At 39.9% G+C, this 121,896-nt stretch overlaps 2 protein-coding genes and 1 non-coding gene across 6 annotated transcripts; all 3 read left to right on the plus strand.

Annotated features, from left to right (window-relative positions):
* Positions 1-16,949: 16,949 nt before the first annotated feature.
* On the plus strand, positions 16,950-45,527 carry TCTN3 (tectonic family member 3). Of its 2 annotated transcripts, XM_020996883.2 has the most exons (13): positions 16,951-17,487; positions 20,438-20,556; positions 22,546-22,676; positions 22,965-23,073; positions 23,159-23,274; positions 24,431-24,466; positions 24,764-24,838; positions 25,798-25,923; positions 27,578-27,682; positions 28,314-28,408; positions 28,805-28,958; positions 33,187-33,324; positions 43,672-45,527. In XM_020996883.2, exons 1-13 carry the CDS (start codon positions 17,042-17,044, stop codon positions 43,888-43,890), a joined length of 1,869 nt encoding a protein of 622 aa, XP_020852542.1. In that variant the 5' UTR covers positions 16,951-17,041; the 3' UTR covers positions 43,891-45,527. The 2 variants fall into 2 exon arrangements, with proteins under 2 accessions (XP_020852543.1, XP_020852542.1); XM_020996884.2 differs by lacking the exons at positions 33,187-33,324; positions 43,672-45,527 and adding an exon at positions 30,382-30,772 and having other exon boundaries at positions 16,950-17,487.
* Positions 42,719-42,845, plus strand: LOC144456431 (small nucleolar RNA SNORA17). Its single transcript, XR_013485524.1, has one exon. It is a non-coding gene; the product is annotated as a small nucleolar RNA SNORA17 (small nucleolar RNA).
* An 8,406-nt stretch (positions 45,528-53,933) lies between the features above and the next one.
* ALDH18A1 (aldehyde dehydrogenase 18 family member A1) lies at positions 53,934-120,177 on the plus strand. 3 transcript variants are annotated; one of them, XM_020996980.2, is made up of 18 exons: positions 53,934-54,041; positions 68,006-68,140; positions 74,145-74,368; positions 77,161-77,310; positions 77,392-77,496; positions 80,745-80,903; positions 81,491-81,581; positions 92,970-93,094; positions 94,952-95,096; positions 95,667-95,740; positions 97,454-97,553; positions 106,021-106,241; positions 109,023-109,160; positions 111,388-111,583; positions 111,675-111,796; positions 113,638-113,824; positions 115,076-115,171; positions 119,160-120,177. In XM_020996980.2, exons 2-18 carry the CDS (start codon positions 68,050-68,052, stop codon positions 119,339-119,341), a joined length of 2,406 nt encoding a protein of 801 aa, XP_020852639.1. In that variant the 5' UTR covers positions 53,934-54,041; positions 68,006-68,049; the 3' UTR covers positions 119,342-120,177. The 3 variants fall into 3 exon arrangements, with proteins under 3 accessions (XP_020852639.1, XP_020852640.1, XP_020852641.1); XM_020996981.2 differs by having other exon boundaries at positions 80,745-80,897; XM_020996982.2 differs by lacking the exons at positions 53,934-54,041; positions 74,145-74,368 and having other exon boundaries at positions 68,057-68,140.
* The last annotated feature ends 1,719 nt before the right edge of the window (positions 120,178-121,896 follow it).

The following is a 121,896-nucleotide window of genomic DNA, read 5'->3' on the forward strand; positions in this document are numbered from 1 at the left end:
ACCTCCTCCTGGACAGTCTGTCTTTTCTTCTCTTGGTTTTTGTAACATGACTTTTTCCTATGCCTTCTCCTGCCTGCCTGACCACTGTTTCTTAGTCTCCTTTGCCAGCTCACTATCTTCAGCATACCCTATAATGGCAGTTATCCCCCAAGTCTTTCTTCTGTCTTGGTGACGTCATCAGTATGAGCTTAATTATTGTGTCCATGGCAGATAACTCACAGATCTGCCTATCTAATTCTGGTATCTCCCTGAATTTCAGTCCCCATTTAACAACCTCCTATTGCACATTTCAAACTGGTTGTTATGGAAACATCTCACGTTCAACACGCCCCAAACAGAACTCATCACCTCTCCCCCAAAACCCATCCTCTTCCCTACTTCTGTTGATGAAAACACCTTTCTTTCAGCCTCCAAAGCTCATAATATTGATGTTATCCTCAACCTCTCACTCTTCCACTTTATATAATAAATTGCCAAAGTTTGCTTTTTCTGTCTCCACATCTCTTGACCCCTACACTGTCTCTCTAGTCGCATAGTCACCAACTTACTTCCTCTCACCCTCATTACCTGTTACCTGGATTTTTGCAATGACCTCCTAATCAGTCTACCTGCCTCAATTTCTCCAAATTCCAAGCAATCCTCCACCCAATTGACAAAGTGATTTTCTTGAAGCATAATTCTGACCATGTCATTATACTATTCAATAATCTCCAATGGCTCTCAATTGTCACTAGGATCAACTACAAATCCCCATGATTGGCTTTTAAAGACTTTCACAAATTGGGCCCAAGCTATCTTTCCAGTTTTATTATAATTACTGCATTCTACCATCTAGCCACAATGGCGTTCTCTCTGTTCCTCAAATGAGGTACTCTGTTCAGTCAGTTAACAAATATTTCCTAGGTGCCACCATGTGCCACCTTTGCAGTGACTAACCTCCGTGCCTGGAATGCATTCTCTCCAATACTTTATCTTCTAGAATTTGTCTCTTCCTTCAGGATCCAGATCTGCTTCTATAGGAAGTTTTTCCTTGTTCTCGACTCCTACCACCACAACCACCACCTCTAGTCTCCCTCCCAAACTACTATTTATTTCATATTCATTCTATTTATTTTACAAACTTAACATATGTACATTTTGTCTCTACTGATAGAATGTAATGCCTTTGAAAATGGGGATTATTTAATTATTTAAATCATTATCCCCAATGTTTAGCACAGTTCTTGAGTCTGTGGCAGACACTTAGTAAATGCTTATTGATTAATTGCCTTCAAGTCTGCAAAGTACTTTACATGCATATTAATGAAAACTAGCATTTATATAGCACTTTAATGTGTACAATGCCTTTGACAAATCAGATCCTATTTCATACTCGCTATAAACCTTGGAGGTAAGAGCTGTTATTATCCCCATTTTGCAGATGATAAACAGACAGAGGCCAAATGACTTCTCCAGGGTCACACAAATAGTAAGTGTCACATTTGTCCTCGAGTCCAGGTCCAGTGCTCTACATCTTGTGGCACCTAGCTGCTGCCTTTGTCTCACTTGAGCATCACAACAGCCCTGTAAAGTGAATCCTATGAGTGTCATTATATTTACAGAGAAGGAAACACAAGGTAACTAGAGCTTAACTGAGGTTAAATGATTTACCAATATTAGGTCTTTACTGAGTCCTCCTACCTGTGGATGGAATCAGTAACAACCCAACTTAAAACAATAGGTCAAGCTTCAGAAGGTTGTGTCTTCTTTCGGATGAAGGAATGTGATACCTATCTCTCAGTCCTTTTGGTGTGGCCAACACAAGCAAAAGGTAGAGCATCCCGTGGGATAGCCACAAGAGAAGGAACCTTCTGCTCTGGATGCTTTAAGAGGTAGGTCTTCCTGACTCCAACTCCAGGAAAGAATCCACATCATGATGATTTTCCACAATGCCCTTTCTATTCTAAATATCCCTTCTTCTTACTAGAGAATTCCTTTCCCATCAGAGGGTTGGCATGGGTGGACACAATTTGAATCTTACTCCCATATATACATTATGTGTGTGTATATATATATATGTATATATATATATATGTGTGTGTGTGTGTGTGTATTTGCCTTTCTATCACTGGGGCACAAAATTAAGCTATTTACAACAACAATTCCGGACTGGATTCTGACTAATCTTGCTTTCTCCTGTGGCAAATATATGATATATGTTCCCATTGATATAAAGTGTTCTTGTTTCTCCATAGGAATACTGTCATAACTATTGGTTGTGCTCCTGACCCAGCAAATCAACCAATTAATCAACAAGCATTTATTAGGCATTAACAATATTCCAGGCACTGGGCTATGGATACAAAGGAAAAGCAAAAATAGTTACAGCCTCTAAGGAGCTTACATGTATAAGTCAGAAAATACAAGACAAATATAGAATAGAGAGATGATAACCTTAGAGGGGACAGCACTAGCACCTGGGGAAATCAGGAAAAGCCTCCTGAAGGAGAGGATCTAGAGTCTTTCCCACTACTGACTGCTTTGGTCCACACCATGGGTTAGTTCTTCCATGACTCCTCTCCAAATCCAATGACATCTCCAAGTTATATAACTGTAATTCTTTAGAAAAGTTTCTAATCTCATATATAGCATGTACAGCAGAAGGTTTCTCCAGTGGCTATGCCATTTTTGCTTGTGTTGGTCATGCCCAGCAGACTGAGGGATAGGTATCACATTCCTTCATAGGAAAGAAGACCCAACCTTCTGAAGCTTAACCTATTGTTTTAAGTTGGATTGTTACTGATTCCACCCACAGGTAGGATGACTCGATAAAGACCTAATCCTTTCAATCTCTCAAGAATAGGGTTAAACATCTTTCCCCAAAATAACACACTGACTGAACATTATCTGGGACTCTTAATAATTTGTTGTCAAGTCAAAACAAAAAAACATTCATTAAATGCTTACCCTGTGCCCTTAACTGTGCAAAATGCTAGGGATACAAAGAAAGACAAAAACCAACCAAAGGAAAAAAAACCTCAGGCCCTGCCCTCAAGGAGTATTCTAATAGAGGAAACAACATGTAAACACATAGGTAGAAAGAAGATACATACAGAGAAGATAAAAGGCACACTGCAAGGGGAATGTATTAGCATCTGGCTGGCTGATTGTCCTTCCTTCTCAAAGAGGACCAAAGTGACATCAGTATGTTAGATTCAAGTTACAGTGTGTTCGACTATGGCTGATCAGACCAATATAAGTTCAGAATGCTCTACCACAGATTGGGCACAGACAATCCATGTGAACATTTAGGGTGGATTCTCTAAATCTGTGTATTTCACGTTTCTTTTGAGCTCCTTCAATTCTGCCTTGCTCATTCTTTTTTGATGAAGGCACACCATGCTGAGTGGTCTTGTGCCAGCATCTCCCGTGTCACACGATCAATTCCAAAATTCTTTAGAGAGACCTTGAAAGTGTCCTTATATCACTTCTTCTGACCATCAGGTGAGTGTTTGCCTTGTGTGAGTTCTCCGTAAAATAGTCTTTTGGGCAAGCGTACATTTGGCATTCATACAATGTGGCCAGCCCATAGGAGTTGTGCTCTCTGCAGTAGAGTTCGAATGCTTGGCAATTTAGTTTGAGAAAGGACCTCAGTGTCTGGTGCCTTATTCTGCCAGGTGATCTTCAGAATCTTCCTAAGACAATTCCCATGGAAGCGATTCAGTTTCCTAGCATGGGGCTGGTAGGTCAGCACAACAGATCGGTAGACCTTCAGTTTGTCAGTCAGTCTAATACCTCTTCACTCCCACACTTTCCTTCTGGGCCTCCCAAGTGCTGAGCTAGCTCTGGCAATGCATATGTCAACTTCATTATCAATGTGTATATCCCTGGAAAGTATACTGCCAAGATAAGTGAACTTATCCACAGCATTCAATATTTCTCCATTTGCTATAACTGATAGTTTTATGTATGTATGGCATGGTTGGGTAAGAGACGACGTTTAGGTCACCTTTTCTAGCTCCTTCCGTACACCAAGAGGTGAGCAGTATGGTCCTTAAAAGGCCGCTCAGGCAGCCAGGGGGCTGCTGAATCCCGCTGCTGCTTCCAGTGAGAAGACAGCCCTATGGCCTGAGCCACCTGTGCACAGGGTTGTGACTACAGCTCCCAGTATATCTGCACCTGCTACTTCCTCATTTGCCTGTCACCACAGGATTTTGAGATATGTAAAATGGTAAAATGCTATATGGGTGATGTCTTTTGATTCATACATAAATTGGATTTAAGTGAGGCAGAATTGCATGAAGTTGTTGGCCTCACTTTCTCTTCCAGAGTCATCACAGTCCAGTGGCAGGACAGAATCAGGATGACTGGTGGTGGCTCAAGATGCAGTGGATGACCTTGGCGTTTTTGATGCGTAACCGAGCTCTAAGTGCTCCACAGCACCTGCTTCAGCTGCCTCCATTGCTGTTAGAACAAACTGTTCTCATCTACCCATTCCACCAGGGACAGTATTCACGTGCTTGGTGTAGACACCCCCCTAACTCACCAATGGGTTTGAGACCCCTTGATTACACTCAACCTGGTTTGAGCTCATCTACTGAAATGGTTTACCGGGGTATAGCCACAGGTGAGAGGTAGATCAGGTTGACACCAAAAGTGGAAAGCAGCCCTGAAAAGGGCTCAGCAGTAGTCTGTCCTGAGTACACCCTAAACCCCAGCAGCTAGAGAGACTAGGAAAGGTAAGACTCAAGCTGAGCTTTGAAAGAAAAGTCAAGGGAACTCAAAGATGAGGGAGTAGAGCAATCCAGGTGTCAATTAGTCTTTGAGTCAGGAAGACCTGGATTCCAGTTGAACTCTGACACATACTGACTCTGTACCCTGGCCTACCCACTTAATCTCTAAATGACACAGACAATTCTCTAAGAGTATAAAGGCAGAGGGAATATGTTGATTTGCATTTCTAGAGGGACTTCTTCATTAACTGTACCCTACACCAATGAAATTTCTAGGTTTTGCATTAAAAAAATTAATTCAAATCATGATTGTTGGTAAATAGTTTGATCCCAGCATTAAATAGGAAGAGAATGTTTTATACAGCCTCCTTAGGATTGCAAAACTTTAATGACTCTAAACTTGCCCCAGAAACATCAGTCCCATATTTTTAATACCATTATTGTATTGGTGCTATATGGCATCAAGACATGGAACACAACAATCTCCTTAAGAACTGAAAATGAGAGTCACTGTTATGGCAATGGAGAGGTGCATGGTGGCTATGAGGAGACTTCAATATAATGACAAACATTATGTGGTAGAGATGGGGGAGGAGGAGATTTTCTACCCCACCTCTAGCTAGTTGATTTAATCATAAAAAGAAGATAACATCAGTAACAAAATGTTTTTTTCTTTACAGAGTATGAAAAAATTATCTGGTTAAATTTGAAAGGGTGGTTGTCTATTGGCTGGAAAAAGGTTAACCATTCCCCTATCGAACTTTAACAAGCTCAACAGTTCTAGAGTTCAAGATATTTGAGACAAGGAGCTGCTTTGTGGGGTGTGAAATGAGCAGAACTAGAACAATTTATACAACAACAACAACAACATTATAAAGACCAGCGGCTTTCAAAGATTCAGAACTCTAATCAACCCAGTGACCAACTATGATTCCAAAGGACTCGAGATGAATCATGTTACTCAGTTTTTGACAGAGAAGTCAGAGTGCAGATTGAGCCATATATTTTACTGGATATAGTCAATAAGGGGAATTTATTTTTCTTGACTATACATATTTGTTACAAGGGTTTTGTTTTTCTTGCTTTTTCAAGGAGAAAAAGCCAATTTGATTATTGGAAAAAAATAAAATTTAATTAAAAAAAAGCCAGCACCTTCTACAGAGAGGGTATCAATAGTAGTACTCAAGGAAAGCTGCCTAATTAGTGTCTACCTGTTGGACACTATTCTCATTTCTGAGCGTTCCCTATAACCTCTCCTGAAAAACATGAGTCACAGAGTGACAACAGGATCCTCTTTAACAACATATCATATTTTCCATTATTTTGTACTGAACTTTTCAAGGAATTGAAAACAATTATATTAAAAGAAATACATAGGGGGACAATCTCTAATCTATTGTATGGATACAGAAATTTTAAAAATTGTTTTCTTTCTCTTCTTCACAAATGTACCCTGAGGGTCTTCCCCTCCCAGGTTGATTTTTTTTTTTTACTAAGGTAAAAGAATAGATTCTCTGTCTTATTTCTTATCTAGACTTAATCACAGAATGAGGTGCTGCCTCAGTCAAACTGAGACCTGTTAAAGACCTTAGCTCAAAATGTCCAAGGTTTCCCACTGTACCCAGAGCCACCTCCACTTGTCCTGATCTATATCTGGCCACTGGACCCAGAAGGCTCCAGAGGACAGAGTGAGGCTGGTAACTTTGCACAGCCCTCCCTCACTTAAATCCAATTCACTTGTGTGTCATGGCATCACCTTCCTGATGTCATAGTCCTCTTCGAAAATGAAAGACAAACAACATCCTTATAATATATAGGATTCTGCATAAAAGGTTTGCAGTTTACTTTACCAAATAGACAGTCTTGAATGTTTATATCTGTTTTGTCTTTTGGCAGAAAGTTATGAGGATGGGTTGTTTTTTTTTTTTAGATGGTGTGATAATGAGGTCACAGTGTTCCTGATGTGGAGCAGATTCCAATTCCTAAGAGCCCAAGGGATATTAGATAGCTATGTTTAAAGAACAGAAAGGTAGCAAAAATAATTTCCCCTCCCTTATTTTTAATCATCTTCTTCCCCTCTCTCCCTCTCTCTACCTCCAAGAAATTGAAACAATAGGCTTTATAAGTAGAAATGCTAATTTTGCAAGTGTTCTTAAAGAGTCTCTTTTATTGCCTTTTTACTGAGCTTAATTCTCATGCTTCTCCTTATTAACCAAGGATGGGTTTGAGCTATTTTAAAGACATGGTAATGTAGTTAGAACATCTTTATGATATGGAAGAAAAAAAGGTCACTTTCTGCTTTTCACAAATTCTATTTTCCAGAAAACATTACTACTGACTTTTCCCTCAACCAGATACTCCATCTCCAGCCTCTGTAGATATCATGATTGTACATAGTTGTTTACATAGTGTGTCTTCCATTAGACTGTGAACTCTTTGATAACAGGGACTTTTTTTGTCTTTCTTTGCATTCCTAGTGCTTAGCACAGTGCCTTACACATAGGAGGCATTTAATAAAGACTTCACTTAAATTGGGACTGGCCACACTTACTTTTAAGTCTCTCAGCCTACCACTTGACTCACTATATATTTAATTTTGTCCTCCAGATATCTACAGTGATGTACTACTATATGGCGATAATTTATTTTTCATTAATATACTTGCAATATCTTTCTCATTGCATAATTAACTAGAGACCCAACATCCCAGTCCAGATCATTAAATATTTATTATTTAATGAACAAGCGAAACTTATTTTCCTAATAGTAATTACTAGTATTTTTCTATACTTAAATAAATATCAAACTTGCCAAATGGCTATAATTTATTAGCTAATGAAATTAATAATAAAGGCATAGAACTATTACAATACTTTGGCCTGGACCAATACCTTCTTCACCTCAAATCCTCAATATATTTCCAATTGACTTCTTTTCACTTGTGAATAATCTTAATGACTTCCAGTTTTTCTCAACAGTTATCAAGTGAAATCTCACCTCAATATTCTCTTCATAAAATAAAGATGAAAATAGCTTCCTCAGAAAAGAAGTCATGTCCATCTCCTTTCCCTTGAAGACAGCAGTTCCCCAACCAGAAGAGGGGAAATCACTTTATCTTCACTCAAGCTATCACTCTGGAGAGAGCCTCTTCGATTGACCAAGTAGATCTTCATAGATCCTCAATGGATCACACACCTTCTCCCTGACTCTATAGAGAGAACTCTTTCACATTTAACCATTGTCTCAGCTGTCATTTCCAAATTGCCAACAAAAGCTTTGTTTCATTATTATATTTGAGCTGTTTCTGTTTCATAACCGTAGACAGTAAGAGTTCTTATAGTCTATGTAAGACAGATATTCCAAGCATGGATGACACTACCAAGTATTAGAAATGCAGCTTCAGGGCAGTATGGGAGAATGAGGTGAGGCTTCTATGCACAACATAGCCCAGTCTCTTCCTACCTTCCTGGTGTTCTTACTCATTAAGCTCTTTTTATGTCCATTTTGTGATGGCGACACTACCTTACTTGCAGCTCCTCGAACATGATACTCCAACCCTCAATCTTTCTTTGCAGTGCCTTTGAACAATTATCCACAATTACCTTTCCGACTCAAATGTATACTAAATTAGAAATAAATGACAAATTCTGAGAGCAAATTTTGATAGTAAGAATGAATTAATAAATGAAGATTGATAAAGCATTTATTAAATGCTAATTATATGCCAAGCACTGCCCTAAGCACTGAGGACACAAATACCAGCAAGCAAGGCAGTCCTGCCCTCATGGAGCTTATGTTCTAATAGAGGAAGAAAGTAATAAAGGGGTGTTAGAAAGGGAGGCAGATTATGCATATGGGGTGGCATGGTTTGGAAATGAAGACCTAGAAGTACAGGCTACTTCAGTTTATTGTGCTTTGTAGATTTTGTGTTGTCTGTTTATTTGTTTACAAATTAAAGATTTGTGGCAACCCTGCATTGGGCATTCCCCATCTCTCTCCCTCTCCTCAGGCCTCCCTATTTCCTGAGATACAATAGTAGTGATTTTAGGCCAATGAATAACCCTACAATGACCTGTAAGTGATCAAGTGAAAGGAAGAGTCAAGTGATGTGGCAAACTTCATTGTTGTCTTCTTTTTTTAAGAAATTGCCACAGCCACTCTGATCAGTCAGCAGCCATCAACATCAAGGCAAGAGCCTCCAACCGCAAAAAGAGCCCTCATGATACCTTTCCCTTGATGTTGTTGTAGCTTTCTGCTGGGCTCCTGGTGGAGTAATGAAGCTTGTTTTCCTCAGGATGTTTTGGTTTTTGGTTTCCAGGGACTGTTATTTTATCCATGCCTCACAGGACACTGAGTGTCCTCAACCAATCCTAATACACTTCTATGCAGTATAATTCCATTTCATCTGAGTCTTTCATTCCTTCCAAGTTGACTAAGAACTTTTCATAGCAGTCTAATTGATGTGGTATGGGCCCAAGCAGAGACATTTGCCCCTCACCCCAAAAAGAATTTGGGTCCCATTTGTCTATGGGCCCCAGAAAACCCTTAAACTTTCTTTGACCTCATTCATGTACTTGGTCTTAAACAGTTGCCTGAGGCTATACTCCACTCAAATGGCCTTTCCTTATCTCTTATTCTTATCCCTCTCTCCCTTTGAAAACCTAATAAAGCTTAGTCTTTGATCCTAGAATATTTCCCACCTTTGATCTTATCCAAACTCCAATCAAACCTCTCCTTTCCAGTTCCCTTCAATGTCTATTCCAGGCAACCTCCCAGACACTCCCAGTCACCCAGATCCTCTTCCCAGCCCCTCCTCCCAATTTTCCAAAATTACTTGACTGGATATAAGATTCACCCTGGCCCCCATTTAAAGACTGAGATTTTCTCATGTCTGCTCCTTTTTATGGGCATCACTAATGTTCAGATTCCTTAAGAGTCTGGCCTGTATGGCCCATCTCTAATAAAAGTTTGTCTCTGGCTGAAAGAAGATTTGGGTCAAATTCATTCAGGCGGGGCCCACCGTGCTGTGATTTGGGGTGCCAGAACCCCAAGAATCTAGACCTCATCATAATGACCTAGGTTGATAAAAAAAAAAAAAAGACTGGGCCACGTTTACATACAGTTTATGCCACTGATTGATTAATTTATTCATGGAAGCCATCTCACCTTTAAGTGGAGAGAAGTAATTCAGGTGATTGATTAATTCAATTGACTCTACTCTTCCATGCCTTTCCAGGCTTATTACACATCACTCCCCCCTGAATACACTCTCTATTCCTGTTAAACCGGCTTTCTTGCTGTTCCTCAAACTTAATACTCCATCTCCCTGCCTTTACTTAGGTTGTATTCTATGCCTGCTCATCTCTGTCTCTTGGTGTAACCCTTTTCTTCCTATAACAGGACACGATTTGCTGGAATGCCTAACAAGTTTTTAAAATGAGATTTCCTTCTTGGTCATTTTAAAAGAAGCTATTAAGAGAGGGTAGCCATTGAAGGAAAGGAAATGTGAAAGATGAAATGGATAGATGTGAGAATGGAACAAATTCACAGGAAAAGAGCCATGAGAGAGGAATAAGAGGAAAAGACAACAAAACAGTAGGATTACTGTATAAATCTGTAGGAATAAGATGAAAGAGCACAATGAGAAATCAGTTTTACGTGGCAACAAAAAGACCCGTGAATGAACAACAGTGCAAAGTGGTACAATAAAATAGAAAAATGGAAGTATTTCAGCAAAAGCTGGTAAAAGCTAAATGTTAGGAGATAAGGAAGATATCAATTATAGTACGTAATAATCATCATGCTGTTTTACCACATGAATTCTGAGGTCTGTACTATGCTATTTTATATTGGGAGGCTATAATTTAGGGGATTACTTTGTTGCTTGACATTGTGTTGTGAACATTTTTGGAATGAAAGATTACCTCAAGTTTTAAACTTTCCTGATTCACGAATATTTTTGTATAACCATACAAGAATTTGACATCTCACTTAGAATAAGGAAATACTCAAAGGGTCTGTGATTTCTTTGGCACTGACTGGGAACTCCCTGCAAGCTAATTCCTACCATCAATGCAATTCATAATCAACAGATCATAACCCAGCTAGAACTTAGTACGTTAAAAATTTTAAATTTACAACATTGCCCTATTTAAATGTTCCAGTTTTGTGATAGTTGAGACAGAAAACCAGTAGTCTTGAAATTCAATTTTCATGTGGCTAAGAATTTGATCTAGTACCTAGCACAGTGACAGGCATGTGGTAAGCCTAATAAATACCTGTGAATGGTTAGATGAATGGTTAAATTTTACAATTACCTTCACCATCACCCTTAATTGATCATTTTGCACGTAAAATGCTTGTCAGAAAACTCTGGCTTCTAGACCAGAAAACTAAGTAGAGATCCAAGATAAACTGAAATGAACAATGAAAGCTTCATCTGGTTACCATATTAATTTTCCAAAACTAACAGAAGACACATAGTACATTGGCTAGATTTTCTTGTAAACAAATTCAGATGATATTGTGGAACATTTCCAGTTATATGTCACTTAGTATCATCATGTTTTGCCACTTGTGTTACTTTAATATGGCTGACGTCTCCTAACTTAACCAGACTTCAGGTAGATCAGAAACTATTCTTCAGAGACAGTATCCATTAAATAAGGTGCTTATTACAGAAACCATGTATTCTGAGGACCCCATAGCTCAAATGTTAATTTCTGACAATGAGCACAAGAGGGATTATGACAATCCCAGGATTTCAGTGAATTTTGATTGTGTGATCTACCCCGACCTTTTACCCAAAGAATAAAGTGTATCTAAAGATGGTCATAAATAGAAAATTATCTTCTTTCATTTGGTACCAGTGTTCCAGTGAGCAATATTATCATTGGCATTGCTTTATTAATAATATTAACATATGCATATATATGATTATGCCTAATATTGTTAATTTTATGATCATACCATAATGTTACATTGAAGAACTGGAGGCCTTATTTAAGTAATCAGATGCTTTCAGCTATGTATGTTGCTCTAAAAGCCACAGGGTGACTACACTTACCTCTGAGCAAGGAGTTCAAGCAGTGTGTGTGATACAGTAGCAAGACATGAGAACATGAGAAATGAAGAGACTTGGGTTTGACCCCAAGCCTGGTCATTAGTTCTCTGCATGATCTTGACCAATTTACTTCACTTCTGTGGGATGCTCAGTTTCCTTATGTATAAAATAAAAAGGTTTGACAAAGAGATCAAAAAGGGTGGAAAAGATCTCGTAAGTACAAAAATATTCATAGCAGTTCCTTTTATAGTGGCGAAGAACTCAAAACTCAAAGGACATTTGTCAGCTGGGGAATGGCTGAACAAATTATTTCGTATTAATGTAATAGAATACCGTATTATGAGAAATGATGAAAGAGACTTCAGAGAAATCTCAGAAGACTTGGATGAATTGATGCAGAGTGAAGTAAGTAGAACCAGGAGAGCAACAGAATTTTGAAAGAACTTTGACCGATTTCAATGACCAGCCATGATTCCAAAGAATCACTAATGAAGAATATTAGACCAGAGAGGTGACAGACTAAATATTTTAGACTGGAGGGAAACAGTCAGAGATAGTGTTTCTGAGGCCAGGGAGAAATATGATCTTGGAAGTGGGGTCTGAGTACAAGCACCCAAGCACCCCATCAGAGTTGTCCACATGTTATGGCACTACACTCATTACTAATGCTGAGGCAAAGCTGTAACTAACAATTTTGACACTCAGGGCAAGTTGCATGAAACACACATTTTTGAACATGAATAATACGAAAATGTGTTTTGCTTGACTATACATATTTTTATAAGATTATTTTTCTTTTTCTTAGGGGGAGGGGGAAGGTGAGAAGGAAAAAAAATACTTAATTTTTCAAAGTAAAAATAAAAATGAAGGGGCTGAACTGGATTTCTATAAGGTCTCTGTCTTCTCTAGCAATTTAGAAACCCACAATTAACTCTTACACGTACAACTACCCTATTATTTAAGACACAGATTTCCTCAGTACGAAACCAAAGCAGGGTGACCATGGATTTATTCCAGGGCACTGAAATTTTTAGGGTGTGCAATCACATTTGGACTTCTTTGGCAGCATAGAAACAAATTGTTTAGCACCTAATAGCAAGAACAATTGGATAAGTTGAGAAACTACCTCTTTTCCTCTTTACTGCTATCTTCCTCAATCTAAAACTTCCCTGCTCTCCAACATAACTTCCCCAAGCAGCAATCATGCGACAACTCATTGTGTTGCCCTATTCCACCATACCCCCTTAATTGAAATTTTTAAAAAGGCATAATACTACCCTGGCTCCAGTGTGGACATGTCCAAACAACCCTCTTTACAAAGGGTTAATTGAAGGGTGTGTTTCATGCAACTTGCCCTGAGTGTCAAAATTGTTAGTTACAGCTTTGCCTCAGCATTAGTAATGAGTGTAGTGCCATAACATGTGGACAACTCTGATGGGGTGCTTGGGTGCTTGTACTCAGACCCCACTTCCAAGATCATATTTCTCCCTGGCCTCAGAAACACTATCTCTGACTGTTTCCCTCCAGTCTAAAAATTCTATCTCTGGCAATAACTCATGAGTGGGCCCAGTGAGGCAAACTATCTCTCTGTTACAAGAACAAGCTGACCTCTGTAGAATTTCCCTTGTATGAACAGGACTATCTTATACCAACAGAACTATCCTGTACTGATTCCCACAGTTATCATATACAATCCAGAGGTCAAGCTATAGACATCAACTCCTGAAACTATCTTGTTACAGACTTAACAGACCAAAAATATACCCTTTAGGAACCCTCTTCACACACACCCTCCATTTTCAGTAGTGAATGACCTAGTTGTATGTTATCACCTAATTAGCATACTTGCCCACATAATTCACTACTTTTCCTATGTAAGCTTTAGTATCATTTCTGTTAGGCTGCAAGTTACCTAAAGAGCTCTGCCCACCATGGCAGGTTCCTTGAGAATCCTTGCCCGCTGTATAGCATAACAATAAATCTTTGCCATCTTGACTTCAAGAAAGCTTGAGTCTATGAATTCATTCCAGACAACCCTGTCCTGTATTCTGGTCCTTGAGGGGTTGAAACCTCTCAGACCTCAACAACTCCATATGTGCTCTTCAATGCTACATGTAACTCTTTGTTTTTATGATGATCTGTGCAGTCCAATGTCATTTCCACTTTTATTTCTACCACATGTTTGAAATGCTTCTTAGTCAATATGCCCTGATACATCTCATGTGTTGACACTGAATGCTTGTTTTTCAAGTCAGGACAACAAGCATTTATTTAGCACTTACTATGTGCCAGGCTCTGTGTAGAGTGCTACCTGCTTTTCAACCCTGTTTTGGTAATTATCATCAAACTAGTTCTGTTTGCATTGTTTTACCTGGAGATGTCTTCTATGCATTGCTAACATAGCTATTTTCACTAGAGAACTCAAGAAAGATTATAGAGCTTTTATTTCTTTCACTGAAACACCAGGATGCTTTGGATCCAGTTTTTTTTTTTTTAATTTGGCACTTACCAAGTGATCATTAACTTAGTATTAGATGTTTTGTATTGTTTTAATAATATATGTTTCTGGTCCTCTTGATCAGCAATATTTATCAAATGGAGTTGACTATTTAGATAGTATGTCTGTGATTATTTCCTTTTGTTTGGTAGGGAGAATATGGTGGTGATGATCATGAGCTAAGGTTCCACTGAGAAGGAATGTGGTAAGATAGATTAAGACCAGGTAAGACCTGGAAAGGCAAAATTATCTTTCCTCCATTGTTTCCACGTGACCACTATGAGGAAAACATTCTGGCTGTTGAATGGAGCAGTGATAATAGTGATATAACACTTCTCTTACAGATGTGCTCTAATGCATCTTGGAAATTTTGAAGTATAGAAACCATATGTCTGATTGCAAAATTGTGGTCTACCCGGTAATTATCTGAAGAGGGAGGAAAATCCTGGGAGAAAATATGCTTTACATGTTCTATTGTTGAAATCCTGCTCAAAAATGTTTAGTTCTTAGATTTAGTGCCATGCAAGGAAGAGAAAGAGTTCAATTTGAACACTAGAATACAGCCTTCTGGAAAGGAGAGAGACAAGTCCATAGTCCTGAAGCTGGAGGTAGCAAACTGAGACCTTGTCCTCTGGTACTACTGGAGGCAGTTAGAGGTAGGAAAATGAAGAGAATGTGGTGTTTCTGAAGTCAAGGAAGGAGAGCAGCAGGAAGAACTGGTTAACAATATCAAATGCTGCATGAGAAAGTGGTTGAATTCTGATAAAAAGGACATTGGGTTTGGTGATTAGGAAGTCATTAGTGACCTTTGAAAGAACAGTTTTAGTAGTATGGTGGGGATGGAAGATAGATTGCAAAGGGCAGAGAAGAGAGTAGAGTGATGAGAAGGTGTTTTTCCAGTGTAGACAATTAGTCTCATCTAATAGTAGCAATGTTGCGCTGCTAAAAGATTAGACCTGATCATGCAAGAGAGAAGTGAGTAACTCTCCCAACCTAATTCATTTGCTCAATGGTCAGTTTTCTAGGTGTCTGTTAATTACTCTTGGCCTCTATCATTAGGATTAATAATAATAACTGACATTTATTTAGAACATTTATGGTCTACAAATATAATTGTGCCCATATCTGAAAGTTCCCAATTGCCTAGGTGACTTACTCTGGGAAGATTCTGTAAGTTAGGTTTTAGTAGATCCTAACTAGCCTGCAAGAGCTGCTGGAATCAGGGTGGGAAGGAATCTCAGAAACCATCTCTTCTAAATGGTACTCACATCATGGATCTCTTGCACAACACCTTCCGTTGATCATCCAGTCTAAATCTGAAGACCTATTGGTGACAAGTTTATTGCTCCCTAATCTCCATTCCATTTTTGGAGAGTTCTAATTGTTGGAGGGAAGGCAGAAGTTTGAATAAAGGCTCAGCAGGTTGGGATTGGGGTAGATTTAGCTGGGACATAAAGGGGCAAATATTGTAGTCAGCTCAGGGGAATGGTGCAGAAGGTTGCAGAGAGGAGAACCTGTGTAGTGAAGAGATGGTGGTCTTTTTTCCTCTCTGTCCCCCTCTTTATTTTCCTAGCTACCTCTCAATTCCTTCTCTGCTTTTAACAACTCTTCTCACCCAGTAGGACCTGCCCCCCTTCCAAAACCTCTCTCTTTTCCACCTTTTCTTAGTCTCTTTTCTCTTAATTAGCCAGATATGGAACTGATAGTTTTAACTGACACCCTCTATTTATTGGGCAGTCTTATGTTTTAATTTTAGCAGTTGGAGGGCTGGATTTTTCATAAAGTTTTTCCTGGGGAATGTTGTTGCTGGTGGTGGTCCTTTTTTCCCATGGAGTGATGTCTTGACTTTTGAGTGAATTGGATTTAAGTGAGGCCAAGCTTCACAATGTCTTCAATCTCACTCTCTCTTCCATAGTCATCAAAGTTTAGTGGCATGACCAGTGATGGCCTGGGATGCAGTGGATGACCTTGGCATCTTCAATGTCTATAGCACCCATCTTCATGGTTGTTGGAACAAATTGATCCCATCAGCCTGTGGAATGCAAGCTAGCTGCAGGGAGAGATTGCTGCATTCTTTGCATTTGTATCCTCAGTGCTACAGCACACTAGTACTGATACTAGTACTAGCACACTGGTACTCAGTAGGTGCTTAATAAAAGCTTATTGACTGATTTCTCATTCTTAAAAAAGTGGGATTTTCCATTTGTTTTTCTTACAGATGTTTGTGACCATTAATTTGTTTAATTATCATCCATCCATCCATCCATCCATCCATCCATCCATCCATCCATCCATCCATCCATCCTCCACCCTTTCTCCAGCCCTGACAAGTTTAAGGCTCTGAAGGCCAATTCTGGCTTAGGCGGGTCCCTTTCTCCTGGAAGCCTCTTCTCCTCCTCCAAAACGTCAGGGGGCACTGCAGCCCCCTAATGGCAGGTAATCCTAGGCATTCCGGCTGATGTCGGAATCTCACTGACTGGCCGCACAGGCCCATCTAGCGGAAAGGCTGCGTAGCTGCACACGGGCTCTCGGGGAACCCAGGAGCCCCCACTGTTGTCGAAGCAGGATCGCTGCGCGGCACCACCGCGATTTCTATTGGTGAGAGCTGTGTCATTAATTCCAAATCGCAAATCAGAGGGTGTCTACGGGGTGAGGTCACGCGTACTGCATCTTCCGCCCTCAAGTCCCGCCCCCCGCCGATGCCATGGCAACGCACCTGGTGACTGAGGTGCCTTAGGTTCCCAGGGCTGCTGAGAGCTGCGCGGCTTCATGGCCCTGGCTCCCCTCAAGCTGCTGGTGCTACCCTGGTTCCTCCTGGCGGGGAGCGCCAGGGCCCAGACTCAGCCCTCGCCTCCCGGGGGAGCTCTCACCTCGGCGGGAATAGAGCCCCCGGGAGGGACTCCCGGCGCCTCGCCGTCCCGGGAGCCGGAGACCCCCTCCTCTCCCCCGGCCACGCCTCCGGAGGTTCTCCTCGAGGAGGGGTCCCCGGTGCAGCCGCTCATAACCGTGACCCCGGAGCCCTTCCCTGGCGAAGAGCAGGCCCCCTGGGAAGAGATTCTAAGCGGGCGCCTCCTCTGGTCTTCGACCGTCCTTGCCAAGATCTGTACGTGCGACTTGACGCCAGACTCCTGCGATCTAAACTGCTGCTGCGACAAGCAGTGCCCCGTGCGCGATCCCAAGGCTCTGTTCGCCTTCTGTCTCCCGGGGAGCTACAGGTGAGCATCCGGACTCCCGGTCCCAGCGCCGAGTCTCCCAAAAAAGGGCGAATAAGGCCCAGCCCGAGGCCTGCTTCGGAAGTATTTGGTGCCCTCCTCTCTCCTCCCCCTCCAGCTGCCCCTCCGGCTGACCAAACCTGCTGGACTTCTCAGCTCACCCCATCAGCTCTATTTCCCCATGGTCTTTACCTGCCTTTGTGTCCGCAGCGCTTAGCACTGTGCCTGGCGCATGTAGATGATGAATAAAGTTTCTTGACTGACCGTTGGGTTGCAGTGAGTACTAAACTATCAGGTTAACTACTTGTAGCTACAGGGTTAACTTGCTAGGTGAAACTGATTGCTGGTACTTTAATGACACATCTAAATACCCAGGAGCCACCTGTGTGTGGACATGCTGGAAAGCAGTCACTTGTGTGACTTTGAATTGAAAGGATTACCCACCTCCCTGAGTATCAGTCTTCCCATCTTTGAAATGAGGGGTTTGGACTAGATGGCCTTTTAATAAAACTTATTAAATGTTGCTGTATTTTCTCACAATCTACTCTTCTCCTTTTGCCCTTACAGTCTTAACTTCTGCCCCCATGCTTTTGAAACTGTTCTCCCAGAGATCACCACATTGCCAAATACAGTGGTCTTTTTTTCGTTCCTTATTCTCCTTGAACTCTCTGTTGCATTTGACACTATTGACCATCCCTTACAATTGGAAAATCTTTCCTTCCTTGGTTTTAGACATCAATACTCAATAAATGTTAAGCACTTACTGTGTGCTATGAACACTAGCACAAAGAATGAAACGGTCCCTAGTCACAATGAGTTTACAGTCTAATGAGACAGACAAGTTCATATAAAATATGAAAATATGTACAGCATAAATGTAAAGTCAATATGTGTGTGTGTATTTGTATAGACAAAGTAATTTAATAGAAAGTAATCTAGGAGGAAGGGCACTGGAAGTTGGGGATATCAGGAAGAAAGGCTTTATGCAGAAGATGGTGCCTGCCTTAGTCATAGCTTAAGGAAGAGAGGGACCGTGGAATGGAGGGAGGTAAAGAGCGAGTGCAATTCAGGCCCAGAGCATTGTGAGTGAGGAGCAGAGAGCGGGCCAATTTGTCTAAATCACAGCGTGTGTGAGGGGAAGTTATAGCCACTGAGGCTTAGAAGGTAGATTGGAGCCAGATTATGTACAGGCAGGCCTTCGTCATTATGACCTGTTTGTAATCACCTGTTTGCAGGTAGTCTTGCCTCTTCTGTTTCCTTCCTCTAGTCCATCTTTTTACCTGTGTCAGGATTATGTTCCTTAGCCATGCTACTCCTCTGCTCAAAAATGTTAGATGGTTCCGTATTGTCTAGCAAAAAGAGGTCAACTCATTTGCCTGGCATTTAAGGCCCTTCCCAGTCTGACACCATCCCACCTTTAGGCCATATTACTCTGCTCCATCCATTTACCTACCCAATCAAACGCCACTGTTCATATTTGTTTGTGAACTGCTTTGTATTTTCCCAGTGCTACACCTTGTCTTATCATCTTCCCTATGCTTAATATTCCTTTCCTTTCACTCTTGAATTCCTATCCATCCTGTAAAGTCTGCCCAAATGCAACCATTCATCTACTCAATAAATCTTTAGTAGTTAAGCTCTGAGGGTGTGCCAAGCACTCAAATTTGGTACTGGGGTAGACAAGTGTAGACATGTAGTCCCTGCCCTTTTGTAATAGGGGAATGAGACACAAACACAGATAACTAAAATGTACACCATCACATCATCAGTACTTTAAAGAGTTGCAGGTGGGTTCTATGAGGATAAACCACTGCCAGCAACATCAAGGAAGATTGGCGGTGGCTATTGTATGCAATTTATTTATAGGATGGAAGTCATTAAATTTGTTGGGACCAGGATGTTATCAGATTCTGAAAAGAATGTTTCTTCAGCAGACTTAGAGGTAGTTATACTCAACTAGGTAGGTGGGAGGCATAAAATAGGCACACATGGTCTATAAAAGAAAAACAAGAAATGTTACATTTGAATTGGCGGTTAAATGACAAATTACAGTGAAGCAGTTCTAAGTGCAGTCAGTTAAGGGAGAGAAAAAGGGAAACATCAAATTAAAAAATAATAATAGGAGGTCGTGACTGAGAAAGGAAACTGAAAATTTTCTGTATGTGAACTTAAAGATCTTTTACTATATTGCTCAATTCATTTTATGTTAAAAAAGTGTTACCTCAAGGCAAATTGGATGATCCACTGGAGTTTTTACAAGCAAAAGAGTAATTCCCTAAAGACTTCTAGATTTCGAATTTCAAGACTTTTATTAAAATGACTTCTTATCCTATAGACTTCAGCCAACATTTTAACTTTTGTTTCATGTAAGATTTGGGAATTTCCTGAGGACGTGCTTCTCACATTTGCATCGTAATTATTGTATGTGTTATTTTCGTGGCTCTGCGAAGGTCATTCTGCATCCTGTAAATCTTATGCTTCTTGTGTTTGTCATTTCTTACAGCACAGTTATACTTCATTACATTCATGCACCACAATTTATTTACTTAGTGATCTGTGTGATGTCCTTCCAGCTGACAGTGATATCTCCTGCCTCAAATTTTCCTAGAGCATTTCATCTGAATCTTGCTCTATTATATTCTACCTCTTATATCATACTTGTGTACATGTCAGCTCTTTTCCCCTCCTGCATAGTAAATTGTAAGTACAGCTCTGTTTTTTACCTTTATATCTCCAGCATCAGAACATAAAAGGTACTAAACCAGTGTTGTTTTTTTAATTGATTAAACATAGGATTTGTACTTTTTAAAAAATCTTGTTGGATGTGTTTGCTTTGAAATTTTAGAATTCTATGCAGATGCTTGGAATATAATTTTCTTCTAAATTATAAAGATTAAGCCACTTCAAGGCAGTTGTCTACTTTAAAGTTTCTCATTCTTTTATGTCTTCACAGGGTAATAAATTGGGAATGTATAGATGCTTCCATTGTTTTCCGAAGTAATACCCCATTTCGTGTAATAACTTTGGTACCACCACATGGAGGGCTACAATTTTGTGTCCAGGTGAACAACCGTGAGTTGAAAACATTCTCTTCTTTTGGATTGCTTCCCTTTTTTTTTTTTTTGGATTCTCTGTATTACCCGTCCTTTTTCTCAGCTAACCTTTTATCTTTTCTCCCTTCTTTCCCTGCCCCAACATATATTTTCCATGAGTCTGAGTCTTGATAAATGGTTTAAAACTTTTAAGACCTTTAACTGAATGCTGGAGGCACATCTAGCTATTTTAATGAATCCTCCGTTAGCTATGTAACCACAAGAAGACTGTGCAAAAATGAAGTGATTGTGTCACTGAATCTGAGACAACAATGTAATGTTGTATTTATTTGTCACGTGTAAATATTGCAGCTAAACCATGCATTTATCTTTGCAAGTATACTGTCATAAGTTTTAAATACAGTGTACAAAATTAACAAAACTTTTGAAGTTTCTCAACAAACAGAGCAAAAGTACAGAAGTACTTAGATATATATTTTTATGTGTTCAGGATCAGCTGGTTTTGGCAGAAAGGAGTGAAGTTTTAGAAACTGTTTTGCTAACATCCTATCTTTAGGTCCCTGTTGAATAGGGAGCCCTTCCCCTAGTTTTTGAGGTCTTGGGTTTATTAAACACTGCTACATGTTTGATTGCTTCTGGGTTTGGCTTATCTGGTCTCTTCAACTTACCTTAAGTTAAATCTTTCTTCAAAGTATTCTTCAAGTTTTTGAGAGCTCAGAAAAGGTATATGGAAGAGCAGTTTGCAGGAACTTGAAAGCTTGAAGACAGAGAAATAGGGGAGGAAGGTGAAGGCTTTCACCGGGTTGAGAAGCAGCCTGGAATACTAGAATTTGAGTCAGGAAAACCTGGATTCACATCCCCCTTCCAAAAGTGGAGAGTTGTATGATCATGGACAAGTTGTTTCATTCTCTGAACGTTAGTTTTTCCAAATGAAGAATAATCCCTGTAGTATCTACCTCATGAGATTATTGTGCAAATAAGGTATGTATGAAAGGGACTGTAAACCTTGAAATGACATATGTAGATATATATTTCAACTATCATAATTATTTATAATAACAAACAGAAGGAGCATTAGAACTAAAATAGCAGCTTGAAATGGAGGCTGTGTATTGTATTCATTTGAGTGCTACTCTTGTATAGCGGTAGATCTGCCCAAATCCCTAGGGATTCTCCAGTTGGGGATAATTCAGACACCTGGCATCTACAGAACATTCAGAGATCCAGTCTTGCCTGAGATCTTTCCCCTTCTATTCTGATTCTCGTAGTTAGAGAAAGAAGGACGTAAGCAGTCGTTGAGGAATATAATCTTGATAACTCCCTTTTTCATCAGATTTGCAGAAGGCATAAAAATATGGCAGTACGAAAAGTGTTAGTTGTGAGTGACCCTTCCAAGCGGGAAGTAGCTTCCTATACCATTGAACCATTTTTCTTATATCTCTCTCCTAATCAATAATGGCTTCAAAAAAAGGAAAGTTTCAGAAATCTAGATAACACATCTTCTTCTCTGGAAGAAATGTTAGAATTCTGTCCTAGAGTGTAAGAAGTAAAAACAATGACAAAACCATGGATCTGTGAGATGTAGATAATATCCAGATTTAGGAGAGAAGATAACTTAATATCAATAAGAAATTTTTTCTAGCCATATTGTTAGGGGTAGTAGTTTTTTTATTTTATTGAAGATTGGTCTTGTATAGGGTGCATCTTTTCCTTCCTAACCTTTGTTTGTTGCTTATTTTATTTTATTGCCACAAATGAACAATGAACAAATTTCTGGCTGCCATTGTTCTGAATATTCTTAGAAATAAATGGTTTTCATTACCTTTTCCGACAACTTGAAATAGCTATTATAAGCCTTGAGACAAAACAAAACAAAAATAACCAAAAAAACAAAGAAACTCTCAATTTCCAGACCTAAAACAAATTAAAACTCATACTAGGTGGTATAAAATTTTTCCTTTTCTTTAAATACCTATTTATTTATCTTTAAAACATTTTTATTTTAAAGCAATGTCGAACTATTTCCAGCATCTTCAAAAGGTTAATAGGACCAACATACAATCCTTGGTAATAGAGTATGGAGGTACATCATTCCTCTCGGTACCTCAGTTGATGCCGACTTTTTCTTCTTTTTACATGGTAAGCCTATGGGAAGGGGTTATGACTTTTTTTTCCTTTATGGTAAAATTGCAATGGATGGTATGGAAGCTTCATGATGACTAGATAAACCTCAGTCAAGTTTGTAATGAAGATAACGTTTCCCCCCTTTTGGGATTCCTTCTACTCTACCATGCCAAGCATTCCATTTGTACTTATTTTGTTATAGTGTCAGCCCTGTTTTCACTTCTTTTTGTTATTTTTTTATTCTCTCATATCCTGCTTAGGCCATTTGTCACTATTAACAAAGTATTCCTGGGTTTCTTTCAGGCTGGAGATCCCATTCTGATTTACTCTCCCAAGTGGTCATTACTGAGTTATTTCAAACAGCCAGCAGGAGTAGGACCTAGAGAACTTTGCACCAAGAATAATGCTGCAAGTGAGTGAAATTAGGGCATTTGGGGTTACTTACTCAAATTTAAAGTAATTTTCTCATTTATCCACTTAATTCTTTGTGTTATAAGGATTCCTGGAAAGTGGAAGTACCACCTGCACCTGGTTCTTTAGCAATCTAACAAGTAGCTGCACCACAGATCCCTTACTCAGAGTCACCTCTTACCATGACTTCACAGTCTTGAAGGTATGTGACCCGTTCTAGATTATTGTATTACTTCTTTTAGCTCAAGGTATGTACTATTCTTACCTGCTGATAAGTGTAAGTATAAATGTGGGTCCAAAAAAATCCCAAGTTTTTTATTCTAACTCTTCTATCCACTAGTTGTGTAAATTTGCCTTAACCTCTCTCTCTAAGACTCAGTTTTCTTGTCTATAAACTGAGAGAGTTGGTAGATAATCTTACTTCTGAGGGCCTTTCCAAAGCTAAAATTCTCACCTTTAATTGTATACCCATGTTTCCGACCACAAAAATTTCCTAGTTTTTCCTTCTTTCTTGCTATTAAAATTTTAAAACATGAGGACAGTGTCTTCCTTTTATTAGTTTCCTATTAATCTTCTATAGATGCTGTCTTCTTTGATATGTCATCTTTGGTTTGAGGTGTCCAAAGTCCACAAGGAGAACCAAAAGAACAATGTAAACAGTGATTTCACACACACACACACACACACACACACACACCCTTTAAACAGCAACAAAATTCATATTAAATACAATGAAAACACTGATAGTAACCTATTAAAATGAAAGCATATATCCTTTCTTGTAACAAACAGTAAAATACTGAAGTATAGAATTATTGAAATTGAATTTTCAGCTTAATTTGAATAGGATTTGAATCCCAATTTTCAATGTGATTTGAAGTCTAGAGATCCTTGCTCAGGGTTTTTTAACCTTTTTCATTTAGTGGATTCCTTTGTCAGTCTGGTGAAGGTTATGAACTCCTCAGAATAATATTTTTAAATAATTGAAGGAAATGCTAAATTTCAGTTAGAGGATAATGAAAATAAATATGTAATTTTTCCTTCCCATCTAAGTTCATAGACCCTCTGAAATCTCTCCATGAACCTTGAACCTAGCTCAAGGACCCCTGTCCCAGACCCTACTTCCAATCATATGTCAAAACAAAGGTTAGTTGAACCAAGTGTTTTGTTATCCAAATGAGGTTGCTGGAGTATGGTGAAAAGAGTGTGGTTAATGGAGGCATTTGGGGTGAGGAAGAAAACCATTCTATTTTTGTTTTCTCCTCACAAGGCCTGCGTTAGTGAAATGTTGCTGCAGGATGCTGGTGGTTTTCCTATACAAAGAGCACCTTCATAACCTTCCATTTCAAATATTTTAGGTTCCAAAAGGTGTGACAGATCTGGAGAACATGCAGGTGAGGATCTGTTGGATGAGAAGGGAGAGAGGAAATCTTTGATTTGATATGGGGAATGGAAACACTGAAGGGTATGGTGTTGGAAGGGAAGTTATGAGCAATACATGAATCAGGGATAGATACTTTAGGGACAGTAGAATACTTCCAGATTTAGAATGCAGTCTTTTGTGAGAAAAAGGAGAGTCTACATCTTGTGGGTAGAGAACTCATCTACATGTAATATGAATATGAAAAAAATCTTTCACCAGGATGAGGTCTGTGTTCACATCAACAGGTAATTTTTTGTTTCTTTTTCAGGTGCCCATAACACTTACTTCAGAGCCCATTTCACCTCAGCTAGATGGAAACACTTGTCTTAATGTTGTTTCCCAGGTATGGGAGCTAATTGTGGAGTCTGTTTTCCTACTTTCAGAACTAATAAGTATTGATATACATTCTCAAGAGTGCATTAGGGTCTCTTAGCTACAGAGCATCCTTACTTGTATGTCCCAGTATCACTGAAATTATCAAGAGATGGAGGTTGATTATCTTCTATACCTAAATTGTCACTTCATCATATTTTCTCCTTTCCCCAGGCTTGAAACATCTGAAAACTCTTACTTTATCTCACGTATCCCGTTAATTGTTAAGTCTTTCTTATGATTCTGCCACATTTCATAAATGTCACTTTTCCTCCCTTTCTCCATAGTCAGGATCTCAGCCTAGATTCTGATCACATTGAGCATAGATTGCTAATAGCCTAGATACTTTCTATTCCTCCATCTTTTCAACTGTTTTAAACATCTGCTTATAAAAGCAAAAATCATTTTGATTGTGTCAGAATGTGCTCAGATCACTCTAGTTATTCTCAGTTACTTTTATACCAAATGCAAATTCATTAACCTAAACCAGTCACATGTACTCCCTTACCTTTAGCCATCTTTTATATCTGAGCTCAGATTTTGCTCCAGCTCTTAGCTTATTGTGCTTCTCATGTGATTTCGTTGCTCTGATCTGTGCATGTCCCCTACCCGGAATGCATTGCTTCTTTATTAAATCATGCATCTTCCTCTTTTTCAAAATCTTACCCTCAAATCACCTCTTTCATGATACCTGCCTTCAATAAATTGTACCCTACCTATTATTCCATTCTCTCTTTAACATTTCTTCAACACTTATGCTGATATACTGTATAGTTGGCACTTATGTTTTCATTGCCTCTCCCATTAGACTGTAAGTTTGTCAAGGACAGGAAATCTTTTACTTCCCTATAATGCCTAATATGTTGCTCTCTGTACAGTGAGTATTCCAGTATTTTTGATTGACTAATTTTATCTTCTATTTCATTTTAGGTTATCTATGAGATAGAGACTGATGGGATTCTTGGAATCCAGAAAGTCTCTCTGTCTTTCACCTTGACGAACCTGTCTGGGGATCCTGGAGCTTCTATACAGCAACACTTCACTATAAATTTCCATGTCAGGGTCCTTTTCTTATGGGGTATTGGGGTCTGGTGGGATGAAGAAATGTTAGAAACAATGTATATTCTTGTAAGAAGGTTTGGGAACTGGAGGGTGTATTTGAATACCTATTTCAGCTCTTCCTTTGTAACCTTTCTACCCAGTTCTCCAGTGTCTTTGGGTAAGGGAGAAAGAGATGCCAAGTAACTGAAATCCCAGAGATAATCTGCCAGTCACATTTTCATCTAAATTTTCAATCTCTTTATCCACTGCACTTTTTTATTAACATTGTTAGCAATTGGTAAAAATTCATTGATTTTTCTGAATTTATTCTTTCTTTACTTCTTGATAGGTTTACTAATGATCAATGGCATGTTAAGGAAAAGGTAAACCGGAGGAAAAAGGAAAAAGTGGTTTATATAGCCTTACTTCTAACTAGTTGGAGAATTTATAATATTTCAATGCCTTCTCCAGAGAATAAAGAAACATAAAATTTGCACTAGAAATACATGGTTGTTAGTTAATAATATTTATGATGAAACAAATCTTCCCTAGAGTGATCTCTGAACAAAAGGCTCCTTACCTTAGGGTAAACTTAGGCTGCTTCCCTCCTCGGAGAGAGGTGAGGTTTCTCTAAAGACCTAACTAAAGAGTATTTGTCCTTTCTTTTCTCTGATGGTACCCTTACTATGCTTTTTTTTTTTAACTATAAAGTGAAGTAATCTCAAGGTATACAGTTGAGATAAGTTAACTATATGTTTCCTAGGTAGCTTTGCAGGAATTTTCTCCAAGATCTCACAATCCTTGCTTGCTAGTTACCCTATTTCTATTCTCAGGCTTGGGCTAAACTCTATTGGAAAAGCAGGGCACTTTTCTGTCGGGGCTCAACCTCCTTGCCTCTAGGTCAGAGCTCTTCTCAACTCAGCCAGTGTGCCCTGGACTTAACCCAAAGAAATATCCTAACTATTCCCTTGGTTCCAGGTAATCATCATAGTATTTATTTGCTTTAACTGAGTCTCCCATGTCAGTCAGTACTTCTTGAGTTTAGCTGGCTATGCTTTTGAATCCTTTGGACCTCTTGCCCCTGTCCAGTTTCTGTACAAGTACTAACTAGTCCCTGTACAATCTTCCCACCTCACTGGGGAAGAACTCCCACCATTGTTAGAAATACATTGGGAAGAAAAATTCCAATGTCAGTGTTTCTTCTCAGACAGTATTTTACGGAATGGTAACTCTTTTGTAACTCAGTTATCTCTTAATTCTTTTGGATCAATGAGGCTGGACAAAACCCCAGTTATTTGGGGTGAGTAGGTGGTTTTTCATTTTCCTTGCCTCAGGATTATTGGTGGATTATAAAATAGTGAATTGGGACTAGAAGAGAATTTAAAAGCCACTGAGTCCAGCCACCTCCCCTTGGCCCAGAGAGGTTGAAGTACCTTACCAGGTTATTGTGAGCATCAAATGAAATAACATATGTAAACTCTTTGGTAATCTTAAAGTGCCAGATCAATACAATTAGACTCAGGTCCCTTGACTTCTAATCTAGCATACTTCTACCACAGATATTAACTAAAGCTTATTTCAGCATTAAAATCAGGGACTTGTCTTTTAAGTATTCCTAACCTAAGTAGTATTACTTTTTTCCCATGATTTACTATTTTTCTTCTTACAGGCTTTTCAGCGTAGAAGAGCTGCTCTTCCTTTGGCTAGAAGTGGGAATCCTGGCTATATTTTTGGAATGCCCCTCCTAGTTTTAAAAGATGATACCAGTGATGCAGTATCCTCCTCAGAGTAAAGTTTGGTTTATGAAGACTATCTAGAAATTCTGAAAGGGGGGCAGCTAGGTGGTATAGTGGATAGAGCACTGGCCTTGGATTCAGGAGGAGCAGAGTTCACATCTAGCCTCAGACACATAACACTTACTAGCTGTGTGACCCTGGGCAAGTCACTTAACCCCATTGCCTAGCCCTTCCCCCCCCAAAAAATGAAATTCTGAAGGAAAAAAGACAAACTACTGTTGGCAATTTTTTGGTTTCTCCTAATGTCCCAGATCTTTTATCTAGGAACTTAACATTGATTTTACCAGATTGTTGCCTGGTCAGATATCACCAATGAGGTATTGGGCCTACCATAAGCTTTGAAGCATGTTGTAGAATGGATAAAGATGTACATTTAATGTTCTTTTTTGCTAGAATATTTATATATTGGTGGGTAACTAAGTATTTTTTGAAAGTGTCATACTCTGATTAATATAATGAATTAAGAAGAAGAAAGACAAAATCGAGTCTTTTGAAAAGTCGGGTGTTTATAAGGTATAAGCTGTATTAGAGAAACAGATACCACGTTTTCCATTCTTTTCTATTTTTCCTTCTTGTTACTTCCTTGACCATCACTCCCTGTCTTCATAGATGACTATCTCACAGAGCCACAGTGATGGAAGTTGCTCTGTGAATAGACGAAAAGTAGAATTTGGGGTGAACGTGATGACTGGTTGCAAGTTGAGGTAATGTACTCCATGTCAGCATTGCTTTTCATGATTCTGTTTCTGCTCTAGCTAATAATTAGTATGTTCTAAATGTCTTGAAGGTTCAGGGAAAAGAGGGAAAAAGGACTCTTAAGGGTATCCATCCTGAATTTGAAAACCACAAAGAAGACCTAGGTTCTGGGGATGCTCCCTCTGGACAAGGCAGGACTGCTTCTTCTGGAGAATTTCCTGATGCTAAGATTATCACAGCTGTATGTTAGTTACCCATTAATCCTCGACTTTTGCTGAATGACAAAAAAGGAAAAGGAGAAAGAATTGTCTACAGCCATCATCAGGGTGCACAGCTATTGATTAATTTCCTAAACCATTCCTCTTTGGTTTCTACTCTGATTTTCTTCCTATGTGCATTTACAGGATAGAGAACAGAAACTGTGACCATTTGCAGGATGAGATCTATAAGACTCTTAGTGGAACATCCAGTCCAGTATACCTAGGCATCGTGGGTAATTCGGAGCCCTCCCACAGAGGACATTGGGTCAAGGTCTTCACCAAGAATTGCAGTGCTCTGGTAATGAGGGAATTGATTTATTTACCTGAAATCTAATTAACTTTTTCAATTTTTCAATAAAACATAAGATATGTAGAGAGAGTACCATCAAAATCAGTCCTTTTTACCTAGATAAAGTCTCTAGATAGGAAAGGACTCCTTCTATAAGAGTTAGTTCCATTAAAAGGAGTTGATATCAATATTTCATTTTAGGTCAAATATGTACTCAGTTTACCTTAGTGAGGCATCATGGTAAGTGTCTGGACTTGGGGAGAGAACAAATATTTATTAAGTACGTACTATGTGCCAGGTTCTGTATTAAGCACTTTTACAAATACCTCATTTGATCCTCTTAACAGCCCTGGTAGGGAGGTGCTATTATTATTATTATCCTCATTTTACAGTTGAGAAAATTGGGGCATACAGAGGTTAAGTGACTTGCCTGAGGCCACACAACTAGTACATGTCTGAGGCCAGATTTGAACTTAGGTTGTCTTCTTTTTTTCTTTCTTTCTTTCCTTTTTTTTTTTTAAGGCAATTGGGGTTGTGACTTGCCCAGGGTCACACAGCTAATAAGTATCTGAGGACAGATTTGGACTCAGGTCCTTCTGACTCCAGGGCTGGTGCTCTATCCATTGCACCGCCTAACTTGGGAGTTAAGGGTTCTAAGTCAGGCTCTGCCACTGGCTTGCTTGCTCTGTGACATTGGGCACATTCAACCTTTCTGAGGCCTCAGTATAATGAGTACATTGGACTAGATAGGATTTCAAAGATTCAGTGGTAAAGAGGATGGGGTATTGCTTTTTAAATGAAAGTATTTAAAATAAGTTATCAGGTTAAAAGCGTTGAAACTGGTGGTCTGATGTTCCCAAGCCAACCATACACACAGACCCACATATTCCAGATGTGCTGTTGGATCCTTAATTTGTGGTTAGCCTTTTTTTCCTTCCATTTGGGGGAGTGGAAATAGCAAAATAACAAGTTAAAGTGTAAACTAAGCAAGTAAAGAGAGGGGATTCAGAGGTATGGGATGAATGGAACCCGATTAGTGGTTATGAGAATCTAGGAAGTACATTCCAGGCAGAAGGAATAATAACATAAGGCAAGAAGGAGCAAGATGTAGGGGTCAGACAGTATGACCCAACTTGAATAGGATTAGAGGGCAGGCCTTAGGGACAAGTGAGAAGTAAGGTAGGAATGGGGCAAAGCCAGGTTCTGGAGGACCTTGAGAGCCAGGCAAACATTGAGACTTGAAGGGGAAATGCAGGCAAGAGGCATAGGTTTTTAATCTGAGTAGTGATGTGATGAAAGCATTTAATGGACAGTGAGTCCCCTAGGGCAAAACAGTGTTAGGGCTGGAGATTAAGTAGATTGTAAAAGCCTATTTAATTCCTAATATAGTTGCCATGGAACCAACTGGTCCAAATGTGGTTTTGCTCCCTAGGCAAAACTGCTCCGTGGCCCAGGGAATATTTGTGCTTGGTGTGCAGAGCAAAGAGATTTCGTTGGCACTGAGAGCATCTCCCTCCTGCTACTGCCAGATAGGTCTCTGGTTACACCATAGGTGGTGAAAATTTAAGGTGGTAAATTTTAATTTTTGAATGCTGCAGACACTTTCCAATAAATTCCATGCCTTTTAACATAGAGAAATGTCTAAGAACAAGCACCAAACATGAGAGCCGTGTCAGTGTGTGCGACTTCCTGCAACCGCTCTTTTTAAATTGAGATAATTTTTATTATTGTAAAAACCAAATAAAGTAGACAAACTGGATGATACAGATATTCTACGTAATAATTTCTTATATGAAAACATGCCACACCAACATCTGAACTTAGATTGAAAAATAAAAATAAATCCCAAGTTCCAAATGCCATTTGTTGTATCGTCAGCTATAGGACTAGATACAGAGGTTTTTAGCTTGCAGTACATTAATTTTTTAAAACATATTTTAATAGTTGTTTTTCAGCAAAATTGGTTTTCTTTTTCATCTTATATATTTTATGTTTTCAAAACCATTATTCTGAGAAGGGGTCCATACTCTTTCTTTAATAAATTTTGATTAATATCTTTTTATGTTGTTTGAATTTCCCTCCTTGCTCTTCCCCCTCCCAGAGCACCATTCCATATGGCAGAGAACATTTTTTTTGTTTGTTTTTTGTTTTTTGCTTTTTGGTGAGGCAGTCGGGGTTAAGTGACTTGCCTAGGGTCACACAGCTAGTGTCAAGTGTCTGAGATCAGATTTGAACTCAGGTCCCCTAACTCCAAGGCCAGAGCCCTGTCTACTGTGCCACTTTGCTGCCCCCAGAGAATGTTGTTGTTTTTTTAAAGGCAGTTGGGGTTAAGTGACTTGCCCAGGGTCACACAGCTAGTGTTAAGTGTTTTGGTCTGAGGCCGGATTTGAACTCAGGTCTTCCTGACTTCAGGGCCGGAGCTCTATCCACTGCGCCACCTAGCTGCCCCCCCCGAGAATGTTTTTAAGAAAAAAGAGAAAAACAGCAGCAAAATTGAACAATACATCAACTGAGTCTGAAAACATGTGCAGTATTTCCCCCTTACCTGCTCCCCCGCCCCTGACCTCCTACCTCTGCAGAGATGTGGGAAGATGTGTCTTCTCATATCTCTCTGGGACCACTCTTATTTTTTGTCGTTCTGTGTCATTTACTTTCTGTTGTTAAGTGGCCTTTCTTTCCATGCACATTGGTGTAGTAGTTGTGTCTATTGTCATCTTCGCTCTGCTTATTGTTCTGCATCAGTTTGTCTGACTCTTTCCATGCTTCTCCATACTCATCACTTCCCTCTCTCTTACAGGAGTGAAGTGTGTTTCATCATTTATTCTCAGGAACCAAGATTAGTCTTTGTATCTGATCTGAACTCAGCCATCTTTTAGTACTGTTTTTCTTTACATTGTTGTAGCCATTGTGTATATTGTTCCCCTGGCTCTTCTTGCTTCAGTCAGTTCTTGCAAGTCTTTGATCAGCTCATAAATCTGCTCATGTTTATCTGAATCGCTCACATTCATTTTAATTATAGTGCCGTAATATTATGTTCCTGTACCCTGTGTTCCTGTGTAACTTCATTTCTCAGTCATTCTCCAGTACTACTGCATTTTCAAGTTTTTTGCTGTGAACAGTTTGCACAGCCACCCTCTCATCTTTATTCTCATTTTTTAGGTTTCTGTGTAGTCTGCATTTCATTGGCCCCTCTCTTTTCTCACTCTAAAACCGTGTTTTCTGACACTTGTTCCTTTCCTCCTCTATGTCCGCCTTTCCATTGAAGTTGTTGAAGATTAAAATCTGTGTTAATTTAATCTGAAGCGTCTTGTCACATTCCTCCTGTGTGTACGGGTTTCTTTTAACCTCCTTCTTGTCCTGTAAACATCTTAAACTCAACATATCCAAACCTGATCTCATTATCTTTGCCCCCAAACCCTCCTCCCGTCTTCCGTCTTTTCTGTTACTGTCAGGGGTATCACTGTCCTCCCAGTCACCCGAGTCTGCAGTCTAGGCGTCGTCCTTGACTCCTTGCTCTTACTTCCATCAGTTTCCAATTCCTGTCATTTCTACCTTTGTGACATCCCTCAAACATACCTTCTTTACTCTGAGACTGCCATTGCCCCGGTGCAGGCCCTCATCACTTCACACTTAGACTACTGTGGCAGTCTGATGGTTGGTCTCCTTTGCTTAGATCCTACTACTGGTCCCTCCCCTGTTCCATCCTCCACCTAGCTGTCAAGTCGTTCTTCTTTAAGCAAAGGTCTGACTTGGTCACTCTCGCTGTTCACTAAACCTTAGTGACTTCTCACTACCTCCAGGACCAAATGTAAAATCCTCTGCTGGGCTCTTAAAACCCTTTATAACCTGGCCCCTTCCTAGCTTTCCAGGATGTTTACACCTCAGTTCCCTCCGTGTGCTCTGAGATCCAGCAGCAGTGGCCTTCTTGTTGCTCCTCAGACAAGACCCTCCGTATTTCAGCTCTGGGCATTTTCTTCACCTAGCCCTCACTTTATATATGAAAAGCCTCATCTCTCTTGTGAGATAAAAATGTTGTCTCCTTTTGTTTTCTGGTTTCATTGATAGGAGAATGTTAGTTTGTCCATTTATTGGTCACTGGATAAGGATTCATATTTAGAGTACCAACAGCTACTAATGTTGATAGACAGTAGAAAGGCTGTGATTTGGGGCACGATGCCACATGTGTTAGAATTCTTAGTAATGTCATTTGATAATAATGTTGACTTTCTCACTACAGGCTAAAAATTGTACCTCTTGTTGTTGCATACCATTTTCCTTGGAGATCCAGATATTGTGGAGTTATGTTGGCCTCCAGTCCAACCCACAAGCTCATGTGTTGGGAGGCCGGTACCTGTATCAGTGCAACTTTATAACGGTAAGATGTGACTTTGTCATGGACTGATTAGTTTTGCAAATATCCCTGCACATGTGGTGGTCAGTGCCACACGACTGTCTTTATAATATCTCTTTCTTATCTTAGAACCTGTCTACCATATTTTCCTGGTATTTGTTGGAGCACTTGACCTTATCTTGTCTACTTATAGAGTCCATACTCTATAATGGTTCCATTTTGTTTGAATTCTTATTATTGCCTCTCCACAAATTCTGCTGATTACATCCAGGAAAATATTTTGGGATATTACTTCAAGACATAATGTTTCATCATATAGCTAAGAACAATCACATTTAAAGAAAAATTCCAATATTCCATTGAAGTTTATTCTCAAGAAATAATGTAAGAAAGAATTAGAATCACTTCTTGATTATTCCAGTGGAGGGGAACATTAGACTCAATCATCCAGATAGGCAAAAAATAATTTACATTTTACTTTAGAATGCATATTTGTTGTATCTGAAGAATAATGTATCTTAGAGTGAGTGCTCAAAAAATGAGTAATTACTAAGTAATACAGTGAATATCAGCTCTGGTAAGAACTAGAAAACTATTTAATTTTTCTCCCTGGCTTGTACCAGAATCGATAGCATTATTTTTCAGACTTAAACAGAAACTTGGCTTAGTATTGACCCCTCCTTCACTTCTCCTTCCATATGGATGAGTCTTTGGTTCATACCTTTCCTAGCAATCAAAGAGGTTTTATTTTTGTGGCCTTTCTTGGTAACTGAACCTGAGTATCAGAGAGAGGCCAACTTCCTTTCTTCTTTTCTTATACAGTCCTGGCAGGCTCAGACAGTTCTGAGAAGTAAGAGCAACTGGAGTTGGTAATGGAAACAAAGATGTTAAGTCTAGTGTCTGCTATTTACAAAGCGGTTAAGAGTAAGACTTATCATCTAGGCAGCTTATCTCTAGGGATAATGGCACAGTAACCACATTGTGTTTAATTTTTCTTCCAGTTTTATTGGAAACTTTATTTTTAACATACATATGCTAAATATGAGTCAGCATTCTGGGGGTGGGGTGGGATTCTGGATTCAAATGTTGGCTTTGCAGTTCACCACCTAACTGACCTTGGGCAAGTCATTTAATCTCTGTGGACTTCAGGTTCATTATCATTAGAGTGTCAACACCATAGCCTTAGAAATTGTGTTGTTCTTTGTACTTGTGATCACAATGCCTTGCACAGTGTCCATGCCAAGATGATTCATAAATACTTGTTGACTGATTGATAGCTCTATAAAATGAGCACTTCTAAGGTCACTCTTAACTCTAAATCCATGTTTCTATGACTTTCCTTTTTGTTTCTTGTATTCATCATGCATATGTATGCCCAGCTTCAGGTTCCCAAGGTAGTTGTGTCCTGAGAGGGATAAATCCTCATGTTTCTATCATATTTGTCCTCATTGTAGCACCAGTTTTTTCAAAGAGTATTAGAGTCCTTGGTTTTCGAAACTAATAGGGGTTTGAGAATGGACTGGCATCCTGGGATTTATATTGCCGTGGGACAAGCGTTCTCTCTCAGTTCTGTGCATTGCTTGGGACCATTCAAATCTTTGAGCCACAAGGTACTCTGAAGTCCTATCTGAGAGTTCTTAAAGGGATGAACACAGTCTTTAAGGGAAAACCTGAGAGGAAGGAGTGAGGACCTCAGGCATCAAGCAGGTGCCATGGGAAGATGACACCCCCAGAGCCTACTGGGACTTAGGAGAGGAGATGGAAAGAAGTAGTGGCACCAAGACAATAACTGAACATAGGAATGAAAGGAGGGCTGAATTGTGTCAGTGAAGGGAGTGATCTGGAGTGGGGGGGGGACGGGACATCAGGTCCGGCAAGCATCTCAAATACAGGGCTCACAGGTTCAATTCTTCAAGGAGTGAGAGAGGGTCTGGAGCAAAAAAGTCTGCTTTTTTTTCTGTTTCTCTACCCCATAACTGTCCTGTACAGATACTATAACATACTCTGACTGCTTGTTTTGCCTAAATATTTTCTGTATCCTGATTTTTGCTTTAACTGTAAAGAGGAAAGGGGTTAACTAGAAGTATACAAAACTTTACAGAGAAAAACCTTTGTCTGAATGTTAGGAATTTTCCTAGCTCGAGGCTCAGAGCTAGTGTAATTGTACTAATAACTTTCCATCCAGCATAAATGCTATAAAATAGCACAGAAAGGGGCCCAGTGGTCCTGAGAGCCATCATATTGCCCATAGCTATTGTAACAGGGTCTGGCTAATTAAATATCCATCCTCCAGTGTGAGAAAGGAAAAAGGAACAAGGTGGAAATAGTTGAGGCCTAGGTAAGGGTCAACTTGGTCTCTTCCAGAAAGGAGGAGGGGGTGGAAAATATCCTTCTGCAGTGCTACCTACCCGTGTTAACCCAACAAATATTCATTATTATGTGCAAGCCATTAGGGAAAAAAAGACAAAAATGAAACAGTCTTTACGCCTCAAAAGGTAACTTTCAGCTGGGAAATGGCAACATTTACAGAGTCAGTAAATATGAAGTAATAGAAAATAAATTTCCTGAGGAAGTGTCTGTCTTCTGCAGTTCCCTTACCCTAAGGGGCAGAGCCTCAGAGCAAAAAAGTAGTGCCATCACCAGAAATAGTGACAGATAGATTAAATATTCATCAATGAAGTTCCCATTATAAAAGTTTATCTCCTTTACAGGTCATTTACTCCTGACTGATGACATTATCACTTAATGAATTATTAGACAATGCTAGTACTTTGCACCTTCTCCTATGGTAATTATTGTTAATATTCTCTATAGAAGACTTCCAAAACTCCAGGTTCACTGAGTCACTTTTATTGTTTTATTACCTTTTTTTAAAAATCTTTTTTGAAATTAGACTCAGCATTCTCTCTGTATGTGTCCATATTTGATTGAGTCTTTTATGTGAAGTTACTTATAAAGTAAATTTTATTCCTTATGCTACTTACTTTACATAAGTTATTTGTGATTTCTGATGACACCATTGACTTGGTTTATTAAACGAAGAAGAAAACAGAGGTGCTGTCTCAGACAACTGAAAAATTTTGTTCTTCACTATGGATTTGGAATGGAGACTTCATGAATTTGAGGAATTTAAAAATAAGGAGACCCTACCCATTTCATCTCCTTCATTTGGTGGCGAATGCCTCTCTCTTAATTGTTTTGCGGTAACTTTAATTCCAAGGTTCCCTTTTTCTGTTCAGGGAAGGGAAAAGGATATCCATCACAAAACTTAAGTGTCCAAAGGAGATTTGTTAAAGGGAGTTCTTTCAGTTGGCTTGAGATGTAAGTGGAATGCCACAGACCTTCCAGTCTGTGTCCAGGTTGGGGCAGTGGTGTGATAGCAATAAAGATTGGCCTCCAGCCCTTACTTTTTATGAAAGAAAGGCCTTATCTCTGTTGTGGAATAAAAATGTTGCCTCTTTTCCTCGAGTTCCAGAATAGTGATGCCTGTCTGCCTGTGTCTGTCTGCAACCTTGGCTTCCTAACCTGTGCTTAGAGATCTTAGAGCATAGGAATTGACTAAGGGAAAATTGAGAAGATGAAAGGGTTGTGTTCCCTCCTTTTCTCTAGGTTAGCTGCGGCTAGCAATGTTGGGTATTGTGACACTGTCTGGATCCTAATTGATATTTTATCTATAGTGTTATTGGGAAATTGAGAGACAGCCTTCAGGAGATTTTAGGAGTGAAAGTAAAAAGCAAGGGACCGTTAGCATTTATGAGATACATGGCAATTATCTGTTGAGTGCCAGTTTAATAATCTTAGGGGACTCTCTCACATTCTCTCATAGAGGTGTTTGGGTTTTTTCCCCCTTTGGGTTCTACAAGTAAAATGCTAACTCATATTCCATAGTGGTGGAGGAATGAACTTCTGATAAACAAAGATTCTAGCATGGCCTTACTCGTTATTATAGCTCTGTGTAATTGTCTTTATGTACACTTTTGGTTTTTTAAATCAAAAGTCAAATGTGTATATGCATATTTATACAAAGCTATAATGTCAAGTAGTATTAATTCATTTATATTCCTTAAAAGAGGATAGCAGTTGTAATTGCAAATTTCTATTTTTTTTTCTTTTTTCCTTTTTTTGGCTAGGCAGTGGGGTTAAGTGACTTGCCCAGGGTCACACAGCTAGTAAGTGTCAAGTGTCTGAGGTGGGATTTGAATTTAGGTCCTCCTGACTCCAGGGCTGGTGCTCTATCCACAGTGCCACCTAGCTGTCTCAATTGCAAATTTCTAAAAAGCAAAAGCATACATTTATGTATAATAAGGTGTCATAGATATGAGAAAACATTGCAGTAGTTAAAGATTTATTGGCTCTGCCATGGTTTCCTCTTTAAATCCATAAATTTATCCCTGAGAGTAATGGGAAAAGAATTTGTCTATCTGACATAGTAAATGATAGCTAAATCACATATTTTTCTGTTTATTTTCTTTTCCTTATTTTATAATGATAATTTCTATTTTTGATGATTCTTGCCTCTCTTTGAAGCCCTAGTTGTATTTACCAGCAGTCAGATTCTGTCTTCTGAAAGCAACTATGCTTATTGCTTCAAAAATTGCTACCTGTTTTTTTCATCACAAGGCTCAACAACACTTGGCTAGTTATTAAGGGCTAATCCTTTCTATACCACAGTCTGTAAAATGTAGTTGCAAACAATATTTTACATATATACATACACACACACACACATATACACACACACGAGATATATAATATGTGTGTATACATGTGTACTGTATGTGTATATATACATACATACATGTTTACATATATCTACATATCTACAACTTATTCTTCAGTACTGATATCGTTTTTCATTTATGATCAGAAATAGGGACTGGACATAGGATTTTTTGGCATAGGGAACTCTTTAGATGAGGAAAATCTCTTCTCATGCACGTTGGCAACTTGTCTGCATCTTTGGCTTAGCAAGTTGCCTAAGGCAATGAGAGGTTAAGTGACTCATCTAGAGTCACACAGCCAGTCTGTGTTAGAAATAGGAGTTGGACCCAGATCTTCCTGGTTCTGAAGAGGTTTGGGGTGCTGGAACCCTGAGAATGCCACCTGGAACAAATCCACACACTCAGCCATCTGTCAGTCAAGAGACAATTTATTGTAACAATTTATTCAAGAAGTGGTGAAGGCCCTTTTTGGGGAACTTGCACACTAATGGGGGTGAATCTAGAGCTTATATAGAAAAGGGGCATGGGAGAGGAATGCCAGGGATGCTGATTAGGCAATCTCAGGGTCCAGGTGTATTTGGGGGCAATAGATGGGAAAGTGTAGGAAGCATACCAGACACTGAGGAAGTTGTCAGAGGCATGGACCTTGGGGCTCTGGCCTTGGGCCATCCAGGGACAAAGATCCTTGGGCTAGGCACCCATTTCTGCTCTGATAAAGCAATGTATTCTCCAACATGACAAAATTTTCTCACAGGACAAAGGCCTACTAAGAAACATGATCTTAGGGCTTTTTGGGGTCCAGGTTCCACCACCCCATGAGTTCCAGGGCCAACTCTATACTATATCACCTTGCCTCTAAGAAATTAATAAATGAAGCAGAAAATATTCAGTAAATGAAGGGAAGACATTTTGGTTTCTTGAACCATAAGTCATGATCATAAAATTTTAGAGATGAGACTTAAGGAGTCATCTAGTCCAATATTCCTGCTAAACCTGTCTAGCCAAAGTATGAACCTCATATTCAAGAGGTCATTCAGCCTCTACTTAAAGACCTCTAAATTTGAACTTTATCATTAAAAACTTTTACATTTCAGGTTAAGATAGGGTAAATAGAATAAAACCCACAAGAACAAACTTGATTTCTGGTCATTTTTTTGAAATAACTGTGATCAAAACATTAATTTCAACCAGATCAATCAAAAACAATAAGGACAAATAAGTTGAGCATTAAAAAATGTGCTGATTTAGCATTTTCCCCTTGTTTGTATTTTGTCTTGATAAAAGAAATAAATAATCAGACTTTAAAGGAGTTTAGAAACTTTTCTTTTCCTTCTTTTGTACCAGTTTATTTCCTTGTCCAGTTGTACCTGTGCATAGAGTAAAGAATGATTTTGAAAAAGCAAGTGGAAAATAGCCTTGGCCTTCAGTCTCTTCAAATCGAACAGACTAATAGTTCAAGAACGTCATCCTCCAGATGGTATTGAAGTATTCCCCTGGTCCTGACATGTACTGTCAGCTTCTGTTCTTCCCTGGTGATGTCAAGTGACCCAGAGAGGAGAGTCTACATCCTTTCCCTACTACAGCCTCAGCATAATTGGGAGCATAAACTATCTTTAGCAGATGCAATTTCATGAATACTAGGAAAGCATAAGGGAAATCACAGCCACTGAGGACACTAATTATAGTGTGGTGGTGGTTATTATGTTTGCTAATATAAGGAGCAAAGAATTCTGTAGAGGTGCTTAATTCTAAATAGCCAGAGCTATTTCTCTGGCAAATTCTCTATCTTACTTGGGTTGGGGTGTCATATATTCCCCAAATAGTCCAAAGTTGATCTTGTTCACTCATTGTGAACAGGAAAATATTTACTATGACCTTACATAAGGCAGGCATTCCTATTAACTAATTCAGAATATCACTTGCTTTTTACAATTGCACATTATTGTTGACCCATATTTAGCTTGTTTGCATTACGGTCTAGTGCTTCCATTGAAAAATCAGAATCCTCCTGTTTTGAACTGTTGGGTTGTGTGTACGATTAGCTCAGAGAACTGATTCCAAAGGTGTCAGTGCCAGGCCAGGGGATCACTGGTCAGTGTAAAGAGCAGGGACCAGGGTAGTCTGTTAACAAAACCAAAAATATGTCACAATGGGCCAGGAGTCTGCAGTACTATCAAGTCAAGCAGTGAATCACATGCTGATGTCCAAAGCTAAAGAGTTAGCAAGAAGGCGGCAACAAGTGCCAGGAACTCGGGGAAGACTAGACGTCCGAGAGCCTTAAAGATGTTCAGATTAGAAAGAGATCAGGCACAAGCAGTTTGAACTTACAGAGGCAGATAGACCAGCTAATCTGTAATAGGCTATTGCCAGCGTCAATAAGGCAGGATCATAGAAGCAGTCTCTGTCCCTGCCCTGGCTTTTCTATGGATCCTGTGGTGCATCAGGCACAAGCAGTTTGAACTTACAGAGGCAGATAGACCAGCTAATCTGTAATAGGCTATTGCCAGCGTCAATAAGGCAGGATCATAGAAGCAGTCTCCTGTCCCTGCCCTGGCTTTTCTATGGATCCTGTGGTACAGAAATTAGTCCTTGTAGATGGAAATAGGCAATAGGCCAACTAAGGTGGGAATTACAGAGATAGAAAGTAGCAGTAGTTTCTGGTGAGTAAATCTCAACATCCTGAAGCAGCTTTAGCCACAGAATTGTTTGGAGCTCTGATCACAGAGTGTCTCCAACTAGCACGACTTTAAAGGGATGGGTTTTTTTCACAAGATAGATCCAGAGAGACCTTCTGAGTCCATATTCACCACTGGAGTCATTTGGACTTGAGATTATCTCAGTGATCCAACTTTTTCCTTTTTTTTTTTTTCTAAGCCTTGTTCTCCGTATTTCATGTAGGCTGGAAGTGCAACAGTCACTCATGAAACCAGTCCCACTACTGATTGACACAAGCTTTGACTTCCATTTCTGTACCAGACTGATGACCTTCCATACCTTGAGGGCTGACCATATTGGTGTTGGATTTAATCCATACACCTGATGGGCTAGAGCCCACTGCATCTCAGAACTCCCCTCAGGCCCCAGGACCTATTTAAGTGGGTCCTCATCTCAAACTCTGCCCCATTCTGGATTAGGTGGACCCCAGAGGTATCAGAGCCTCTTCAGACATGAATGTGCAGAAATTTTGCTAAAGATCTGTTAAGGTCTGTCAGGGGGGCAGCTAGGTGGCACAATGGATAGAGCACCGGCCCTGAAGTCGGGAGGACCTGAGTTCAAATCTGGCCTCAGACCAAACACTTGACACTTACTAGCTGTGTGACCCTGGGCAAGTCACTTAACCCCAAATTGCCTAAAAACTAAAAAAAAAAAAAGGTCTGTCAGGATATGTTCCAGATCAATATTTAGCCTACTTTGTAAAAGGCACAAAATGAACTGATACTTTTGGCAAGTGCTTCTTCAAAAAAAGATTGAACCGATTTCAGACTCCCCTACCTTTTTGATTCAGCTTCTACATTTGTGGGTATACCCAGTCCTTAGCTGTTTTATATTAATGCCATTTGATGACTCAGTTTTCTCAATGTATAGGGAAACGTTTGAAGGAGTTTTTGAAAAAGCTTTACTTGTACTTAACTTACTGGAGAAGAGAAGACTGTTAATCCCCAGTTTCACAAACATAGCACATGTATGCCATGCTTTTGTGGACCCTGAAGTGTTGTGGGATCTGATGGGGGTGTAAGGGAAGAACAGCAGTGGAGCCATAGGGTTTTCTGTGCTCTCAAGTAGGCTTCCATGGGGGAAAAGCTGTGTTCCTCCTAAGGGGGTTATAGTTTTTCATGGTCTAGCCATCACAGACAATACACAAGTTTTTGGTGGCCTGTGTGTTTGAGTTGGCAGCGTGACATCCATTTCAGTATTTTAAAAATAAAGTACTATCTGGGATTCTACTGTAAGCTGAAAGCTGGAAAGAGTTACAGCACTGTAGCTATTTCCTTTTAGTCTTTCTTCACTGGGAGAGGTATAGTTGAGTTGCAGTCTGCACCCATGCAGCTGAGAACCTCGATGGAACTTAGACCCCTTGCTTGCCTTTCCTCATCTCCCACTTCTCAGCTCCTTGCATGCTGGCTGCTGATCCCATTACAAGACTGAAAATAAAAGGCTAGAGATGCTCCCTTTTATTTTCCCTGACTTTTTGCCTTTATTTAAATATGTTTTATTGATGCCTATTGTCTTCACATCATGGATGTAAAAGCTTCCCCCTTCTTACTCATTTAAACCCCAGCTTGAGACAAAAACAATTGAGCAGCAGGGCCCTACCTAAGACCATGTAAGATCTATTAGTGACAGTATATATGAGATTCTGTCTTAATACTTGCTCCCCCCCTTATCCTACACCTCCACCCCCAACCACTGTCATTGGGTGGTAAGAGACAGGCTGGATCTTTTAATTTTATGTCATTGCAGCTATTGTGTAAATTGTTCGCTTGGATCAGATTATTTTCATGTGGATGACTTAATACAGATCTTCCAATGTTTCTCTGAATTCCTCATATTTATCATTTCTTACTGTATAACAATATTCTATCATATTCATTTGCCATACTTTTTCCAGCTATTCCCCAGGTAATGGGCACCAACTTTGTTTCTGGTTCTTTGTCAGAACAGAGTGCTGCTATGAATATTTTGGTTTACCTCCAGTTTTTGTCCCTAGTTTTTACTTCCTTGGGATATATGTCCAGTAGGAGCAACTAGGTGGCACAGTGGAAAGAGGGCTAGAACTAGAGTCAGGAAGATTCATCTTCCTGAATTCAAATCTGGCCTCAGACACTTATTAGTTCTGTGACCCTGGGCAAGTCACTTAACCCTGCTTGCCTCAGTTTCTTCATCTTTAAAGTGACCTGAAGAAGGAAATGGCAAACCACTGCAGTATCTTTGCAAAGAAAACCCCAAATGGGGTCACGAAGAGTTAGACATGAGTAAAAGGACTGAACAACACAATATGTCCAGAAGTAGGATGGCTGGATCAAAAAGTATGGATGTTATATTATTTCTCTTTGAAGATAGGTCTCCCTAACTCATTGAGGCTGGAAGGGGAGGGGACACTAATGGGCCCTATCCCTTTACTGACCAACAAGTAACCTCACAGATAAAATATAAACTTCTTAGCCCAGCATTTAAAACCTTACGCACACTGGCCACTGCCTGCCTTTCCTGTCTTATTTCATTGTTTACTTCTTGCGTGCTCCATTTCTAGTCACACAGGCCTTCTGGCTGTTTCCTATGGACCTCATTCTACCTGCCCCTCTCCATGTTCTTTCATGGGTATACCTTTCCATGCCTAAAGCATCCTCCCTAGTTCCCTCTGGTGCTACCTCCTACCTGAGACCTTTGCTGATCCTTCTGGTTGTTGGCACACCATCATTCTTGAAATAACTTCATTCTACTTTGTATATACTTTGTTTTTGTGTGTCTAGGACCAAGTTGTATCTCCCAAGTAGAATGTAAGCTTCTTGAAGCCAGAGAGTTTCATTTGCTTTTGTGTCCATAATTTCCTCACACCACATAGGCAGTTAACAAATGTTTGTTGAATCAAATTGAAATTATCTGCCTAAGCCATCAGGCTGCTTAACCTGTCATTTCTTTCTTTCTGCAGTTACCCTCATCTGTGGTAGAAGTATCTCTGACAACTTTTGTGTCCTTCACTGACATCACAAAGAAGCCAAAGTTTACAGAGAGCCTGCTAGAAAAAAACTGGATATTGCCATTCACCTCTTTTTTTCAGGGGGAATCAAGTGGAAAAATGGCATCTCTGAGAAGCTTGAGCACTCCTGTTGTCTTTTGTGTGTGTTATTACCTGGCCTTCTCAGCTTAGAGATGAGCTGAAGAAAGGAGGAGCATCAGATTTTATTCTTCCCAATGAGGGCTGTAAGATGGCCTTCCTGCTTATGATTCCTGTCCATCATTATGACCAAGGAAAAATGTTTCCTTCAATTATGGGACAGGAGGGAAGGAGTCTTTGGGTATGGTGGTGTTTCAGAAGAGAGAGAACAAAAATGCCCTCATCTGAATTATTTGTAGTAAATCTCTAGAAGAGTGGCAGCAAGGCATAGTGCATGGCTAGATTGGGAGTCTGAAAGGACTTTTACCTCTCACCACACATCGGCCCTGTGATCTCAGGCAGCTCTTGTGTCCTTCCTCCGCCCTTGATAGCATTCTGCAGGTGTGAGCTGCGCAACGGCTGCTGATCTTCATTGATATTGGAATTTTCCTACACCAATGAAAACTCAGGTCTGGACCAGGAAAACACAACTTAGCATAGACTTAAGCAGAGAGGAGTTAACTCTCCTTCTGAAGGAGAAAGTAAGCTTCTGTGTACCCAAAGCCATATTCGAATCATCTGTTGCAGGAATAAGGACAAGTTAAAGTGTAACTGTCATGCAATACAAAAGGACTCAGTGTTCTGAACAAAGAAGTATTGACACCCCATCTTGGCTCCATTCTGGGCTACACTTTCTTGCTAATACAAAAATGGAAAAGCAGCTCTCTTTCTCTTTCCACAGTGCCTCGGGAGCACACTCTCAGTTCACTTTTTCAGCAGTTAAGAGCTGTATTGTTTGTCCACCTCTTCCTTTCCCCCAGGGTCAGGGAGTACAGAATTGATTTACTGTTTGGTGTTGCACTAATTCCCAGGGAAATACTCCTGAATTTAAGTTTGAATCCTGCATCTACTCCTTATTAATTAATTATCTTGGTTATCTTGGACAAGTCACTTAACCTATCTAAGCTGTAGTTTCCATATCTTTAAAATGAGAAAGACTGAAATAGGTGACTTCTCATGCCCTCCCTCTAAAATCTATGTTCTTTTGATTTCTAAGTTGGTCTCATCCTCTCAAATGGAAAGTGCCCTGGGATCTGTACTTGGTTCTTTGCCATTTAACATTTTTTGTCAATTACTTGGATAAAGTTATAGATGGAATGGTTACCAAATGTTCAGTTTGCATAAATCTTGGAAAAAAACGAACATACCAGATGATTGAGTCAGGATCCAAGAAGATCTCGACAGCCTAAAACATTGGGCCACATCTAATAAAATGAAATTTCATAGGGCTAAATTAAAATTTTACCTGAGTCAAAAAAAACCAACACAACCCCAGCCCCACAACTAGCTTTATAAGATGTGGGAGACATTACTAGAGAGCAATGTATTTATAATTTAAAAAAAAGGATCCAGCAAGAGAAATTTCATTTAAAATAGCTAAAAAATGCATAAAATATCTAGGAATTAACCAACAAGACAAAAGTAATATGTATAGAAATGAAACTCAGTATGAGTCAATGGTGTACGTAATATGGCAGCTTCTCCTACCCCCCCCCTGCAAAAAAAACCCCAATACAGCTAATACCATCTTAGGCTTCCTTAAGAGAGTCATGGCTTCCAGAAATAAGTGTATGTGGAAATGCCCTTTTTTGGCACTTAAATTTAGAATAAACCCATTACTTTTTAAACTACTTAATGTTCATTTTTCCCTATTTTTCTTTCTGCTTCTGTTGATTTTATTTGCTCATCTCCCATTGACTTTTCTCAACCCCTTTGCAGTCTGACTTCTGTCCCCACCATTCAGCTGAAATTTTTCTCTTTAATGTTAGCAAAGAACTCTTCCTTTGACTTTTCCTCAATGCTCAACCTTGTGGATCTCTCTGCAGTTTTTGACACTATTGACCATCTCCTTCTTGAAGACTGTTTTCTTTCTGTTTATGAAGGAGTTAAGGATAATGCTGAGGTTATGAACATAGGACACTAGAAGAATGGTGGTGCCTTGGGGGGGAAATGGGAAGAACAGTGGGTTTGGGAGGAAATGTGATGAACTCTGCCTTCTATGTGGTGTTTGGAATGTCTCCAGGTCATCTAGTTTTAAATGTCTAATAACTAATTGATATATTGCTGTGTGTAATAGAAAAATGAGTTATCTGCACAGAGATAATATTAAATCCATGGGAGCAAATGAGGTCACCAAGAGAGGGAGTAGAGAGAAAAAGGGCCCAAGAAAGAGCCTTAGGAAATAGCCACAGTTACAGGTCATGGTAGGCATAAGCCAGCAAATGAAATCAAGAGCAAACAGACAGGAGACCCGGGACCAAATAGTGTCACAGAAGTCCAGAGAAGAGAGTAGTCTGGAGGAGATAGATGTTAACAGTAACAAATGACTCTTGAAAAAGTGGAAAAGAAAAAAATAAAGGGGTAGCTAGGTGATGCAGTGGATAGAGCACCGGCCCTGGAATCGGGAGGACCTGAGTTCAAATCCAGCCTCAGACACGTGACACTAGCTGTGTGACCCTAGGCAAGTCACTTAACCCTGATTGCCTGACCAGAAAAGCAAAATAAATTAAATAAAAGTTGAAAAGGATGAGGTCTTAAGAAAAGACTGAATTTGTCAATTGGATCATGGGGGGAGGACAGAGCCAAGATAGTGAAGAAAAGGCACAGATTCTTCTGAGGTCTCCCCAAAACCCCTGCAAACTAATGCCCCCCCCCAAAATTCTGGAGCAATGGAACCCACAAAAGGATGAGGTGAAATAATTTTTCAGCCCAAAACAACTTAGAAAGTCAGCAGGAAAGGATTATTGCACTGGGGTGAGAGTGGAGCCCAGCAAACCAGCAGTAGGGCTTGAGGGTGACTGAATCAGTGGCAGCAGTGGCTTTTCCAGACCCCTCGGCCCATAGATGGAAAGGGCTGACACCTGGTCAGAAGGAAATTTCAGGGGGTCCTTTTTTGGTACTGCAGGCAGGACGGTGCATTGCCCATACTTGGATCTGGGTCCCAATCCCAGGGTGAGGAGAGCAATAGCATACCAGAGCTTGTGGCCTTAGGGGAGCTGGGACTTTGGTCATAGTTCCAAGGTAGAAAAGAGTGCTTCTGGTTGCTAACTAACCAGAGCACAGGCCAGGAGAGTAGTAAACACACCTCTCCCTAGATCATACCACTTCAGAAGAACTGTAACCTTACAGGTTCCTAGAATTATCTCTGAAAACAGCTGCAAAAAAACCCCAAAGCTTGAGACAGTTCCCTCTGCGCTGTGGAAGCAGAGCCCCACTTTAGCATAGAGTTAAAAGCCAAGAAATAGGCAGGAAAAATAAGCAAACAGCAGAAAAAGATTCTGACTGTAGAAAGTTACTATAGTGACAGGGAAGCACAAAACACAAACTCAGAAAAAAAAAAACAGTTAAAACAGCTACATCCAAAACCTCAAAGAAAAATATAGAATTGGTCTCGAGCTATGGAAGAGCTCAAAAAGGATTTTAAAAATCAAGTAAGAGAGGCAGAGGAAAAATTGGGAAGAGAAATGAGAATAATGCAAGAAAATCATGAGAAAAATAATAGCTTGGCAAAGGAGGCACAAAAACACCCTGATGAAAATAACAGCTTAAATAAACAGAATAGGTCAAATGGTAAAAGAGGCACAAAATTCAATGAAGAGAAGCATGTCTTGAAAAGCAGAATTGGCCAACTGGAAAGAGGAGCTATAAAAGCTCACTAAAGAAAATAATTCCTTAAAAACTAGAATTGGGTAGGTGGAAGCCAATGACTTTATGAGACATCAAGAAATAACAAAATCCAACTCCAATGACTTCCAATTGCCTCTACAATATAATGGGGGAGGGGATGGACATTCAATGAAATAGAGGACTTACAAGCAAATTTTTTAAAACAATTTTTCTTGATCAGGCAATCAGGGTTAAGTGACTTGCCTAGGGTCACACAGCTAGTGTTAAGTGTCTGAGGCTGGATTTAAACTCAGGTCCTCCTGACTCCAAGGCTGAAGCTCTATCCACTGTGCCACTTAGCTGGCCCTAAAAATTTGACTTTCAAATATAAGACTCAAGAGAAACATAAAAAGATAAACAGGAAAAAGAAATCATAAGAAGTTTAATAAGATTAAACTGTTTACATTTCTACATGGAAAATGATACTTGTACTTCCTAAAAACTTTCTCATTATTAGGGCTGTTGTATACATAGATAGGGGACATGGGTGTGAGTTGAATATGATGGGATGATTATCTAAAAAACCAAAATTTTAAGGGATGAGAAAGGAATGCCCTGGGAGAAAGGGAAAGGGAGAAGTAGAATGGGATAAATTATCTGATGTAAAAGAACATGAAAGAGCTTTTACAGTGATGGGGAAGATGGGAGAGATAGGTGGGAGAGAGAGAACCTTACTCATCAGAACTGGCTCAGAGTGGGAATAACAGGCTCATTGGGCATAGAAATCTATCTTGCCTTACAGAAAAATAGGAGGGGAAAGGGATAAGAGAAGGGGAGGGGCACTCATAGAAGGGAGGATGTATTGGAGGAGGCAGTAGACAGAAGCAAAACACTTTTGAGCAGGGACAGGGTAAAAGGAGAAAAAATAGAATTAACAAGGGGGAATAGGATGGAGGGAAATACATTTTTTAAACTATCTTTTAATTTCTTTTTAGTTTCAACATCCACCTTTATAAAACTTTTGAATTCTAAATTCCCTCCCATCTCTTCCTTCCCAAACTGCATGCAATCTGATATATGCTCTACATGTACCATCATATTAAATACATTTCCACATTAGGCATGTTGTGAAAGAAGAATCAGAACAAAAAAGGAAAACCACAAGAAAGAAAAAACAAAAAGAAAAAAATAGTATGCTTTGATCTGCCTTCAGACTCCATAGTTCTTTCTCTGATGTGGACAGCACTTCCCATCATGAATCTTTTGGAATTGTCTTAGATCACTGCGTTGCTGAGAAGAGCTAAGTCTATCAAAGTTGGTCATCGAATAATGTTGCTGTTACTGTGTACAGTGTTCTCTTGGTTCTGTTCACTTCACTCAGCATCAGTTCATGCAAGTCTTGCCAGGTTTTTCTGAAATCCATCTGCTCACCAATTCTAATGGAACAATAGTATTCCATTATGTTCATATACCACAACTTGTCATGCCATTCTCCAATTGATGGACATTGCCTCAATTTTCAATTCTTTGCCACCACAAAAAGAGCTGCTATAAATATTTTTGTATTTGTGGGTCTTCTTTCCTTTTTTATGATTTCTTTGGGATACATTCCTAGTAGTACTATTTTGGATCAAAGGGTATGCATATCAATTGGGCATAGTTCCAAATTGCTCTCTAGAATGGTCGGATCAGTTCACAACTCCACCAACAATCAAAGTTCTAATTTCCTCACATTTCCAACATTTATCATTTTCCTGTTTTGCCATGTTAGCCAGTCTGATGTGGTGTGATGTGGTACCTCATTTGTATTTCTCTAATCAATAGTGATTTAGAGCATTTTCCCATATGTTTATAGATAGCTTTAATTTCTTCCTCTGAAAACTATCTGTTCATACCCTTTGACCATTTATCAATTGGGGAATGACTTATATTTTTATAAATTTCACTTAGTTCTGTATATATTTTAGAAATGAGGCCTTTATCAGAGACACTTGGTGTAAAAATTCTTTCCCAGCTTTCTGCTTCCCTTCTAGTCTTGGTTGCATTGGCTTTGTTTATGCAAAACCTTTTAATTAATGTATTCAAAGTTACTCATTTTGCATTTCATAATGTTCTCTATCTCTTGTTTGGTCATAAATTCTACCCTTCTCCATAGATCTGACAGGTAAACTATTTCTTGCTCTCCTAATTTGCTTATAGTTTCTTTATGTCTAAATTGTGTACCCATTTTGACCTTATCTTGGTATATATTGTGAGATGTTGGTCTATGCCTAGTTTCTGCCATACTGTTTTCTAGTTTTCCCAGCAATTTTTGTCAAATAGTGAGTACTTATCCCAGAAGCTGGAGTCTTTAGGTTTATCAAACAGTAGATTACTATAGTCATTGACTACTATGTCTTGTGTACCTAACCTATTCCACTGATCCACCACTGTGTTTCTTAGCCATACCAAGTAGTTTTGATGATTGTTGCTTTATAATACAGTTTTAGATCTGGTAGACTAGGCTTCCTTCCCTTGCAGGGAAATACAGTTTCTTTTTGCTTCTTATTCTCTGTTGGACTTCACTGCTGTCTGCTGGGCACATCACTCTACAGGTTTCATGGTCTCTCATGGGCCATTATTCCTGCTATTGGGTTCTGAGCTTCATCTCTTCAGGGTACCCTGCCAGTCATCACAGGGTGCGTGCTATGGTGTGGCAAGTAGAAGACCTCACCCTAGTAAGGGCAGTTGGACAGCATTTTTGTCATAGCCAAACTCAGCTAGCCAGTGCTGGGCACAGTGTGAAAATTAAAATTAAATCTTTTAACCTGTTATCTTGAGCCAAGATTACAGTCTTTTACCCAGACTACCTGGTTTAGGATTAAAAATTCCTTAGATACATCTTGATCTGACATGCAAATTAATTTGAGCCAGAACAAAAGATAAAGGAGGAAAACTAAGTCATTGTTGTCTACCAATCATTTCTGGCTTTATTATGTATATCTGTCAGCAGCCAGAGCGGGGGAAAAAACCAACCACCTTGCCATCTACCTAACTGAAGACTGGGTCTGGATTCATGATTTCATTGGTATAGCCCATATGAGGTCATGACCCATGGTTTAAGAACAGCTGAAGGGGTTGAGAGTGGAAAAAGTTTAAGAAGCCCTGCTATAGGGAATGCCTAGATGAAAAGTTATGCAATGCAATTATCTAGGCTATAATTTGGCCATGTCCCTGGGAGGCTTTAAATAGCTAGGTTTGTAGACAGTCAGCATTTTAAGAACTGGAGACAGTAGAAACAGTGTCCAGAAGTCAAGGAAGAAACCAGATCTTCACCTTTGGTGAAGATGAGAATTTTCTTTTCTCCTTTCATTTCCACAACTATTCTCACTTCCCACACACATCAGTGCATCAGCAGAGGTACAGCCCACTAGGAGATACCCTAACACCTGGAGAGTCATTTTGAGAATTCCAGGTATAGCCTTTGTTATGAGCTTATTGAATCTTCTGGCTAACTGTTAGGGGGAGCCCCTTTAATGAGAAGCTTATGAGTTATAATTTAAGAAATATATACCCTCAGGGTACCCTAGATCCTGAGGTAGCAGCTTCCCTTTGGGGACTCAACCCACAAACATGAGCACAAAACAAGTTGGGGGATTAGTTGGATGTTACATCTTTCTTTCCCTGCTTCCATTCTCTTTAAACATCTGCTGTTTTTCCCTTGGTATGATCCATGTGCTGGTTGAACCAATTCTCTTACACTCCTTACATTTCTTTTTGCCAATCTACTGCAAAGCATTGAAACTTATTCCAAGTCAGCCACTTCCCTTCTTATCCTAGATGTGCTCATCTTATTTGTGTAAAAGCTTTTCATATAATCAAAATGATCTGTTTTATCTTTTGTAATTGCTTCTATCCCTTCTTTAAGAATTCATCCCCTAATGGTTATCAATTGGAGAATGGCTGAACAAGCTGTAGTACGTGTTTTAATGGAATATTATTATGCTATAAGAAATGACAAGGAGGATATTTTCAGAAAAAACTTGGAAAGACTTACATGAACTGATGCAAAGTAAAGTGAATAGAAACAGAACATTGTACACAGTAACATCATATTTGTGCAGTAATCACCTGTGAATGACTTAGCTTTTTGTTCTTCAGTCATTCCTGACTCTTCCTGACCCCATTTGGGGTTTTCTTGGCAAAGATACTGGAGTGGTTTGCCATTTCCTTCTCCAGCTCATTTTACAAATGAGGAAACTGAGACAAACAGAGTTAAGTGACTTGCCTGGGATCACATGGCTATTAAGTGTCTGAGGCTAGATTTGGACTCAAATCTTCCTGATTCTAGGTCAGGTGCTCTATCTACTGTACCACCTAGCTGCCCCTGAATGACTTAGCTATTCTCAGGAATACAATGATCCAAGACAGTTTTGAAGGACCTAAGATGAAAAATGCTATCCATTGCCACAGAAAGAAGTGAGGGAGTCTGAATGCAGGTTGAAGCATTTAAAAAAACTTTATCTTTTTGTGTTTTCTTTCACAACATGACTAATATGGAAATATATTTTGCATGACTACACATGTATAACATCAAATTGCTTTCCTTCTCATTGAGGGAGGAAGAAAATTTGGAGCTCAAAATTTTAAAAAGTGAATGTTAAAAATATTTTTACATGTAATTGGAAAAAATAAAATACTTGAAAATCAAAGTTAAAAAAAATTAATTCATCCCCTACTCATAGTGGTATAAGATATTGTTCTACTTCTCCAGCACAGTGCCTGGCACAGAGTAAGTGATTAATAAATGATTTTAATTTTTTTATGTTATGTTCTTCAATATTTAGGTTACAGATCCCTTGAATTTATTATACTACTTGGCATAAGAAATGAGTCTTTTTATCAAATATCTCTGATGTGGGTTGGATATCCAAGATATATAAACTAACAGAAATAAATAAGAGTAAAAGTCTTTTTCAACTCCAAGAGATAAGAGATCAAAGGAAATGAATAGAGAAAAGCTGTGGGAAGATAATAATGTCTTAGGCCCAAGAGGATACCAGATCCTTTGCAAATACCCCAGTAAAGCTCTAAAAAAATGCAACAGAAAGAATAATGATAAAACCAAAGAGAATTAGCTATAAATTGCTTTATTCAGTCCAGGACTGCTTAAAAAGACTGCCAGAATTCAGGTCAAAGTCCTAAGTAGAGACTGGAAGAGTCGTGCCCTCAAAAGTAATAAGGGAGGTTGGAAGAGGGGAGGATTTGGGGTGAAAGAATTAACAAGGAGGAACATATGTCAAACTAGCTTATAGCTGTAAGACTAAAGCCTTTTCTCTCTCTTTCCCAGACTGATCATTTCCCACTAAATTTTTGACAGTCTTCCATAATTGTTTCCTTTAATAAACATTTGTGGAGCACCTACTATATACCAGACACGTACTAGGTACCAATAAAGTGTAAAAAGCCCCAGACAAACACTTCTGAGCCATTTTCCTTGGCTCATTAATTGGGCAGGAGGAGCTATCCAGTTGCTACAAACAGCTGGCAGTGGAGGATCTTGAAGGATCCCGTTTGCCACATAAGCGAAGTCCGAATCCAAGAAGCAAGAAATGACCTGGGAAAAAAATACTGAGACAGAGGGGCGTCATCTTCGTGACAGGGCCCTTACTTAGATTTTAACTATTTCCAGAGTGCCTTACACTATATGGATTTGTCCCTGTGGTGCATGCATGTAGTAGGAGGAACGTGGCAAATACGAAAAGAAATAGACTGAAGCGATAGGATTAGAATCGCCCAGTCACGGATGAAATATAGCATTTTCGATCCGAAAACAGTGTCTATTGTCTTTTCTGAGCAGTGCAGTGGAAATTTGGGAAATAGTGTTTCCCTAGGAAATTGTAGAATCTCTGGTGTTGCCACCCAGGGGGCAAATCATTTCCTCTCTGTTGCAGGATTTTCCCACCCGCGAAATGAAGGTAATATTAGGCATTCAACACACATTCGTGGACTGATTGCCTCCTGAAAGCCCTTGGGATCCTCCCACTAGGGTAGATTTTTATGTATATGCTCAGAATTGTTTGTTGATGAAAAAAGAGTGACCAAGTCCACTGACACCAGGAGACCGCAGCCTGGGCATCCTTTCCTTGACTATTAAGACTCCGATGCCAAGAAGCCTACAGACTTTTTATTGTCTCGTCTGGACTCAGAAAAAGAAAGTGCGTCCCATCCGCAGACTCAGACCCGCGTCTGTCTACAGAGAGACAAAGGGCGGGGTCGGAGGGGGGCCGGCGCAGAGAAGGGGCGGAGTCCGCCACGTGTAGGGCCGCGGATTCTCGGAAGCCGTTTACGCTGAGCCGCGGCCGCTCACGCTACGTCCGCCGGTTCGCCTGCGCCGCTGGCGTAAGCTTCCCCTCGGGCGGAACGTCAGCTGGCGGGGGAGGGGCGGGCGGGCGCGCTCTAAGAATCGTGCCTCTACGTGGACTCTGAGCAGACGTCGCCGGCGCCCGGAGGGAGCCTCCAGCACCGCTGCGCAGGCGGCCTGCGGCCCGAGGAGGCGGGTAAGCAGGCCGCCGCGGGGGTCGAGGAGCCGGGCTCGTGCCGGGCGCTCCCGCATCTGGACCGGGGTCTCCATGCGTACGGCGGGGCGGCGAAGGGGGGGGGAGAGTGGTGATAGAGGTGGAGGGGTCCTGGGCAGGGGAAAGGTCCGCAGGCGCTGCCTTCGTGCCCACGTGCAGCCGCAGGGTACCTCCGGGGGTCGGGAGGGGCGTGTGCCGGGAGGCAGGTACCCGCGTCTGCGGCTGCCCGAGCAGGAGGATGGGGATGGGGTCGTGGTACCCAAGAAGCGCCGGCTCGCCCGCCTCCGCCTCTTCCATCCCTTTGGCCTCGGCCCGGTGCAGGAGCTGGGCAAAGTTCGAGGAGCCGGCTCCTGTCCGAGGCACCTCCGACCCATCCCGGTGGGCAGCCTGGGGGACCTGTTTATTTACCTTGGTTTGTGTGTCTGTCAGTCAGGGACACGCCCCTCCCCATCCCTTCTCAAACCCAAGGGTCATCTGAGCATGAATGTAAGCCAAGCGCTGAGGATGCAGAGAGAGGTTAGAAACAGCCCTCCCCCACCCCCACCTCTGGGAGCGCACGTCCTGACAGGTAGCCAGGTAGGAGGAGGATAGATGCAGAGTAGAACCAGGGTTGCCTTCTCAGAATGAAGTCTTCAAATGCATGAAATACGTGGGATTAGACTGTGAGCTCCAGGGGACCATGGACTGTCTTCTGCCTTTCTTTGTATCCCCAGTATTTAGCAAAGTACCTGGCACATTTGTTCAATCGTGACCTTTTGGACCATACTGTCCATGAAGTTTTCTTGGCAAAGTTGCTGGAGTGGTTTGCCATTTCCTTCTCTAGTGGTTTAGGGCCAACAGTTAAGTGATTTGCCCAAGGTGATACAGCTATAAAGTGTGTGAGACCTAATTTGAACTCAGGTCTTCCTGACTCCAGGCCCAGTGTTTTATACACCGATCTATCTAGCTGCCTCTTTTTTTTTTCTCCCCCCAAATAAAGCCTACAGCACCTGGCATTCCCAGGCAGCCTCACATACAAGTACTAACCAGGTAACTTGACCTTCCTAGCCTCTGTGATCAGACAAGATCAGGGGGGCCATTCAGGTTGATATTGCCTTGAGCATAGTAGGTGCTTAATAGATGCTAGATGTCTCACTGCCAAAGGAAATCAGTTATGTTGAAATCACATTGCAATAGTTATCAAAAAATGTATGTAAAAAAGTTGACTGAAAAAGTAAACCGTTATATTGAAATGTAATTATCAATTTAGGTTTAAAAAGTTGACTGCTAAAGGAAACCAATTATATTGAAATACAGTCATCAAAACATGTAATGTAAAAATGTTGACCGATTGATAAAGGAAACCAGTTATACTGAAACATAGTTATCAAACTGTGTATACACACTCACATACATATCTACATGTAAAAAAAGAACCTGGACTTCAGGAGTAGATAGAAAGGATGCTGATAAGGGGAGGCAGGGAATGGCCTCCTGAAGTTGGTAGGATTTGAGTTGAGTCTTGGAGGAAGGCAGGGAAACTAAGGTGGAGGTGAGGGGGCCAAGTATTATTCCAGGAATGGGAGATAGTAAGTACAAAGGTCTGGAGGTGGGAGATGGTAGTAATCTGTTCCGGAAACTGCAAGTAGGCCATGGAAAAGGATTTGTGGCATGTAGGACAGACAGGCTCTTGACTATGTTTTATTGTTTGATGTTTTGGTTTTTTTTTAAATCCCTTTGGGTAGTTACATTTATCATCAGAAGTTTTTCCATAACATGAGGCTCATAGTGTTTTTATGAAAGGTTTGGAGTGAAATTCAGTGCTCTGTTTAAATCACTGAGATAAGGTCATTTTGTTTTGAACTCCTAAACAACAGAATTGAGAAATTGTCAACTTAGTCAAAATATCAAAAACTGTTTGCTAGAAGTAAACGGAGTGCAAATACCTTTTGTTCCAAGGAACTAGTCATCTGCTTTAAATAGACTTGAGACTTTGTCTTCCTTTATAGAGCTTGAGCTAGAAGGTTGTCTGGTACAATGCCCTCATTTTACAGTTGGGGGAACTGAGGCCCCAAAGTGAGATGACTTGTCTGAGGGTAGTAAAGTGAAGGTCCAGCTCTAAGCCCGGGCTCCAAATCTCCTCTCTTGCCTCTATATCTACTGTGTCTATATTGCATTGAGGAAGTTTCAGATTTCAGTCTGTCAGAACATAGTATATTGGAAGGATCACTGGCTGGTGAAAGTTTGATAGCTTTTGGTTTGGTGTTGACATCTTTCTAGTCCCATAGCTGTGGGCAGTGAACCTCCTCATCACTCATTTTTAATGTAATTTTATTTTTGTTCCAATAGTGAACATGCACTTTTTCCCCCCCTTCCATTTCCCCTCCTCCTGAAAAAGAGAGCAAAACAAAACCTTTGTAACAAATATGTATAATCACATAAAACAAATTCTGGCATTGGCTGAGGCTTATTTTCTTTACCTGAAAAATGGGATTAAGAAGGGGTGTAGTCTGAGGCAATGGCTTGAGAGGTCAGCTTTGGAACCAGGTAATCTGGTCTGATATATCTAGGCAATGCCTTTAAGCACTTTGTTTCACAGGCCACCAGGATGGCAAATTTCAGTTTCAATAAACAGTTGCAACTTCAAATTGGTAGAGGTTGCGGGGAACTCCCTCTCTGATGAAATCATAAGTTTTCACCCTCCCCCCCCAAAAATCCCCCAAAACCAAACCTGTTGTAATGCCTGTCTTACCTGGCAGGGTTATCATGAAGCTCAAATTCATTCAGCAACCATTTATTATCTGGCTGACATGTACAGGGAGCACCAAGCTAGGTTGGGGATGGGGCGGGGATAAAGATAGAAAAGGGTGTTCCCTGCTCTCAGGGAGGCTTACATTTTAGGATGGGCTTGGAACAATCAGATGTGTTCCCAATTGTGCAGTACTATGTAGTCACTCTAGTGCAGAAGTGAAGAGCACAAGACAGGTCAAAAGTGCTCTTCAAGATCTGAAGACTCCTGGATGGCATTTTTGTCTTTGTATTTTTGTGCACCTCGAATGGTATTTTTTTTTTAAATCATAGAAACTTTGTGTTGGAAAGGACTTTACAAGCCATCTAGGCCAGCCTGTACCTGAACTAGGAGCCCCTCTATGACGTCCTCAGCAAGTGGTCTGTCAGCTTTCTCTTGGCTACTTCAAGCAAGGAGGAATATAGTGCCATGCTGCTGTGGGGGAAGAAAGAACTTCCATTTGAGGGTGGGAGATCAGGGAGTTTGTGGAGAGCTGGTGGTAGAGCTGGAACTTGAAATGTGGTTAGGATTCCAAGAGCCAGGGCTGAGATTTGGGGAGAAGGGCTTTTTAGGCGTAAGGAACAGGGTGAGCACAGGTAGGGTGGAGGAGGACTGTGCAGAGTCTGGGTAGAACTGTTTGGCTGGAGCTTAGCACCTATAAAAGGATCAGTCTGAGATTAGGCTGGAAAGATAAGGAAGCATCAGCCTTGGATGGATTTGAGCTGGGCCTTGGAGGAAGAGAATTTCACTTAAAGAGGTAGAATATGCCAGGAGCAGTAAAGAAATGAAAATTATTTAAGTGAGAGTCTTCTGTTAAGAAGTAGATTGGGTCTTTACAGTGAGACTAGATTGTGAAGGACTTTGAAAGTTAGTCTCAGAGGAGTTTAAGTTTGATGCCCATGAGCAGTAGGGAGCAAGTTCAGGTTCTTGAGCAGGTGGATGTCATAAAGAAAATACTGTTTTAGGAAAATTAATTTGGCAGTGTCTGTTATACAAGATGAATTCAAAAGAGAAGCTTGGGAGTAAATGATCCTCTAGCATACTGTTGTGGCTATCTGATGTGAGGTCATAAGGACTTAAAATAGTTAAGGATAAATCGCAACTAAAATCTTATCTTTTTTTAAGTTTTTATTTTTTCCCCCAGTTACCTATAAAAACAATTTTTAACATTGGTTTATAAAACTTTTGAGTTCCAAATTCTCTCCCTTCCTTCTTCCCCATCCATTGAGAAGGCAAGCAGTTCAATATAGGTTACATGTGTGTAGTCATGGAAAACATAAAATCCCATCTTTTATGGGAAACCTTCCCAATTCTTCTTTATTCTAGTGTCTTCCTTCTTTTATTTCCTATTTTGTCCTGTATTTAGCGTCCTTTGTATATATTTGTTTGCATGTTATCTTCCTCATTATATTGTAAGCTCCTTGAGGCCAGAAACTGTTTTTTGCCTCTTTTTATATCCCAGCACTTAGTCCAGTGCCTGGCACATAGTAGGTGCTTAATATTAATTGATTGATTTAGAATTAGAAGGGATCTTAGAGTTGTGGGCTAGCTCCCTCATTTAACCTGGGCGGGTTAAATGATTTGTCAAATGTGAAAATGATAGTAAAGAGCAGAGAATTTTGCTGCATAATAAGGAATAATTAATATAAAAATTTAAGAGAAATATGAGAGGACTTGTATGAGGATGAAGAGCAAAGAAAGAAGAAACAAAACATAATTCAAAGTCAATATTGAAAGGAAACAAAACACTGTAGAAGTTAAAGAATACATTCCTCTCTTGTCAGTAAAATAATTATTTGTGGTATGGGGAGAAGAATAGGAATAAATATCTGGGAGGAAATAAGGTAGAAACATATTACAGAGCAGAATGTGGTGTCAGAAAGTACCAAGAAATGGCAGTGGGAGCTTAGAAGGAGAGATCCTGGCATGGGAGTGGGAATGGGACAGGTGACTCAGAGAAGGAGCGTTGGAGACACGTTCCCCAGGAGGGCACTGGCTTGAGCCAACAGCAGAGCAGAAGGTGAATTAGCTTAGAAACGAAAACATCCCATTCTCCTGAAGATTTGTATCTCAGACACCAGGCAGCTTTTAGGCAGCAGATCTACCTAGAAGTTGGGGAAAGCTTCAGAGGGAGTCACGCAGATAAACTTGAGTTTTCTGTTCAAGCCGAGATGTGCACTGTCTTATCTTCTGCCATGGGTCCAAAGTAGTTCGTGAGCATCTATTTCACTATCACTTAACAAGCAGGAAATTTGTTAAACTTCTGTGTGCCAGCGGGCTAGGTCCTGAAGATACAAAGATGAAAACGATATCCTATAGAATGACCATACTTGTGAAGTAGATTGAAGGGGCAAAGAGTGGGGAAAGACGGCCAGAGAACTAGCAGTGAGCTAGGAGGATTCAGCACTAGGAAAAGCCTTAAAACATTGTGTTTTGTCGCTGTACTGATGTGACCCAGTACATTAGTTGGGAAGCAGCAAAGCCACCAGATGGACCTAGGGAGAGGATGATTGAAGTGCCCAGGCTATAGTTTGTCTATTTAGTTATGGTTGTGGGGAGCAGTAACTCAGATATGGAGGGAAAGAACAATTACTTGGAGAATGTTTTCAGTCCACTAATCCTGATCTTAACTTTGCCCCTTCCATTATGCACTTTTTTAGCTCAGCTACTTACTGTGTGGTATTAATTAGGGAATCATACATTTTGGAGCTAAAAACAGTTTGCAACCATCTAATCTAGGGCTTGAAGATATGCTTGTTTTGCTTCCCGGAACTAACCTTTCCTTCTCTCCCTCCCAGCAACAACAGCAAACCTTTACTAGCTAGACACAGAGTCTTGCTTTCAAGGAAGGGGGAACAAAAGGAAGAGAAAAGGTTATTTTTTTAAATAGGGCATTGGTGTCTAACCTTCAGTTGAAATCTAAATTAATGTCATCAAAAGTCCATAGAAGGATTGTAAATACTCATGAAAAATGAAAAAGAGATCTTGACAGGGTATACGGAGGACATATATAGGGTAAATAGAGGTTTTCAGAAGGGTCTTGGTGAGAGTCTTAGCCACGTAGTTCCAATGAAGTGTGTTATAAATGTCAGCCATGGGTTCCCAAAAGGACAAGGTGAGAAATTATGCAAGATTCAGCAAAAATCTACTCCCATGACTGGAGGGAAAAAACTCCAAAGTGCATGTCTTACCAAAAGTAAGAGAATAGAATAGGTCAGTAGGACTGGTATTTTATATGCAGAGGAATAAAGATATACAATTTCTGGAAATTTTAAAATATTTTTTAAAAAATTATCTACACTTATAACAAATTTAAGATAAAAATAAATCACCCCATTGCCTAGCAAAAAAAAAAGAAGTTAAAAATAAATCTATGAGAGACTTTAAAAAATCTTCTATAGATATATTTTTTCTTCTAAAATAATTTTCTAAATTACATTGTGGATAAGATCCTCATATTTGATGTAGCTATTGTGAAGGTTTTAGAAAATAAATATAAATACATAAAACTCAATAGTTACTACTAATAATTCTTTGACTAATTATTAGTGTATATAAATAAGTTTACATAGTTGTAATAAGCATATACATAAGTTTTTGTGCATGTTTCTTATTCATTATTTTATATATTGGCAGTCATGTTGGCAGTTACTTACTAATTCTCATTTTTAATAACCATATAGTATTTTCTACTGTCAGTACACTATAGTTTGCTTAGAGATTCATCTGTTAAGCATTTGTGTTATTTCCAGTTTTTCAGATAATATTTTATTTGGAAAACAATGACACATATACTAATTATATCTGTTTAAAAATGTTTGTAACTAATGAAGCTACAAGGAACTGAATTTAAAGGAATGCTTTAAAGGAACGCCTTTTAGTGTTTGATCAACTTTGTCCTAAGTGACTGTTCCATCTCGCTGGGGAGGTATGCCCTTCCTTCTGCAGGGTCTCAGCACATTTTTTGCTCACCCTTATCTCATACTTATTAAGAAGTGTAAAAATAGGGCAGAGGGCAGTTAACTCCTGTCCTCAGATTGTGGTCATAACCCCACATGAGTATTGCTATATACATGTTCCTTGTATAGAACCATCTATACTACAGGAGGACCCTTATTTCCTTGAACACTTGACTTCTCCTTGGGTCCTTGGACTTCAATTTCTGCTTGTTTCTCTGTTCCTCCTTCCTTTTCTTGCCTTTCTCGCTCAATACCATCTCTTCCCTCCCACCTCTCCCAGCCTTTCTGCATCGGACCTGGGTCTCTGTGTTTAGATTTCCTTGGCCTTCTGCTCCAGACCCAGAGCATCCACGTGCCTGTAGGCCAGTTGACTTTCTGGATTTGAACCCATACTTCCTAGAAATAGTCTACCTGTTGGCCCTTCTGACTAATTGGACCCTGGATCCTGAGCACTTTTTGGCTGCCCCGCTTGGTAGTCAACTAGTACCTCGTTTTTTGCCACTTTACAAGAAGCAGGAACTTGACAGAGGAAGAAACCATAGACATTGTGTAAAAACAAGGAAAGATAGTAACAAGAAGCTGCAGAAAGTAACCATTTCCAGAAAAGATGTCATGTGGAAAAGTCCTATCAGTCTTATTTTACTTTTTGGTGAGGCGCTCGGGGTTAAGTGATTTGCCCAGAGTCACACAGCTAGTAGGTGGCATCAGTCTTATTTTAATTAAGCTTTGACTCAGCAGTTTCTGCTGCTTTTGTTGCTTTCATTTTTTCCACCTTAACTTTTTGAAAACTGAAGTTTTGCCCAGTTGAGACAGACTTCTGCCTTTTATATTATTTCTTGGTTTGGTATGTGCATTTCTGAACATAGACCAATTTCCTTCATGTTGTTGAATAATAATAAAATAATAACTAGCACTTTTCTAGCACTTTAAAATAATAAACAACAACTAGCACTTATATAGCACTTTAAAGTTCACAAAGTGTTTTACAAATATCTTATTAGATCCTCACATCAACTTTAAGAGGTAAGTGCTATTATTACCCCCATTTTATAGGTGAGGAAATTGAGACAAATAGATGTGAAGTGACTTACCCAAGGTCACGCTGCTAGGAAGTCTGTGAGGCTGGATTTGAACTCAGGTCTTTCTGATTTAAGGTCCAGTGCTATCTACTGCATGACCTAAGAAAACTGAAGATCTGATATAGGGGAGGAGAAAAAGGGAGCTATAGATGATCTGTGATTGCTAATAAGGTGCAGACCAGTCTGTCAGGGCAGAGTCCTGAGAGCACTTCTTGGTGAAATGCCTGAAAGCGTTCAGCTTATGCAATATTTCAAAGTAGTTCCCTAGCACAGAGCTGCAGGTCGTGCTTCTTTTGTAATTTAGGATGTGATAACATAGCTGCTAGTGTCTTTGTTGTTCAGGCCAAAATTCTGGCTGTTTTCGTGTCTACCTTTTCCTTTAAATGTAAAGGATATGCCTGTGGAAAGCATAGGTACCCTGGATTCTCAAGAGTGGTGGAAGTCATCTGTGCCATTGACACTCAATGTCCAATTAAAGCATGTCATCCAGTTCACTTTTAACGATTACTGAAGAAACTGCTTCTAGAGCCTTCATGGAGCTCAGTAAACAATTTCTCAGAAGATTTTATTGCCTAGCACAGTTTCTTCTGAATTTTTAAGAGATCTCCAACTGTTTTGTTTTTTTAACCTTGTTTCAATCCAAACATTTATTATTAAGTGCCTATATAGCAAGGCACTGTGCCAGGCCTGGGAATACAAAGATGAAGAGAACCTCTTCCCTTCAAGGAACTTACTGTCTTCTAAGAGACTCCTGACCTGTATATACAGAAGTATGGATGGGAGTGTAAGGGAACAAACAAAGTGACCTTTGAAACCTTGAGCAGGGGAAGAAGTCATTCAGTGGAACCAGAATCAGTGAGGAGAGGAGGGGCAGGAAAGTGTCATAGATATAGAAATCTAGCCCTTGAGACTGTTCAAAAGACTTGAGTACAAGCTCTGCCTCTTGACTTGTGGTTCTGGCCAAGTCACTTGCCCTTTCAATGTCTCCGGCAACTCTCTTAAGAGTATTTCTTGCAGAACAGGTCTCTGTCTGCTTTGGAAAATGGCATTTCTTCATTTGGAATTCCTTCCTTCAAGGTGAAGTTGTAGGCCTGACCAAAAACCAAAAAAAAAAAAATCAACGAAGAAATGAAGGAAAAGGTGACTTGAGCTGGGACAAAGAGGGGTATGTATTACAGGAATGGAAGGGGCATGTGGGTGGATAAATGCATGGAGGTTGGAAATAGCTAGATGTGATCAGCTAATAAGTAGGAGTGTGGTTTAGTTGTAATGCAGAGTATACGAAGGGGGATAGTAGGAAATAAGACTAGAAAGTTAGGTTGGTGCCAGTTGTAGAGGACCTGAAAAGTCAGACTAAAGATTCATATTATCCTGTAAGCAGTGGGGAACCCCTTCACACTTTTCAGCTGGGGAATGAAAGGGTCAGAGCTGCACATTTGGAAGACTATTTGGGGTACTGCTTGAAGGATAGGCTAAAGAAGGGAGAAATTATCATTTAGGAGAGTTTCAATGGCTATTATCACTTCACTTTTCATTTTCAGTTGTGTTTTGCAGTCCTTTAAAACATTTTTACTTTTTTTTTCAGTTAGAAATAGTCAAAGATATATGAACTGGCAGTTTTCAAGGGAAGAAATTCAGGCTGTCACCAGCTATATGAAAAAATGTTTCAAACCACTAACAATTTAGAGAAATGCAGATTAAAGCATGAGGTTCTACCTCATATCCATCAAATTGGCAAAGTTGACAAAAAGGAAACATTTTTTCCTTTTTTCTCCCCCTTCTTCCTTCCTAAGGACAGTAACTATGAAATAAGTATCATTTTTATATACTATATAACTTGTGTAGACTTTAGAGAGCCCATTCTCTCCCTTCTGTTCATTTCTGGACCCTTGTCATTATTTAAATCATTCATCCAAGTTATAGGCATCAATGGGTTTAATCAGTAGGTTGCTTATCTAACTACATATCATAATCTAAGCCAAGACTTCTTAAAGTTTTTCCACGCAGGACCTCTTTTTGATCCGCAGCTGTGCTGAGGGCATGTAGTGCAAAATGTGTGTGCTTTGTGTTCAGAAGCAAGGCTGTGGTGAAGTTGCCTGATGGAACACAGTCATGCATTGCCAGAAACACGTCGTATTCATTACACATTTGATTTTTTAATTAATTTTTGGTTGTGCGTTCAGAAACCTTTTACTGTTGCCATATGGAAAATGCCAGTCTAAGCAATACACATACATGTATACACGCACATACATATACACATATACACATGCATACATATACGTTTTAAAAGTACATTTTGTTGGGGCAGCTAGGTGGCACAATGGATAGAGCAACGGCCCTGGATTCAAGAGGACCTGAGTTCAAATCCAGCCTCAGACACATAACACTTACTAGCTGTATGACCCTGGGCAAGTCACTTAACCCCATTGCCTAGCCAAAAAATATATGTGTGTGTGTGGTACACACATATATACACATATACATATATTCATATATATATATATATATATATATATATGTATATATATATATATATATATATATGCATTTATACGTATGTGTATATATATTTTGTGTGTATGTGTGTGAACCAAGCCTTTTCATATTATGTATTTCACTAAGGAAATTTTTCTTTTTGTTTTCATATCCCAGATTCCTAACAGACACAGAGCTTTGCAGAAGTAAATTGGATTTAGAGTGTTTTGTATTGAGTACTATTACGACAATATTATCTGCTATAAATGTCCAAATCTAATGTCTTGCCAGGGCAGGGAGGTAATCCTAGGTTCTCTAAAGCTTATGCCAATGTACAGGCTCTGGAAGCTTCTACCAAGTGGGGGAGTTTGCTTTTTTGTTTTTGTAATGCTGCATTTTGTATGTGCACATCTGTCAATGAGCATTTATTAAGTACCTGCAGCATGCCAGGCATTGTGCTTGGCTGCAAGGGTAGACACTTAAAATCAAAAATAACCCCTGCCCTTGAGGAACTTATATTCTACTACTGAATCATTTCCAACTTGATCACAAAATGGGGAATTTCCCAGACTCATCACTTCTTTTTTTCTTTATTAATAATATGCCATTCCCTCCCCCCATACATATAAAAACAAATTTTAACATTAGTTTTTTAAAAATCTTGAGTTCCAAATTCTCTCCCTTCCTCCCATTCTTTCCTCCTCTCTGAGATGGTAAGCAATCTCATATAGGCTATATATGTGCAATCATGTAAAACGTATTTCCATATTAGTCAGAAGGAAGAAATGCTTTGGTCTGCATTCAAACTATCAGTTCTTTCACTAAAGGCAGATAGCATTTTCAACATGGATCCTTTGGAATTGTTTTATATCATTGTATTGCTGACAATTGCTAAGTCATTCACAGATGTTCATTATATAATATTGATGTTACTGTGTACGGTGTTTTTGGTTCTGCTCACTTCACTCTGTATCGGTTATGTAAGTCTTTCCAGGTTTTTCTGAAATCAGCCTGCTCCTCATTTCTTGTACTACAGCAGTATTCTATTACAATCATATATCACAACTTGTTCAGCCATTCCTCAGTTGATGGGCATCCCCTCATTTTCCGGTTCTTTGCCACCACAAAAAGAGTTGCCATAAATACCCTTGTACAAATAGGCCCTTTTTCCTTTTTTAAAAATTTAAAAATTTTATAACCCTTTGGGCATAGTTCCAAATTGCTGTCTGCAATGGTTGGATTACTTCAAAACTCCACCAACAGTACATTAGTATGCCTATTTTTCCACATCCTCTCCAACATTTATCATTTTCCTTTTCTGTCATATTAGCCAATCTGATAGGTATGAGATGGTACCTCAAGAGTTGTACTCATTGGCATTTCTCTAATCAGTAGTGATTTAGAGTATTTTTTCATAGAATTGTAAAGAGCTTTGATTTCTTCATCAGAAAGCTACCTGTTTATATCCTTTAACCACTTGACTTGTATTCATATAAATTTGACTCAGTTCTCTATGTATTTGAGAAATGAGGCCTTTATCAGAGATACTTGCTATAAAATTTTCCCCCGGTTTTCTGCTTTCCTTCTAATTTTGGTTGCATTGGTTTTGTTTCTGCCAACTCTTTAATACAGTCAAAATTACCCATTTTGCATTTTGTGAACAAGGTAGAGAGTTTTTGAGTCCACTTCTGGTACAGACTGTCTGTTGTCTGAGCACTAGCCTAGGAGGAGAGCCTCATCCCCATTAAGTTAGCTGGTTAAGTGCTGAATGTTTTGACTACAGTACAGATGACCCTCAGTTTTGCCTATCTCCCTTGTACTTAGGCAATGAGAGGAGTGGAATGTTAGCTAAAGAGGGCAGAGCATGCCAAGAGCCACAATTTGTAGACAGACTGCTGTTCTATTGGAGTTTTGTCGAGTGAATGCATTCCCCCACGGATATTGACATTCTCCTTATAAGAGAAGCCAGGAAACACAAAGCAGGGTAGCTCACAGTATCTTCTTTGAGAGGTAAATGAAGAAATGTTTTTTGTCATCTTCCCAAGGTCAATAAGAAACCAATTTTCAGTATTCTTGGTCATGTTGTTTTGCCTTGTTCTTGAAAACAAAAGCCAAATAGATCAAAAAGAAGGTAATGGGAGGAATACATGTACCAAGATCTGCAGCAGCACATGAATTAGTAGAGAAAGGGCCCTCAAACCAAGTCAGCATGTCCCTTTCTGTGCTTGGTGACTTTGATGTGCAAAGGTAGGCATAGGGGAAGATGGCCCCCAAAATATCAAAAAGTGAGGTTCAGGATCAAGAAATGAGAGGCTTCTCAAAAACCTAGAGCCTGTGTACCATGAATATGTTCTGGACAGTTGGAAGGCTTTATTACGGCAAGCACAAATATCACCAAAAATGAAGTTGATTGTATCTTCCTAAAGATAAGATGTTAACATTGTGGTGAGTCTTCTCAGAATCAGTAGACTCTATTCAGTCAGATTATTAACTGAGTAGAGCAGATGGCACCGCCAATACCAGATTAGAAGAAAGAATAAAAGTGAGAAGAGACTAATTAATGGCACCTTCACCTCAACCTGTTTAATGAAATGGTGATTAAAAAAAATTTACTTCCTAAGGGATGAAAGAAGTCACCATAGTAAGGAGGTAGATATAGTCAAGAAACCACATCTACAAGCACTTTATCTCTCTGCCAAGTGGAACAACATGACATCCAAGGGCAGGTGGAAAGTTTGGTGTGAGATTTAGCCAAACTAGGACAACCCCAAAGCATTTGTAAGTATAAATGGAGGGCAACAATTATATGTGAGACAGTAGGGATATTTTGGTATTTTTATGGTTATCTATATTCCTTTCATTGACAACAGTGGAGTTGTTACAACTACTATCTCAACACCCAGTAGTCTGTGTAAGGAGATGATAGTGACGCTGTCCTCTATTCAGTCTTCCTATCTCGACCCTCTTGCTTCCTCCATCTGTCCACCTTTCTTGCGACTGCCATGCTAGTCTTCTTGTGTATCTTGTGTAACACCGGTGGTGTTACTCCTCTAATTAAACATCTTCCATATTAGTGACAGAGTAAAATTAAAATTCCACCGTCTAGCATTCAAAGTCCTTTACATGGGGAACCACCAGAAGGCCTTCTAGCCTTTCCTCCTGCTTCCTCTCTTCAGGATACTCTATGCTCTAGCCACACTGACTACATACTATCTTCTGTACATGCCCCAAACTTTCCCCCTTCTTGCCCGTTGCCATGATGTTCATCTTCCTGCTTATTGAATTACTGCCCATCTTTGGTTTTTTTTTTATGATTACCTACAGTTTTCTTTTTAGTCTTATTTTTATTGATATCTTTTGTCATGATATCACCTTCATGCTTCAGATTTGGGTTGAACTGGAAAACCTCTCAGGTCTGCTTTAACTGTTATGATTAGATCACTTTTTAACCTGAATTTGCCTGTTGGGGTTGAATCCAGAAGTGGAGAAAGGGGGCATGAAATATCTGTTAATTCTTGCTCATCTCTAAGACCTTGAGTGCTGATCTCTGGGATGGTGGGGAATGAAAGCAGCAGGTTGAGAGATGCTTGTCCCATGAAGAGGCTTAGGAGGAGGCGGCAAGCTGTAACAAACTTTTGTTTTTTGTTTTTCTTTGTCTAAAAGAAATACAACCTGCTGGTAACTTTGATCAGTCCAACCCTCTCAGAATGTTGAGTCACATCGTTAGCAGCTCCAGCTTTCGGCCCTTCAGCCATCGTGTCCTCTCCTGGATCCGATCCACAGCTGGCTCCAGACCGAGTATGTATCTTAACCTCAGAGTCAGGTGAGGGTTGCAGGGAAGGTGGGACTGAAGAAGTGGGAGTGGAGGGGGAATGCAGAGGAAAGGAGAATTTCTGTCACCCTTGAATGTGACTTGTGAAGACCTCTCTGTTCTACTTCTGTTCCTTTTCTTCATTTCTGATGGACTCCCTGTCAGATTCCCCACAACAGCTGCTCCAGACTCCTTTCTCTAACGCCTTTTCCATCCCCAAGGCTCTGTTGTGGGTCGTCTTGATGAGTGGATGACCCTGACTTCCACTTCACTGAGAAGAATGAAGTTATCCACAGGCTCACAGAATTGTATTAGGGTTGGAAGGGACTCTACCAACCATTTAGTCCAAACCATAACCCACGAAGAATTCCCTGATACATAGTCATTTGGCCTCTACTTGGATTCCTTCAGGGAAGGGAATACACTACCTCCTGAGTCAGCCTAGTCTACCTTTTGACAGTACTCATGGTTAGGAAGCTTTCCTTTAAGTCAGCCATAAATTCACCTTTTTCTGACTTTCAATGATTAGTCTTGGTTCTTCCCTTCGTGGCCAGACAGAACAAGATTAATTCCTATTGCACGTGACAGACCTCAAATGCTTGATTATAGGTATGGTGTCCTCACCAAATGTCTGTAGTTTCTTCATGCCTAATCCTGATACAGTGTCCTCATTGCCCTTCTCCTAATGCTGGCTCATCAATGGCCTTCCTAAACTCTTTGTTCAGAACAGAATACAGTATTCCAGCTGTTCTCGAAAACTCTCGTGGCAAGTACAGTGGGACTAAAAGCTGCTGTGCCTATCTCCATGAAGCTCAGAATTTGATTCGTTTATTAGCTATCATATCTCACTTTTTATTCATTGAATCCTAGAATTGAAGAGTTGCAAGGCATCTCAGTGGCTGTCTAGGCCAACTCATACACCAAAGGATTCTCCCTGTAACTGTGCTTGCAACCCTCAGAGAAGGGAACCCACTAGTTGTTTTGGGGGGGGGGTGGTAATGCTTTGGACTGCATGACTTCAGACTTTTTCAGTAGTTCTAATTGTTAGGAAGTTTTCCTGATGTCTAGCCTGAATTTACTGTGCAGTTCCTACCTATTGCTCTGGCTTCTGCTTTCTGGGATGAAACCAAACAAGGCTAATATTTCATCCACAGGACAGTATTTCAGATCCTTAGCTATCATGTCCTTAGTATTGAATACAAGCTATTATGTCCCCCTGAATCTTCTATTCAGGCTAAAGATGCCTTGTTTCTTCAACCAGTCTTCCTGTGGTACAGACTCATACATGCCACGAAGGGAAGAACCAGGATCAGTAGGTGACATAAGAGGGTCAGGTTGAAGGAACTAGGCGTGTTTAACTTGAATTAGGGAATTCACCAAAACCTTTGGGTTTTTTTTCCTAATACAAACTGTCTCCTATCTATCATGAATTCATTCATTTCCCATACTACACTTGTAAAACTTCCCTGTGTTTTCTTCCATCCTTTCTTCTTTGCTGTACTCTCAGAGGATAAGATTGACCTACTTGAAAAGGCTAACCTCTTCACTGGAGTCTTTTATTTTATCCCCTCCTGTTTCCTTTGTGGTTTACTCCATTGATCATTCTCTTTTCCACCGTCTCTTATCTGTTGGTTCCCCTTTTATGGACAAACAGGCTAATCATCTGTACTTCCTTCATCCTTCTCCTTAAAAAATGCCTTCCCTTGACCCTACCATCTCCTCAAGCTATCATATTCATATATATATATATATACATATATATATATATGTATATATATACACACACACACATATATATATGCACACACATATATACATATATATGTATAGACATATCTTCTCTCTTTCATTGCTAAATTCCTAAAAAAAAATCATTTATACTCATCACTTCCCACAAAGCTTTATAATTTGGCATCCTTCCACTCTAGTGAAACAACTTTTACCAATGACCTCTTAATTGCTAAATCTAGTGGCCTTTTCGTAGTCTTTATCCCTCTTGACCTTTTATCATTATCAACACTGTTGACTCCTCCATTCTCCTGGATGCTTTCTCCCAGTTTGGCTTCTTTGATACTACTTTTTTCTTGTTTTCCTACTTTCCTTACTTCTCCTTCAGCCTACTTTATTGATTCATTATCTTCCTTCTGTCCGCCTATGTGTGAATATTACCAGAGCTTCTGTTCTAGATCCCTTTCTTTCTCTGCAATCTCTCCCTTAATGATCTCATCTACTCGTAGTAGGTTTAATTATTGCCTCATGCAAAGGATTCCCCAAAACTGTATATATTTTTTGTGTCTTTTATTTTACTTTTTTTCACAATTACATGTAAAATAATTTTTAACATGTGTTTTTAAAACTTTTGAGTTCTAAATTCTGTCCCTTTCTTCCTCCCCTTCCCCCTCTTTGGAAAGGCAAGCAATTTGATATAGATTCATGCAAAACACATTTCCATATTGGCCATGTTGCAAAATAAAACACAGACCAGAAAAAAAAAAGAGAAATAAAGTAAAAAAAAAAACCAAACCAAACCTATTCTTCGATCTGCATTCAGATTACTTCAATTTTTTCTTTGAAGGTGGATAGCATTTTTCATTATAAGGTCTTTGGAATTGTCTTAGATCATTGTATTCCTCACAATAGGTAAGTCATTCTTAGTTGACCTTCATATGGTGTTACTGTCTACAATGTTCTTTTGATTCTGCTCACTTCACTGTGCATCAGTTTGTGTAAGTCTTCCTGGGTTTTTCTGAAATCATCCTGCTTGTCATTTGTTATAGCATAGCAGTATTCCATCACAATCCTATGTCATAACTTGTTAAGCCATTCCCCCCAAAACTATATTTCTGACCCTAATCTTTTCCCTAAATTGCAGTCTTACGTCTTCAATTAAATGCTAGGCATATCTAACCTGGATGTCCTGCTGGCACCTCAGATTCAAAATGTCCATAACTGAACTTCCAACTTTCTTATTATCTTTTGATCACTTATTCATTCAGTCACATAAACTTGAAAACTTTGTTGTTTTTGACCTTCCTTTACTGCTAATATCTTAACTGTTAAGTCCTGGAAATTACATAGAACATCTCTTAAACCTGTCCTTATTATTTTGAGTCATGCTACCACCATTCTGGTTCAAGGCCTTCAATACCTCTTGGGTGAACTATTATAAGAATCTTCTAATTGGCTTGCTTTCTTCCATTCTCAACCGTTTTCAGTCTATCCTTTTCATAGCTGCCAAAATAATCTTTCAAAGTCACTGATATCTTGTTATCTTTAGGATAAAATTCAAATGCCTTAGCATTTAGCCTCCCCGCTAAGGCTTTATTTCACATTACTTTTATTCATGCATTCTACATTTCAGTCAAACTAACTACTGGCATTTCCTTGAACTCAACATGGTATTTTCTGTCTCTGTGTGTTGTGTTAGCTGTCACCTCTACTACTTTCTCATAATCTGTCACAATTCCCTCCTTCAAGACTCAGCTCAGGTACCATTTCTTCTGTGAAGCGAGCCTTCTCTGATGATCCCTTCCTTCTATCCCTAGTTGAAAGTGTTCTTTTCCTCCTCAGATTTTCCTGGAGCTCTGTGTCTGGAACTCTCCTTGGCCCCATTATATCTGTCTTATGTAGTGCTTACCTGTCTGTATGTCATTTCTTCGCTAGTAGAATGTATGCTTCTTAGCCATGTAATTTTTCTTTCTTTATTCATGTACCTTGCACCAATAGTGTCTTGTACATAGGATCTCAGTAAATATTTGTGGAGTCCATTATTTTATCTGGAAAAAAATCTAGATAGTAGATTTAATTATAATCTATTAAGTTTGTGAAAAGTGTTTTTAAAAAGATTTGGCTTTTGGTTAATTTTTAATTTTTGCTTTCTGTTTTCTGTTACTTTTTTGTTTAATAAATTCTAAATGATTATTAATTTTTTAAGCATCAATCTGGCCTTAAAAGAATGCTCCTCTAAAGTTTTACAAGCTTACTCATTGACTTGCTAGTCAGGAGTCAAGAAAGGCTTTAAAAAAAAAATCCCCAGAGGCATAGCTACATGACAGTGAGAGGCATGGGAAGGGGGCTAGAATTGTTCCCTCCTTGTAAATTATAGAGCTACCACCTGCCCTGGCATTCCTGAGATCCATGGACCCCATGGTCCCCATGGACAGGTTGGCTCAGCTTTGCTTCTATACCCCAACTTCAGCCAAGCGTCTAATGGGTAGATGGGCTTTCTGAATGCAGAGATAATGGGGTCCTGAAGACCTTTTCGGGTACTTGTTGCCCTGGGCCGCCAGCAGTCTGTTAGCAGCATCCTATCCTTTGGGTTTCATGGCTGTCTCTGGGGGTCGGAAGCAGAACTTCCCAAATAGTTCCTCGACCACCTCCAGCCCCAGCTCAGTGAAGGGTCTTAGGCTGGTGTGACATCTGGACAAGTCCAGGACCAGACTCAGATGGCATCAGGGATCCACAGAGCCAGAGGACACCTTGATGATGGTTCACCCATACCCTTCCGTTTTCAGAGGAGCAAATTGAAGCTTACTGTGGAAGAGACTTTCCCAAGGTCTGGAGAGGAGCTGATAAACTGGGACTGGTGGTCTGTCCCACCCAAGGTCCTTCAGACCGCTAAAAAGCTATTGGAAATCTCCTCAAGGCTTCTCTGCTGAGGCCCCATCCTGCCCCAAGGCCAGATCTCTGGGGCACTTGGCTGGAGACCACTTGCTATACTGACATAGAACCAAGTTTCCCCCAGTTCTGAAGCCATCACCACACCCCGTCTTTTCCAGCAAACCTTCAGATAGGCCTTTCCCCACTCTCAATCTATCCTTTGGGATAGGGAGACATGATTTGTGCTGCTGTGGCCACATCTCTCCCCCCATTTTTGAGACAACTGGCTGGGGAAATGGGGGAAGAGGACCAAGGTCTGGGCCCCCTGAAGGCCTGATAAGATGGCTCCACTTACAAACTCCTCAGGGCCGGCGTCCTCCTTTCTCAATGTGCTGATAGGGAAAGGAGAGACCCTGGCATCCCAAAATAATAAACAATTAAAAAAATAAATTAAAAAACAAAACAAAACAGAGGCAGGTGGAAGAGATGGTAATTTCTCTAGCATTCCTTACACAAATCAAAACTTTTTGATGTTTTTAAAAAATTGGTAGCATCTCACCCACATCTCTTAATGTTAATAGCAATGTAGATAATATTAATATAATTATGAATTTTCAGATCATGTTGTCCAACCATTAATGCGTTTGTTTTCTCTGTAGCATTCAACATCCAAATGAAGACTTCATTGTCAGGAAACACATGACTCTCTGTGAAAGCCGATTTTATTTCCGAGTGGTCTCAATGGTTAGGAACATTAGCTGTCCAGTGACTTATATTCAGATCATTGAAAGAAAATATTTTCTGAGTGTTAAGAATATTTCACCTTAGCAATTTGGTTGCATGGCAGTCAGTGACAATCCATTAAAAAGTGAAGGAAAGGATCAAAGTCCAACAAGGCCACTTTTCCTTTCAGAACCCCCCAACCCAACCCAACCCTTCCATGCCCTGAATTAAGGGTCTGTGGGTTATCTGTATGACAGGGAGGACATTTTCAGATGGACTGACCACAGTTTTCGTAATTCAGCAAATAATTACTTAATACATATCATGCAGATGTGGAAGATACAAAGATGAATATGCCAAGGTCCCTGTTCTGAATTATCTCTGTGTAATTGTGTGACTCTTTTGTGTTCTATGTGCTGTATGTTTTTATAATAGTCTAGAATTTATGGTCCCACAAGCTTGAGCTCGTGCGTGTTAATAGTGCTAAAAACATATTGTGGCAGCTCAGTAATGTCAATCAGCCACAACAGCAAAATTTTTTGAATAGTCATATTGACTTGTAGGGTTCAAGCCATCATTTTTCAGCAGCAGGAGGTGGCTCTTTTATTTGGCTTGTATTTTGTTGGGGATTTTTGTTTGTTAAGGATATTATTTTCCCCTGATCTCCAGATTGTCTCATGCAACGACTGGCCTTCAGACTTAATTTTTCTCGTTCTTGGAGCAACATTCCCTTCATCACGGTGCCGCTCATTCGTACCCATGGCAAGCCTTTTGCCCACCGGAGTGAGCTAAAGCATGCCAAGAGGATTGTGGTGAAACTTGGAAGTGCCGTGGTGACACGAGGGGATGAATGTGGCCTGGCACTGGGGCGGCTGGCATCTATCGTTGAGCAGGTGATTACCAACACCCACACAAAACCTTGTAAATTTTGTATCCTTGCTGACTTGAAGACCATGCTCCAGTTATCAATGTCTGAAAAAGACCAGCTCAAAAAAAAAAACCTTCCTAATTCACATTTGAGTGAGCAAATCTAGACGGTACCTTCATCAGTGTAGACCACAGTGGTAAAAGAAGAAAATGGCAGTCAATGTGAGCGACGTCATAGGGCACCAACAGCAAAATGAGTGTCGGAGTGATGGCATTCTACCCACTCAATTCACATCCCATTTTGATTCCTCAGAGAGAAGCACTAGATGTAAATAAAAGGTATATTTATTTAATGTGACGTTTTTTAATTATGTGATGATAGAATTCATGTGAGCCTTCCTTAGTTTTACCTAAAAGTCTTCAAGAAGCTGTTTTCATTCGGCTCTTGTGTGGGGGGTCAGTCTCTAAGGCGAAACTAGTACACAAGACTGTTCTTTTATTCTTTTCTTTTTCACAAAATAATTGTAAGTCTACTTGCTGTTGACACAGTACCTCATTTCCACTTCACCTGCATCCTCACCATCTCATGAAACTGCTGCCTTCAAGTTCCTAAATCTTAAAATTCCTCTCCCTGACCCCAGTCTTCTGTCCTTTGACATTTGCCAGCTTCCTTGCCTGCATTACACTTGTTCTTTGTTCTCAGTATGACTTCTGCTTCCTCTATCTCACTTTATCTCAGTCTGTCCCTCCCTCCCTGGACCTTCTGCTGTCCCTGGTCTTCTCGTCTTCATTTCTGGAGAGCTTCCTACAATTCTCTTTTGTGGAGAGAATCTCAGAATACATCTGATTTCATCCACTGTACATGTGTGGTACATAACCTCACTGACTACCTACTACTCAGGGATAAGGAGAAAGGCCTCTGGAGTTTGTAAGCTGAGCAATCAGTGAACCAGATTGACAGAGCAAGTGGCAATAAAGTGGAGAGAGAGGGATGCAGTTAGACTGAACCATGTGTACGGGGACATAGTGCACCCTTGATAACTGTGGGCATACCGAACTGGTGTTGAATACAAACCAAAGATAACAAATTGTCATGAGCTGTTAGAGGAAACCCTTACATAAAATTTAATAGAGTCTGTATCAACAAAATCAATGCAGCTAGAATAATGAGAAGCTATTAATGTTATCTTTGGTAGACTGAATGAACTTGACATATGTTTGGTGTGGTGTCTTACCATCATCAATTTGTCTTTCTCATCTTTGCAGGCATCCCTGTCATGTGACTTCAGGTTTTTCAGTTTTCAGACTCTGTACAATTCCAAAAATGTTGCCTTTGAGACTTTCTAGCTGTATAGTTATTTTTTCTTCCTACTTCAAGTAGTGCCATCAGGTATGACGTCCATCATATTTCAGATATGTCATGTTTCTTTCCTAGGAGGACACATATCCTTTCCTGAGACAAGTCTTAATCTAGGCCTTTGGTTCCAGTGAGGCAAAAGCCAGGGAAGCAATCTACATTTGTGTGTTAAAAATTGTCTGCTTTGTTTTATGATAACCTCTGTCTTTGTATAAAAATTGCAGTAGATTCTTAATAGGTCTTCCTACCTCCAAAGCATTTTTGTGCTACTAAACATTGTCTTTATGCATTGATCTGGTCAAGTTAACTTCTCAAAGCTCTTCAGTAGTTTCCAGTTCACTAACATTAAGACCTTCTTTGAGTATGTTGCTGGGCTGAGTCTTAGGCGCTGGCCACACAGTGATCAGAAAATGGCACATTTTCCCTCAAGGAGTTTTCATGACTGCCAAGGGTTTTGATGTACACAGAGTACAGTTTGAATTGAGTAACCGCCAGGCTCCTCTCTTTGATATTCAATGCCCCCCACAATCAGGGATCATCTCATACTACTTCCCTTCAGGGATTCTGTGTCCTTATCCAACTGGACTGCTCTTTGCCCTGCCCTTTATGCTTTCACCACCATGCTTTTGCACATGCTCTTCCCTAGATGCCTTTGGCACTCTGGTAGAGTCTGGATGCTGTCTCAGAGTAAGTTTTCTTAAATGTGTAAGATAAGATTAATAATATTATAAAGGAAATAAATTAAGTTGAAATTCAGTTATCAGAATATTAAAAAACAAGTTCACACACCCTTTTATAGAGGGTCTTGGAGGTCAGTTAAAGGAGGTGGGACAGAGGTATTGAAAGTTTTTTGAGCAAGAAAGTAACATAATGAAAACGGTTTCAGATAAGGAATCTGGCAATCTAGTTATGTAGGATTAATTGGAAGAAGAAGCTGGAAGGCCTTATAGGAAATCCAGTAGGAATGGCAAGAGCCAGTCTCTAGATCAGTACTGGTGGAATGCTAAAGAATCAGAGTATTTCTCAGTAAAATAATAATACAGGTGCCAGTCAGGCATTAGATACTAGCACTAAATAGTCTGATAAGGGTGAATTGTCTAGACTTTCTCACACTGACTGGATTTCCTGCACCTAGGCTAAGGCAGGAAGCCACAGCCCTGCACCTGGTCCTCAGTGGTTCATGGGAATTAGTGCAGGAATTACATCTTCAAGGAGACTCTAGGGGCAGGCAGGCTGCTTTCACCAGTGCTTTCCCTCCTGAAATCAAGATTAGAACATGAAAGGAAGAGTGGGACCAGCTTTTGCTCAGTGCGTGAGAGTACCTGCCTTTGGTTCCTATTTTAGAGCTAATGACTGAGTACTTGAATCACAGAGCTGGAAAGGAACCATAGAGATTGTCTAGTCCAACCCGTTTGTGACAGTGGAGAGGATTCCTGGGCTTATATCTGTTCTTTCTGGCAGGTGTCGGTGCTACAGAATCAAGGCCGAGAGATGATACTGGTCACCAGTGGGGCTGTAGCCTTTGGGAAGCAGCGACTGCGGCATGAAATCCTCTTGTCTCAGAGCGTGCGGCAAGCCCTGCATTCAGGACAGAATCAGCTCAGCGAGATGGTGGGTCCGTGAGTGCTCAGGATGCTTAAAGACATCCCCCTGTCCTTCCTAACGACACGTTGTCTTGTGCATCTTTTGCAGGCGATTCCCGTCTTGGAGGCACGAGCCTGTGCAGCTGCTGGACAGAGTGGACTGATGGCCCTGTATGAGGCGATGTTTACACAATATAGCATCTGTGCTGCTCAGGTGAGAGCTTGTCATGCTGTGATTGAACAAGCCTAGAATTTCATCTTCAGCTTTTCTGTGAATTCAGTAGCTTAAGGAAGAAGGGAGAGGCACTGTGCTTAGCACTTTTCAAACAGTATCTCATCTGACCCTCACAACAGCCCTGGGAGGTAGGTGCTGTTATTATCCCCATTTTATAGTCAAGGCAGGCAGAGATTAGGTGACTTGGCGAAGGTCATCCAGCTAGGAAGTGTCAGGCCCTACGCTCTGCCCTACGTGCTGCCTCAGACCAAGGGTGGTTTGCTTTACCTTTGTGCTTCTGATTCTCTTCATAATAGAATCCCTCATGCAGACTCTTTAATTAGTTTTGACTTAATAAAGTATGTGCCAGAATAGAGAGTGTTTGTGAGTTGTGATTATTACCCTGAGTGTGCTGGTGCTCTCACTGTGATTCCTTGATATTTGGCCAGAGCCCTTCTCCATAGGCCAGGGCTTTCCAGTTCAGGCCCCTCTTGTGACCATGGTCCTTAAATCATCCAGCTGTCCAGCATTGCAGACAACAGAACAGGCCCTGATAGACTTGTCCAGGGTCACCAGTGCATGCAGGACTGAACCAGGTGGTCTCACATTTTTCGCATTCACCATGTGTCTGGTGTCATTCCTACACGCAGGTGCCAGACCTTTAAGATTCTACTTTTACTTTTTAAGTAGAGAGGACTAGGTCTCTTTCAGCTCAAAAATTCTTTGATAATAAAAACAGACAAGTTGGTTTTTATTGCAGAACTCAAAAATTCACTTAAGTATTCATTTAATGCCTTCCATATGCTAGGTGATGAGGTTACATTCCGTACCCTCAGAGACGTGGCAGTTTAGCAAAGTCATGACACATGAACACAAATAGAGATGTCACACTGAAGTGCCTCGAAGAAGTCAAAACAGAAAGGCAGAGATGAAAGAAGGAAAGGAGGATTGTGAAGGTCTTTTGGGTAAGGTGGCAGCACCATTAGACCTTGAAGGAAGGGAAGGATTTCATGTGAAGATGTAGACAAAAGTTGTTTCTGAATTGTCACATGGTGTATAGAAACACGTGCCTTGTTGAGAGGGCTGGAGGAGATCAGGACAGGACTGTTGTCGCGTTGGGGTAGTGTTCAGGAGGGCATGCATGAACTAAAACTAGAAAGATGGACTGGGTCCAGATGCTGGAGTTTCTCACATGGCAGTTTGAGGAATTAATCTTTAGGCCGTGGGGAGCCAGTGAAGGTATTTTAAGTTGCTGAAAAGTCTGTTAGTATTTCAGAGGGCACCTTTTGACTCCCACCATTCCAGTGAACAACATGGAGTCATTTGCCACAAAACTTATCAGGTTGCCCATCTTCCTTTCCATTGCCTTTTTGTATCTGTAATCTTATCTCTCTCCTGGTTTTTTTTTGGTCACTTTCCCCTTCTGTCTTTGTATTTCTGATTTTTCTGTGTTTCTGTCTTTTTTTTTTTGCCTCTGCCTATGTCTGTCTCTGTCTCTCCCTTTCTTGTTTAAAACTGTCAAAACATTAACTATCTCAGCTCTTTAAGTGTTGTTTCTGTTGTGTAGTTATCCAAGTGTTTCATCTTATTCACTAATCTCTCTGTAGATAGCACTCCTGCTACTTGCCCAAGTTTTTATCTCCAAATGGACTTTAACTTTTGTCCTGTGGCCCCTTATCTTCTCTAATCATCCTTTACAAAAGGCCTTTGTCAGTACCTTTCTGAGAACCTTAAGTAAATTGTGTGACCATGTCAAAGATCTAAACAGGCTTGCCAAGTTTCATTTTTTCCATCATGGAATCTAGGCTGTCTGGTGTCTGATTTACTTCTCCGAGCTCATGGAGGTCAGTTTCCTATCTCTGTGGTTGGGATCATGGCTCTGTGACTTATAGAGCCTTTTCCTCAGAGAACTTTTTTGGGCTTTTTTGAAAGTCTTCTTCCTCCTTCCTTTTAAGAGCTTTTTTAAATTGATTCTTTTATTGATATACTCTCCATTATCACCAACGCTTTTATCCTTTCAGTTCTAGAACCTTTGCCCCCTGGATTAGTCAAGCCTCAGAGACAACTTTGTCCCCATAAAATGGGGAAAAAATCCATGGCATGGACCCTGGTAGATATTGTGTTTGCCACAACCCCTCTACCCTACCTGGACATTTTCCCATTCTTAATGTTATACGCAATGGCAAGAAGCATTTTCCTTAGATATTGGGAAAAAAGTAATAGCTGATATTATTAATATAGCATTTGGTAAATTTTGAAAGAACTATACATAAATATCTCCTTTGATCTTCCTAAAAAACCCCTGTGAAATACATAGCATAGGCAGTATTGCCAATTTGGGTGATTAGACTTCTGATTTCATTGGTATAGAGAATGTCTGTACAGAGGCTTCCTCTGCTAATACAAATGGGCATTTACTGGAATCTTACAGTGTTAGGAGTTCCCTGGTGCTTTGCTCAGGATCTCACAACCATTATGTATAAGAGGGAGGTCTGGCAGCCGGGTCCTCCAGGACTCCAGGGTTCTCCTGGGTCCCCAGTTGTTACACTACAAAGTGTATAGAGGATGGGTCAGAGAGGGGGAGAGACAGGAGCAGGGCGATCACTTGCCTCTTGTTTTGGCACTGGCAATAAGGACAGATTTCAGCAGAATGAGACACATCGTGAGTCAGACTGGTAAAGGACTGGTAAATCAATGTTGACTTGGCCCACGTGTTGGTATTTCTTTACCTTGCACTTAGTTTGCAAACCTGGGAGTTGGATTCAGTTGTTTTAGGGAGTTCAGATCTGTTTGTGAGTGGTCATAGATACTTAGATTTCCAAAGTGACCTGAGGATTGACCAGACTTCTGAAAGTATGGCATGGCATCCTAACGTCCTGCATGTGGTAGAGCAGGAATTCTTAACTAGGGATCTGTGAGATTGTTTTTAAAGATATTTTGATAACTGTATTTCAGTTTAAGTGGTTTCTTTGTAATCCTGTGGATTTTACTTTATGCATTTAATAACATTCTGAGAAGGGTTCCACAGGCTTCACCAGACTGTCACAGAGATCCATGATACAAGAAGGGTTAAGAACCCTCATTAAATTGATAGCCGCTTCATCCTGTGTGGGATACCAGAAGCTCCCATTCACCGAATAGCTATCATTTTGATATGGCCACCTAGCCAGGTGCTTGATGTAGCATCTTTCCCATGTGTATTTAGCCTGATTCTTTCTCTCTGACATTTTTTATTTCTTTGTTCTTAGATTTTAGTGACCAACCTGGATTTTCATGATGAGCAAAAACGCCGAAACCTCAATGGGACACTTCATGAGCTGCTCCGCATGAACATTGTCCCAATTGTCAACACAAATGATGCTGTTGTCCCCCCAGCTGAGCCCAATAGTGACTTGCAGGGGGTAAATGTGGGTAAAGTATTCCTATGGGTCGAGCCCCTTGGAGCTACTAATGCCTGCCTGTGCTGCATGTACTAACCACCCCAAGATCCAAAAGTATTGATGAGAGTGAGATGAAGATGAAAGATTTTGGTCATGAACACTGAGTGAAATAGGAGGAATTTTAGTAGCATCAAATGGCCTAGGTTCCTAGGAATATAACTTATTAACATTGTACAGTGGATGGGAGGCTGCATGATGCTTCAAAGAGGGGTCAGGGAACCAGAGCCTGGGAGTTGGGAGAAGGAAACTTGGGAGTCATGTAGCTCGACCTCTCCCTTTACAGATGAGGAAACTGAGACCCAGAGAGCAGAAGTTCCTTGTCCAAAGACACCCAGGCGACAAGTGGTGGAGGCAGGATTGGAAGGCCAGGCCCTCCCACTCTAGGTCTGCTTCTCCACTACGTTTTTCTCAGGAAGAATGGGCAGAGAAGACTATGTAGCTTAGACTGCAGGGACTTTGGCTTTATTTGTTTGCTATTTGAGCATGCCTTCATGCTTATATAGGTCCCTTCTTAGGTAGGATGGTTCATTCATGACATTTTACCTGAATTCTAGGTCATTAGTGTTAAAGACAATGACAGTTTGGCTGCCCGTCTGGCTGTGGAAATGAAAACTGACCTCTTGATTTTGCTTTCAGATGTAGAAGGTATGTGGTGATGTTTTTTTCTTTCATCTGTGACCACATCTAAATCCTCTGAGTATTGTCTAAGATCCCTTCCTGGTTTTGGAACCTGGTAAACACTGCTCTGCCTTTCTCCATTTTCTTCTTCTTCCTAGAGTTTGGCATACCTGCTTCCTGGCTGGCTGTAGCTGTGTCCTCACTTTTTTAAAAAATTCAGTTTTGCTTTGTTTTCAGTTCTGAGTTAACTCCCTCCCCTAACCATTGAGAAGGCAAGAAAAACAAAACCCATTACAAATATGTATAGTGAAGCAAAAGAAATGTGTGCGTTAGCCATGTCCAAAAAAAGAACAAAGGAAAATGATCTGTACTCTGAGTGTATCAGCTCTTTTATCTCACGTGGCTGTTATGTTTCTTTGTGTGTCCTATGGAACTTGGTTAGTCATTATGTTGATCAGAGTTACTAAGGCTTTGAAGGTTCATTATCTTTATAATAGTTGTTATTGTGCAAATTATTCTCCTGGTTCTGCTCACTTCACTTTGCATCGATTCATACAAGTCCTCTCAGTTTTTTTCAGAAATCATCCCCTTCATCATTTCTTACAAGAAAATAGTATTCCATCACATTCATATACCATAACTTGTTTAGCCATTCCCCAGTGGAGAAATACCCTTCAGTTTCTGATTCTTTGCCACTACCAAAAGAGCTACTATAAATATTTTTGAGTGTATGGGTTCTTTTCCTCTTTCTTTCATCTCTTTGGGTAGATACCTAATAGTATCACTGGGTCAAAGGGATTGCACAGTGTAATAGTTTTTTGGGCATATTTCCAAATTGCTTTCCAGAATGGTTGGACCAATTCACAGCTTTACCAACAATGCATTAGTATATCAGTTTTCCCACTGCCCTTTCAGCATTTGTCATTTTTCTTTTCTGTCATGTTATCCAATCTCATGGGTATGAGGTAGTACCTCAGAGTTGTTTTAATTTTAATTTCTCTAATTATCAGTGTTTTAGAGCACTTTTTTCCATATGGCTATTGAGAGCTTGGATTTCTTCCTCTGAAAACTGCCTATTCGTATCCTTTGTCCATTTATTGCTTAGGGAATAAATGGCTCTTTGTGTTCAATCAGAAAAATTTGATTCAGTAAATCTGACTCAGTGGCCTTTATATCTTAGCAATGAGACCTTTATCAGAGACACTCACTGCAAAGATTCTTCCACGTTTCTTGCTTTTCTTCTGAACTTAGCTGCCTTGATTTCGTTTGTGTAAAGCCTTTTTACTTTCATGCAATTAAAATTACCTATTTTGCATCCTATGACCCTCTCTATCTCATTTGGTCATTAACTCTTCCCTTAGCTATAGACCTGACAAGTGATTTCTCCCATGTTCCACTAATTTGCTAATGCAATTTTTTGTATCTAAATCATGTTTCCACTTCAAGGTCATCTTGGCTTATAATGTGAGATGTTGGTCTATACTCAGTTTCTGCCAGGCCAGTTTCAGTTATCCCAGCAGTTTTTGTTGACTAGTTAGTTTTTACCCAATGGCTGAGATCTTTGGGTTTGTCAGACACTAGATATATTGTGCTCATTTGCTTCTGAATATCGTGAACCTAATCTGTGCTGCTAATTGACAGCTATTTCTTTTTTTTTTCTTCCAGCCAAAGACAAGGTTTATTTAAAGATCTGCCATATTAGCCAGACTCTTAAGGAATCTGAGCAGCTGTGAGGTATTGGCTAGATTGTAAAAATCTGAGCAGTGGCTAGATTATGAGAATCAGAGCATCTTAATGGAGACAAGATGGACCATAATTATATACAGAAAGACTGTGGGAGGGCCAAGTAATGGGGGGGAGAGGGGATGACTGTGAGGGTATAGAAAGCCAGGGACCTGGATCAGATGGCCAGGGGAGAATGGACTAGGTTTATTAGAACATCTGTCTGTCATATTGGGCAGACTCTTAAGGAGTCTGAACATTAGTGAGCTATTGGCTAGATTTTAAGAATCTGAGCAGTAGCTAGATTTTAAGAATCTAAGCATCTTAATGAAAACAAGACCTTATACACAGAAAGACTATGGGAGGGATCTAGGAGTGGTCCAGGGAGAATGGAACCTAGTTAGGATTAAGGGAGGGAAGTGACCAGGGGCTTTAGGGGAGGTAAGACAATGGAGAGTTAGGCTAGATTAGGGAAACAGAATTGGGAGATTGGGTTTAGCCACAATGAAAGGCCAGTTGATGGGATTATAGCCTCAGGCAAACACCAGAGATTGGCCTTGTGGGAAGGTCCAGGGTTTTTCCTTTTTGAGGTCTATTTCCTAACCTCATCACTTTGACCTCCAGAATATTATATTCCGAGCCCTGTGGTCCCTTAATGTAGAAGCTGCTAATTCTTGTGCTATCCGGATTGTGTTTCCACAATAGTTGAATTGTTTCTTTCTGGCTGCTTGCCAATATTTTCTCCTTGACTTGGGAACTCTGGAATTTGGCTACAATATTCCTAGGAGTTTTCCTTTGGGGATCTCTTTCAGGAGGTGATTAGTGGATTCTTTCAATTTCTATTTTGCCTTCTGGTTCTAAAATATCAGGGCAGTTTTCCTTGATAATTTGAAAGATGATGTCTAGGCTTTTGTTTTGATCATGGCTTTCAGATAGTCCAATAATTTTTAGATGATCTCTCCTGGATCTATTTTCCAGGTCAGTTTTTTTTCCAATGAGATATTTCACATTGTTTTCTATCTTTTCATTCTTTCAGTTTTGTTTTACAGTGTCTTGATTTCTCATAAAGTCACTAGCTTCCAGTTGTTCCATTCTGATTTTTTTTTCAGCCAAAGACTAGGTTTATTAGAACATCTGTCATATTGGGTAGACTCTTAAGGAGTCTGAACATTAGTGAGTTATTGGCTAGATTTTAAGAATCTGAGCAGTAGCTAGATTTTAAGAATCTAAGCATCTTAATGAAGACAAGATGGACTTTATACACAGAAAGACTATGGGAGGGACCTAGGAGTGACCAAGGGAGAATAGAGCCTAGATAGGATTAAGGGTGGGAAGTGGCCAGAGGCTTTAGGGAGGTAAGACAATGGAGGGCTAAACTAGGTTAAGGGTAACAGAATTGGGAGATTGAGTGTAGCCATAATGAAAGGCCAGTTGATGGGATTATAGCCTCAGACAAATGTCAGAGATCTGGCCTTGTGGAAGTCTAGGGTTTTTTGTTTTTGGGGTCTAGATCCCAACTTCATCATTCTCCCCTCAAACAAATGGGACCCAAATTCTTTTGGGGTCAGGGACAAAGGTCTTGGCTTCTGAAACTGCTTCCTACTGGCAAGGGGCATAGAGCTGTCCCTTCCTTGAGGGGGTACCACAGAGGAAGTTGATTGGAACTGAGCACATGCTGCATCCATGGAACAATGGGGGAACATTGGCTGGTACCTGATATTTCTGTCAACTGTAGGTGAATGACCCATAGTCCAAGCCCAGAGGCCAGCTTCTTTACCTTGAGGAGGGTGTGCTGCACCTGGGTGCAGCTTCCTTGACAGCTATTTCTTACATGGTATCAAATTACTGTGATGATTATGATGTGGTTTAGAGGTTCAGGGGTGCTGGGACCCCAGAATCACAACACGCAGCTCCTGCGTGAAAGAATTCGACCCAAGCCTTCTTTCAGCCAAAGATAAAGTTTATTAGAACATTGTCATATTGGGCAGACTCATAAGAAATTTGAACATGAGTAAGCAGTGGCTAGATTAAAAGAATCTAACCCCTGGCTAGATTTTAAGAATCCCAGCAGTGGCTAGATTATAAGAATCCCAGCATCTTAATGGAGACAAGATGGATCTTATATGCAGAAAGCCTGTGGGGGAGGGATCTAGGAGTGGCCAAGTAGTCTGTGAGGCAATGGAATTCTGGGGAAATGGAGCCGAGATAGGACCTAGGTTGGGAAGTGGCCTGGGGCCATGGGGAGGCAAGCCGATGGAGGGGAGATTGGATGTAGCCACAGTGAAAGGCCAGTTGATGGGATTATAGCCTCAGGTAAACACCAGAGATTTGGTCATGTGGGAAAGTCTAGGGTTTTTCCTTTCTGGGGCCCAGATCCCAACCTCATCAATTATAGTTTTGTAGTATAGTTTGAGATCTGGTATTGATAGGCCCTCTTCCTTCACATTTTTATTTTCATTGATTCACTTAATAGTCTTGACCTTTTGTTAGTATTTTTTCTATCTCTGTGAAGAGGTTCTTTGGTAGTTTTGTTACGGTCTGAGAGGTTGAGACCCCTCAAAGACTGGAGTACAGGACGGGGTCATCTGGAATGAATTCACACACTCAAGCATTCTTTAAGTCAAGTTGGCAAAAAGTTTATTGTTACGCTTTTCAGCAGGCAAGGATTCTTAAGGAACCTGAGACCTTAGAGGGGTACAGTTAAAGTTTATATAGGATATAATACAATAAAACGTGTGCCTGTTATGCTAACTAGGTGATTCAGGGTGGTTTAGGGAGTGGTTAAAGAGTGGTCAGTTCTTAAAGGAACATGCACTTCTTGTACCTACTGCACAGGTGTTTTACCCAGAGTTCATTAGGAAAAGCCCACAAGGGGGGCCACATGGAGGTGTGGTTTTAGACCTGCTATGTCACTAAGTTAACTAGAGTTCAGGAGTAACCGAGAGTTGTCCAGTCTACCACCAGTCAATGTCTTTTTTGACAAATAGGGAGTATCCATATGTCTTAGTTCTAGAGTACAGATGTAAATAATAATAATAAGGAGTCCAGGATGTAAATAATGAGCTAGGGTGGTAGTGTAGATAGATAGTCCAGTGGGTAAGAATATCTTTATGACCCAGAGCAAAGCCAATTCAAACTAATAATTCCTTCAGGTGCTGTTTGTAACTTCACCAGCAAGAGAGATAAGGGTCTTGCTGGGGCCCACTATTGCTAGGAACAGTATCCTTGGGCTGCGGAGAAACTGCTAGGGATAGTGTTTCTGCGGCTAGGGAGAAACATGATCATGGAATTGCGGTTCCAGTACAAGCACCCAAGCACTCCATCAGTTTGGCTGGTATGGCATTGAATAAATAAGTGAATTTGGGGTAGTGTTGTCATTTTTATCATATTGGCTCAGCTTACCTGTGAGCAATTAACATTTCTCCATTATTTAGATCCGTCTTTTTGTGAAGAATGTTTTGTAATTGTGTGTATGTAGTTCCTCTGTGTGTCTTGGCAGGTAGAATCCCAAGTATTTTATGCTGTCTAGTTATTTTTAGTGGAATTTCTCTTTCTATCTCTTCCTGCTGGATTTGGTTGGTAATATACAGAAATGTGGGTGATTTATGTGGGTTTATTTTATATCCTGCAGTGTTGCTAAGTTGTTAATTGTTTCAGTTAGTTTTTCAGTTGACTCTGTAGGGTTTTCTAAGTTGGTGGTTTCAAATTCAAATAGTAACATATCCCTGAGGCCATATATGGACTTAGAAAGCCACAAATTAGCATTATCTATATTGTATTGTATTTTTATTTATTTTGTGAAATGCTTTACAGTTATGTTTTAATCTTGTTGCAGCGGCACTCTAGAGCAGGCCTGCACAGTATATGGCCTGTGGGCCACTTGTGGCCCACCAAAGGATTTCGGGTGGCCATCACTTGACCCACATTCTGTCTCTAGTCTGTCTGTGGCCTGAAGAAGTTTACAAGTTGTGCAGGTCTGCTCTAGAGGGTTGTGGGAATGTGGTCTGGAAAAAGTCATAGTTTTGTTTCCTCTTTCCCTGTCTTATTCCTTCAGTTTCTTTTTCTTGTCTTATTGCTATAGCTAGCATTTCTTGTAAAATACTGAATAGTATCAGAATAGAATAATAAAGAATAGAACAGAACTGAATAGAATAATGGCAATAATGGACATTTTTGCTTTACCCTTGATCTTGTTAGTAAAGCTTATAGCTTAACCCGTTACAGGTAATACTTGGTCTTGGTTTTAAATATACTACTTATTTTAAGGAAGGCTACATTAATGCTTTCTAGTGCTTTAAACATGAATAGGTGTTGTGTTTTGTCAAAAAGCATTTTCTGCAACTATTAAAATAACTATATGTTTCTGGTCAATTTTATTATTAACATGGTTAGTTGTATTTGTAATTTTCCTATTATTGAACCAGCCTTGACATTCCTGGTATAGATCCAGCCTGATCGTAGAATATAATCTTTGTGATATATTGCTGTAGTTTCATTGTTAATATTTCATCTAAATATTTTACAGCAATATTAAGTAGAGAAATTGGCTTGTAGTTTTCTTTTTCTGTTTTTGCTCTCTCTGGTTTAGATGTCAAGACCATATTCGTGTCATAGAAAGAATTTGGTAGGATCCCTCCCTTACTTGTATTAAATAATTCTGTTTCTTGTTCAGTTATTCTAGATAAATTGTTTTTGTAAATATTAATTTATTTCATTTAAATTGTCAGTTTTATTGGCATATAGTTAGATGAAATGAACTCCTCATAATTGCTTTTATTTTTTCTTCATTAGTTTAGAATTTACCTTTTTCTTTTTTTAATACTGGTCATTTAGTTTTCTTCTTTTTTTAATCGAATTAGCTATTGGCTTATCTATTTTGTTAATTTTATACAAAAAAATCCCAGCTCCTAGTTTTATTTATTAATTTAATGATATTTTTACATTCAGTTTTATTTATCTTCTTTGATTTTCAAAATTTCTATTTTGATGTTTAATTAGGAGTTTTAAATTTGTTGGTTTTCTGGTTTTTTTAATTGCATGCCCAATTCATTGTGCTGCTTTTCTCTTTCCTTGATGAAAACGCTTACAGATCTAAATTTTCTGCCAAGTGCTGCTTTGGTATCGCAAATTTTGGTGTGTTTTCTCTGATGTCATTATCTTTAATGAAATTATTGTATGTTTTCTTTAGTATTGTTAGTTTCCAATTAATTTTTTATCTATATTTCAAAGATCCTTTATGGAATATAACTTTCATTACATTGTGATTAGGAAAATTCAATTTTTAATTTAAAATTTAACGCTGCTTTTCTGCATTTATTGTGAGGGTTTTTTATGTCCTGTTACATTGTTGGTTTTTGTGAAGGTGCCATGCACAGTTGAAAAATAGGTGTGTTCTTTTCTGTTCCCATTAATAGTCCCCAGAAGTCTATCAAATCTGACTTTTCTAAAGTTCCATTCATGTTTAACTTCTTTCTTGGTTATTTTATGGTTAGATTTATCTTGGTCTGAGAGAAGTAAATGGAGATCCCCCGTTATTATAGTTTTACTATTTCCTCTTGTAACTCATTTAACTTTTATTTTAAGAATTTATATACAATGCCATTCAGTGCATATATAGTCAGTATTGATGTTTATTCATTGTATTATTATTATTTATATTATTATTATTGTTGTATCTTTTAGTAAAGGGTAGTTTCCCTGTTTATATTTTTTAATTAGGTCTATTTTTTCTTTTACTTTGTGTGAGATATTTGCCACCCTTGTCTTTATTTCAACTAAATCATAATAGATTCTGCTTATTTTAAGTTTATGAGTATTTTTCTGTTTCAAATGTGTTTCTTGTAAACAACATGTTTGTTGGGTTCTGGTTTCTAGTTCATCCTACTGTCCTCTTCTATTTTATGGGTGAACTCATCCTATGTATATTCATAATTATTATTCCTAACTGTGTATTTCTCTCCATCCAGTTTTCTTATGTTTTTCCATCTCTTTTTTCCCTTGTCCCCTCCCTAAGAGTATAAGTTTTGCTTCTGATTACTACCTCATTTAATCTGCTCTTCCTCTTATTCCCTCCTCTCTTTTCCCTTAACCCTTTTTTCTGTTGGCTAAGATGAATTTCTGTATTCAACTGTGTTTGTGTGTATTCTTCCCTCCTTGAACCAGTTCAAATGAGAGTGAGGTTCAAATGTTGCTGCTCCCCCCACTCACCTCTCTGTTGTATAAACTTTTTCTTGTATACTCCATTTATTAATTTTCCCTTGTTTGTCTTCTTCCTTCTGCCAGTGCATTCCTTTTCCCTACCTTGTAGTCTTTTGTGATTTCTCACTCATCCTTATTACCTTGTTATGTGCTTCTCTTAAGCCCTGCATTTGTATGTCAGTTTTTCTTCTCAGCTCCGGTCTTTTCATTGGGAATTGAAAGTTCTCAATTTTATTTAAGTCCATTTTTTTCACATGTAAGATTATACTCAGTTTTGATGGGTAGGTTATTCTGCTTTCTGAATATCCTATTTTGAGCTCTCTGTTCCTTTATGTTATAGTAGTGGTTGCTAAATCATGTATTATACTAACTAGCTCCTTGTAGTATTTTTTCATTTACTTGGGAGTTCTGAATTTTGACTGTTAACATTCCTGGGAGTTTTCATTTTGGTGTTTCTTTCAAGATGCGACTGATGGAGTCTCAGTTTTCTTCTTTTCCTTCTGGTTCTAAGATTACTGGGAAGTTTTTTTAAAAATATTATGTTTAGACTCCTTTTTTTTTTGGTTCATGGTTTTAAGGTGTCTCTCCTTATTTGTTTTACAAGTCATTTGCTTTTCCTAGGAGATAACTGCCTATTTCTATTTTTTTTTCAGTCTTTTGACTTTGATTGTTTTTTGATTTCTTATACAGTCAGCAGCTTCCATTTGGCCAATTCTAATTCTCAAGGACTTGTTTTCTTCATTGAGGTTTTTGTACTTCTTTTACTAAGTTGTTAATTCCCTTTTCATTCCTTTTTTCCTTAGCTCTTATTTGGTTTAAAATTTTTTTTTAACTTCTAGGAATTCTTCATTTTTATTTAAGGTTTTATAAATCTATCTGTCTATATGTTATATATATATATATATATACACACACACATATGTGTATATATATATACATATATGTACGCACATATATATAACTTTATAAATTTATAAAAACATTTATAAATATTTTCAAGTCATTTTCATCTTCTGAGTTTGTCTTGAGCTTCCCTGTCACTGCTGTAGAACTTTATGGTCAGGTTTTTTGTCATTTGCTCATTCTTCCAGCCTAACGTTTGACTTTGGACTTTATGTTAGTGCCAGGTTCTGTGTGCTTCTGTGAGGGGAGCGGGGCTGATCTTTGGCCCAGGCTTCGGTCATCTTACATCTTTTGCTTTCATAGCTCAGTCTGGAGAGCCTGCAGGGTGGGCTGTTCACCGCTGTCCTGGTCTGAGCTCTGCAAATTCCTCACCCAGGTTTGGATCTGCTGGTTTGTGTGTGATTGGATTTCAGTAGCTTGTTGCTGGACTCAGTCACTGTTAGCTTGCTGAGAGGTTCTCTGGGTGTAGAGCCACTGAACTGCTGGCTCCCCTTCAGTCTTGGTTTCCTGACCTGGTTATCCCACTGCATGTTCATATGCGAGGCTAAAGCCAGAGCTGAATCTCTGCTCTTCCCCTGGACTGAGAGCCACACTCTGTGTTCAGTACTTGGCTAGGCCCTGAGCTCTCTCCTGACTGTTCCTCTCTCCCTAGATCTGTGACCCAGAACTGAGGAAGAGGAGAGAAGGGTTATCATTATTGGTTTATTTTTTATATATATATGCAAAATATTTTAGGTTTTCTACATTTTATCCAGAAAAGAGAAGCTATCTCTGTATCTGCATATAGAGATCTAAAAATTATCAAATAATCCTGTCAAGTAAATGATGCACTCAGAAATATACATTTTAACTGCTGCTTCCTGCTGCTTCTAATAGATATATAATATTTTTTATTATACATATATAATAAGTAGAATACTAATTATTATTATTTTATTTATAAGCCAACTAATCAGAAGAGAGAGGAAGAGTGCAATTGATTACCACCTGTTCTTCTCTTGGTGATGGTCAGAGATAATCCCTGTAATCCCCTCTCACTGTAGTTTGATAAATTAGAGCACGTGCAAAACATGAAGATTTCTCAACTCTGATGAGTTTGAGCTAGCCCAGAGAAGAATGAATTTCAGTTATTTAATCAACAAATATTTACTGAGCACCAGTTATGGAAAGCACTATGTTAGACACTGCATTTGATGAGGACTAAAGAATAAACTGAGATTATTGCTTGATGATTAAGTTAGTTGCTAAAATGTGTGAGGAAAAGGGGATGAATGGCAAGGTGACACATCTGATTCTAGGAAACAAATTTGTCCAACTATTGATAGTCCAGATTGGTCTCTAGATTTTTAAAACATGTCAGTGCTTTCTGTAGCTATCGAGGTCAAATCTTGATCCATTAAAATGATCTCTCATCTGATCCTCACAACAACCTTGGGAAGTAGGTACTATTATTATCCTCACTTTTACAGACAAGGGAACTGAGGCAAACAGGTAAATGACTTGCCCAAGGTCACACAAATAGTAAGTGTCAGAGATCACATTTGAATTCAGGTATTCCTGGCTAGCTATTATGTCACCTAGCTGCCTCGTGTGAAGTCTTCTCTCTGGGATGTGCCAGAGTTTTAGCACGTGAATTTCATGTAAGTGGATTGGAGCAATGGCTAAAGGAAAGGGAGCCAGTAGAGAACATTCGAGTAATAATAAACACCTAGAGAGCTGGGCCCTGGGGTCAAGAGGACCTGAGTTCAAATCCAGCCTCAGACACTTAATAGCTGTGTGACTCTGGGCAAGTCACTAACCCTGTTTGGCTCAGTTGCTCATCTGTAAAATGAGCCAGAGAAGGAAATGGCAAACCATTCCACTACCTTTGCTAAGAAAACCCCAAATGGGGTTGCAGAGAATTGGACACAACTGAAACGACTCATGCAACCACAACAATCCTCAGAAAGTTTTTGCTTAGAGTTATCCACACTGCAGCTTTGTAAAAAGACATCACTGCAACCCATAAGCATGAAATCACATGTCAAGAGACCAGAGTTCTGGTGTTGGTCATGACTAAGTTTTAATTAGATATGCTTTTTTTTTTTACACAAATCTTGCTTTGTTTATGAAGCTGGGCAAATTATTCTGTTGGCTGTTTTGATGAGATAACATAAGGATTTGGGTGAGTTGATGATTGCATGTTAGTGTTTTACCCTACTTGGTACTATATAAAAATAATGCAGGTCTTTAGGATAACTTAGCTTCCTGTTCAGGGGCTCACAGTAGTGACATCAGTTAACTCACCTTGTGATGTTAGAAAGCTGAAATGTGTATATTTTAAAATCTCTAAGTTTATTAAACTAACGAACTTTGTAGATTTACCCTGATAATATTCGAACAAGTAAATTGATTTAATTTTTTGAATTGGGTAGATTTCAAAGAACCAGTTTCCTGTTCTTCCACCATTACTTGCAATTGTTTTGAATCTTGGTTAAGAGGTCAATGGGGAAGTTTTGTGGGATGTGTGTGAGTGGTTGGTTTGTGTCCTGTTTCCTATCTCTGTTCTGAAGAATATGGCATAATGGACTTTACAATCTTCATTCATTTCAGGTCTTTTTGACCGCCCTCCAGGATCGGATGATTCCAAACTCATTGATATTTTTTACCCTGGAGACCAGCAATCTGTGACATTTGGAACCAAGTCTAGAGTGGGGCTGGGTGGCATGGAGGCCAAGGTAGGAAGAGAACTGGCTGTTGTTAAATTATCAAATAAGATTGTTTTAAATCACTTTAAAATGTGTAATGTCTTAAATCACTTTTATGAATGTTTTATATAGGATCCTCCAGCTGTCTTTTTAAGAATCTTAAAGACAGACTACTCCCTGAGTTTTCACCATGTACTGTTTTTCATAGCAAGAGGAGTTACTTCATTAAGTTAATGAGATGATCATCACAATTTGTGGTATTTTAAATTTTCTGCATTTTATCCAGAAAAGAGAAGCTATCTCTGTAGTCCATTTTACTTATGGAGATCTAAAAATTACCAAATAATACTGTCAAGTAAACGATACATTCAAAAATATACTTCTCAGATACTGCTTCCTGCTGCTTCTAAACCTTTTGCAGTATTGGTTCTGACCTCATGACTCAACTAAATTACTCCTTCCCAAATTACCAGTGATCTCTTAATTGTCAAATCTACTGACCTCTTTTCACTCCTTATACTTCTTTTTTCTTTTTTTTTCTTTTTGGTGGGGCAATCGGGGTTAAGTGACTTGCTCAGGGTCACACACAGCTGGTAAGTGTTAAGTGTCTGAAGCTGGATTTGAACTCAGGTCCTCCTGACTCCAAGGCCAGAGCTTTATTCACTGTGCCACCTAGCTGACCCTAACTCCTTATACTTGATCTTTCTGTAGCACTTGACTCCATTGACCAACTTTCTCCTGGAAACTCTCTGTTCTCTGGGTTTTGGTGATTCTGCCTCTTAACCTGATTGCTCCTTCTCAGCCTCCTTTGCTAGATAATAATTCGTGTCACATGCACTAACATGATCTACCTTAAGCCTCTCTCTTTACTTTGTATACTCTCACTTGACATCATCATCTCCCTTGGATTCAGTGGTTATCTCTGGGCACATGATACCCAAATCTGTACAGGCAGCCCTAGTTTCTCTCCCAAGTCCTACGTCACCAACTGCGTTTTGAACATTAAAGACTCAGTGTCCCATGATAGACGTCTCAGACTCAGCTTGTCCATAATAAAACCCATTCTCTTTCCCATTTAACTCACGTCTCTTCTGAATTTTCCTATAACTGTCCAGGGCACAACCATCCTTCCAGATGCTCACACTAACAACCTCAGTGTCTTCATGCACACTTTATTCTCACCCTGCATAGCCAATTGTTGACCAGTTATTGTTTCTGCCTCCACAGCAGCTCTCAGATCCATCATTATCTACTTATACAGTGGCTCCCTTATTTCTAGCCCTCATCACTTGTCACCTGAGTTATTGCAATAGTTGTCTACTCACGTTCTCTGTCTTGGGACTATCCTCATTCCAATTCGTCCTTCATGCGGCCACTAAAGTGGTTCTTTCCTAAAGTCAGAATCTAGACATGTAACATACAGTCTCACACACATGCCCCCTCTCCCCTACCCTGCTCAGTAGATCCTAGTGGCTCTCTCTTAACCTTTATGATCCAGTAGAAACTTCCCTGTTTGTTACTTAAAGTTCTTCCTGAGAAGACCCCTTCCTGGGGTAATAAAGTCACTTTTTCATAAAATTGTAAATCATAACCTACGTTCAAATCTCGGCTGGGAAAATTTTCCCTTAGCTCAGTTCATAGTCCATTATATGATTTGTACCATATTAATTTTAACTTGCTTATATATTTCTATGTAAGTGTTGTTAAGCCTTTTTTTTTCCACAATATTTTATATGTGTATCCAGGAGTACATGTCTGACTCTCAAGTTGTGAATTCTTTAAATAAGGATTTGTTTTGTGTCTCCACGGCATCCAGTTAGTGCCAAAGATTGCAGGTTGGTTGGCTGACAAGTTCTGGATCTGTTATCTGGATATTTCTTCTATTAGGTGAAGGCTGCCCTCTGGGCTCTCCAGGGCGGAACCTCTGTTGTGATTGCTAATGGAACCCATCCGAAGGTCTCAGGCCATGTCATTACAGACATTGTTGAGGGGAAAAAAGTTGGCACTTTCTTTTCAGAGGTGAAACCTGCAGGTAAGTGGAAATTTGTGAGATCACATAGCTTGTGAGTAAATAGCTGACATCCACCTGAATAGACCAAGAGCCCAGAAAAGAGGAATTTGATGAATTTACTTGATTTTTAAAAATATTAAACAATTTATGAGCAGTTTCTGAAACTGCTGGCAGAGTTAGATGCCTCAGTAAATTTTCAGTCTGCATACTTTTTTTCCAGCCCACTACATGTCAGTAGTCCTTTGTGGTTCCTTCTTCTGCTTTGCTCTGCTCAGCAGTACTTCCTGTTCTCCCCAGGTAACTGTGAGAAGAATAAAGCTCCTGATTTCAGAAAATGAGTTCCTAGATAAATACATATTCTGTGGGAAATAGAGGCACAAATTGTATGTCAAATCCAATTAGCTCCTGGGAGTTTATAGCAGAGTTTATTTTAATTGTTGCATTCATCTATTATTCCCTCTTCCCAGAAAGTAGATTATACTGATCCTGGGATGCCACATGAAAAGAAGTTGCCCTTCACTGTCCAAGTATCAAGACCATTGGAAAGAATGCTAACCCAGAGATGACCATGTCTTTCCAACTTGTTTGCAGGTCCTACCGTTGAACAGCAGGGGGAGATGGCTCGATCTGGAGGAAGGACTTTGGCCACTTTGATGCCTGAGCAGGTGAGTTGAGTTTTCCATGTTGTTTCTAGAGAAACAGGGACACGAGCAGACTTTGCCTTTCCAGTTCGCTCTTCATTTAGCCTGTGGCTTTTCAGCCAACTCCATATTTCTCCTTAATGCCGTCTTACTGTTTCCAACTTTATAGTTTTGATCTTGGTTTGCCTTTCTTGGTTTATGTCTTAAGAGGACTAGCAGGGCATAGTGGATAGAGGGCTGGCCTCAGAAAAGTCCTGCCTCTAAGGAATGTTGACTTTGTGATGCTGAGCAAGTCACTTAACCTCTCAGTGATGTATGTAACTCGCCTCAGACTATAGGTACCAGAGGAGATGCTGATCTGCATTGGTAGAAGATATATCCTCCTATGGATGTTGCCTGTACCACTGACATGTCCAGGCCCTCACCCTTTCTTGGCTTTGCCCTGAGGCCTTCCCTTTTTTTTTTCCCTCAGCTGTCCTTGTACTATTTTCCTTTAAAGATAGAAGCATAATGTTCTTTCTATAATTTAGTCATTAAGTTTTGGGGAATGAATGCATAAGGGGAAATTAGAAAATTGGGATACTCCATTTAGCTTGGATATTTACTTGCTGTCACTGTAGACTATGCAGAAAATTGTCTGTTCCCCAGCAGAAAACACATTGGCCTTCCCCCAAGTTCAGTCAGTCAATTGGCAAATAGTTATTAATGGCCTACTAAGTGCCATGTAAGATGGAGCCTGCTGGAAGCTGGCACGGTGTAACCCGATGACATTAGGGACGATAAGGAGGTCTAAGAAGGACTGAGTTGCCTTCTAAGAGACCATCAGATAAAGCCTTGAGGGCTAGTATGTTTCAGTCACTCAAGATGAATGCTGTAGCCTGGGGAAGGGAATGAGGGTTTGGATGACAAATGGAAGCAGGAGAAAGAGCAGAGGAGGACGGTGCCTTCTCACTATGGGATGGGCTAAAGTTCTCATCTGGATCTATAGAATCAGCATGGGTGAGGACTTCTATCTTTCTCTACTATCAAAGTCTACTAAATAAGAATGGTCAAAATAAAAATCTAGAAGCCAAATCTATTTAAAAATCGGTATTTTTGTTATTACTGACAATATGTATGAGAGAAAGAACAGCTTTGTAGCTAGTGTATTGACTTGGGATTGGGAAGACCTGGGCTTGATTTCCAACTCAGCTCTTTATTAGTTGGGTTAAATTTATTAATTCTCTGAGCTTCAGTTGTCTCGTTTTTAAATTGGGGTTAATAATAGCACTCACTTTAAAGGGTTATTGTGAGGGTCAAATGAGAATTTATAAAGTACTTTGCAAAGCTTAAAGCTTGGTATAGAGATTGGCTATTATGGAAAGTGTGATCTAGTGGGTAGAGAGCTAGCTGGACTTTTTAATGAGACGTGTTTCGTGCAAGTTATGTAGACTCTAGGCTTAGGTATGGCATTTGTGTGATTTGTATGGCCTACATTTGTTGTAATTGCTCAATAAATATTTAATAAAGAGAGGGAAAGCAATGTAAAGGAATAAGGGAAGAACAATTGAGGAGAGGTAAAAAATGAGAAAACAGGAAGAAAAAAATGAATGACATTAGGAGATTGTTGCCAAAGACTATTGAAATGTCACTTTAGGAGTAGGGTATCTTATTGGTAATGTGAGTGGTGCATTCTTTGTCTCACTTAAGGTACTTTGCGTTTGTTTCCAACTCTCAAACTCTTGCCTTTCTCTCCAGAGAGCTGAGATTATATACCGTCTGGCTGATCTCCTGACTGACCAGCGGGAAGAGATCCTGTTGGCCAACAAGAAAGACATGGAAGAGGCAGAGGGTAAAGGTAAGCCCATGATCTGAAAATCTGTTGCTTAGGAGATGTATTGCCTCTCCCCCTCCCCCCACCCCATTGTTGTTCTTTTCAAGAAAGGCAAGTCTGTTATGGTAGAAATCATTCTAAAATAAAGGAAAAAAAAACCTTTTTCAAGAAACACTACATTAGTATTTCTGTCTGTTTAGAAGAAGACCTATGTTGAAAGCTTTGTAGAATTGGTGAACACAGTCATAGGTTACTATAACCTGTCCTTTTGTCAGCTGATAAATGTTGAATACCTGTAGGGCTTTTTGCAGTTCCATACAAGGTAGTTTATGATAGTAGTGTCAAACTCATATAGAAACAAGGGGAATTAAACTGTACATAAGGATCTCTGCAGGCTACATGCTGATTTAGAAAACCACATCTTAACATTATCTATGTTGTATTTTCATTTATTTTGTTAAATATTTCCCAATTACATTTTAATCTGATTTGGTCCTCATGTGGGAGTGTTGCAGGCTGCATGTTTGACCCCTCTGATCTATGAAATAATAACAGCCTAGGTTCCGCTTGATAGGTGGCTATACATTGTCCACAGCCAAGTAGGCATCTCCCTATCATTCTCCCTCTTCTGGATCTTCATGAGGTGTGACTATAGAGTAATGATTGCTTTTGTTAATAGCCAGCCTTTCTGTAAAAACAAACACCAGTTGAGGATTGTTACTCGAGGAAGGAGGCTAGTTCTCAGAATATCTGGAGCTCCTATTTTATTCAGATCTGTAGGTCATTCTTTTGAATCTCTTTAGTAGTGACAGATTTTAGAGCTAGAAGCCCTTCCCAGTCAGTGAGCCTGATCCCCTCAGTTACAGATAGGTTAAGAGACTGCTCTGTGGTCTGAGGTTAGTGAGTTGTGGACCTGAGATTTGGAAGACTCGTGGGTATGCTCATTGAGGTGAGAGTCTTAGGAGAGCTGACTGGAGTACAGTGTACACAGAAGGAAGGAGAAGGCTGTTGTCTAGCAGGGTGTTACTGGTAAGTGGGAGTTAACAGCATGGCTGTGCAAAGAACACTGGAACTTAGCTGACAGCTGTACTGGAACACTTCAGTGTTTGTGAAAACTAATACAAGTTATCTGGTTTGATTCTCACAACAGCCCCGAAACAGGTATTTTAGTTATTTGTGTCCCTTTTTGTAGGTCAGGAAACCAAAGCTCGGACTTAAATGACTTGGCCTTCTTTCCCTCTGTGGCATTTGACACTGGACCGCCTTCTCATGGCTGCTCGCTCCTCTGTGGGTTTCCGTGACTGTTCTCTCTGGATCCTCCTCCCACCTCTCTGAGCACTCCACAATCTTGTCTGCTCAGTCATCATTCACATCACCCCCCAAGGCTTGGTCCAAGCCCTCCTCTCTTTTCCTGTGCTGTTTCACTTGGTGACCTCACTAGCTCCCATAGGTTCAGTTATCTCTGTGCACATGTTTCCCATATCTGTTTCTCTAGCCCTGGCCTCTCTCTTGAGCTGCATCATCATATCACCACCTGTCGTTGGTTGCCTCAAGCTAGATGTCCCACAGGCATTTCAAACCAGGCATATTGAAAACAGAAATCATTCTCTTTCCCTCAAAACTCACTTTTTCCCAATCTCCCTGTTAGCATTGAGAGTATCGCTGTCCTTCTGGTCCCACGGGTTCACAACCTCATCATCCTCTTGGCTTCCTCTCACTGGCTCATCCCATGTTTCTAATCCATTGCCAAATTTTGTAATTCCTTTTTCTGCGTCTTTCAGAACTTTCCTCTTTTTGCTACACTACTCAAATTCAGGCCCTCATCATTTCTCACTTCAGCATTAGTCTTTTAATTGATCTTTTCTGCCTAGTTTTCTCCCTATGCTGCTGCCAAAACAAAGTGATTTTTCTAAGACATAGGTCTGATCATCTCCCACTCCAACTCGTTAAACACCAGTGGCTTCCTGTTTTGTTGTTCTTTTGTTTGGTGGCGTCCAACTCTTCATGACCCCATGGACCATAGCATGCCGGGCCCTTCTGCCCTCTTGTATCTGTCAAAGTCTGTCCAAGCTCGCAGTCGTTGCTTCCATGACGCTGTTTGTCCATCTTATCTTCTGCTGTCCTTTCTTCCTTTTGCCTTCAGTCTCTCTCAACAGCAGTCTTTTCCGCTGAGTCCCATCTTCCCATTATGTGGCCAAAGTATTTAAGCTTCAGCTTCAGTTTTTGACTTTCCAGTGGATAGTCTGAGTTAATTTTTTTAATTTTATTTTTAATTTCTGCAGTAAAACATATTTCCATAACATAGTGTAATTAAAAATAAGTTGATTGCACAAGAGACTGCAAATATATTAAGTATAGCTTGTACCTTTTAAATATATAATAAAGTTATCATGCACATTTCTTTTTTTGTTTTAGCTTTTTTTCTTCCCCACACCCCGAGATGGCTACCATTAGACACAAATATGTGTGTGTGTGTGTGTGTGTGTGTGTGTGTATGTAAAATCATTCTATATATACTTCAGTTCTTTTTCTGAATGCACATAATGACTTCTTTTATATGTCCTTTGTAGTTAATTTGGGTATTTGTAATAGTCAAAATGACTTACTTGCTCAAAGTTGTTCTTAAAACAGTATTGCTGTTATTGTATACAATGTTCTCTTAGTTCTGCTCGTTTTACTCTTTATTATTTTGTACAAATCTATCCATGTCTTTCTAAAATCATTGAGCTCATTATTTCTTATAGCACGGTAGTATTCATCATGATCATATACCACAATTTGTTCAGCCTTTCCACAATTGACAAGCATCCCTGCAATTTCCAGTTCTTTGCCACCACAGAGAGAACTGCTATAAATATTTTAGAACATATAGGTTCTTTTCTTTTCTCCCTAATAATCTTTGGAAATAGACCTAGTAGTGGTATTGCTGGGTCAAAGTCAAAGGTGTCATTTTATACCCATCAGATTGGCTAAAATGATCGAAGGGAAAAGTGACAAATATTGGAGGGGATATGAAAAAAATTGGTTCACTAATTCATTGTTGGTGGAACTGTGAACTGATCTAATCATTTTGGAGAGCAATCTGGAATTGAGTTAATTTCTTTTTAAGTATTGACCAATTTGATTTCCTTGCTGTCTAGAAGACTACAAGTCTTTTCCAATACCACAATTTGAAAGTTTCAATCATGCAGAGTTCAGCTTTCCTTGTAGTCCAACCTTTACCACTCTACATGTGCTACTTGAAAAACCGTAGTTTTGACCATAATGAACCTTTGTTGGCAAGATAATGTCCCTGCTTTTTAGTATGCTGTCCAGATTTGCCATTCTGGCAGCTTGGTGGCACAGTGGATAGAGCTCTGGGCCAGTCAGGAAGAATTACTGAGTTCAAATCCAGCCTCAGACACTTAATAGCTGTGTGACCATGGGCAAGTCACTTAACCCTGTTTGTCTCTGCTTCCTCATCTACAAAATGAGCTGGAGAAAGAAATAACAAACTACTCTAGTGTCTTTGCCAAGAAAACCCCAAATGGGGTCATGAAGAGTCAGGCACAACTGAACGACAATCAGATTTGCCATGGTTTTCCTTCCAAGGAGCAAGTGTCTTATAACTTCATGGCTGCACTCACCGTCTGCAGTGATCTTGGAGCGCAAGAATATAAAATCTGACATTGCTTCCATTTCTTCTCTCTCTGTTTGCCAGCAAGTGATGGGACCAGTTGCCAAGATCTTAGATATTTCAGTGTTAAGCTTCAAGCCAACTTTTATACTGTCCTTTTTCACTCTCATAGAGACTTCTTATTTCCTCTTCACTTTCTGCCATTAGAGTGGTATCATCTGCCTATCAGATTGTTGATATTTCTCTCTGCAGACTTAATTCTGGCTTTTGATTCATCCATTTTACATGATGTATATACGTAAGATGTATATATTCACATGATGGCTTTTCTTATGATGCATAATCTTAAACTAGTCAGTTGTTTCGTGTTTGATTCTAACCGTTGCTTCTTGGCCCCCACACGGGTTCCTCAGGAGACAGGTAAGATGATCTGGTGCTCCCTTCTCTTTAAGGACTTACCACATTTTGTTATGATCCACGCAGTTGAAGGCTTTAGTGTAGACAAGCAGAAATAGATGTTTTTCTGGAGCTCCCTTGTTTTCTCCATAATCCAGTGAATGTTGACAATTGGTCTCTAGTTCTTTTGCCTGTTTGAAAAACAGCCTGTTCTTATGATCATTCTCAGTTCACAGGTTGTTGAAGCCTAGGTTGCAGGATCTTAAGTATAATCTGCTAGTGTGTGAAATGAGGGCAGTTGTCTGGTTTTTCGAATATTCTTTGGCATTACTCTTAACCCTTTAGGATTGGGACATAAGCTGACCTTTTCCAAATCTAGTGGCCACTGTTAAATCTTCCAAATTTGCTAGCATATTAAGTACAGTACTTTAACGGCATCACTAGCCTTATTGTTTTTTGTGCTTTTTTGCTTTTTTTGGTGAGGCAATCGGGGTCAAATGATTTGTGACCCGGGGTCACACAGCTAGTAAGTGTCAGGTGTCTGAGGCCAGATTTGAACTTTGGTCCTCCTGACTCCAAGTTCCATCCACTGCGCCACCTAGCTGCCCCCTACTGGCCTTATTGTTAAAAGTGCTTCCTAAGGCCCACTTGACTTCATTGTCTAGGATGTTCTGCTCTAGATCAGTAACCACACATATCTGTGATGTTAAGTTCTTTTTTTGTATAGTTCTTTGTTGCATTCTTGCTACCTGTTAACCTCTTCTGGTTAATCTCTTTTTGTCGTTTATCATACCCATTCTAGCAGGAAACACTCCCTGGATGTCTCCAATTTTCCTATTTCTATTGTTTTCTTCTATTTCTTTGCATTGCTTATTTAAGAAAACCTTCTCTCTCCTTGCTGTTCTCTGAAATTTTGCATTCAATTGGGTATATCTTTCCCTTTCACTTTCCTTCTTTTCCTCCCTATTATCCCTTGATCAAATAGAAATTCTTCTGTATGGCCTTGAAAGCTCTGCACGATGTGATCCTTTCCTATATTTCCAGTCTTTTAACACTACTACCTTCCATGTACTCTTCAGTCCAGCCATGCTGGCTGTTCTTCATTCGTAGAGCTCTCTCTCTTTTCTTCATGCCTTTGCAGTAGGTGTCCCCCAAGGCTGGAATGCTCTCCCTCCTAATTCCTGCCTCTCGGAATCTCTGGCTTCCTTTAAGATAGAACTTCCTTTAAAAAGTGCCGGTGCCTTCCCCTTTAAATCTGTCTTCCATCTAGTCTATATGTATCTTGTATGTACTTTTTTATGTACTTCTTGTTTCCTCCCATTAGAACGTAAGCTCCTGGAGGGCAAAGATTGGTTTTGCCTTTTCCTTGTATCCTCATTGCTTAGCACAGTGTCTAGCACATAGCAAGCAGTACTTGTTGACTGACTGACACAGAGACAGACCTTTGGATGGAGTGGATGGTAGGGGAAGGTGCTAAGAAAGGATGGGAACCCCAAGGAGCAGGACTAGAGGAGGAGCCAAACAGATTCTAAGGGGAGTGGAACAGCGCCAACTTGGAAGAAACTTTTTAGTTTTGGAGAAAATCCCTAGTATGTAGTAAAGTGGTTGGATATTGTGTCTTGCTGTACTTCCTGCCATAGTAGACAGGACAAGGCTAATGAAGGGGGAAAAGTTAGAAACCCCGGGGCACAGACTTTGGAAGGGGATGTTGCCTCACCTTCCTAGGGGTGTGGCGGAAGGCTTCCTCAAGAAAGTGGCAAAGAGAGTCCAGCTGGGGGAGTGGGACCACACTGCACCTGAGTCAGCTTTGGATTTTCTGGTCTGTATACATCATGGCAATTTAGAGTCATTAAACCTTTCCTGTTCAAGGAGGAAATGCATCGGGCAGAACCTGGACAAAAAGTTAGAGGTTCAACAAAATAAGGCTAATAATGGCTATTTAAGTGGAGTGTAGTCATTGTTTTATTAGTATTTTTGGATTTGAAAATATGGTTGAGACACCAGCTACTGTTTGTATTCTTCACTTTCCTGCCTTTAGTTTTCTTAGATTTTAATCAGATTTCATCTTGTGAAATGTTTGGAAAGTACATCAAAATAAAAATTTTAAAATATCCCCTAAGAAAAAGTATAAGATAAACCATAGAACTGAGTAGAAAACGTAATCTTACACTTACTGAGTTTGTGGGTTTCTTGTATAGAGCAGAGATTCTGGGCATCTGACTCCTGTCTCACAGACTTTTTCTCAGCAGTGTTTGACAGTGCAGTGCTCTGTGTAGCCAGCAGGTGTCGCTGCAACGTAACCTACACTGATAACAGTTGCAGAGAGTGTGCTTTATGAACCTTGAGATGGAGCCCACAAAGTTGGCTGAGCACTTAAGTGCGGTGATCCTTACACCAGGTGTATGTGTGGTGTGTTTTATTCAACTTTTTTCATCTTGTCAAGTGGAATAATCAGGAGACCTGAGTTTCTATTCTATATATGTATTGGCCAGTATTATTTACTTTAATGAGTGTATTTGCCTACAGTTGTACTGATCCAGAATAAGGTCAGTAAAGAGGATAGAATTTAGTATTAAAAATAATAGAGGGGCAGCTAGGGGGCACAGTGGATAGAGCACCAGCCCTGGAGTCAGGAGGACCTGAGTTCAAATCCAGCCTCAGACACATCACACTTTCTAGCTATGTGACCATGGGCAAGTCACTTAACCCTATTGCCTAGCCAAAAATAATAGAGGATGAAGTTTTCAGTAAAGTCTAATCTCTTAACCTCCCATTACAATGGAAACATTTTTACCATGATTTTTTGCAAATATCCCCTCCTTTTTACTGAGGAGTGTTTCTCAAGAAGAATTACTAAATTGTTTGTATTTTTGCTTTTATGTACAGAAATGTTGTATTTTCATGGGATCGTAGATTTGTAGCCATCAAGGATCTTAGGCCGTCTAGTACAACTCCTCATTTTACAGATGAGGAGCCTCAGATGTAAGCGTTCAGGTGATATGATCATAGTAGCAGTAAATGGCCAAGTCCAGCCGTATGCAACCCTTCCACTTTCATGTTTTCAGAACAATGCAGGGTTGCTTTCTTCAAGTTCTGTTTGCACCCAAATCAGCAATATTTTATGGAGAAATTTGCCTTTCTTGGCACTAAGCCAGGAGTCTGAGGGGTGGCATCTTTCTTAACCTGATTTCCTGCTCCTTTCTTTTCCAGCTTTGTCTTATTTTACAACTCTCCCCTTCCCCTCCCCCCCCCACTCCCCTGTCATTTATTCTGTGCTCTAGTCAGACCAGCCTCTGTGTCCTGATCATTCCCCACTGGACGTCAGAATTAGGAACAGTGGGCGGATCTAACAAAGAGGCCAATTGAAGCTCAATGTCAGGAAAATTTTCATAACCCTTGGAACTATGCAAACATGGGATGAGCTGCCTTGGGAGGAATTATAGGTCTTCTCCAGCCCCACTGGAGATCTAAAAGAAGTCCGTCTGGTGCCTTGTCCAGGGGAACCTCATTCATGTGTAGACTGACCTAGAGGGCCTTTGTGGTTCTTTCCAATATAGGGTTTTTTGTGATTCTGTGAATATGCCATGTTCTCTCTGTGCTCTTCCCTGTGTCTAGCATGTTGTCCTTCCTCTTCCTGCCATTTGATTCCTACTTGACCCTAAAAGCCTAAGTCAGTGATGAGGTCAAGCCACTTCATCCAGGAAGGTTTCTTTGATATTCAGTATGTGTTGCTAACAACTGTGCCCCATGACATCCTTCAGTATTTGATTTTGCCCTCTCTAACACACTGGCTATGCACTGTAGTATCTGCTTCTATGTCTTATTGTCCCACGAGTCTGAAAGCTGCCAGAGGTCAGAAATTTCATTTTAATTAAATTTTACAATACCTCAATACAGGTACTGCTCCCAGTAACAACTTAATTTTTATTTCTTAAACTGAAGTATGTTCTTAAGCCTGTCACATTCTAGAAATTCTAAATTATTGGAAGAATTGAATAGGTGCAAATTCTAGGTTGTATTGCTAACATAGCTGAATTAACTCATCAAAAGCTGCCATAGAATGGTGGGATTTTGATGTTTTGGTTGTTTTTATCTAATGGCTGGTGAGAGGCAAGGGAAAATGGGGGCTTGATGTATCCTAGGATTGAATGGACTATTGAGTGAGGCTGATGAATGCCTTGGGTCCTTCCAGTGTATCTGCCTATGATAGCAAAGATGCAAAACAAGCAAAGGCAAAAGGGGGTTGAATGACTGTGTTTTGGTGAATGTTTCCCACTCAGTCCCTGCCTTGGCAATTCTAAAATCACAAAGGGAAACAAAATTGACTTAGGAACAAAATTTTAATTAAATTGTAGAGCTGTAAATTTTCACATTCCATAATTAACTGTTAATAACTTTTAGTTTGCGATTGGAAATACTGTATTTAGAAGTTTGCCAATTTATTATTAACCTTCCACACTTACTGTTCTCTTATTCCAGGGAGACTAGCATCCCCTCTGCTAAAACGATTGAGCTTGTCTACATCTAAATTGAATAGTTTGGCCATTGGATTACGTCAGATTGCTGCTTCTTCCCAGGACAGTGTTGGGCGTGTCTTGCGCAGGACAAGAATTGCGAAAGATTTGGAACTAGAGCAAGTTACTGTCCCAATTGGAGTCCTTCTGGTGATTTTTGAATCCCGCCCTGATTGTCTTCCCCAGGTATGGAGCAGCAACACCCTGTTTGCTGGGATTTGACCCAAGCATTTTCAAGATTTGACACTGATTTCCTCAGAAGAGGCTTTTCAAGATTTTATTCTCAGATCTTCCTTAGTCACTTTGATTTCTGTTATGTTTCTTGACTTGGTACCTATCCCATGTACTAATTGGTGGAGAGCTAGAAGGGAAGTAGTCTCCTGAGGTCACAGAGTAAAATACAAAACATTGTTATACAGTTTAGTGCTTAACTTTCCTGACCCATTCAGTCTTTAGTATTTCAGTGCCCCTGATTTTTAGACCTGATGGTGGCCATTCTGACAAAGGGACCTTTTTAATTAACACAAAATGCCTGGCTAGACGTAGAACTTGTGTTTAAAAGAGCTTCAATAAATGGATAAAAACATGGAACGTGGATTACCTGAATAGATTTCAGGGTCATACCAATTGTCAATAGTGTTCATGTAATCCTAATGATAGAGACATTTACTTCAGGAAGGGCCAAGTAATCTTAAAGGCATGCTCTGCTTCTGTTAGCTTAAGCCCTCCAGGGAAAGAATCTCTATTGCACAGCCCAGTACCCTGATAGCAACTCCTGTGTAAGTATTCTAGCCACAAGATAGCAAAAGAAAGCTTAATTACTATGAGATAAAAGGACAACCACCATACTGCAACATCCCACAGAGCCCCCAAGTGATATTCCTAATGTTATGTCATAGAATTTCTGAGATGGAAGGGATATCAGAGATCAGCTAGTCTAGCTATAGGGTCTCACTAAAATCCTCTCAACATTATTCTTGATAAGTGATCATCCAGTTAGTTATTACTGAAGAATTGCAGTGAGGAGGAATCCATTACCATCCTAGACTACTTGAGCTGTTTTAGGATACTTTAAATGGTTAGGAAATTGTGCCTGAATCATGCCTAAATCTACCCCTTCAGCTTGTACCCATTGTCCTCGGGGATCAGGTAGGATTCCTTTTCTGCCTGACAGCCTGCCCTTCACATGGTGAAGATTAGCATCATGTCTCTACCCCTCTGTCATACTCTCTGCCCACAAGTGTTTCTTGTCCAGGTTCTAGTTCCAGTTCCCTTAATTATCCAAGATTTTCTGCAGCCAGTCTATGTTCTTCTTAAAATGTGGTGCCCAAAACTGGACCTAGTTCTCCAGATGTGGTCCAGTGAAAGTAGAGTCCTGGGGAACTGCCATTTCCTTTGTTTTGGTCACTCTTCCTCTCAGTGAAGTCTAGGATAGCTTTAGCTTTTTTTTGCCATTTCTCATTAAAATTCTCACATCTTCTCCATAGTGTGTGTTTGTGTAGTTATACCTTCCTGTCTTATATTTGTGAAGTCGAATTTTTACATCCAAGCATATGACTTTATCTTTGATTTTATTAGGTGTGGTCCATTTTTCTAGCTTGCCAAGTTATTTTGGATGTTCAGCTGCTGTCCAGCATGTTAACTGTTCCAGAGTTATATAAATGTGCTAACTTGGCAACCAAGACTTTATAGATTTACCCAAATAACTTGGGTTAACAGGCACAGGGCCAAGTACAGATCCCTGAGGCACTCCACTAAAGACCAGCCCTCCAAACTGACATTGACCCATTAATGACTATTCTTCAGAGATGATCATTTATCTGGTTCTAAATCCATCTAATTTTATTGCCATCTAGCCCAGATCTTTCCATGTTACAGAGATAGCATAAGAGCTTTCATCAGATGATTTCATAAACACTAAGTCTATTTTTACAGCATTCCTTGATTTACCAGTCTGGTTATTCTGTCAGAAAACGAAATGAGACTAACGTGGTATAATCAGTTTTAATGAAGCCATGTGCTGTTTTATCGATGTTTCCGTTGTTATCTGCTCATGAACCATTCCTTTAATATTGTACACTAAAATGTTGCCAGGAATAGAAGTCAAACTCACCAACCTCTGCTTTACACATTTTACTTGCTTCCTTTTTTTTAAGATTGGTCTATTTCTAGTCCTTTGGCAGCTCTTCTATTCTGCAAGATCTTTAAAAGGTCACCAGTTCATCCACAGATGTATCCTGTACTACTGAGACTCTTTCAGTCATTGCAGTGAAATCCACTCTTCTCCCTCATCCTCTCAAGGATCTTGCATCCTCTGCTAGTTGGAGTCCTGTCTGTGGGGCTCAGGTCCTAAGTCTCTTCTTGGGTCATTGCATGGTCCATTCAGTGTCCAGGCTGTTTTCTACCCAGATAAGCAGTTATTTTATAGAAGTCCTTGTGCTCACACTGAGCGACCACAGCAAGTGATTCTTCATCTCGAGGTGTTCATGAAGCCATCAGCGCAGAATGTTTTGGACGCCCTTATGATACACCACCTCCTCTTGACCGTCATTGTGGCCGGTGTCATTAAAACATTAAGCAGAATGGCTAAACCTTAAGTCTAGCCTGGGGAATCTCTATTTCCACAAGTGTGGGCTGGAGTGTCCCTCACCTAAGAAATGATGCTCAAGCTATCCAGGGACTGGCAGGTTCCATCCTCTCTTCTCCTACTTATTCATATTAAACTGTGGCAGATTATCTAAGATTCACAAAAACATGTGTCCAGGTGACTCTGCACCACTCACCTGGTAAAATTGCAGCTTAGTCATTTACCTTGGGATGTTTCCTGTGACGGTTGTCCTCCCAGCTCTCCTAGGTGTGGTGCTGGGAAGGTTACTGTTTACACGGAGGAGGAGCTTTGGGAATTCTTGTTTCAATTTACGTGAATAATATTGAGCTTCTGCTTTTTGTCCCATCTTTGATCTTTAGGTGGCTGCCTTGGCTATCGCAAGTGGCAATGGCTTGCTTCTGAAAGGAGGAAAAGAGGCAGCCCACAGCAACCGAATTCTGCATCATCTAACTCAGGAGGCACTCTCCCTCCATGGGGTCAGGGACGCGGTGCAGTTGGTAGGTTTGCAGATATGAATTAAGGAACAACCAAAAGAAATTCTGGGGCATATTGGAGATGAATGGGGAGGGAGGGATGAGAGTGATGCTTAGGCATGCATGGAGCCAGGCTTTGTTTCTTCAAACCAAACTTGACTGAGTGATATACGGATTTCACACATATAAGGATTTGGTAGACACCAAGGATACAGAGGGTTTAGGCATTTTCCTTTCCTTCAAGGGGCTAATTAATTAAGTAAATGGGGTACATATCTAAAAATAAATTTAAAATAACACATTATGCTAAAAAATTTTAATAACTAGCATTTAATAGCGCTTTAAGGTTTTGCAGAGCTCGATACAAACTTTATCTCATTAGAACCTCACAGCAGACCTGTGAGGTAGGGATTGTTATCCCCATTTTAAAGATGAGAAAGCTCAGACTGAGTTTTCAGACTCAGCTCAGAGTCATACAGGAAGTAAGGTGTGGAGGTGGGATTTGAACTCAGGTCTTCCTGAGTCCATGTGCAACGCTTATACTGGGCTGCTGCTAAGAGAGTGCTGTAGGCAGCATGTGCCATGCTACATAAGAAAAGGAAGTGATTGTGGAGAATGGCAACAATTCAGGAAGGTTTCTAGGGTATGGGACTCGAGTAGCTCTGAGGTAGAGGGGACCAAGATGAGAGGAGGTGATGGAGCATGGGAGGGGATAGGGCTGTAGCCCGGGCTTTGGCCTCCTGAAGAGAATGAGGGCAGGGGCAGCAGTGAATGCAGTGCTAGGGAGGTTTCCAATCACCAGGCTCAACTCTGACTCCTTTCCCCATCTCGTGGTAACGCTGATGTTGTGGGACCTAGTCTCAGTTTTCTCATCTTTTAAGTGAGAATAATAATGTCAGCATGGTACAGTAGACCTAGGTTTGATTCTTGGGTCAGCCCTATGACAATTTTTGTGGCCTTGGGTCTGTTTCCTTAGCTATCAAATGATGAGGTTAGGCTAGAATTCCGATGCTAAGTGATGTCTAAGCTCCCTCCAAGCCTGGATTTCTTAGCCTTTTTGTGTTCTGGACCCCTTTGGCACATCCCTCTCTCAGAATAAGGTTTTTAAATACTTAAAACAAATAAAAACATATCAGAATGTTCCAAAAAAACAAGTTCATGGCCTTTAAGTAAGGATTGCTGCTTTATTCTCTAAATTTTATAATCCTAGTACTTATTACTAGATGTTTGACCATGGTGGCATTGAAAACCCTGCCCAATCGGGCTCCTCTCTTCCTACCACTCCGCTTTTATTTCATAGCACTCCTCCCTTCTCAGCATTCTGCTTTGCATTGGCTTTCTTTGTCTTCCTGTGGGTGGTGGCATCCCCCCACTGAGGAGCATCTTCCCCAGGGGCCCCCATATCTGGCTTACGCTCTGCATATACTCTCTCCTCTTTGACTCTGGAGCTTCCTTGAGAGCTTGGCAGAAGGGCCACTGGGGACAGGAGGCTTTCCTCAAGCTCCCAGGAATTGTTATCACCTTATCCTTCTTGAAACTGCTTTGCATATACTTTGTATTTACTTAGTTGTGTACATCTTTTCTCACTGCCACCATGAGTCCAGTAAAATGGAAGCTCTGTAAGGGCAGGCACTATTTCATTTTTCATGTTTTGTGTTCCCATTTCCTACCACGGTGCCTTGTACATGTCAGTGCCCAACATAGGAAAATTTGGAAAGCAATAATTTTGTGGAAAATGCAGTTGGCAACATGGGAATGGAGTTTAGGAGAGAAATCTGAGAGTCATGTACATAGGATGATGCTTGATTTGTGAGAGCTGATGAAATCACTGAGGACAGAGTATAGAAAGAAAAGACAAGTTAGGCTGGGTTAGAGCTTTGGGGATGTCCATGCTGAGTGGTGGGTAGAGGAAAATTATTTGGAAAAGTGGACTGAAAAGGAATGGTTGGGCCAGTAGGAGGGAAACAGAGAGCATTGCCATGGAGGCCGTGTGAGGGAAGAGGTATTGGAGGGTCTCAGAAGCTGTAGAGGAGGGAGATAGAACTCTGAGAGGAGAGCCAGCTGACATCTCTGCTTTCCCTCATGTACAATTAGCTATTATTCTTCTTTTGTGAAGGTTTTAGATTCCTAATGATCAAGGGCTATCATCTTTTCTGAAATGCTGTCTTGGCTCACTAAGCACTTAACATTGTATTTGGTGAACAGAGTGTGTAGGGGGAACTGACTAGGTTTCCTTCCTCGGTCCTCACAGGTGAATACTAGAGAAGATGTTGAGGACCTTTGCCGTCTAGATAAGCTGATTGACCTGATCATTCCACGTGGCTCCTCTCAACTGGTCAGAGACATTCAGAAAGCTGCCAAAGGAGTACCGGTGATGGGTCACAGTGAAGGAATCTGCCACATGTATGTAGACACCGAGGCTAGTGTTGATAAGGTCACCAGACTAGGTAAGATGAAGAGGTTAGACTTCATTTATTGGGAATTTTTTCCCCTCTCAGAACTCTTAATTTCAGCACCTATCTATTCTTTTCCTTTCAGTGAGAGACTCCAAGTGCGAATATCCAGCTGCTTGTAACGCACTGGAAACGCTGCTAATCCACCGAGATCTACTGAGAACGCCATTGTTTGACCAGATCATTGACATGCTGAGGGTAGAACAGGTGAGGTCATCAGCAAATGGCCATTTGTGGCTGCTGTCGGGCTGAAGATCACTGGGATTGTTTTTCCTCTCACCCCCGAGGTAGCAGGTACTCTGTTTTACCATGTGAATCTGAGGAGCGGTGCAGACATACATCCATGATTACATGATTATCTTTACTCTTCCTTTCTAGTCTATTGCTGGAGAAGGAGGAACCAATCAAGACATGCAGGTTGGGGGTTGTGGTGGAGGCATAAAGGGTGGTGCCTGCTCTGTTGTATTCCTTCTCTGTCTATCAACCATACAAAATAACCTGGACACAAAAGAGAGAAACTTGCCAAGTGAATGTGTGTTTGTATTTGAGCTCATGCATGTATGCCCACAGATCCTACAGTATAATCAGTCAGTCAGTAGACACTTATTAGTATTCATTATGTGCCAGGCTCTGGTGTTAGGTCACAGTGCCTGAAGTTTGAATACATTATGTTGCTTGAATATTTATTGGAATCTCAAATAGACCAACCCAAAATAAGAGGCTGCATTTTATCATAGTGATTTTAATCCAGGTTTTCCCATACATGGGGTGTCTCCACTTATCTCAGAAGTCATCACAAGGTCAATGAATTCATTTTATAAATAAACACCATATTGTAAAAGAAAACAGTTTTGGAAGGCTTAATAACTGATCAGTGCAGTGACCTGCCATGGGACATGTGATGAGTATGTTGCTCACTTCTGACACAGAAATCATGGACTCAGAATGCAGAAATAAACATACATTTCTGAATATAGCCACTATGTGATATGTTTTTCTTGACTATACTTATTTGTTACAAGATTTTTTCTTTCTTTCAGTTTTTAATTAGGACATATTTAATGTGGGGAAAAGGGGTTAGCAATACTGATGCCACCAAAAAAAGTGACTTGTTGAAACTTTTTATTTTAATGTACAGAAGAGAACAGAAGGAGGTTCAGAAGGAAGCACAGATGAGCAGGACGTTTTTTGAAAATATATTTAAATTTAAATTAAATAATATTACATTTAATTAATTAAATTATTTGTTTAATTAAATTGAATTTAAGTAAATAAATAAATTTATATTAAAATTAAAAATAAGCAGAGGCAGCTAGGTGGTGCAATGGATAGAGCACTGGCCCTGGAGTCAGGAGGACCTGAGTTCAAACCTGGTCTCAGACACATAACAATCACTAGCTGTGTGACCCTGGGCAAGTCACTTAACCCCAATTGTCTTACCAAAAAAAGAGAAAGAAAAGAAAAAGCAGTATAAAATACAGATTTCTAGTTTGATATGTAATCTTCCTATTGTTATCAATATGAAAATACTTTTTTCGGTATTTAAGTTCAAAATAAAAAGAAAGGATAATTGAGAGAGAAAACAATATTAGGAAAGAATTGTGATTTTTAGCTAAGTATTCATTTAACTAAAATTCTGTTAGAGTAGAAGAATTTAAGTTACGATGAAGCCATATCCATTAATAAATGCCTTGTATAGAGTGGACATTTAATATTTATTGACTTCTACCCAAAATCCTCGATCTTTAATGTAATCATTGTTCTTGCTCCCTGGTCTCTTAGAACCTTTTGCTTTAGGAGAAAAAGAATTTGGTCTTTGGCCTGTCAGCACATCCTGGATGACTAGAAGTTAGCTCTAGATAGAAGGGTGTTTTGGTGGATTAATTACATGAGTGGAGAATTTCATGCTGTAATTTGACCAGTCGTCATAAATATTAACTTAAAGGGAAAGGGCCTTGGGATATCTTGGATTTAGATCTAAGAGAGAAAATGTGGGCTTTCTTTCTTTCTTTTGTTTTTGGTTACCCTCTGTATTTTCTTTTGTTTAGGTGAAAATTCACGCGGGTCCCAAGTTTGCTTCCTATTTGACTTTCAGCCCTTCTGAGGTTAAATCCCTTCGGACAGAGTACGGAGACCTAGAATGTTGTATTGAAGTGGTGGACAATGTACAGGATGCCATTGACCATATCCACAAATATGGCAGCTCCCACACAGATGTCATTGTTACAGAAAATGGTCAGTAAGAAGTCTTAAAGGGGATATGACTAATGGATGACTGTCCAGAGATCAGTGTGGTAGCTTCCAGCCATTTTACTTGAGCACAGCTGGTTGCTTCCCATCCTTATCCTTTCATGGCTGTCATGAGGAGCTCCTATGCTTGTGCCAGTACATGATATAGCCTTTCTGTTTATACTTACCAAACTATTAGGTTCTCTCTCTCTCTCTCTCTCTCTCTCTCTCTCTCTCTCTCTCTCTCTCTCTCTCTCTCTCTCTCTCTCTCTCTTTCTCTCTCTCTGTGTATATATATATATATGTGTATGTATGTATGTATATATATGTATATATAAACACTATATATAGTGTTTAGGAAAATGGTCACTTTTTATATTATACCATATAAATGTCAGATAATTATTATTATTTCTGCAATGTCTTTCTTTTCGAAGACACTTAAAGTCTCATATGCCCTTTGTTTTATCCTGTACATGTCATTTTCCTGATTTAAAATAGTATTAGTGATACTAGAAGGAAAATGGCATGGTGAGCAGAGTACTAGTTTCTGATTAATAAAGAAGGACCTGGGTTCAAGTCTAGTCTCTTCACACACACAGACTGTAGGACACTGCACAGTGGACTTATTTAGCCTCTCAGTGCCCCCAGGCTATTTTCCACAACTCTACATTTCAGAGCAGGTGCCTTTTCTCATTGTTCAAAGGAGTTTCCTCCTTCAGATTCGCCTATCTAGATCTGCCTTCTCCCTCTCCTGCCTCCCAGAGTAAAAAAGAAATAACCCAGCAACCCCAAAACATTGTATACATCTTATCAGAAAAAGTGTTGGTAGAGGCTCTGAGGGGTGAGCCCCACAGGCTCGTATACATATGATGCTCCCACCCACCCCATTGTTGTAGCCTTTCTCACAGTAAACTAACTGCTAAAGCAGGTTTCTGTCTGTCTTTGGAAGGCTAAGACCACTTACTCATTAAGAGGGTTGTTTGTTTGCTGAAGTGTGCCCGGGAATGATTACACAGCCCTCCATGAGGCCCATATGAGGGCCAGAGAAATGCTGCTGTTGCTATAGTTCAGCAAAGTCAGTCTTTCTTAGTTCTTACATATTCTGTGACACCTGCAGGCCCCCCAAAACTCCCTAGGGGTGCATGTGTTCATTCTGCTTTGGTTCAGTTGCCCGTAAGCCTGAATTGGCTGTTGTGCTGAATTAGATGATCTTGTGGTGAACCCAGTCTTGACTGATTCTTCTTTCTCTGGCAGAGAAAACAGCAGAGTTCTTCCTTCAGCATGTGGACAGTGCGTGTGTGTTCTGGAATGCTAGCACCCGCTTCTCAGATGGCTACCGCTTTGGGCTTGGTAGGAAAACTGCATTTTTCGAAAGTAGACAATAGAACAGAGCTTAATCACAGTTTAGTGATTATAAATCATTGTTTGCCAATGAGGCAGTGTGCTGGTGGACGGGAAGGATGTTCACCTGCTGGCGGGGAGAGGTCTCTTAAAGGTACTTGATCAACTAATCCAGTAGGAGAGGGTCATTGAATAGAATGAGAAAATGGAACAAGAAGAGTGGCAAGAGAGATGAAAAGATTGCTGCTTCTACTTGATATGATATTGGACAGTCAGACATTTTGAGGGGATTGGGATTAGTCTACCCAGGAATAGACAGAACAACTCTAAAACTGTAAGAATGGAAACAAAGACCTAAGTAGTTGAAGAGATGTGAAATGTCTGTGGCTGGGTAGGTTCAATGTAGCAAAAATGCAGCACCGGTTGAATTTGAGGGGCTTCTCTATAAACTAGATCTAATAATGAAATTTATTGGGAGAAACAAGTAGATGTAGATGTCATCAAAGGATGTGCTGGGGGAAAGGGCTGATGAAAAGGGTCTTCCCTTTTAAGCCTAAAAAGAACACAGACCTGGGCAGCTAGGTGGCGCAGTAGATCGAGCTCTGGCCTTGGAGTCAGGAGGACCTGAGTTCAAATCCGGCCTCAGACACTTACTAGCTGTGTGACCCTGGGCAAGTCCTGGGCAAGTCGCTTAACCCTGATTGCCTCAAAAGAACCCAAAAAACCCCCAAAAATACAAACTGTTAGGAACTGGGTCAGAAATAGAGAATGAGAGCAATGGAATAGAACATATATGCCAAATCACCCAGCAAACATATTTTTAAAATAGCGTTTAATAAACATGCAGAACATTAAACTTGAGGAAAACATACATTACCTAACAAGCATTCTGGGAAAATTGGTTGACAATTTAACAGGAAATGGATTTAGACCTGTACCTTAAGCCACATAGCCCAGTGAATTGTAGCAGAACAGTGGGCTTCATCTCAGTTGTGGAGGGCAGATGATTTTTGTTTTCTCTTCATTACAGTTATTTGGAGGCAGGGTAGACATCTTTGTTATTTATTTCATCACAGCAACAATTTTCTATACGGCAAAATAACATAACTAAAAAATAACAGATTTGGAGAAAATATTTGTGGCAGTATGACAAATAAACAGATAGCATGGCATAATGAGAAGCAAGCTGGTCTTGAATGCAAGAAGACCTGGGTTTAAATAGACTGGCTCTGTGACCTTGGGCAAATTCCTTAACTTCTAAGACCACATAAAAGTTGCGTAATAAGGAGTTTCCTTACTGAAAGTTCTCTACACCAATGAAATCACAGATCTGGATACCCCTCCCCAAAATAAGAGAATAAAAACTTGACATCTAAAATACATTAAGGAATTTCTAAGAATTCCCAAAGGTAACTCCAAGTTCACAATTGATAAATGGTCAAGGTTGTAAACAGAACATTGTTAAATTGTCAATAAATAACTAGTCAAAAAGATAAAAATGAAAATACCACCGCACGCATGAAATTGACAAAAATATTTTAAACCAGCAAAACTCAGTGCTGGTAGGATTAGGGAATACAGGTATACTCCTTTAACTGCTGGTGAAATTGCAAATTTGAATAATCTTTTTGGAAATTAATCTGGTGACCCTTACGAAACATTTGTAGAAGTATCACCTTTTAATCTACATACCTTTTAGTTCAACAGTCTTGTTGTGAGTATACCCCCAAATGTTATCAAAATAACAAAAAAGCACTTGCTGTACCGAGATTTTTATAGCAGTATTATTTGTAATTGCAAAAAAACAAAAACCTGGAAGCAATCTGTGTGTTCCACAGGGTAAATAGATTGTGGTACATTAATGTCATGATATGCTATCGTGCAATTAAATTCAGTAAGTATGAGGCATATAAAGAAATCTGGAAAAAACCTTATGAAATAATGCCAAGTAAAAAAAAAAAAAGACCCTAAGGAACAAATGCTCAATAATTGGCCACCACAGAAGAGTAAAAGTGAAGGGAAGAGAAGCTACAGAGAACAACTGTGGTTGCAGTGGAGAGGGCACAGCTGTTCTGTGCCCTCATGTGGACTTAAGTACAGGCATATCACTGATCAAAGGTAAGGAGCTATATGGATGTTCAATTTGAGTTTTTAAGAAATTCTTTTAAAAAGAAAGAACAAAAGGGAGAGAGTTGTTAGGAATGCTGCCATTCAGAGCTTGCAAGAAGGTTTTGTTTTCTGAAGATGTGAGAATTTAGCATTTGGAGAAAAAAGGACAAGAGAAGGAAGGCTGTTATATACACTGTCCCACAGCCATAGTTCCCTCGCTTGTGCAAAGGAGTGAGGCAAGGTGTCTGCTCACAGGCCATGTTTAGTCATTATAATTTTGTAGCATTAAGTTTTAATTGGTGATGCTGGAGGTTCTTTCTGTTTATATTTTTTGCAGTCATTGTGTATATTGTTTTCCTGGTTCTTATTACTTCACTTTACATCAGTGCATATAATTCTTCCAATGCTTCTTTTTATTCTTCATGTCCAGCATTTCTTACAGCAGTCATATTCAGTTGTATCCACATACCACTGTTTGTTTAGCTATTCCCCAGTTGATGGGTTTTTTTCCAGCTTTTTGCTACTACAGAAAGTGCTACTATGAATATTTTAGTGTGTCTATATTCTTCCTGGTTCTTTGTTTTTTTGTTTTCCCATAAAGATGTGAGTGTTTCCCAGAGTTCTGCCTTCAGTTCTTTTTCTCTCTCGGCTCTTTCTCCCTAGATAATCTTATTCACTCTTATGGCTTCAGCTAACACCTTTACAGAGGTCATTCCCAAATCTATATCTCTAGCCCTAACATCCTTCCTGAAATCCAGACCCACTATTTTAACTGACTGCAATATTTGTCTAACCTGAATGTCCCACGGGCATTGCAAATTGTATATCTCAAATTGATCTCAATGTCTTTCCCTGTAAATTTGCTCATCCTTCTGACTCTACTGTTTCTGTTTGTGGCACCACTGTTCACCCATTCTTGAAAGCTTAAGGTTACCTTCTTATCCATCCCTTACATCTAGTCGGTTACCAAGTCCTTCTACCTCCAAAATATTTTTTCCATTTCTACTGTCACCATCCTAGGATGGGCCCACCCTGCTTCCCATATGGATCTTTGAAATCATCTCCTTCCATGCTTCTTTCAATACATTCTTCAAGCCACTTCCTATATTGTGTCTCTGTACATAGTTTTAGTGTTGCAGCTCCTTTGCCCAAAACTCTGCGATGCCTCCTGATGTCTCCTGATGCTAAGTAAAGACCAAGCTCCTTAGCTTGGCATTCAGGGCCCTCCACAATATGGCACAGCCTTGCCATTCTCGTACGTTTCACTTTACTCTATGCCTTAGCCACAGTTGCTGCCCATCATTCTCCCTGCATGGCCCCACACTCTTCACCTCTCTTCCCTTGCTCACACTGTTCCCCAGCCTTGTGAGGACCTCCTCCCTCCTTTTTCCATCTGTGAAATTCCTGCATGTCTTCTACAATCCATCTAAAACATCATTCTCCACAAAGCTTCCATCCCTCAGACTTGGGACTTCGCATGGATTACTATGTATTGTGTTTGTTCATGTGTTTGCCATGTGTCCCTACTGTTCTGTAAGGTCAGTGAAGGCAGGGACTGTGCCCCATCTAAACGTTATGTTTTCCCTTGTGCCTAACATGAGGCTGTGTACACTTAAGGAGGCACTTAATAAGTGTTGGAATGGTCAGAGAATGTGATGAACAAGCCAGAGTTGAGTGGGACCTACCTGGAAGGACGGTTAGGAGTAATTGGTTCAGTGTAGAAGTGAGGTGAGGGGACCATCTCAACAAAAGTATGAAGACAGGAATGAATGAAGACCTGTTCTTGAGATTCTTGACAGTGGATAGACAGATCTGGTTAGAGTGGGTAGGAGATTCGTGAAAGCTAAGAGGGCTCATTCATTAAGTGGTATTGTAATTTTTTTTTCAGGAGCAGAAGTAGGAATCAGCACTTCTCGAATCCATGCCCGGGGACCAGTAGGACTTGAAGGATTACTCACTACTAAGTGGCTACTTAGGGGACGGGACCATGTTGTATCTGACTTCTCCGAGAATGGAACTTTGAAATATCTTCATGAAAACCTTCCTATCCCTCAAAGGAACACCAACTGAGAGCATGCCGTAAGACACAGGGGACTCATTCCAAGATCGTTTCACTGTTAAAACTCTGGTGATGAGACAGGACTTTGTCTCCAATTCCCGGGTGATTATTTTGCTGTTTTGAGGTACACCTGGAAGCTTTTTGGGTTATTTTGACCTGTGCAAGAGAAGAAAAGATGTATCTGCTAATCCACATACTCCAGTTTGCCAGTTAGAAAGTACAGTTGCCGCAGATAGTACCTTCTCCTTCCCAAATTCATTTCCTTTAAATAATGCAAAATGGTGCTGGTGATCCTTAGAGAAGAAAGTAGAAAGTTGGTTTCCTCTTTTTATTGCCTCAGTGAGGTAAAGACTCCTTTTGGACATTTTTTCCAGTACTGTATCCTGATTTTCCTGATAGTTTTTTAAAATTTCATTCCAGACATTATCATGATTTTACCAGAAACATGTAGTGCTCTTAAACACTTATTCCTCTTAGCATTTCATTAGAAAAATCAGATAAAAATTGATTGAGTTATTGAGCCTGTGAAATTTTATTTTTTGTATTTATTTGTCAAATGAATGTTCCAGATACTTGCTTACTCACCTTTGACCAAGAGGGCTCTGCATTAATTACAAGTGATTTATTTTGTTAACTCTAGTAGGGAAACTACAAGTTGTAACATTTAGGAGTAGGTATCCCCACTAAAGAGGAGGGAGGCAGTTTTTGCAGCAGCTGTGTCCAAGAATTTTATATGAATTGTTTATTATCCCTCCTATTCTCTGCTCCTACCCGAAAGAAATAACTAAAGGAATATTTTAATACTTTAAATTTTTTCCCTTTTTCAGAAATAAAGTTCTTACCAAAAGGTGTCTGTGTGATGAAAGTTTTCTATCTTACCTACTTATTACTCTCCTTTTCGTTTTCATCCCTCCACTGCCGCCTTCTGCTCGACTTAAAGCAGGTCCCTGCTTTGGACTCTTGTCACATATTTTTTTTTCACTCAACTTAAAAACACATTGAACACTTTTCTATTACTGTCGTGTGGGAGCATTCTTCATAGGGGCTACCCAAAAGGGACGCTACATTTTCATTTGAAATAAACCAACCCAACAAGAACAATCACAAAGATATTTTGAAAAGCCTATTTCTACCTTTATAGATATCACAGCACAAAGTATAGAGCTTCATCGTTGGACATTGTTAAATGGGTGCATGGGTGAGGTGTCTTGGAGATAAGTGAATGATTCCAATCAACATATCTATTCATCAGGGCAGTTTATTAGGTGCCGAGAAGTCATTCAGTTTAGCAAATAAAACATAATAAACAGATGTGAAACTGTGGCCCCAAGGGTTAACAAAGATCTACTTTTTAAAGAAGGCAAAGAATTGTGAATCTTGCAAGTTTGGGAAACAAAAAGAACTTTGTAATGACTTGCAAAATGTACTGTATGTCTTTCTGCAGATACCTTTGCTAAGGCAGCTATTTTTTGTCTGCACTAAAAGTAACGAGAATATGGCTCAGTGGGTAGAAGGCATCCTTGGAGTAAGATCTGGATTCAAGATTTGCCTTTGACATTTTAGCTTTGCAACCGTGTATAAGTTTCTTAACTCCTCAGTTAGCCTCAATTTTCAAGTATGTAAAATTGATATGATGATACATGTATGATGCCACATCACAGCTTTGTGAGGAAAGTGATTTATAAATGTAAGTATCACTTTCAGGGCACGTTTCTAGGATGTGAAAGAGAAATCAGATGAACAGTATTCGCTTCTGGTGCTTTACAAAGGGACAAGTGTTATAGCCCAGAAGAAAGCGTTGCTATGGAATACAAAATCCCAGGCCAAAAAAATGAAGACTTTAGAGACTAAAAATTTTTAGTTCTACAACCTGTTTAAGATTGGGAAGTCAGAAGAGAACAGTGGCTTCAGGAAGTGAGTAGTTATCTATGATGAGGGTGACTGAACTGGGGATAGGTTTCTGTGACACAGCTTACAATGTGGGACTGATGGGCTCCTGGCCAGGAAAAGGTGGTGGCAGGCACCTTGCAAATTGGGCTGGTTAAAACATGTTTGACTGGAGCCTAGCAAATGTAATCAAAGGGGAATGAAACTGAAAAGGGGAGAGGGAGGGAGAAAATGGTCTGTGTAGAGCTTACCAAGTCTGATATCATAGAGCAGTGTCAGACATTGCTCCCTGTGCAGCCTGTACCAGAGTCAAATGTAATTGGGTAATATTTAACAAAATAAATAAAAATGCAACATTCAGCCCAGTAGGAATCTATTTGTATTTGACATTACTGTCATCGACAAAGGTAGGTACAATAAAGGAAGAAAAGTGGAGAACCAGCAATGACCAATGCCATAAATGTCTATGCAAATGAACAATATGTCAGCAATAAGAGTGAGTTCTTAATGCAAGAATGCATATTTGACCTGGTGGAACTTAGCTGGAATATAGCTATGGAAGAATCTGCTATATTCAAAAGAATCAGAGATTAAAAGTAGTAGAGAGGTATAGATTATTATGTTCATGAAAGTATAATGGGTATAGAAGCAACGGAGAGCAGCTGGGTAAGGATCAAAG

This window comes from Phascolarctos cinereus, unplaced genomic scaffold, assembly GCF_003287225.1.
Source record: "Phascolarctos cinereus isolate Bilbo 61053 unplaced genomic scaffold, phaCin_HiC Scaffold_3;HRSCAF=262, whole genome shotgun sequence".
In the NCBI taxonomy this organism is placed as follows: domain Eukaryota; kingdom Metazoa; phylum Chordata; class Mammalia; order Diprotodontia; family Phascolarctidae; genus Phascolarctos; species Phascolarctos cinereus.

Bases quoted from the DNA above. Each gene is read 5' to 3' on its own strand.
- ALDH18A1 (XM_020996980.2), top strand. From the start codon at position 68,050: ATGTTGAGTCACATCGTTAGCAGCTCCAGCTTTCGGCCCTTCAGCCAT. The intron at 95,097-95,666 runs GTAAGTGGAAAT...ACTTGTTTGCAG, and splicing joins TTCAGAGGTGAAACCTGCAG to GTCCTACCGTTGAACAGCAG. The intron at 97,554-106,020 runs GTAAGCCCATGA...CTCTTATTCCAG, and splicing joins GGAAGAGGCAGAGGGTAAAG to GGAGACTAGCATCCCCTCTG.
- TCTN3 (XM_020996883.2), top strand. From the start codon at position 17,042: ATGGCCCTGGCTCCCCTCAAGCTGCTGGTGCTACCCTGGTTCCTCCTG. The intron at 25,924-27,577 runs GTCAGGGTCCTT...TTCTTCTTACAG, and splicing joins ACTTCACTATAAATTTCCAT to GCTTTTCAGCGTAGAAGAGC. The intron at 33,325-43,671 runs GTAAGATGTGAC...TTCTTTCTGCAG, and splicing joins ATCAGTGCAACTTTATAACG to TTACCCTCATCTGTGGTAGA.